Here is a 141,978-nt window from a genome sequence, read left to right as displayed (position 1 = left end):
GTGATACAGGCGATACAGACTGATGTGACTATGAAATAAATTTTTAAAAAGCTTTTATTGAAATGACAGCAGTTGCTTGGGGAAACACGCACAAATGCATGTGTTTAAGTTGGCGTACACTCACACACAATATTTAAGTGGACAATTAACCATTTCAGCTCTCAACTGGAGAATGTACGACACATTCACGGTAGATTCACAAAAGCACAGTCATAGAGCGATATTGTGACATTTAGTGGATTCAAAGACAGAACCATTTCTTGTATATTTGAAGGCTGAATATGTAAAATACAATCTGATTTATCATGAGACCTTTCAGACCACACACGGTGCATGATATCACAGGCATTCTCAAGTTTTATGAAACCTTGTGAGTGTTGGCGATTTATATATTTACGGAGACATATAGCATGGTTCTTTGGGTAAGAATAGGGCTTTTTTTCAAAATTCATTCAATAACTGGGACATTTCGATTGTCAAAAAATATAAATTCACTACTGACCACTACTGCAATATTTAGGATATGTTCAGAAATAATTTAAGTGCAAAGGAATACAGTAGCTTATAACAATATGGCCTTTAAAGTACATTCATAATGCCTAACAGGGAAAAATGATCTCCCTTAAATCCTATTCTGTCAGTTCATTTGATTGTATATTTTTTCCCAGAATGATGATAACAAATAGGAATTAATAATAAAAAAAAAACATCAAGGAACAAATACAAATCAAATTAATGACACTAAACACAACTGAATTCATATAAGGAAGTGGAAACTTGTACGAAATTAAAATTATATGAGCATGTGAGGTCAACAAAACACAAAATGGTAAAGGACTATATTGAATAAATAAGGACTTTTTCATGTTTTCTACAAAAGCCTACAAAATCATTTAAAAATATGCTTAAATAAACAAAACAATGCATTGGGTACAAAAATTATAAACATGAACACAGTCTGACCTCAACAACTGTCAGAAATAAATCAATGTCACTTAAGTTTAAAAAAAATGTGAACAGGAATGTAAATCTTTTGTAACGACAGACTCATATTGGTCATTGTCTCTCTCGCTGTACTCTTCATTGTTCCCATTATTTTAAAACCGTTGATGTAAAAGACTACACACAACGGAAAACCTCTGTCATAATAAATACCTTATGGTTGCGTAAAAGGTTTTTGTGTGCTCAGGGTGTCCCCCGCACCTGGACTTGTCTGGTATTTTTTTAGGTGCAACAGTGTACGTCACCACACCCAACTATGGGCGGGTTGTGACGGCATGTCAAGGTCAGAAAAAATTTCAACCAGCACCAAGCACACCAATTGACGCACGTCCAATCAATTAGTGTCTTTAGAAGACAACTGCCAGCTAAACTTAAAGACATGTTAAATATGTTTAGCATTTCATTTTTTGTTTTCCAAGTGTGCACAACTGAATCAAATATTTGGAGCCTTAGTAGCTCCTCCATTTCTTTTTTGTATAGTACTGTGGGATAAAAGAAGACATATTTAAAGCCCCCTGAGGCAAATTTGTGGTATTGAGCTATATTAATAAAAATAGACTTAATTTGGCTTGACACCATATTCAGAAATCAAGTAAATTTAGGTGTATACTTAGCATAAATCTGATTTATTACAACTTTTGTGTTATTTTCATTCATCTGGCCACCATTTCTTCTGGTTATGATAACAAAGGAGAGATAAAATTCCAAACTACATATCTATAAACAGATGTTTCAATCCCTGTTGTTGATCTTTGTCACCTCAAAATGTTTAAAAATAGGAAAGGGTATTTTTATTATGATAGCATTGTACTGTGAACAATGTACACACAGAACTAGACCAACTGGTAGGTCAATGTTGAAGCAGGGAGTCTGAAAACCAAGAGAGTTTTCACTCTCTGAAAACTTTTACCATTAAAGATTCCTCCAGAAATGTTGAGGGACATATAATAATAATAAGCTGCTTTCAATAATAACGTATGTCTGAAATGGTCTTTCCACACACACACAAAAATCAATTAACTAGTTAAAAACTTTTATACACATCTATTCCTTCTTCCTCATCCCTAAAGTCAGTATATGTGCACTTAAGATTTCGAATTTCCACATCACACTTGTGTAAGTTGCGTACTGGACCACGATTGGCTACAAGCTAGTTGTGATGTCACAAATCCCGATTGTACATACACCTTAAACTGAGATTTTTCAATGAGCACAGAGAAACTTTCCCCTTTCATCAGATGAATGTGAAAACAGCCTTTTCGGACTTCTTTTTTCCCCCAGATCTCAGCAGTTAACTTTATGAGTACGATGTTACTATAACCGAGAGAAATTATGGCCAAAACTGTAAAAATAGGACTTGAGTTGTAATCAACTGGAATTATCCTTTAATGTACCTTCTCTTCAAGTGTGAAGGCACCGCATATTCAAAGCCTGGATTTAATTAGTGTGTAGTATGAAACTGGGACACAGCTGATGCTTTTCAGCTTAGTGTCAAGTTATTCTAAACTGAAACATATGGTTAAGTTGACACATCTCTCTGGTTGACCTTTTTCAAACCAGTTCTATGACCCCTAGAGAGATAAAAATCAAATCTTTTAATGCAGCAGATAGGGTCACTACTATGGTGTACATGCACTTTAATCCATCAGAGGGAAAAACGCACAGATTAACCCACATCCCGTTCCTCTGAGATCATTATAAAATGCCACTTGGTGTCAGAGCGGAGTTTGAATTTAAACAGGGCAGAGATCCAGAGCTGGATCTCAAGTCTACGCCACCCGGTAGGCGGTCATACGGTAGTAGTTCTGACTGTGGCTGCGTGCCGCCCACACTAGCAGCGCGGCGGCCATCATGTGGAGCGGTGAGGAAATGAGGGCCAAATAGAGGGACCAGCCCAGGGAGCCATCCACCTTGTCGGGCAGCATCGACACCCGGTGGAGCAGGTCCATTCCTGCCAGGTAGCAGCAAACTGTGGCTAAGGAGCAGAGACCTACAGGACACAAGATGAGGGGGCGTAAACATTTTCTAGCTGAATTTTTTGTACTTTAAATTTCGTATGCATATTTTTTGACATGTCAACACATACTCACTCATCCTTGTATGATCATTCATGCAGCGCTACTACTATACATGCGTAAATATGACCACTGCCGTATTTTTAAGCTTAAAGTCTGTTTTCCTCTGCTTTCCAAACATGACTGCAATGATTATCTATTGGGCTCTAAGCGCTTCCAAAGCTCTGGTGACCTACACTCAATATTGTGCCTGAACGCCTCCTGTGTAGACACACAGATGGAGCATTGGCTGCTGCTGCTGCTTTGCTAACGTGCTGCTCTGCTAACATGCTGCTCACACTACGCCTCCTCTGCATATTTGGTGCTGGGTAGGTAAAGAAAAGAGTGTTTTTGTCTGCTGTGGCTGAAATCAAGGATGATAAGAGCAGTGAAAGTGAACCGTAACAGTAAAGTTGTGGGCTGTAAAGCCAAAACAATGAGCTGAAAGACACTAAAACTGCAGAGAGCTAAGAAGAAGTACAGGGTTGGGTAATAATTCTTTTTTGCTTTATCATTATGAATGACCCCTTTTGCAGTACACATTTAATCCATTAATAGAAAACTATTGGATTTGAAAGAGAGAAAATGTAAAGAACGACTTGGGAAGACTTTAAATTACAACACACGCCTGTCCTCTTGAGCACATCGAAAAGTATGATCTGTCATACCATGTGTCATAACATGTTGCAGCCAGCTGACTTTAACTTTTAACTTTTAACTAAAGAATCCTTTAGGAATGAGGAACTGTTCTTTTAGCTAATGTGCACCGACCCATGGATGAAGGGAAAACTAAACATGATTGATGTTGATGCTTTTTTTTGTTTTTTTGTTTGTTTGACTTCAACACCAATTGCATGGCTTAAACCACAATGGTCAAAGGTCAAAGCAAACTTTTATTTCCACAAGCTTTTAATACCCCTTTGTTAACTGCTCAACACTAATTTCTTGCATAAAGTGAAATTGGTCAGTTTTCAGCAAGCAGCCTTGTGCAGCTGAACAGGTCTTACCAGCCAGCAGGTGAAGGACACCTATGCCAAGTGTGGGTGCAAGACTTCGGCAGAGGCAGGCACAGAACCCAGTCAGGCCTGCCAACACCACCAGGCCCAGAGACACCAGTGGCAGCAGGAACTGGCACCTCCACAGGTCTATACATACATACACACATAGACACAGGAAGCGGGAACGAATCAGGAGGCATCACAGTAACTGACCTTCTTGTGCATGACAGAAGACGGCGTCCTGATTGGGTGCAATGTATTATTTAACATGACATATTGGTCATAATTAATGCACTACGCTGAGAAGGGGCTGAATTTTTTGCAGCTTTATGGGACTGGCATCATTCAAAAAGGATTGAATTGGTTGAGATTGAACTTACAGGTGCGCAGCATGTCCTCTCCACTGTTGTGGTTTCCTGGTTCTTTATACTTAGGAGTGAACTGCTGAGGTAGAGTGAAGCTTCGACACTCCAGCAACATCTTGGCATCTGAAAGAAGTTTTATTTTTTTATTTAGTCTTTATTTGATCAGGCAGTGTCACTGAGATTAAGATCTGTTTTCCAAGAGAGACCTGAGAACAAGAAACATTCTTAAGACAAGAACACAATCAGCAGACAGAAATAACACAGTTAGAAGAATAATTAAAAAATCAGATAATAAAGCTTTAAAATCTACAAGAGGAATGATAGACTCAAGTTTGAGGGCAGTTTGTGGTTCATTCCATTTAAAAGACGCCTAATACCTGAAACCAGTTCTGCCAACATTAGTGCAAACATGAGTGATATCTATGGTTAAGTAGTTACTGGATCGTGTGCTGTAGTTAGATTTAAATGAGAGAAGAGATGTGAGATAGTTTGGAAGCTTCAAATGCTCAAATTTCAAAGTTTCATGTATTTATGGATGAATAACATGACATGTTTTTTTTCTTCTTGACTGTAAGGAAGTCCATCCAGCCGTGTGATACAAAGAACAATGATGATGCTATTTGTGATAAAGCATAATGGCACTATGACACGCAGGGTTTAACTGCTGAAGTGTTGATGGGGCAGCATGACAATACAGAATATCTCCATGGTCAAGGACAGACATGAAGGTCGACTGCACAATAGATTAACAGATGAAAGATGACAGACAGCCTTTGATTCTATACAAGAGGCCTAATTTGATTTTTAATTTTTGAGTCGAATGTTGAATATGAATCTTGAATGATGGTCTGCCGTCAAGCCAAATTCTTAAGTATTTGTATGACTCAGCAAGAGTAATATGTATAATATATTTCCGTAAAGCACCAGTGTATAAGCATGTATAACTACATTACTTTGTCATTGTCATTGTCATTACTACAAGTCATATAAACATTAATAAACTTTTTTTCATAGATTTTCTCCTTTCTTAGATTCTTCTTTGTATTTTCTACCTCCAAACCTGCCTATATTCAGCAATGACATTTTTACCAGTATCCAACAAAAGATTATTTCCATGATCATTTTTGTTGATACTTAAATTGTTTTTTTTTTTCAAATTTCACTCCAATAGCCCCATACATAGGAAACATGGTCGCACCAAGTAGCAGTTTTTATAAAATTTCTGCTGCCAGCTGAAATGTTACATATCACTTGAGCCAAAACACATCATTATATTCCTTAAATGGCATTAATCACTCCATTAATGTTATAGCTGGAAGATGAATGTTTTAAAAGGATATGAATTGACTTACACTGATACTAATATGTTTATGTTCTGTGTGAAATAAGTAAACTTCTGCAGTGTTTTGTAGTCAATGTGTCTGTTAATACCATTAAAATATGAATTCAGTTTGGTACAATATAACATTATCCTCAAAAGTAATTATATTAAGTGTATTGCTAACTAAACTGATTATGAGACAGATCAGGATCTGGGTGGCTTACCACCTCCACCACCAATACCTTCATAACAGCTGTACATTTTGTTAAACAGTCTTTTCCCAAAGATAGCTGGGTATTTATTTATCAGAAAATCGAATGCTTAGCTCTGTGGCTAGAATTTAATGATAATCCATGAAAGACACAAACTAGGGATAACACCATCCATAATCCAAGGTGGCTTAACGCCTTCTTGTTGGGGAATGAGCCACACCTGCCTGATGGCATTTACCTGAAGCAAGGTGGGGCTCATAATGAGATAGCATCTCTATAGTTGGAGACTATAGAGAGACTCACCTGTCTAAAGAAGCGTCAGGTATGGTGTCATAGGGGTGAGGTCAGTTACGGAAACATACCTGGCTCTTTGTACCAGTGAGTGTTGGCAGGAACGAGTACACATCGCCACCAGAGGCCCACAGTCCCGTTGAGACGGAACAAGGTGTCACTGTAGGTTTTCTCATCAAACTCTCCGTCCATGAACTCCTCATACAGGGAGCGCAGCTCAGACACGTTGGCCTCTCCGCGCACGGTGGGGCTGCTGTACTGGTACCAGTGCTGCGTCCCGATGGCCACCGACAGATACACGGTGGCCAGTATGCTCAGCACACAGGCGATGACCAGAGCTGTGGCGTAGCGGTTGTCAACCATTGTTCACCGACCCAGAGACACGTCAAAAGGGATTAAGTTGATGCCGGTGGCCGAATCGCCGCGCATCCAATTTAGTCGATCTGCGATGCTTCCTGTCTCCCACTCCTCTCCAAGTCACTCTATCATCCTTAAATCTGCAAAAAGATACCGTGCAACAGCCAACGACAGCCTTTTGTTTTAATGATTGATACTCATCTCCAGTGCTGTCCTAACAGTCAGCAGCCCTGCAGCCCGGCTTGGATGCGCCATCTGTTCCCTTGTCCCACTTCCACAGATGGTGGGTGACCGGATACTGCGGCTGATATCACAGAGCAATAACAGTCCTCAGCAAAGAAAGAAGCCAAAAAACTGGCCTATATTGTAAGATGCGTTATGTCGTTGGCAGCACCAGCCTGCTAATACAAATTGTATGGGTCTGTTTTTGGACGGTAGGGTGATGCCGAGCGCACCCAGGATGATTTGAGTTGTAAACACACTAATCCATGCGTTTTCCTCTTCCGGTTCCGCTGATCAGCAGATATAAAAATAACCTTTTCTCAGCCAGTCTCTTTGTAGAGCAAAAGACACACAACACAGAGCATTTTTGGGAGGCAAGATGGGCAATCTAGCAGCAGATGATTAAATAAAATCCTGGCAGAGAAATTATTAAAATTAGGCAACCTGTTTTCTAAAATGAAGAACGAAACGAATAAAGCCTGCAAAAGACATCTAATCATCTAATTCCTTAAAAAATGACTAATTGATATCAAAAATGGTTGATGATTAATTTTCTGCTGACGTAATAAACTAATTGTTTCAGCTCTAGATTACTAGATGTGCTTTTTAAACCTATCTGTAACATTTAAATTAAGGGCATTTAAAACAAATAAAGACTATTATCCTATTATTCATTCCAGACCTCGATAAACATGAATCACAGGAGACAACCAGCAGGGTCACTGTTTTCATGACATTGTTTGGCCAGCAGAGTAAAGCAGTCGGTCTTGGAAAAAAATTAATTTCCCAAAAAGTTTAGAAATAAGCAATAAAACAGCCCCCTTGATCAGTTTAAGACATCAGAAGCAGCCAGGATTTTAGAAATGCTGAGGTTATAAGTCCTATAGGTCCCTCAGTACACATATTATTTGTATTTTTCATAGTTTATGTATTAAGTGATCAATTATGCTAAATACACAAAGGTCTAAATGAAGTTCTGGTGGGGAAATAGTGAATCATTAATCTACTTTTTTATTCCGTTGGCAAGAAAATATTCAAAACAACATATATTGAATCTAAAAACACTGGAATCAGCAAATTAAATACCCATTATGTGTTATTTTCTGACTGCACCCTGGTTGCTCATTCTCAAGTCCCTCATTCTCAGAAAAAATATGGACAGAATAAGTGTTCACAATGCTGGCTTCAGCGATTTTCCTGCATCATTATTTGGTCTGGTATGACCAATAGCTTAGGTGGCTAATGTTAGCTAACATTTGCAAACAAACGAGCAACAAATAAGCATCATGAGTTAGTCTTTATTTATACTATTGCTGCAAAAAATACTGCTACCTTGTGTTTTTAGTGTGTTTTTTGCAGTTTAGGATCCCTTTAACTTTTTGTGTAAAGTGTCTTTGAGTATCTTGAAAGGTGCTCTATAATGAAACGTATTAATCTTTATTATTACTATGTTTAGCATGAACCATTATCCCATAATTGATAGTCACAGTGTCCACTGTACAACGAACGTTACATAGACTCCATTTAAGTCAGTGCTGTAAAATAAATCTGTGCCACTTTTGTTGAGTCATGATGATATATCATTAGATAAAAATAGATGTAGCCTTCTTGTTGATGTTGGTTACTTGTTTTCATCACAGCTGCAGTTTTAGCTGATTGATTTTTTTTTGTGATATATTTTGGGCTAAATATTTGATGAGATATGGGCCAGTTGCAATTTAGTTTGAGGTTGCTGTTCCTTAGACAAGAGTAGCTGCTGTTAAGCCTGTAAGGACTAAAGATGCAGCCTGTCACATAATTCAGGCCCAAATTGTTCTTTCACTAAAAGGTGTAGCAGTTTTGCCTTCTATCATTGACAACCATAAAGACAAAAAATGGGTCTTGCTACACAGAACTCAGCTTTTCAGCTAGCTTACAAGCATAGGGAGGGGTGATTTTGTGAAATTCATCTGCAGCTTTATTTTCTTAATTTTTTCTTAATTTCTTAATCGATTATTGCAACATTCTTTGCTGCTTTTTCCAACAAGTGAAAAAAATGGCATCTTTATCTACTAAAAAAAGACTGACTGGAGAACTTTCTCACTCATTTAATGAGTGAACTGAAAGTTTCTAGTGAGATTTCTCGTAGTTAGATTTACTTTTTTGTGTGGGCATTAATGGAAAATACACTGACAATGTTTGAATCTTGTACTGATGCTGGTGCTTACACTACACAAGGTTATTTAAGAACAGTGTACTGTATCTCTCAGGCTGTTTTGATGGTACATGAATAAATAGGAATCTCATAGCCAACGTAAAATATGTCCTCTCTTCCTGAACAAATCTGATTCACTGACACCAACAACAAAGGCTGAGAACAGCTGATAGTAAGACACTATTGTGTAATTTAATTATAACAAATCACACATTATTTTACTTGATAAAATAGAAAATTTATTTACATGCATTTGGAGACAACAGAAAGGTTCACATTACAGAATTTTGAATAATGTTTGGTTATACAAATCACAAAATAATCTATCTTGCTGTTAAATAAGACTAACTTCACAATCCTGAGCAGCTCCACAAAAAAGCAAATATACATACGTATAATAATATAAATACATATAAATAAGTGATTGGATATTCATACAGGGTGTCATTCAGACTTTGTATATTTCATGTTAGGAGGGAGGTCATCCCAACTTTGAATTTGATATCTGGAACTTCTTCCCAAGCCATATAACAATCGGGATCCTCAGAAATCTAATGGAACATTAGATGAAATGGGAACAAGATTATAGATCACCAAGCCTATTGGGAACTCCACTCAGGGAACAGGAATGAAAGAGACAAGAGAAACAAATAAAATAACTATAAATAAATTATATAAATAAATTATATAAATAAATAAGTTTATAAGTTATTTCTGGGGTGACAGGATATTTCGGTTATACCTAGCTTTAGACAGTATAAGACGTAGCTGTGTTGAGTACATCAAACAGTTAACAATGTTCAGCAGCAGATCAGCCCATTCACAGCACATTCACATATAGAAAAATGTTGATAAACATTAGTATTCAGCTACAATATACAGTATCATTATTCCAAATCAATATATCAAAAACTCTCTGTGCAACTGGGAATCAAATCTATCTGTCCAACAGATATGATTTATTACTTCCCTTCAGCTGTAACATTTAATTTCCCATGAATTACCTACGTCAGTTAACAAAGATAACACATGCAACAGAGAGACATCCAGTACACACAAAAAGAGCCTGAAACAGAATAAAAAACAATGACTCAATGTAAATATACAAAGAAAAGAAAACCCATACCTAGAACTGCCCTCGATAGTAATTCCATGGTAAAAAAACAACCACAAACATGACAGAGAAAACACAATACATGCTAATTAAAGATAAACACATATGAACATACACATACATGTACCTGGCCCATAGTATTAATAGAAAGGGTTATGTTAGGGGAAATAAGGTCAAGGCAAACACCAGTGTTTTTTTTAAAGGGATTTCAAATGGACCTCAGTACAGACATTCTTGCTGACTTGACAGTAGCCATGACAGCAGTGCCAGGCAGGATGCAGTGATGAAATTGATCTTGTGGCTTACTCCACTTGAAACTTCTGTAAATTTTGAGAAAAGAAAAGGAGACATTGTTTAAACAAAAAGTTCTGTAATATTTTAAATTTTTCATTAGTTAGCTCCCACGATTGTTTACATGTGCCATCCACAGAAATAGATGTAATGACAATGTTGAAGGCTGTGACATTTGAAGCTGCACTTAACAAAATATTTGCAATCTGAGTGTGACTAAGAATACATGTGGATGCAAATGTAAGGTCTATGTTGTGGTAGTGGTAGACTCACCAGCTGTTGTTGATGATCCCTCAGTTGTAGTTGAACTTCCAGTTGTGGTAGACCAAACAGCTGTTGTTGTTGATCGTTTAGTTGTAGTTTGGCTTCCAGTTGTGGTAGACCTTGCAGTTGTAGTTGTTGATCCCTCAGTTGTAGTTAAACTTCCAGTTGTGGTAGACCCACCAGCTGTTGTTGTTGATCCCTCAGTTGTAGGTGGACTTCCAGCTGTGGTAGATCCACCAGCTGTTGTTGTTGATTCCTCAGTTGTAGTTGAACTTCCAGTTGTGATAGACCCTGCAGTTGTAGTTGCTGACCCCTCAGTTGTAGTTGAACTTCCAGTTGTGGTAGACCCTGAAGTTGTAGCTGTTGATCCCTCAGTTGTAGATGAACTTCCAGTTGTGGTAGACCCACCAGCTGTTGTTGTTGATCCCTCACTTGTAGTTGAACTTTCAGTTGTGGTAGACCCTGCAGTTGTTGTTGATAATCCTTCAGTTGTAGTTGAACTTCCAGTTGTGGTAGACCCAGCAGCTGTTGTTGTTGGTTCCTCAGTTGTAGTTGATCTTCCAGTTGTGGTAGACCCACCAGCTGTTGTTGTTGATCTTTCAGTTGTAGTTGAACTTTCAGTTGTGGTAGACCCTGCAGTTGTTGTTGTTAATCCTTCAGTTGTAGTTGAACTTTCAGTTGTGGTAGACCCTGCAGTTGTAGTTGATGATCCCTCAGTCGTAGTTGGAGCTTCAGTTGTGGTAGAACCACCAGCCGTTGTTGTGGATCCCTCAGTTGTAGTTGTACTTTCAGTTGTGGTAGACCCTGCAATTGTTGTTGTTGGTGCCTCAGTTGTGGTAGACCAACCAGCTGTTGTTGTTGATCCCTCAGTTGTAGATGAACGTCCAGTTGTGGTAGACCCAGCAGCTGTTGTTGTTGGTGCCTCAGTTGTAGTTGAACTTCCAGTTGTGGTAGACCCACCAGCTGTTGTTGTTGATCCTTCAGTTGTAGTTGAACTTTCAGTTGTGGTAGACCCTGCAGTTGTTGTTGTTAATCCTTCAGTTGTAGTTGAACTTTCAGTTGTGGTAGACCCTGCAGTTGTAGTTGATGATCCCTCAGTCGTAGTTGGCGCTTCAGTTGTGGTAGACCCACCAGCTGTTGTTGTTGATGCCTCAGTTGTAGTTGAACTTCCAGTTGTGGTAGACCCACCAGCTGTTGTTGTTGATCCCTCAGTTGTAGTTGAACTTTCAGTTGTGGTAGACCCTGCAGTTGTTGTTGTTAATCCTTCAGTTGTAGTTGAACTTCCAGTTGTGATAGACCCAGCAGCTGTTGTTGTTGGTGCATCAGTTGTAGTTGAACTTTCAGTTGTGGTAGACCCTGCAGTTGTAGTTGAACTTTCAGTTGTGGTAGACCCTGCAGTTGTAGTTGATGATCCCTCAGTCATAGTTGGAGCTTCAGTTGTGGTAGAACCACCAGCTGTTGTTGTCAATCCCTCAGTTGTAGTTGTACTTTCAGTTGTGGTAGACCCTGCAATTGTTGTTGTTGATGCCTCAGTTGTGGTAGACCAACCAGCTGTAGTTGTTGATCCCTCAGTTGTAGTTGAACGTCCAGTTGTGGTAGACCCAGCAGCTGTTGTTGTTGATGCCTCAGTTGTGGTAGACCCTGCAGTTGTTGTTGTTAATCCTTCACTTGTAGTTGAACTTCCTGTTGTGGTAGACCCAGCAGCTGTTGTTATTGATGCCTCAGTTGTAGTTGACCTTCCAGTTGTAGTAGACCCACCAGCTGTTGTTGTTGATCCTTCAGTTGTAGTTGAACTTTCAGTTGTGGTAAACCCTGCAGTTGTTGTTGTTAATCCTTCAGTTGTAGTTGAACTTCCAGTTGTGGTAGACCCAGCAGCTGTTGTTGTTGATGCCTCAGTTGTAGTTGACCTTCCAGTTGTAGTAGACCCACCAGCTGTTGTTGTTGATCCTTCAGTTGTAGTTGAACTTTCAGTTGTGGTAGACCCTGCAGTTGTAGTTGATGATCCCTCAGTCGTAGTTGGCGCTTCAGTTGTGGTAGAACCACCAGCTGTTGTTGTCAATCCCTCAGTTGTAGTTGTACTTTCAGTTGTGGCAGACCCTGCAGTTGTTGTTGTTGATGCCTCAGTCGTAGTTGGCGCTTCAGTTGTGGTAGACCCTGCAGTTGTTGTTGTTGATGCCTCAGTCGTAGTTGGCGCTTCAGTTGTGGTAGAACCACCAGCTGTTGTTGTCAATCCCTCAGTTGTAGTTGAACTTCCAGTTGTGGTAGACCCAGCAGCTGTTGTTGTTGATGCCTCAGTTGTAGTTGAACTTCCAGTTGTGGTGGACCCACCAGCTGTTGTTGTTGGTGCCTCAGTTGTAGTTGAACTTCCAGTTGTGGTAGACCCAGCAGCTGTTGTTGTTGATTCCTCAGTTGTAGTTGAACTTCCAGTTGTGGTAGACCCACCAGCTGTTGTTGTTGATCCCTCAGTTGTAGTTGAACTTCCAGTTGTGGTAGACCCAGCAGCTGTTGTTGTTGATGCCTCAGTTGTAGTTGACCTTCCAGTTGTGGTAGACCCAGCAGCTGTTGTTGTTGATGCCTCAGTTGTAGTTGACCTTCCAGTTGTGGTAGACCCACCAGCTGTTGTTGTTGATCCTTCAGTTGTAGTTGAACTTTCAGTTGTGGTAGACCCTGCAGTTGTTGTTGTTAATCCTTCAGTTGTAGTTGAACTTTCAGTTGTGGTAGACCCTGCAGTTGTAGTTGATGATCCCTCAGTCGTAGTTGGCGCTTCAGTTGTGGTAGAACCACCAGCTGTTGTTGTCAATCCCTCAGTTGTAGTTGAACTTCCAGGTGTGGTAGACCCAGCAGCTGTTGTTGTTGATGCCTCAGTTGTAGTTGTACTTTCAGTTGTGGTAGACCCTGCAGTTGTTGTTGTTGATGCCTCGGTTGTAGTTGAACTTGCAGTTGTGGTAGACCCACCAGCTGTAGTTGTTGATCCCTCAGTTGTAGTTGAACTTCCAGTTGTCGTGGACCCACCAGCTGTTGTTGTTGGTGCCTCAGTTGTAGTTGACCTTCCAGTTGTGGTAGACACACCAGCTGTGGTTGTTGATCCTTCAGTTGTAGTTGTTGATCCCTCAGTTGTAGTTGACCGTCCAGTTGTTGTTGTTGATGCCTCAGTTGTAGTTGAACTTCCAGTTGTGGTAGACCCACCAGCTGTTGTTGTTGATCTTTCAGTTGTAGTTGAACTTCCAGTTGTGGTAGACCCTACAGTTGTAGTTGTTGATCCCTCAGTTGTTGTTGAACTTCCAGTTGTGGTAGACCCTGCAGTTGTAGCTGTTGATCCCTCAGTTGTAGTTGAACCTCCGTTAGTGGTAGACCCTGCAGTTGTAGTTGTTGATCCCTCAGTTGTAGTTGAACTTCCAGTTGTGGTAGACCCAGCAGCTGTTGTTGTTGATTCCTCAGTTGTAGTTGAACTTCCAGTTGTGGTAGACCCACCAGCTGTTGTTGTTGATCCCTCAGTTGTAGTTGAACTTCCAGTTGTGGTAGACCCAGCAGCTGTTGTTGTTGATGCCTCAGTTGTAGTTGTACTTCCAGTTGTGGTAGACCCACCAGCTGTTGTTGTTGATCCTTCAGTTGTAGTTGAACTTTCAGTTGTGGTAGACCCTGCAGTTGTTGTTGTTAATCCTTCAGTTGTAGTTGAACTTTCAGTTGTGGTAGACCCTGCAGTTGTAGTTGATGATCCCTCAGTCGTAGTTGGCGCTTCAGTTGTGGTAGAACCACCAGCTGTTGTTGTCAATCCCTCAGTTGTAGTTGAACTTCCAGGTGTGGTAGACCCAGCAGCTGTTGTTGTTGATGCCTCAGTTGTAGTTGTACTTTCAGTTGTGGTAGACCCTGCAGTTGTTGTTGTTGATGCCTCGGTTGTAGTTGAACTTGCAGTTGTGGTAGACCCACCAGCTGTAGTTGTTGATCCCTCAGTTGTAGTTGAACTTCCAGTTGTCGTGGACCCACCAGCTGTTGTTGTTGGTGCCTCAGTTGTAGTTGACCTTCCAGTTGTGGTAGACACACCAGCTGTGGTTGTTGATCCTTCAGTTGTAGTTGTTGATCCCTCAGTTGTAGTTGACCGTCCAGTTGTTGTTGTTGATGCCTCAGTTGTAGTTGAACTTCCAGTTGTGGTAGACCCACCAGCTGTTGTTGTTGATCTTTCAGTTGTAGTTGAACTTCCAGTTGTGGTAGACCCTACAGTTGTAGTTGTTGATCCCTCAGTTGTTGTTGAACTTCCAGTTGTGGTAGACCCTGCAGTTGTAGCTGTTGATCCCTCAGTTGTAGTTGAACCTCCGTTAGTGGTAGACCCTGCAGTTGTAGTTGTTGATCCCTCAGTTGTAGTTGAACTTCCAGTTGTGGTAGACCCAGCAGCTGTTGTTGTTGATTCCTCAGTTGTAGTTGAACTTCCAGTTGTGGTAGACCCACCAGCTGTTGTTGTTGATCCCTCAGTTGTAGTTGAACTTCCAGTTGTGGTAGACCCAGCAGCTGTTGTTGTTGGTGCCTCAGTTGTAGTTGACCTTCCAGTTGTGGTAGACCCACCAGCTGTTGTTGTTGATCCCTCAGTTGTAGTTGTACTTCCAGTTGTGGTAGACCCAGCAGCTGTTGTTGTTGGTGCCTCAGTTGTAGTTGACCTTCCAGTTGTGGTAGACCCACCAGCTGTTGTTGTTGATCCTTCAGTTGTAGTTGTACTTTCAGTTGTGGTAGACCCTGCAGTTCTAGTTGATGATCCCTCAGTCGTAGTTGGCGCTTCAGTTGTGGTAGAACCACCAGCTGTTGTTGTCAATCCCTCAGTTGTAGTTGAACTTCCAGTTGTGGTAGACCCAGCAGCTGTTGTTGTTGGTGCCTCAGTTGTAGTTGACCTTCCAGTTGTGGTAGACCCAGCAGCTGTTGTTGTTGATCCCTCAGTTGTAGTTGTACTTCCAGTTGTGGTAGACCCAGCAGCTGTTGTTGTTGGTGCCTCAGTTGTAGTTGACCTTCCAGTTGTGGTAGACCCACCAGCTGTTGTTGTTGATCCTTCAGTTGTAGTTGTACTTTCAGTTGTGGTAGACCCTGCAGTTGTTGTTGTTAATCCTTCAGTTGTAGTTGAACTTTCAGTTGTGGTAGACCCTGCAGTTGTAGTTGATGATCCCTCAGTCGTAGTTGGCGCTTCATTTGTGGTAGAACCACCAGCTGTTGTTGTCAATCCCTCAGTTGTAGTTGTACTTTCAGTTGTGGTAGACCCTGCAGTTGTTGTTGTTGATGCCTCAGTTGTAGTTGAACTTGCAGTTGTGGTAGACCCACCAGCTGTAGTTGTTGATCCCTCAGTTGTAGTTGAACTTCCAGTTGTGGTTGACCCACCAGATGTTGTTGTTGATCCCTCAGTTGTAGTTGAACCTCCGGTAGTGGTTGACCCTGCAGTTGTTGTTGATCCCTCAGTTGTAGTTGAACTTTCAGTTGTGGTAGACCTTGAAGTTGTAGTCATTGATCCCTCAGTTGTAGTTGAACTTTCAGTTGTGGTAGACTCTGCAGTTGTAGTTGTTGATCCCGCAGTTGTAGTTAAACTTCCAGTTGTGGTAGATCCACTAGCCATTGTTGTTGATCCCTCAGTTGTAGTTGAACTTCCAGTTGTGGTAGACCCTGCAGGTGTAGTTGTTGATGCCTCAGTTGTAGTTGAACTTCCAGTTGTGGTAGAACCACTAGCTGTTGTGGTTGATCCCTCAGTTGTAGTTGAACCCCCAGTTGTTGTGACTCCAGTGATTGTTGTTGTTGGTGCAGCAGTTGTGGTTGAACCTCCGGTAGTGGTAGACCCTGCAGTTGTAGTTGTTGATGCCTCAGTTGTAGTTGAACTTCCAGTTGTGGTAGACCCACCAGTTGTAGTTGTTGATCCCTCAGTTGTAGTTGAACCTCCGGTAGTGGTAGACCCACCAGCTGTTGTGGTTGATCCCTCAGTTGTAGTTGAACCCCCAGTTGTTGTGACTCCAGTGATTGTTGTTGTTGGTGCAGCAGTTGTGGTTGAACCTCCGGTAGTGGTAGACCCTGCAGTTGTAGTTGTTGATCCCTCAGTTGTAGTTGAACCTCCGGTAGTGGTAGACCCACCAGCTGTTGTGGTTGATCCCTCAGTTGTAGTTGAACCCCCAGTTGTTGTGACTCCAGTGATTGTTGTTGTTGGTGCAACAGTTGTGGTTGCCTGTACCGCAGCGGGTGTAGTAGCAAGTTGATTGGCCACTATTGGTAAAGAATAGAATCTGTTCTTACACACACATTATTTTTTCAGGACTCAAAGAAAACCTTCACTTTTTATCACAGCAATCAGTAACTTACCTGTAAGCATCAGCAAAGTTGATAAGATTAGTCCAACACCCATTGTATCTGCTCTTGAACCTGCAAAATTCAACAGCAGAGTGACTCACTCTCAAAAGCAGCATATGAACACCTAACATTTTGATGTAATGAATGTTTAATCTACAGTGATCATTGAAAGTGTGTAGAAGCATTTTTTCAGTTCAGTTTCAGCTCTTCAAGCACAGAATGGAATAATAATTCTGCTTTGAAATCCCATGTTTCTTATTGACTTCCACGTGGCCTGACAAAGATTAATTAAACAAACTGGAAGTCCTTCTTTACAGCATCTCTGTCCTATATTTCACAGTAAATGTATCAAATTTACTTCAACAAATAATTTAGAAATTAAGTGTGTCAGAATAGCAAAAGTGAGGTATTTGCTGTAAACTGCTTAAACATAGTCACACATATAGTGCCATACCTAACTCCCCTGCTAGATTTTGTTTTCATCACTGAGCAGAGCTGAGAGTAGGATGTTCTTACCACTAATTCATGTTAAATTCTGGAACTCTTCTGTAGCCTTTACCATTTCAGCCTAAGTAATAATGGACCTTACACAGCCTGAATATTTTAACTTATTATATTTTTTTATTTTGCCATAGCAGTAATGCACAGAGGTAACTACCACAGTTAATGATTACTCCATTCCATTTGTGTGTGCCAGAAAGCCATAGTGAGACACCATGCACAATACCAGAGCCCTGAAACTGGAAGACCTACTTGAGATGACACTTGTATTAATGTTGGCAGTTCAAAAAGTCAGCCATAAAACAATTCTGTAGCATAGAGCTACATCTATAGATACTGTAAAATCTTTAAATTATTGTAGAGTTTGTGATATTAAACTCGTATATTTAAGACAAGACAGATATTAGTAATATAATACGGAAATTAACCATGGTATTTACTTTGGACTGAGTGCAAGCAGAAAGGACATTTGCAGAGAACAGTTATATTTTAATGGATTTTCTTAGATATTCTTTTTTTTTTTATTTTAGTACAGCCAAAAGACCTTATAAGGGATACTATGATTTGTAGCGATTATAGATTAAATTAATACAAATTCATGTAAATCTTTGCTTTTATTTTAAACCTTTATATTGTTTTGACATTAATAAATTAATGTCTTGCTTTGACAAATTACAGTTTTGTCATAACAATGAAGGAAAGAGGTCAAACATTAAGCAAGTACGTCCGCTGTAGTGTGCATAGCATTTTACAGCTTCTATTTTACTCAGCTAATAATAATAATAATGTTAGTTAATTATTGCTTCATAGTTTTATAAATGCAAATAATTTGTGGGGTATTACCCCTAATTTTCATACAGACAAACTCAAAACAAAGGGCACCCTCTGTCTGTCTGTTTTATTTATCTTATTGTTCAGTCAATCAGGTATTCAATCAAATAAAGGTGTTGTTGATATAAGGTGCTCAAAGTGGTGTACAAATCTAAACTAAAATGCTGTGAAATAAATATGTTATATGCTAAATACACATGCACATACAAAAGTCATGATTTCATTTCATTTCAAGTTGTCATGGAGTCATGTTTTTTGGACTCTGTGTTTTTGTTCTTTTGGGTTCCTGTGTTCACTCCTGTGTGTCTATTAATTCCAGTTCTTCTTTATGGTTATTGAGCTTGTTGAGTTTTCTGTCAGTATGGTTCTTGGTTGCTATTATCCTCCGTACCACCAGAGACCTCAGTCTTTCTCCCTGTTATGTTAAGACTGGACTGTGTTAAGTTAAGTTGTTTCTCTAAAAGATTATCTGGCATGATAGTAAGTTGCCTTTATTTGTTAGACTGTCTTTGTCTTTATTCTGGTCTGTACTTACACAGCTTACTCTGTCTTAGTTATGAAGAGGTTTGTGTTTTCTGGGTTTTGGTTTTCAGTTTGCTCTGTTTCCCTTCTGTGTTTCTGCACTCCTCCCCAGACTGTTTTTCCCTCCACACCCGTGTTGCATCTAGCCCTGTTACCCCTGCCCTGCTTTGTGTTTTCCCCACACCTGCCCTGTATCAGTCTCGTCAGCCCTGCCCTGCTCGTTGTGTTTCCCCCAGCCAATCGGCTCCCTGTCTGTTCTGTTTTGTCACCTCACTCCCCTCTCCTAAGTTTCTCCACTCATCTCCCCACCTGCACCTGATCTCCTCGTTAGTTCAGTTAGCTTTTAAGTCCTGGTTTTCTGTTCAGTTTTTGTTGGCTAATTTGTTTGGTTTCGTTGCCTGTCTGCACTTCTGTGTCCTGTTCCTGATTTAGTGATTAAATATATTCTTCAGTTCCTTGTGCCTGCCAAGTCTCTGCATTTGGGAAACCTGCTCTGCAAATCCTTGCCACAAGTGCCATAATGTTACATGTGAAAGATGTTCTACAGATGTGTAAAAATGACAAAATGTTAAAAATTAAATCACAAAGAAATCACATAACGTTTTAATGCAGCCAAAGTTCAAGGGATTTCTCTGAATACAGTTCTAACTAACCTAATTTAAAATGGCAATTAAATAAAAGTTAAATTAATATTAGAACTTACACACAGTTACAGAACTTTCTGTTGTTTCAGTCCCTTAAACACAATTATTCTCAATAAACCTGGTTTTCTTTTTCTAAGAGTTAATATTTGACTTCATGTTGTAGGATATAAACACTGGGGATGAATGTTATCAAAACTATATTTCCTTTTACACAATTTTGTTAACCTTTACACTGATGTGGCACACCAGGGCAGGACAAAAAAAGGAGAAAAAAACAGTATACTTTATAATAAGTATACAGAATGGTTGATGCATTTGGTGTTCATTGAAGTATAATGCAGCCTTTAAGACCTACTCTAAAGTAATCTCAGTGTGGTAAATACTTTACATTGCAATTTAAAGAAAGGTTAAAGTTTGTTTTATTCTTTGGCTGAAACATGCATCCGTTTGGTCAAGTATTTTAAAACACAAACTAACACATTTATCTCAAGGACATAGCTTTGTTACAGTTATTTACCTGTGCACTGAATGAGGAGACTTCCATTAAACACTCAATCAGTTCAACTGTTAAAATGCTACCAGCTACAGGGGTGTGACTAGCAGACCTTGACCCCTCACTGTGGAGAGGGGCAAGCAAAAAGAGGTTCCTCCAATAATCAATACAATATTGCATTGATATTCCTTCATTATAGCTCTAGGATGGATGAAATCAAAATAGGATAAGGAGCAAAAATAACACCTGAAAGTAATGTTATGAAGTAAGAAATTGCCAAAATAATACATAACATACAATCAAATATACATTATAGTGAAGCATAATTTACAATTTAACAAAAAACATAGACACAAAAATGTACTTACCCCAAGCAACAGTCAATTATGTTTTTTAGAATAATGTATAAATATGAATAAATAATGTCAGCTCCTTATTTACTGTCCTGCTGCTTGTCTGGTCTTCTGTTGCCACATTTGTTTAGGTCTTATATACATATTGCTGCAAACTAAAGGGAGGTGACGTTACAGGTGGGTCAATGTTTTTACAAATCAATGATGGAAAAAAGTGATTCACTCCCTAGACAATTGTGAGCACTGTTATTGATACATTCCACATAAGTTAACTGACTGGGTGTGTATTACCTATTGCTTACGTAGGTTGAGCTGGTGGATACTGATGACATCCACAGTGATCATGAAGGTACTAATTATTTAATTGTTCTACACAGATTTCTACATAAAAGAAAATCTACTTATTTAAAGTAGTTATGTCTATGGCATTCCACTTATTCCACCTAAGTTAAGTAACTGGGTGTGTATTATCTATTCTCTTACACAGGTTGAGCTGGTTGATACTGATGACATCCTGATTGATCCTGAAGGTACTAATTATTTAATTGTTCTACACAGATTTCTACATAAAAGAAAATCTGCTTATCTAAAGTAGTTATGTCTATGGCATTCCACTTATTTGACATAAGTTAACTAACTGGGTGTGTATTATCTATTCTCTTATGTAGGTTGAGCTGGTTGATACTGATGACATCCACAGTGATCCTGAAAGTACTGATTATTTGATTGTTCTACACTGATTTCTACATAAAAGAAAATCTGCTTATCTAAAGTAGTTATGTCTCATGCATGTTTTTCTTTGGCATTATCAAAGTGTGTCAGGATCAAATGAATTGCATTCTGCTTTCACTCCTCCCTCCCCTCTTCCAATCCTCCACAGAGAATGTGCACCTGGACAACGACCTGGACAGAGACCCTGAGGCAGCGTGTTACCCTGAGGTGGCATGTGAGTCTTGTGAGTTTGTTGTTCATCTCATCCCAGTGTTTGGTGTAGGTCATTTATTAATATAAATTAAGTTATCTATAAAATCAAATTTCTGTGTCATGAGGATAGGTTCTTTATAGACACTTCAGTGTGAACAGAGCTTCGACGTCTTAAATGCAAGGTTGGTCTCTGCCCCAGTGCTGGCCTACGCAGACTTTTCATGCCCCTTCATTTTTTTTATTTACTCTTTATTCAATCAGGCAGTCTCATTGAGATTAAGATCTGTTTTCCAAGAGAGACCTGAGAACAAGAAACATTCATAAGTCATAAGACAATAATACAATCAGAAAACAGAAACAACACAGTTAAAAGAATCATAAAAAAATCAGACAATAAAGCTTTAAAATCTCCAAGAAGAATGAAAGACTCAAGTTTGAGGGCAGTTTGCAGTTCATTCCATTTAAAAACTGCATAGTACCTGAAACCAGTTCTGCCAACATCAGTGTGAACATGAGGGATATCTAAGGCTAAGTAGTTACTGGATCGTGTGCTGTGGTTAGATTTAAATGAGAAGAGATGTGAGATAGTTTGGAAGCTTCAAATGCTCAAGCTTCATGTATTTATAGATGAATAACATGAGACGTTTTTTTTCTTCTTGACTGTAAGGAAGTCCATCCAGCCGTGTGATCAGAGAACAATGATTATTTGTACTTTGTGATAAAACATAATGTTTAAGCATAATAAAAAGGTCGACTCCACAATAGTTTAACAGTTGGAAGAAGACAGACAACCTTTAATTCTATACAAGAGGCCTAATTTGATTTTTAATTTTTGAGTCAAATGTTGAATATGAATCTTGAATGATAGTCTGCTGTCAAGCCAAATTCTTAAGTATTTGTATGACTCAGCAAGAGTAATATGTATAATATATTTCCTTAAAGCACCAGTGTAGAAGCATGTACAAGTCACATAAATATTAATAAACTTTTTTTCAATCATTTCTTAGATTCCTCTTTGTATTTTCTAACTCCAAACCTGCCTGTATTCAGGAATGACATTTTTATCAGTATCCAACAAAAGATTATTTCCATGATCATTTTTGTTGACATTAAAATTGATTTTTTTTAAATTTCACCCCAATAGCCCCATACGTAGGAAACATGGTCACACCAAGTGGCAGTTTTTGTAACATTTCTGCTGCCAGCTGAAATATTACATATCACCAGAGCCAAAACACACAATTATTTTCCTTAAATTGCATCAATCACTGCATTAATGTTATAGCTTGAAAATTTATGTTTTTGATTGGATTATATGAATTGATTTATGGAGATACTGATATTTTATGTTCTGTGTGAAATAAGAAAAGTGTTAAAGTAGTGGCATGTATCTGGTAATACCATAAAAAATGAATACAGTTTGGTTTAATATAACATTACCCTCAAATGCCATTATATTAAGTGTATCATTTAGGCCTCATCTCCTAACTAAATTGATTATGAGACAAATCAGGATCTGGGTGGCTTACCACCTCCACCACCAATACCTTCATAACAGCTGTACATTTTGTTAAACAGTCTTCTGAATGTAATAATAATCCATGAGAGACGCAAACTGGGGATAATACCATCCATGATCCAAGGTGGCTAAACTCCTACCTGTTGGGTAATGTGCCACATCTGGTGGCATTTACCTCTGACAAGGTGGGGCTCATAATTAGATAGCAGCTCTATATTTGGAGACTATAGAGACTCACCTGTCTAAAGAAGCGTCACGTACGATGTCATAGGGGTGAGGTCAGTTAAATAAACATACCTGATATATCATTAGATAAAAATAGATGTGGCTTTCTTGATGATGTTGGTTATTTGTTTTCATCCCAGCTGCAGTTTTAGCTAATTGTTTTTTTTAGAATATGTTTTGGGCTGAATATTTGATGAGGTATGTGCCAGTTGCAATTTAGTTTGAGTTTGCTGTTCCTTAGACAAGAGTAGCAGCTGTTAAGCTTGGAAGGACTAAAGATGCAGCCTGTCACATAGTTCAGGCCCAAATTGTTCTTTCACAAAAGGTGTAGCAGTTTTGCCTTCTATTATTGACAACCATAAAGACAAAAAATGTGTTTCTTGCTACGTAGGACTTAGCTTTTAAGCTAGCTTAAAATTGTGAACTGAAAGTTTCTAGTAAGATTTATGGTAAACATTATTTTGAAGTCTTTCGCAACATAACAGTCTTTTAGAACTTTTTTGTGTGGGCATTAATGTAAAATACACTGGCAATGTTTGAATCTTGTGCTGATGCTGATGCTTACACTACATTTGAGGTGATTTAAGAACAATGTATGCTATCCCTCAGACTGTTTTGATGGTATGTGGATAAATAGGAGTCTCATAGCCAAAGTAAAATATGTCTTCTCTTCCTGAACAAATTTGATTCACTGACACCAACAACAAAGGCTGAAAAAAGCTGATAGTAAGACACTATTGTGTAATTTAAACATAACAAATCACACAGCAGGGTTTGATTGTCTGTAAAAATCCCCGTTGTCCTCATAAAACTCCTGAGGGGTGTTCTGTTAAGCGAGATTAGTGGGTTAGCGAGGTATGTTGAGCCTAAAGCCAGGGTTTTCAATGTCACGAAGGTGGCTCTCTTTTAACTTGGCTACATCACCATGATAACTCATACTGCAAACTTAAGCTGGTCCGGAGCAGGGTATGTTCCAAGTTTCGGCTTAAATTGGCAATAAAAAGTGCCGCCCTTTCACTAACTACCTGATTTGCTGCCAAGTCTGTTTAAAACTGCAGCTACTGCAGCTATTAGAACACCGATTAGAAAATTGATTAGTCTTTTATGATACTTACCATTCATTTGATATGTCATATTGTAAATTTGTAATGGTGCAAGAGGTTAGGGTTACATGCGGGATGGGATCTTGTTACAATACATCAAACTGTATTTCAAATTTTAAAAAAACTTATAATTATTATATTATAAACAAAAAACTAATGAAGAAATACTTTGGTCAAAAATAAATAAATAAATAAATGAATAAAATTGATCAGTCTATTGGTATTTCTCACAGATAATTTTCAATCTATAATATTAATTTCACTTTGATTTGGCCAAAACCTAAAGTGATTTCCACGTATCCTTCATTGTGGGACAGGGTCAGACTTAAATGCACTTCTTGAGTATAATGTTTAAATCTGCAGCATCATGTTTAAAGTTTAAGAGCTCTGAATGTGTGACGCAGGGTGAGTGCATTGAGTAGTAAGAAAAATATATTAACTAATTAGGAATTAGCTTTTTAATTAACGAATTTACACTATCAGCAATTTTCTGCCAGCATTCCCCTCTCACCTTATTTGCAACAACAGCGTTGCTTTTAGCTGTGATAATGTATTTATATTCTTCATAGCTCTCCGTTATAATGATCTGTTCCTCCTGACTGAAACAGACGGCACGCGATCAGTCCATTTTGTGCAGAAAAGGAGTGAAATGATGCGCCAAATGCCCCTTTTTATGGGAACGTGCACCGAGCCTGAAGCAGAACACCTGAGTTAGCAAAGAAAGTTCATAACCACCATTGTGATACCACTTATCTCTGATCGGGAGTTTATGGTTTGTCGAGCCAGCTCACACAAAGAAAGCCTGGGTATGTTGAACTTGCTTTGTAGTACACCTCTCTGACCTCAAACACTCCCTGATCAACCTTCTCCACCAAAGACAACAAAACATTACACAAGACAAATTCAGTTCTTTAAAGATTTTGTATTCTGATCATAATAAAGATTCTTACAGAAATTATACAAACTACCAGGGAGCTCCCTGAGTACAGCTATGCATGGTTACATAAATGCACTTTGTATAAATAAGAAAATTGACATTGTTTTGACATATATATTATGTATACCACGACCTTTGATACTAGTCTATGCATTAGGTTAAATTGCAGTGTGCAGCCCTCTATGAGTAGCATGTGTTTATTTACATGCATTTGGAGACAACAGAAAGGTTCACATTACAGCATTTTGAATAATATTTGGTCATATAAATCACAAAATAATCTATCTTGCTGTTAAAGAAGACTAATTTCACAATCCTGAGCAACTCAACAAAAAGCAAATATATATTTATATTATTATACATGTGTATATGAATACGTGATTGGATAATCATACAGGACATCATTCAGACTTCATACATTTCATGTTGAGAGGGAGGTCATCCCAACTTTGAATTTAATATCTGGAACTTCTTTCCAAACCATATAACAATTGAGATCCTCGGAAATCTAATGGAACATTAGATGTAATGGGAACAAGATTGTAGATCACAAGCCTATTGGGAACTCCGCTCAGGGAACAGGAATGAAAAAGACAAGAGAAATAAATAAAATAACTATAAATACATGATATAAATAAATTATATAAATAAATAAGTTTATAAGTTATTTCTGGGGTCACAGGATATTTCGGTTATACCCAGCCTTAGACAGTATAAGAAGTAGCTGTGTTGAGTACATCAAACAGTTAACAATGTTCAGCAGCAGATCAGCTCATTCACAGCATATTCACATATGGAAAAGTGTTGATAAACATTAGTATTGAACTACAATTTACAGTATAGTTATTCAAAATCAATATATCAAAAACTCTGTGCAACTGGGAATCAAATCTATCTGTCCAACAGATATGATCTATTACTTCCCTTGAACTGTAATACCTTAACTTCCCATGAATTACCCACGTCGGTAGACAAAGATAACACAAGCAACAGAGAGATATCCAGTACACACAAAAAGAGCCTGAAATAGAATAATGACTCAATGGAAATGTACAAAGAAACAAAACACCCCATACCCTGAACTGCCCACAATAGCAAATCCATGGTAAAAAAACAACCACAAACATAACAGAGAAAACACAATATATGCTAATTGAAGATATACACATATAAACATACACATACAAGTACATAGCCCATAGTATTAATAGAAAGGGTTACGTTGGGGAAATGGGAAATGAGGTCAAGGCCAAAACCAGTGTTTTTATAATGGGATTTCACATGGACGTCAGTACAGACATTCTTGCTGACTTTACAGTAGCCATGACAGCAGTACCAGGAAAGATGCAATGATGAGACTGGTCTTGTAACTTACTCCACTTGAAACTTCTGTAAATGTTGAGAAAAGGAAAAGAAACATTGTTTAAACAAAAAGTTCTGTAACATCTTATATTTTTGATTAAGTACCTCTCACCATTGTTTACATGCGCCATGCACAGAAATAGATGTGGTGTCAATGTTGACTTAAAACATTTGCAATCTGAGTGTTACTAGGAAGGGATGTGGATGCAAATCCAAGGTCTATGTTGTGGTAGTGGTAGACTCACCAGCTGTTGTTGATGATCCCTCAGTTGTACTTGAACTTCCCGTTGTGGTAGACCCACCAGCTGTTGTTGTTGATCCTTCAGTTGTAGTTGTGCCTCCAGTTGTGTTAGACCTTGCAGTTGTAGTTGTTGACCCCTCAGTTGTAGTTGAACTTCCAGTTGTGGTAGACCCACCAGCTGTTGTTGTTGATCCCTCAGTTGTAGTTGAACTTCCAGTCATGGTAGACCCACTATCTGTAGTTGTCGATCCCCTAGTTGTAGTTGTAGTTGAACTTCCAGTTGTAGTAGATCCTGCAGCTGTAGTTGTCGATCCCTCAGTTGTTGAACTTCCAGTTGTGGTAGACCCTGCAGTTGTAGTTGTTGAGACCTCAGTTGTAGTTGCTGATCCCTCAATTGTTGTTGAACTTCCAGTTGTGGTAGACCCACCAGCTGCTGTGGTGGATCCCTCAGTTGTAGTTGAACTTGCAGTTGTGGTAGACCCTGCAGTTGTAGTTGTTGATCCCTCAGTTGTAGTTGAACTTCCAGTTGTGGTAGACCCACCAGCTGTTGTTGTTGATCCCTCAGTTGTTGTTGAACTTTCAGTTGTGGTAGACCCACCAGCTGCTGTGGTGGATCCCTCAGTTGTAGTTGAACTTCCAGTTGTGGTAGACCCTGCAGTTGTAGTTGATGATCCCTCAGTTGTAGTTGAACTTCCAGTTGTGGTAGACCCACCAGCTGTTGTTGTTGATCCCTCAGTTGTTGTTGAACTTTCAGTTGTGGTAGACCCACCAGCTGCTGTGGTGGATCCCTCAGTTGTAGTTGAACTTCCAGTTGTGGTAGACCCTGCAGTTGTAGTTGTTGATCCCTCAGTTGTAGTTGAACTTCCAGTTGTGGTAGACCCAGCAGCTGTTGTTGTGGATCCCTCAGTTGTAGTTGAACTTCCAGTTGTGGTAGACCCTGCAGTTGTAGTTGTTGATGTCTCAGTTATAGTTAAACTTCCAGTTGTGGTAGACCCTGCAGTTGTTGTTGTTGATCCCTCAGTTGTAGTTGAACTTCCAGTCATGGTAGACCCACTATCTGAAGTTGTCGACCCCCCAGTTGTAGTTGTAGTTGAACTTCCGGTTGTAGTAGATCCTGCAGTTGTAGTTGTTGATCCCTCAGTTGTTGAACTTCCAGGTGTGGTAGACCCACCAGCTGCTGTGGTGGATCCCTCAGTTGTTGTTGAACTTCCAGTTGTGGTAGACCCTGCAGTTGTAGTTGTTGATCTCTCAGTTGTAGTTGAACTTCTAGTTGTGGTAGACCCTGCAGTTGTAGTTGTTGATCCCTCAGTTGTAGTTGAACCCCCAGTCATGGTAGACCCACTATCTGTGGTTGTCGATCCCCCAGTTGTACTTGTAGTTGAACTTCCAGTTGTAGTAGATCTTGCAGTTGTAGTTGTTGATCCCTCAGTTGTCGTTGAACTTCCAGGTGTGACAGACCCTGCAGTTGTAGTTGTTGATACCTCGGTTGTAGTTGTTGATCTCTCAGTTGTAGTTGAACTTCCAGTTGTGGTAGACCCTGCAGTTGTAGCCGTTGATCCCTCAGTTGTAGTTGAACTTCCAGTTGTGGTAGACCCTGCAGTTGTAGTTGCTGATCCCTCAGTTGTTGTTGAACTTCCAGTTGTGGTAGACCCACCAGCTGCTGTGGTGGATCCCTCAGTTGTAGTTGAACTTCCAGTTGTGGTAGACCCTGCAGTTGTAGTTGTTGATCCCTCAGTTGTAGTTGAACTTCCAATTGTGGTTGACCCACCAGCTGTTGTTGTTGATCCCTTAGTTGTAGTTGAACTTCCAGTTGTGGTAGACCCACCAGCTGTTGTTGTTGATCCCTCAGTTGTAGTTGAACTTCCAGTTGTGGTAGACCCAGCAGCTGTTGTTGTGGATGCCTCAGTTGTAGTTGAACTGCCAGTCGTGGTAGACCCAGCAGCTGTTGTTGTGGATGCCTCAGTTGTAGATAAACTTCCAGTTGTGGTAGACCCACCAGCTGTTGTTGTTGATCCCTCAGTTGTAGTTGAACTTCCAGTTGTGGTAGACCCACCAACTGTTGTTGTTGATCCCTCAGTTGTAGTTGTTGTTGAACTTTCAGTCATGGTAGACCCACCAGCTGTTGTTGTCGACCCCTCAGTTGTAGTTGAACTTCCAGTTGTGGTAGACCCTGCAGTTGTAGTTGTCGATGCCTCAGGTGTAGTTGAACTTCCAGTTGTTGTAGAACCACCAGCTGTTGTGGTTGATCCCTCAGTTGTAGTTGAACCCCCAGTTGTTGTGACTCCAGTGATTGTTGTTGTTGGTGCAACAGTTGTGGTTGCCTGTACCGCAGCTGGTGTAGTAGCAAGTTGATTGGCCACTATTGGTAAAGAATAGAATCTGTTCTTACACACACATTATTTTTTCGGGACTCAAAGAAAACCTTCACTTTTTATCACAGCAATCAGTAACTTACCTGTAAGCATCAGCAAAGTTGATAAGATTAGTCCAACACCCATTGTGTCTGCTCTTGAACCTGCAAAATTCGACAGCACAGTGACTCACTCACAAAAGCAATATATAAACACCTAACATTTTGATATAATGAATGTTTAATCTACAATGATCATTAAAAGTGTGTAGAAGCGTTTTTTACTTCAAAAAATATATAAATGAAACTAGAATTAAATGAAACTAGACTAAATGCATGCAGGAAAAATATTTTTGAATGATTGATTCAATCAATATAAGAGTTCCTCTTGCATATTTAATTCAGAGTTCAGTTTCTTCTCTTCAAGCACAGAATAATAATAATTCTGCTTTAAAATCCCATGTTTCTAATTGACTTCCACGTGGCCTGACAAAGATTAATTAAACAAACTGGAAGTCCCTCTTTACAGCATCTCTGTCCTACATTTCACAGTAAATGTGTCAAATTTACTTCAACAAATAATATAGAAATTAAGTGTGTCAGAATAGCAAAAGTGAGGTATTTGCTTTAAATTGCTTAAACATAGTCACACATATAGTGCCATACCTAACTCCCCTGCTAGATTTTGTTTTCATCACTGAGCAGAGCTGAGAGTAGAATGTTCTTACCACTAATTCATGTTAAATGCTGAAACTCTTCTGTAGCCTTTACCATTTCAGCCTAGTAATAATGGACCTTACACAGCCTGAATATTTTAACTTATTATATTTTTTATTTTGCCATAGCAGTAATGCACAGAGGTAACTACCATAGTTAATGATTACTCCATTCCATTTATGTGTGCCAGTAAGTCATAGTGAGACTCCATGCACAATGCCAGAACCCTGAAACTGGAAAACCTACTTGAGATGACACTTATATTAATGTTGGCAGTTCAAAAAGTCAGCCATAAAACAGTTCTTTAGCATAGAGCTACATCTATAGATAGTGTAAAATTTTTAAATTATTGTAGAGTTTGTGATATTAAACTCGTATATCTAAGTCAAGACAGATAGTAGTGATATCACACGGAAATTAACCATGGTATTTACTTTGAACTGAGTGCAAGCAGAAAGAACATTTGCAGAGAACAGTTATACTTTAATGGATTTTCTTAGATATTCATTTTTTTTTACTTTTAGTACAGCCAAAAGGCCTTATAAGGGATATTATGATGTGGCATGATTATAGACTAAATTAATACAAATTCATTAAGAATCTTTGCTTTTGTTTTAAATCTTTATATTGTTTTGACATTAAAAAATTAATATCTTGCTTTGACAAATTTCAGTTTTGTCATAATAACCAAGGAAAGAGGTCGAACATTAAGTAATTAAGACCGCTGTAGTGTGCATAGCATAATTTTTATACAGATAAACTCAAAAAAAGGATACCTTCTGTCTGTCTGTTTTATTTATCTTATTGCTCAGTCAATCAGGTACTCAATCAAATAAAGGTGTTGTTGACATAAGGTGCTCAAAGTGGTATAGAAATCTTAATTAAAATGCTTTGATATAAATATGGCATATGCTAAATACACATACCCATACAAAAGTCATGATTTCATTTCATTTCAAGTTGTCACAGAGTCATGTTTTTTGGACTCTTTGTGTTTTTGTTCTGTTGGGTTCCTGTGTTCACTCCTGTGTGTCTATTAATTCCAGTTCTTCTTTATGGTTATTGAGCCTGTTAAGTTTTCTGTCAGTATGGTTCTTGGTTGCTATTATCCTCCATTCCACCAGAGACCTCAGTCTTTCTCCCTGTTATGTTGAGACTGGACTGCGTTGGAGAGGACTGATTTAAGTTGTTTCTCTAAAAGATGTGGCTTGATAGTAAGTTGCCTTTATTTGTTGTCTTTGTTTTTTATTACAGTCTATACTTACATAGCTTACTCTGTCTTAGTATTAAGAGGTTTGTGTTTTCTGGGTTTTGGTGATCAGTTTGCTCTGTTTCCCTTCTGTGTTTCTGCACTGCTCCCCAGACTGTTTTTCCTTCCACACCTGTGTTGCATCTAGCCTTGTTACCCCTGCCCTGCTTTGTGTTTCCCCCACACCTGCCCTGTATCAGTCTCGTCAGCCCTGCCCTGCTCGCTGTGTTTCCCCTAGCCAATCGGCTCCCTGTCTGTTCTCCTGTTTTGTCACCTCACTCCCCTCTCCTGAGTTTCTCCACTCATCTCCCCACCTGCACCTGATCTACTCGTTAATTCAGTTTTAAGCCCTGGTTTTCTGTTCAGTCTTTGTTGGATCATTTGTTCAATTTGGTCGCCTGCCTGCACTTCTATGTCCTGTTCCTGACTTAGTGACTAAATATGTTCTCCAGTTCCTTGTTCCTCCAAGGAATTTCTCTGAATAAAGTTTTAACTAACCTAATTTAAAATGGTGATTAAATAAAAGTTAAATTATTATTGTAATTTAAATGCAGTTACAGCACTTTTTGTTGTTTTAGTTCCTTAACCACAATTATACTCAATAAACCTGTTTTTGTTTTCTAAGAGTTAATATTTGATTTCAGGTTGTAGTATATAAACACTGGAGGTGAATGTCATCAAAGCTACATTTCCTTTTACACAATTTTGTTAACTGTGACACTGATGTGACACACCAGGGCAGGACAAAACAAGACAAAAATTCTGAATAAATAATATAATATATAGTAAGTATAGTAATACAGGATGGTAAAGTAATTTGGTGTTCATAGAAGTATAATGCAACCTTTAAGACCTACTTCAAGCTCTAAAGTAATCTCAGTGTGGAAAATATTTTACATTGCAATTTAAAGAAAGGTGAAAGTTTGTTTTATTCTTTGGCTAAAATATGCATCCGTCTGGTCAAGTATTTTAAAATACTAAACTAACACATTTATCTTAAGGACATAGCTTTGTTACAGTTTTTTACCTGTGCACTGAATGAGGAGACGTCCATTAAACATTCAATCAGTTCAACTGTGGAAGTGCTACTAGCTACAGAGGTGTGACTAGCAGACCTTGACCCCTCACTTTGGAGAGGGGCAAGCAACAGAGATTCCTCCAATAACCAATATGGTATTACATTGATATTCTTTTATTATAGCTCTAGGATGGATGAAATCACAATAGGATAATGAGCGAAAATAACAGCTAAAAGTAATGTTATGAAGCAAGATTTCACAAGAAATTGCCAAAATAATACATAATATGCAATCAAATATACATTATAGTGAAGCATAATTTACAATTTAATAAAAGTATAGACACAAAAATGTACTTACCCCAAGCAACAGTCAATTATGTTTTTTAGAATAATGTATAAATATGAATAAATAATGTCAGCTCCTTATTTATTATCCTGGTGCTTGTCTGGTCTTCTGTTGCCACATTTGTTGAGGTCTTTTATATATATCGCTGTAAACTAAAGGTAGGTGACGTTACAGGTGGGTCATAAATTTTATTGAAATGTTTTTACACAACAATGATGGAAAAAAGTGATTCACTCCCTAGACAATTGTGAGCACTGTTATTGATGCATTCCACATAAGTTAACTAACTGGGTGTGTATTATCTATTGCTTACGTAGGTTGAGCTGGTGGATACTGATGACATCCACAGTGATCATGAAGGTACTAATTATTTAATTGTTCTACACAGATTTCTACATAAAAGAAAATCTACTTATTTAAAGTAGTTATGTCTATGGCATTCCACTTATTCCACCTAAGTTAAGTAACTGGGTGGGTATTATCTATTCTCTAACACAGGTTGAGCTGGTTGATACTGATGACATCCACATTGATCCTGAAGGTACTAACTATTTAATTGTTCTACACAGATTTCTACATAAAAGAAAATCTGCTTATCTAAAGTAGTTATGTCTCATACATGTTTTTCTTTGGCATTATCAAAGTGTGTCAGGATCAAATGAATTGCATTCTGCTTTCACTCCTCCCTCCCCTCTTCCAATCCTCCACAGAGAATGTGCACCTGGACAACGACCTGGACAGAGACCCTGAGGCAGCGTGTGACCCTAAGGCAGTGTGTGAGTCAGACTCACAAGATAAATAATGTCCCAGTAATGCTGGTAGTTCACCCTCAAATCTGTACTACATCCTGCATTTTTACATGGCAGACAAGCATTTCCTCAGTGCATCTGTTTTATTTACTGTATGTTTCTGATTCTACACAAACTGTTCCACAACCTAATCTAATTTCTAAAGTAGATGATCCAGTTCTGCTGGATCAGCCCATTGAAAGGCTTCCAGCTCTGTCTCTGTGCCAGAATTTTCTTCAGTTAAACAAAGACAAAACTGAAGTAATTGTTTTTATAGCCAAGGAAGAACCTTTAAAAGTCAGCACTCAGATTCAATCAGTAATGTTAAAAACCACAAACCAAGCCAGAAATCTTGATGTAGTCATGGACTCAGACCTGAATTTCAACAGCCACATTAAGACAATTACAAAGTCAGCCTACTATCACCTGAAGAATATATCAAGAATTAAAGGACCTATGTCTCAGCAGGATTTGGAAAAACTTGTCCATGTGTGGCGAGGTTGGATTTACTCCTAGAAATTTTTACAGTATAATATTAAAATGTTGCAGACAATGCCAGCTAGAGGTTTAAAGGAGCCTAACCCTCCACTACATAAAATACATGCAGGTTCTTTGGTTATCAGGTTGTTATTGAGCAGAGAATAAGACACAGAGTTCAATTGCAAAGGTATAAAAGTTTATATAAAAACTGTATATTAAAAGTTGTCCCAGCCCAAACCCCAGGACCATTGGCCAGTCTCTAGTCCTTCTTTGGTCCACTTAGGCAGTTCAAAGTCCTTCCCAGAAGGGATGCGATAGGGGCCCCCCTATGAAACAGTCCTCCAGACATTCTGTTTCATGGGGGGATCCAGGGAGACATACAGAGGAAAAAACACAGCAAAGCAACACAAAAACACTTTAGCTAAAAACTGACCCCGTCACATCCTCCCATAGCTAAAGGTTGGCAGTCTCTGCAACCCTTAATGTCCAAACCGGGCTGGTGGGATACCCCAGTTGAGGTGCACTGGTTCCACCTCAATACCTATGAGGACGTTAGGAGCAGGAACTGGAGCAAGTGCATTGTTTACAGGCCCAAGAACACAATAAAACCCAGGTGCCTCATCAGATCTCTCTGTGCTAACTGGTGGGGCCACAGGCCTATATTGTAAAGGGGGGCCTGTACACAGCTTAAGAGAGTTCCTGTGCAAAACCTTCTCTCTTCCTCCCTTCTCTGGTCATACTCTATACACTAGGCCTGAGTCTCCGACTGTCTCCAAAATAAGGTGAGGGTCTGGATCCCAACGCCCATGTAACTTTCCTCGTCCCTGTCTGTTCCTATCACGAACCCATACCTGCTCTCCAGTCAATAATGGTGTCGCATTAGCCCTCTGGTCATAGTGCTGTTTCGTCATTTTTTTGTGTGCCAGACCATAAGCGTATGTCAACTTTGGTCTCGAGCTCAACCACCCAGCCCACTGTTTGATTTCTCCTGTACAACCCCTAACCCAACGTCTACTTGAAGTCTGAGGTGTCGGCCGAACATCAGGTAAGAAGGAGCAAATCCCGTGGCAGTATGGGCAGTGTTGTTATATGCTTGTAACAACTCAGGTAGGTACTCTGGCCAGCTATTCTGTTTTTCGGCCTCCAGGGTACGGAGCATGGAAAGCAGGGTTTGATTCATCCTCTCTACTCTTCCATTACCTGTATGGTGATACGGAGTAGTCCTGCTTTTAGAAACCCCATATAAATCACAGAGCTGTTTCACTAAATCCGACTCGAAATTGGGGCCCTGATCAGAATGAAATCGAGTAGGGCAGCCAAAAGTCTGAATTATCTGAGACCAGATGGCACATACTGTGGTCTTGGCTGTCTGATCGCGAGTGGGCATAACCCAGGCATAGCGAATGAACATATCTGTCATGACCAGAATATTTTGGTACGAGTCATTTGGGCCTACTGAGGGAGAGGAGGTCAAAGGCTATTACCTCTAGAGGGAGCTCTTGGTTCTATTCTATCCTTCTGCAAGCTGCAAACAACATACTCAGACTGGAAGCCCCATACCTCTTTCTCCATGTCAACCCAGAAGAAGCGGCGTCTCAGGGTAGTCAACGTCCTCCCTGCCCCGGCATGTGCTGCTGCCTCGTGGTGTTGTCTCCAGACCTCTTGACGCTTGGTACCTGGGCAGATAATCTTTAACATTTGCTCATGGGTGTCAGGGTCAACAAATCTGCGACACAGAATTCCTTCATGGATGCAGAGCCTCTTGTATTGTTTTAGCAGTTTAATGGCGCCAGCAGTGAGTGTACTCCATTCAGCTCCATAGGGACAGGAGCCTCGCTCCATATACCTCTTTGTGGCCTGAATGTCCGGGTCGGCCTGTTGCTCTACCACCCAGCCATTATCCTGCACCAGGGAGTCCTCTTCTGGTTCCACTGCTGCTGTAATCACGCCTGCAGTGCTGGTTGATGACTGCTCTGGTGTGGGACAAGCTGCAGGAAACCGGCAGAGGGCATCTGCATTGGTGTTCTCCCTTCCAGCACGATACTTCACCTTAAAGTTAAAGGATGCCAGCTGGGCCACCCAGCGTTGTTCCACTGCCCCCAATCTCGCAGACTGTAAATGAGCAACAGGATTATTGTCTGTATACACAATGAACTCAGCTCCAGTCAGGTAATCTTTGAATTTCTCGGTAATTGCCCATTTTAAAGCTAACAGTTCTAACTTAAACAAGCTGCAGTTAGTATCATTGCGCTCTGTGGGATGTAGGCTTCGACCGGCATAAGCAATTACTCCTTCCTGGACTTGAGCCAATAGGCTGTTTTTTCACGGTCCTTTGGGTCCACCTCTACTTGACAGTGGCCGCTGGCAAGGTCCAAGATAGAGAACCACTCGGCCTGGGTCATCAAGGTCAGGGTCTCTTCAATCCTAGGAAGTGGAAAAGCATCCTTATGCGTGACAGAATTCAACTTCCTATAGTCAACACAAAATCTCCAGCTGCCATCTTTTTTCCTCACCATAACAATGGGGGCTGCCCAGGGGCTGGAACTTTCAGTGATAATGCCGTTTTGCAACATACCTGCTAGAAGGGCTCGCATGTCTTTATACAGCAGAGGGGGGAAAGGTCGGAAGCGTACTCTAAAAGAGTTTGCACTGCAATTGACACTAAAAAGGGGAGTCATAGGTGGCCTGTGGATTATTCACCCCAGCTATAACTGGACTTTGAAAACTAGCCCAATCATATATATATGGCAGCTAATGAATATCAAAATGTTGCTATGGACTAAGACAACAGTTCAATAAAATACTAGAGACTATAGTCAGTAAAAATGGCAGCAGAAAGGACTATTGTGTGCTCGCAGGTAAACACAGGAGGGCCAGTGGGGGAGCAGTACTTATCACAGAGAGGGGGTGATCGCAACCACACCCCTCTGCCATTCGCTGTTGCCTTCCCCCTTCCTGGTCACAGCAGTAGTGTCTTGGCCAGGGATCATCACTCGTCCACGTTGCAGGTCCCCTCGGGATGAGCCAAGGCTAAGGTTGTCATGCTAAAAGTGGTTCCTCCACTGTGTTGGTTGCTACTGCCCACTGCTTCAGCCCTCTTTGTGCTGCTCTTCGGCCCTCCACGGCTGCCTGCTCCCCGTGAGCAGTCCTCCAGCACTCACTTATCCCTTCACAGGTGTCCCTTCGTCCCACCCACCTCTGGGTTTCAAAGTGACAGTCTGTTTCATTGGGGGACCCAGGGAGACATACAGGGGAAAAAAAACACAGCAAAGCAACACAAAAACACTTTAGCTAAAAACTAACCCCGTCAAACATGCATTTATCTTCAGTAGACTTGACTACTGTAATGCTGTCTTCACAGGTCTCCCTAAAAAATCGATCAGACAGCTGCAGCTGATTCAGAACGCTGCTGCTCGAGTCCTCACTAAGACCAAGAAAGTGAATCATATCACTCCAGTTCTCAGATCTTTACACTGGCTTCCTGTCTGTCAAAGAATTGACTTTAAGATATTACTGTTGGTTTATAAAGCACTAAATGTTTTAGGGCCAAAATACATCTCTGATCTGCTGCTACATTATGAACCATCTAGACCTCTCAGGTCGTCTGGGACTGGTCTGCTCTCTGTCCCCAGAGTAAAAACTAAACATGGTGAAGCAGCGTTCAGTTTTTATGCTCCACTTATCTGGAACAAACTCCCAGAAAACTGTTGATCTGCTGCAACTCTCAGCTCTTTTAAATCTCAGCTGAAGACTTTTCTGTTTGCCACTGCCTTTCATTAAACCACATTAAGGGTTAATATTTTACACTGCACTGTTACTTTTATTCTTATTAGCTTCTTTTTTATTTCCAAATTTAACACTTTTTGATTGTTTTATGTCTTTTTACTTGTGTTTCTTTTAAATTCTGTTTTAATGCCTTTTATGTTCTATGTAAAGCACTTTGAATTGCCTTGTTGTTGAAATGTGCTATACAAATAAACTTGCCTTGCCTTGCCTTGGGTGGCTTACCATCTCCACCACCAATACCTTCATAACACATTTTGTTAAACAATCTTCTGTATGTAATGATAATCCATGAGAGACACAAACTGGGAATAATACCATCCATAATCATGTTCTTCATCCAAGGTGGCTAAAATCCTACTTGTTGGGTAATGAGCCACACCTGGTGGCATTTACCTGAAGCAAGGTGGAGCTCATAATGAAATAGCATCTCTATAGTTGGAGACTATAGAGAGACTCACCTTTTCAGAGAAGTGTCACATATGATGTCATATGGGTGAGGTCAGTTACATAAACATACCTGGCCCTTTGTGCCAGTGGGTGTTGGCAGGAACAAGTACACCAGAGGCCCACAGTCCTGTTGAGACAGAACAAGGTGTCACTGTAGGTTTTCTCATCAAACTCTCCGTCCATGAACTCCTCATACAGGGAGTGCAGCTCGGACACGTTGGCCACTCCGTGCACGGTAGGGTTGCTGTACTGGTACCAGTGCACTGGTCTGTTTTTGGATGGCAGGGTGATGCTGAGCGCACCCAGGATGATTTGAGTTGTAAACACACTAATCCATGCATTTTCCTCTTCCGATTCCACTGATCAGCAATTAAAATAACCTTTCCTCAGACAATCTCTTTATAGAGCACAAGACACACAACAAAGCATTTTTGGAAGCAAGATGAGCAATCCAGTAGCAGATGATTAAATAAAATCCTGGCAGAGAAATTATTAAAATAAGACAACCTGTTTTCTAAAAAGATTGCATGAGTAAAGTCTGCAAAGGATACTAATCCAGCAGTCATTCCTTAAAAAAATAACTGATTGATATCAAAAATGGTTGATGATTAATTTTCTGTTGACTTAATCAACAACTTTCATCTCATGGTCTTCTCATGAACGCAAATAATTGCTTTTAATTTGACAAGCTTACATTATTAATTTCTAGTTGACATTGTGGGCATATGTGATGCGCTATTGTGTGCAGCTTTGTATTTTGTATATTGTGTCTTGTGTGTTTTTTGCTTTGTATTGTTTGTCATTGTGCTGTTATATGTTTTAATTGTGAGAGACCACAGATGAAAATTAGCTTTAAGCTAACTCTGGTGCAGTACATCAAATGTTAACATTTATGTTTAACACTGTACATGGTCCCAATAAATACAACACAATAACTAATTGTTTCAGCTCTAGATTACAAGATGTGCTTTTTTAACCTATGTGCAACATTTAAATTACGGGCATTTAAAATGAATAAAGACTATTGTCCTATTATTCATTTCAGACCTCAATAAAAATGAATCGCAGGAGACAAGCAGCAGGGTCGGTCACTGTTTTCGTGACATTGCTTGGCCGGCAGATTAAAGCAGTGGGTCTTGAAAAAAATACATTTCCCGAAAAGTTTAGAAATAAGCAATAAAACAGCCCCCATCAGTTTAAGACACCGTTTTCATCCCAGCCACAGTTTAAGTGATTGATTTTTTTTAGAATATGTTTTGGACTGAATATTTGATGAGGTATGGGCCACTTGCAATTTAGTTTGAGGTTGCTGTTCCTTAGACAAGAGTAGCTGCTGTTAAGCTTTTAAGGACTAAAGATGCGGTCTGTCACATAATTCAGGCCCAAATTGCTCTTTCACTAAAAGGTGTAGCAGTTTTGCCTTCTATTATTGACAACCATAAAGACAAAAAATGTGTTTCTTGCTACGTAGGACTTAGCTTTTAAGCTAGCTTAAAATTGTGAACTGAAAGTTTCTAGTAAGATTTATGGTAAACATTATTTTGAAGTCTTTTGCAACATAACAGCCTTTTAGAACTTTTTTGTGTGGGCATTAATGTAAAATACACTGGCAATGTTTGAATCTTGTGCTGATACTGATGCTTACACTACATTTGAGGTGATTTAAGAACAATGTATGCTATCCCTCAGACTGTTTTGATGGTATGTGGATAAATATGTCTTCTCTTCCTGAACAAATTTGATTCACTGACACCAACAACAAAGGCTGAAAAAAGCTGATAGTAAGACACTATTATGTAATTTAAACATAACAAATCACACAGCAGGGTTTGATTGTCTGTAAAAATCCCCATTGTCCTCATAAAACTCCTGAGGGGTGTTCTGTTAAGCGAGATTAGTGGGTTAGCGAGGTATGTTGAGCCTAAAGCCAGGGTTTTCAATGTCACGAAGGTGGCTCTCTTTTAACTTGGCCACATCACCATGGTAACTCATACTGCAAACCTAACCTGGTCCGGAGCAGGGTATGTTCCAAGTTTCGGCTTAAATTGGCAATAAAAAGTGCCGCCCTTTCACTAACTACCTGATTTGCTGCCAAGTCTGTTTAAAACTGCAGCTACTGCAGCTATTAGAACACCGATTAGAAAATTGATTAGTCTTTTATGATACTTACCATTCATTTGATATGTCATATTGTAAATTTGTAATGGTGCAAGAGGTTAGGGTTACATGCGGGATGGGATCTTGTTACAATACATCAAACTGTATTTCAAATTTTAAAAAAACTTATAATTGTTATATTATAAACAAAAAACTAATGAAGAAATACTTTGGTCAAAAATAAATAAATAAATAAATGAATAAAATTGATCAGTCTATTGGTATTTCTCACAGATAATTTTCAATCTATAATATTAATTTCACTTTGATTTGGCCAAAACCTAAAGTGATTTCCACGTATCCTTCATTGTGGGACAGGGTCAGACTTAAATGCACTTCTTGAGTATAATGTTTAAATCTGCAGCATCATGTTTAAAGTTTAAGAGCTCTGAATGTGTGACGCAGGGTGAGTGCATTGAGTAGTAAGAAAAATATATTAACTAATTACGAATTAGCTTTTTAATTAACGAATTTACACTATCAGCAATTTTCTGCCAGCATTCCCCGCTCACCTTATTTGCAACAACAACGTTGCTTTTAGCTGTGATAATGTATTTATATTCTTCATAGCTCTCCGTTATAATGATCTGTTCCTCCTGACTGAAACAGATGGCACGCGATCAGTCCATTTTGTGCAGAAAAGGAGTGAAATGATGCGCCAAATGCCCCTTTTTATGGGAACATGCACCGAGCCTGAAGCAGAACACCTGAGTTAGCAAAGAAAGTTCATAACCACCATTGTGATACCACTTATCTCTGATCGGGAGTTTAGGGTTTGTCGAGCCAGCTCACACAAAGAAAGCCTGGGTATGTTGAACTTGCTTTGTAGTACACCTCTCTGACCTCAAACACTCCCTGATCAACCTTCTCCACCAAAGACGATAAAACACCACGAGACAGATTCAGTTCTTTAAAGATTTTGTATTCTGATCATTGTAAAGTTTCTTACAGAAATTATACAAATTACCAGGGAGCTCCCAGAGTACAGCTGTGCATGGTTACATAAATACACTTTGTATAAATAAGAAAATTGACTGTACATTGTTTTGACATATATATTATGTATACCACGACCTTTGAAACTAGTCTATGCATAGGTTAAAATTGCAATATGCAGCCTGCTCTAAGTAGCATGTGTTCCTTCATTTAATTTAAGACACTTGTACACTTTAAAACACGTCTGTGCAGTCTATGCTTTATTATGCTTTTTAAATTTGCTATTGTATCAGATAAAACTTAAACGTTGGTTTTACTTGATACAATAGCAAATTTATTTACATGCATTTGGAGACAACAGAAAGGTTCACATTACAGCATTTTGAATAATATTTGGTTATACAAATCACAAAATAATCTATCTTGCTGTTAACCTCTTAACATCATCTGGGTCGCCAGCGACCCGCTTAAGCCAGTTGCAAGTGTCTTAGCATCACACAGTAATGAGTAAAGGCAACTAGCACAATTTGGCCACCTGAAGATGTGTTGGAGAAGTTCGGGGACACCAGTGACGCCTCAAACTAAAAACTCCCTAGCTCCCTTAAGGTTAGGCCTAGAGGTCTGGAATTGTATACAGGAGTGGTTGACAAGATGTAGAAGGTATATGGAGAGTTGCATAATTCTGGCATGAAGCATGTCCTAGTTATTGGTATTCAAATATCATTCATTATAGACAAGGACGAAAAACACTTTTTTGAGCCATATTTGAACTGATGTAATTTTGGTTGTGTTTTAGCCACATGCTAAACAAGCACATTTCCAGAAATTAGAAGATGTTACTTTTCAAATGAAGCCTAATACATGCATTTTGGCCTTACAGTTTTGTCTTCTGTTATGGGCTTTTCCATTTTGGTATGTCAAATGGCCGAAAATTCCAGAAAAAGGGTGGGTTAAGAGGCTACAGAAGATTACCTTCACAATCCAGAGCATCACCACAAAAAGCAAATATACACATGTATAATAATATAAATACATATAAATAAGTGACTGGATAATCATACAGGATATCCTTCAGATTTCATACATTTCATGTTGCGGGGGGGGGGGGGGGGGGTGGGGGGGGGGTGGGGGGTCATCCCAACTTTAATATCTGGAAGTTCTTTCCAAGCCATATAACAAATGAGATCCTCAGAAATCTAATGGAAAATTAGATGTAATGGGAACAACGTCCTTTTTCATACCAGTGGTTTTCTAAATGGCATTTCACATGGATGTGGACGTCAGCAGAGACATTATTGCTGGCTTGACAGTAGCCATGACAGCAGTACCAGGCAGGAAGCAGTGATGAGACTGGTCTTGTGGCTTACTCCACTTGAAACTTCTGTAAATGTTGAGATAGGAAAGGAGACATTGTTTTAACAAGAAGTTCTGTATTATTTTATATTTTTGATTAATTAGCTCTCAGTAGTGCTTACCTGCACCATCCACAGAAATAAATGTGGTGTCAATGTTGAAGGCTGTGACATTTGAAGCTGCATTGACCAAAACATTTGCAATCTGAGTATTACTAGGAACAGATGTAGATGCAAATCCAAGGTCTATGTTGTTGATGATTGATCCATTACTGCAAAAGGAATTACAGAAATATATTGTTTTAGTCATATGAATTAATGGCCAATATTTTTTAAGATTCTATCAACAGAATAATATCAAATTACCTGAATGAAATCACTGTGAAGGAGCGGAATGAAGAGAATGTATTTTGGTAGACAGGTTTGAGCTGCAGAAATACAAGCAAACAAACTATAAGTACATACATATTTGCAACATTTTAATGGTTTGTGTTTCTTCACGTTTTCTACACTTTTTTCACTACCTTTTATTATCATGTCATTTGTAATATGTAATAACACTATTGTATTTCCTGTTCATCCAAATTCCAGTTTCTTTAATGACTATCACATGTGTAATCTATGTCATTTTTACTGTATATGGTGGACTGATTTACATTATATTTTATCTTTGAAAACTCACCACCGGGAATGAAATGTCATCCCATAAGAAACAGAGTTTCCTCCCATTGTGAGACAAAAAACAATCTAGCATCCCATTAAGAGGTATCTGAAACACTTACACTTAAATTTTAGTAAGAAATGTGTTTGTATTAGACTGACCTATTTTGAAACATGTATATAATTAAAATTAAGTTGGGAGAGTTTTTCTGTAGTTTATGGTATAGCCAAATTCCACAACACAACAATTTTCTTAAAAAATAAGGGTATTAAGGGTATTTTACATTTTTTAGGTGAAAATCATAAATTAATGTGTTTGCAAATGAAAATAAAAGATTACGTATTGCGAAACACTGATAGATATCTTGTAAAATGTAGAGAGAGAGGGACTTACATCTGATTTTATCAGTGAGGCTCGACTTTGAAATGCTGCAGATGATGGACTCAACAAGTCACTTGTAAATGTCTCTCCAGCAGATCTGAAAGTCAGCCGCCTTATGGTGATTGCCTCAACAGTTGTAGTAGTTGATGTGGTGGTTGTAGGAGTCGTTGCAGTCTTGGTAGTTGTTTTTGCAGCAGCTGTAGTAATAGTGGTATTTAAAGAGGGGGCTGCAGTTGAATTTGATGTAGTGTTTCTTTCTGTAAAGAATAAATATGAAATAAGATGAGGAAATATGGAAAAAAAAACAAATTATGGTAACCAGAGAACTTTTTTTTGAACAAACATCACAATATCTGTTGACTTGTGCATCTTTGTCACGGTTAACTTCATGGCAATTATAAATAAAACACAGAGTGTCTGTGTTATTTGTCAACACCGCCATTTAAAAAAATGGTTCAGGAAAGTAATCAATAATAACCTTCATAGAAACATTAGAAAGGATATTAGAAGTGAACACATTCCTGTAAATCCTTGTCCTTAACTGTTTTAGGACATCAAACTTTGAACAGTTATTTTCAGATTAAATTTAGCAGTATACCAGAAATCATCTTTGGAGAATTCACAGAGTAATCGCTTTGTCATGTTAATTTAAACAATTAGTTGTAGTTCATTTAAACACTCATGACACACACAGTGTGACAGATATGTTGATAAATGATATCAACAGGTATATTTCCCTGCCCTAATGCCTAGTGGAGTGAAATGTAGGGTTAACAATTTACTTACGAACTATTTGGATGGAGTTGGCTTCAACAGTGAGGTTGAAGGTATTGTTGGGGTTAGACACGGAGTCTACTAAGGTTTTGACAACATCAGCAGCCTCTGGTATTTCTGCAGATGAAGCAGTTTGATTGAACTCAATCCCCAGTTCTGCTTCAGTGTTTTCCACTCGTGTTGTGGCTGCAACTGGTCTGTATCAAGAAAGCATACCTCTTAATCAAATGATATTAACATGCAAAACGTATGCATATGTGTAATTATTCCATTATTTTCTGTCATTATTATCATTATATCTTACCTAAACTCTATGACAAAACAGCGGATGAAAAGCAAACCATATTTTGCCCTGTAGACGAAATCACACTGTGGGAAGGAATCAGATGGAAAAATATAAACAAATTAAAATTACACTGTTCTCTATATTTAATTTAAAAATACTGAAAACTCATGTCTAACACTGAAAAACTATACTCACCAATGCCACAACTCTTTTGGCAAGAGTTTGATATTGTACACTGCTGGGATTATTGAGTTCTGGTACAAATGATTCGACCAAGGTTGCCTCTACATTGTATAGAGCTGATTTGGGAGCTGCAGTAGTAGTAGTAATAGTTGTAGTTGACACAGCAACTGTTGCTGTTGATCCTTCAGTTGTAGTTGAACTTCCAGTTGTTGCAGACCCTGCAATTATATTTGTTGATCCCCCAGTTGTAGTTGAACTTCCAGTTGTGGCAGACCTTGCAGTTAGAGTTGTTGATCCCTCAGGTGTAGTTGTTGTTGTTGATCCCTCAGTTGTAGTTGAACGTTCAGTTGCGGTAGACCCTGCAGTTGTAGTTGTTGCTCCCTCACTTCTAGTTGTAGTTGAACTTCCAGTTGTGGTAAACACACCAGCTGTAGTTGTTGGTCCCTCAGTTGTAGTTGAGCTTTCAATTGTGGTAGACCCTGCAGTTGTTGTTGATCCCTCAGTTGTAGTTGGACGTTCAGTAATGGTAGACCCACCAGCTGATGTTGTTGATCCCTCACTTGTAGTTGAACTTCCGGTTGTGGTAGACTCACCAGCTGTAGTTGTCGATCCCTCAGTTGTAGTTGAAATTCCTGTTGTGGGAGACCCTGCAGTTGTTGTTGTCAATCCCTCAGTCGTAGTTGAACTTTCAGTTGTGGTAGACCCTGCAGTTGTAGTTGTTGATCCCTCAGTTGTAGTTGAACTTCCGGTTGTGGTAGACTCACCCGCTGTAGTTGTCGATCCCTCAGTTGTAGTTGAACTTCCAGTTGTGGTAGACCCTGCAGTTGTTGTTGTCAATCCCTCAGTCGTAGTTGAACTTTCAGTTGTGGTAGACCCTGCAGTTGTAGTTGTTGATCCCTCAGTTGTAATTGAACTTTCAGTTGTGGTAGACCCTGCAGTTGTTGTTGTTGATCCCTCAGTTGTAGGTGACATTTCAGTTGTGGTAGAAGCACCAGCTGTTGTTGTCAATCCCTCAGTTGTACTTGAACTTCCAGTTGTGGTAGACCCTGCAGTTGTTGTTGTTGATCCCTCAGTCGTAGTTGGACTTTCAGTTGTGATAGATTCACCAGCTGTAGTTGTTGATCCCTCAGTTGTAGTTGAATGTTCAGTTGTGGTAGACCCTGCATTTGTTGTTGTTGATCCCTCAGTTGTAGTTGAGCTTTCAGTTCTGGTAGACCCTACAGTTGTTGTTGTTGATCCCTCAGTTGTAGTTGAATGGTCAGTTATGATAGACCCTGCAATTGTTGTTGTTGATCCCTCAGTTGTAGTTGAACTTTCAGTTGTGGTAGACTCACCAACTGTAGTTGTCGATACCACAGTTGTAGTTGAACTTCCAGTTGTGGAAGACCCTGCAGTTGTTGTTGTTAATCCATCTGCTGTAGTTGAACTTTCAGTTGTGGTAGACTCAACAGCTGTTGTAGTTGATCCCTCAGTTGTACTTGAACTTTCAGTTGTTGTAGACCCTTCAGTTGTTGTTGATTCCTCAGTTGTAGTTGAACTTTCAATTGTGGTAGACCCTGCAGTTGTAGTTGATGATCCCTCAGTCGTAGTTGGCACATCAGTTATGGTTGAACCACCAGCTGTTGTTGTCAATCCCTCAGTTGTACTTGTACTTTCAGTTGTGGTAGACACACCAGTTGTAGTTGTTGATCCCAAAGTTGTCGTTGAACTTTCTGTTGTGGTGGACTCACCAGCTGTTGTTGTCAATCCCTCAGATGTAGTTGTACTTTCTGTTGTGGTAGACGCACCAGTTGTAGTTGTTGATCCCAAAGTTGTCGTTGGACTTTCTGTTGTGGTGGACTCACCAGCTGTTGTTGTTGATCCCAAAGTTGTAGCTGAACTTTCTGTTGTGGTGGACTCACCAGCTGTTGTTGTCAATCCCTCAGATGTAGTTGTACTTTCTGTTGTGGTAGACGCACCAGTTGTAGTTGTTGATCCCAAAGTTGTCGTTGGACTTTCTGTTGTGGTGGACTCACCAGCTGTTGTTGTTGATCCCAAAGTTGTAGCTGAACTTTCTGTTGTGGTGGACTCACCAGCTGTTGTGGTGGACTCACCAGTTGTTAATCCCTCAGCTGTAGTTGAACTTTCAGTTGTGGTAGACTCACCAGCTGTTGTTGATCTCTCAGTTGTAGTTGACCTTTTAGTTGTGGAAGAAACACCAGTTGTTGTTGTCAATCCCTCTGTTGTAGTTGAACTTTCAGTTGTGGTAGACCTTGCAGTTGTAGTTGTTGATCCCTCATTTGTAGTTGAACTCTCAGTTGTGGTAGGCTCACCAGCTGTTGTTGATGATCCCTCAGTTGTAGATGAACTTTCAGTTGTGGTGGACTCACCAGCTGTTGTGGTGGAGTCACCAGTTGTTAATCCCTCAGCTGTAGTTGAACTTTCAGTTGTGGTAGACTCACCAACTGTTGTTGTTGATCTCTCAATTGTAGTTGACCTTTTAGTTGTGGAAGAAACACCAGTTGTTGTTGTCAATCCCTCTGTTGTAGTTGAACTTTTAGTTGTGGTAGACCTTGCAGTTGTAGTTGTTGATCCCTCAGTTGTAGATGACCTTTCAGTTGTGGTCGAACCACCAGCTGTTGTTGTCAATCCCTCAGTTGTAGTTGAACTTCCAGTTGTGGTAGACCCTGCAGTTGTTGTTGTTGATCCCAAAGGTGTAGATGAACTTTCTGTTGTGGTAGACTCACCCGCTGTAGTTGTTGATCCCTCAGTTGTAGTTGAACTTTCAGTTGTGGTAAACCCACCAGCTGTTGATCCCTCAGTTGTAGTTGAGCTTCCAGTTGTGGTAGACCCTGCGGTTGTTGTTGTTGATCCCTCAGTCGTAGTTGCACTCCCAGTTGTGATAGACTCACCACCTGTAGTTGTTGATCCCTCAGTTGTAGTTGAATGTTCAGTTGTGGTAGACTCACCAGCTGTAGTTGTTGATCCCTCAGTTGTAGTTGAGCTTTCAGTTGTGGTAGACCCTGCAGTTGTTGTTGATCCCTCAGTTGTAGGTGAACTTCCAGTTGTGGTAGATCCTGCAGCTGTAGTTGTTGATCCCACAGTTGTAGTTGGACTTTCAGTAGTGGTAGAGCCACCAGCTGTTGTTGTCAATCCCTCAGTTGTAGTTGAACTTCCAGTTGTGGTAGACTCACCAGCTGTTGTTGTTGATCCCTCGGTTGTAGTTGCACTTTCAGTTGTGGTGGACCCTTCAATTGTAGTTGTTGATCCCTCAGTTGTAGTTGAACGTTTAGTTGTGATAGACCCTGCAGTTGTAGTTGATATTTCATTTGTGGTAGACCCACCAGCTGTTGATCCCTCAGTTGTAGTTGAGCTTTCGGTTGTGGTAGATCCTGCAGTTGTTGTTGTTGATCCCACAGTCGTAGTTGGACTTTCAGTTGTGATAGACTCACCAGCTGTAGTTGTTGATCCCTCAGTTGTAGTTGAATGTTCAGTTGTGCTAGACCCTGCAGTTGTTGTTGATCCCTCAGTTGTAGTTGAGCTTTCAGTTCTGGTAGACCCTACAGTTGTAGTTGTTGATCCCTCAGTCGTAGTTGAATGATCAGTTGTGATAGACCCTGCAATTGTCGTTGTTGATCCCTCAGTTGTAGTTGAACTTTCAGTTGTGGTAAACCCACCAGCTGTTGATCCCTCAGTTGTAGTTGAGCTTCCGGTTGTGGTAGACCCTGCGGTTGTTGTTGTTGATCCCTCAGTCGTAGTTGCACTTCCAGTTGTGATAGACTCACCACCTGTAGTTGTTGATCCCTCAGTTGTAGTTGAATGTTCAGTTGTGGTAGACTCACCAGCTGTAGTTGTTGATCCCTCAGTTGTAGTTGAGCGTTCAGTTGTGGTAGACCCTGCAGTTGTTGTTGATCCCTCAGTTGTAGTTGAGCTTCCGGTTGTGGTAGACCCTGCAGTTGTTGTTGTTGATCCCTCAGTCATAGTTGAACTTCCAGTTGTGGTAGACTCACCAGCTGTAGTTGTCGATCCCTCAGTTGTAGTTGAACTTTCAGTTGTGGTAGACCCTGCAGTTGTTGTTGTTGATCCCTCAGTTGTAGTTGAACTTTCAGTTAAGGTAGACCCACCAGCTGCTGTTCCCTTAGTTGCAGTTGAGCTTCCAGTTGTGGTAGACTCACCAGCTGTAGTTGTTGATCCCTCAGTTGTAGTTGAGCTTTCAGTTGTGGTAGACCCTGCAGTTGTTGTTGTTGATCCCTCCATCGTAGTTGAACTTTCAGTTGTGGTAGACTCACTACCTGTAGTTGTTGATCCCTCAGTTGTAGTTGAGCTTTCAGTTGTAGTAGACCCCGCAGTTGTTGTGGTTGATCCCTCAGTTGTAGTTGAACTTTCAGTTGTGGTAGGCCCACCAGCTGTTGTTCCCTTAGTTGTAGTTGAGCTTCCAGTTGTGGTAGACTCACCAGCTGTAGTTGTTGATCCCTCAGTTGCAGTTGAACTTTCAGTTGTGGTAGACGCACCAGCTGTTGTTGTCGATCCCTCAGTTGTAGTTGAACTTCCAGTTGTGCTAGACCCTGCAGTTGTTGTTGTTGATCCCTCAGTCGTAGTTGAGCTTTCAGTTCTGGTAGACCCTACAGTTGTAGTTGTTGATCCCTCAGTCGTAGTTGAATGATCAGTTGTGATAGACCCTGCAATTGTCGTTGTTGATCCCTCAGTTGTAGTTGAACTTTCAGTTGTGGTAGACCCGCCAGCTGTTGATCCCTCAGTTGTAGTTGAGCTTCCGGTTGTGGTAGACCCTGCGGTTGTTGTTGTTGATCCCTCAGTCGTAGTTGGACTTCCAGTTGTGATAGACTCACCACCTGTAATTGTTGATCCCTCATTTGTAGTTGAATGTTCAGTTGTGGTAGACCCTGCAGTTGTTGTTGTTGATCCCTCAGTTGTAGTTGGACTTTCAGTTGTGATAGACTCACCAGCTGTAGTTGTTGATCCCTCAGTTGTCGTTGAGCTTTCAATTGTGGTAGACCCTGCAGTTGTTGTTGATCCCTCAGTTGTAGTTGAACTTTCAGTTGTGGTAGACCCTGCAGTTGTTGTTGTTGATCCCTCAGTTGTAGTTGAATGTTCAGATGTGGTAGACTCACCAGCTGTAGTTGTTGATCCATCAGTTGTAGCTGAGCTTTCAGTTGTGGTAGACCCTGCAGTTGTTTTTGATCCCTCAGTTGTAGTTGAGCTTCCGGTTGTGGTAGGCCCTGCAGTTGTTGTTGTTGATCCCTCAGTCGTAGTTGAACTTTCAGTTGTGGTAGACTCACCAGCTGTAGTTGTCGATCCCTCAGTTGTAGTTGAACTTTCAGTTGTGGTAGACCCTGCAGTTGTTGTTGTTGATCCCTCAGTTGTAGTTGAACTTTCAGTTACGGTAGACCCACCAGCTGTTGTTCCCTTAGTTGTAGTTGAGCTTCCAGTTGTGGTAGACTCACCAGCTGTAGTTGTTGATCCCTCAGTTGTAGTTGAGCTTTCAGTTGTGGTAGACCCTGCAGTTGTTGTTGTTGATCCCTCCGTCGTAGTTGAACTTTCGGTTGTGGTAGACTCACTAGCTGTAGTTGTTGATCCCTCAGTTGTAGTTGAACTTTCAGTTGTGCTAGACCCACCAGCTGATGTCGTTAGTTCCTCAGTTGTAGTTGAACTTCCAGTTGTGGTAGATCCTGCAGTAGTTGTTGTTAATCCCTCAGTTGTAGTTGAACTTCCAGTTGTGGTAGATCCTGCAGTTGTAGTTGTTGATCCCTCAGTTGTAGTTGAGCTTTCAGTTGTGGTAGACCCTGCAGTTGTTGTTGATCCCTCAGTTGTAGTTGAACTTTTAGTTGTGGTAGACCCTGCAGTCGTTGTTGTTGATCCCTCAGTCGTAGTTGAACTTTCAGTTGTGGTAGACCCACCAGGTGTTGTTGTTGATCCCTCAGTTGTAGTTGAACTTCCGGTTGTGGTAAAGTCACCAGCTGTAGTTGTTAATCTCTCAGTTGTAGTTGAGCTGTCAGTTGTCGTTGGCCCTGCAGTTGTTGATCCCTCAGTTGTAGTTGAACTTTCAGTTGTGGTAGACCCACCAGCTGTTGTTGTTAGTTCCTCAGTTGTAGTTGAACTTCCAGTTGTGGTAGATCCTGTAGTTGTAGTTGTTGATCCCTCAGTTGTAGTTGAACTTCCAGTTGTGGTAGATTCACCACCTGTTGTTGTTGATCCCTCAGTTGTAGTTGAACTTCCGGTTGTGGTAAAGTCACCAGCTGTAGTTGTTAATCTCTCAGTTGTAGTTGAGCTGTCAGTTGTCGTAGGCCCTGCGGTTGTTGTTGATCCCTCAGTTGTAGTTGAACTTTCAGTTGTGGTAGACGCACCAGCTGTTGTTGTTAATACCTCAGTTGTAGTTGAACTTCCAGTTGTGGTAGACCCTGCAGTCGTTGTTGTTGATCCCTCAGTTGTAGTTGAACTTTCAGCTGTGGTAGTCCCACCAGGTGTTGTTGATCCCTCAGTTGTAGTTGAACTTCCGGTTGTGGTAAAGTCACCAGTTGTAGTTGTTAATCTCTCAGTTGTAGTTGAGCTTTCAGTCGTCGTAGGCCCCGCGGTTGTTGTTGATCCCTCAGTTGTAGTTGAACTTTCAGTTGTGGTAGATCCTGCAGTTGTAGTTGTCGATCCCTCAGTTGTAGTTGAACTTCCAGTTGTGGTAGACTCACCACCTGTTGTTGTTGATCCCTCAGTTGTAGTTGAACTTCCAGTTGTGGTAGATCCTTCAGTTGTGGTTGTTGATCCCTCAGTTGTAGTTGAGCTTTCAGTTGTGGTAGACTCTGCAGTTGTTGTTGATCCCTCAGTTGTAGTTGAACGTTTAGTTGTGGTAGACCCTGTAGTCGTTGTTGTTGATCCCTCAGTTGTAGTTGAACTTCCGGTTGTGGTAAAGTCACCAGCTGTAGTTGTTAATCTCTCAGTTGTAGTTGAGCTTTCAGTTGTCGTAGGCCCTGTGGTTGTTGTTGATCCCTCAGTTGTAGTTGAACTTCCGGTTGTGGTAAAGTCACCAGCTGTTGTTGTTAATCTCTCAGTTGTAGTTGAACTTTCAGTTGTGGTAGACCCACCAGCTGTTGTTGTTAGTTCCTCAGTTGTAGTTGAAATTTCAGTTGTGGTAGATCCTGCAGTTGTGGTTGTTGATCCCTCAGTTGCAGTTGAACTTCCAGTTGTGGTAAAGTCACTAGCTGTAGTTGTTAATCTCTCAGTTGTAGTTGAGCTTTCAGTTGTCGTAGGCCCTGCGGTTCTTGTAGATCCCTCAGTTGTAGTTGAACTTTCAGTTGTGGTAGACCCACCAGCTGTTGTTGTTAGTTCCTCAGTTGTAGTTGAACTTCCAGTTGTGGTAGATCTTCCAGTAGTTGTTGTCAATCCCTCAGTTGTAGTTGAACTTCCAGTTGTGGTAGACCCTGCAGTCGTTGTTGTTGATCCCTCAGTTGTAGTTGAACTTTCAGTTGTGGTAGACCCACCAGATGTCGTTGTTGATCCCTCAGTTGTAGTTGAACTTCCGGTTGTGATAAAGTCACCAGTTGTAGTTGTTAATCTTTCAGTTGTAGTTGAGCTTTCAGTCGTCGTAGGCCCTGCGGTTGTTGTTGATCCCTCAGTTGTAGTTGAACTTTCAGTTGTGGTAGACCCACCAGCTGTTGTTGTTAGTTCCTCAGTTGTAGTTGAACTTCCAGTTGTGGTAGACCCACCAGCTGTTGTTGTTAGTTCCTCAGTTGTAGTTGAAATTCCAGTTGTGGTAGATCCTGCAGTTGTGGTTGTTAATCCTTCAGTTGTAGTTGTGCTTCCAGTTGTGGTAAAGTCACCAGTTGTAGTTGTTAATCTCTCAGTTGTAGTTGAGCTTTCAGTCGTCGTAGGCCCTGCGGTTGTTGTTGATCCCTCAGTTGTAGTTGAACTTTCAGTTGTGGTAGATCCTGCAGTTGTAGTTGTTGATCCCTCAGTTGTAGTTGAACTTCCAGTTGTGGTAGACTCACCACCTGTTGTTGTTGATCCCTCAGTTGTAGTTGAACTTTCAGTTGTGGTAGATCCTGCAGTTGTAGTTGTTGATCCCTCAGTTGTAGTTGAACTTCCAGTTGTGGTAGACTCACCACCTGTTGTTGTTGATCCCTCAGTTGTAGTTGAACTTTCAGTTGTGGTAGATCCTGCAGTAGTTGTTGTTAATCCCTCAGTTGTAGTTGAACTTCCAGTTGTGGTAGATCCTTCAGTTGTGGTTGTTGATCCCTCAGTTGTAGTTGAACTTCCGGTTGTGGTAAAGTCACCAGTTGTAGTTGTTAATCTCTCAGTTGTAGTTGAGCTTTCAGTCGTCGTAGGCCCTGCGGTTGTTGTTGATCCCTCAGTTGTAGTTGAACTTTCAGTTGTGGTAGACCCACCAGCTGTTGTTGTTAGTTCCTCAGTTGTAGTTGAACTTCCAGTTGTGGTAGACTCACCACCTGTTGTTGTTGATCCCTCAGTTGCAGTTGAACTTTCAGTTGTGGTAGACGCACCAGCTGTTGTTGTTAATCCCTCAGTTGTAGTTGAACTTTCAGTTGTGGTAGATCCTGCAGTAGTTGTTGTTAATCCCTCAGTTGTAGTTGAACTTCCAGTTGTGGTAGATCCTGCAGTTGTAGTTGTTGATACGTCAGTTGTAGTTGAACTTTCAGTTGTGGTAGACCCTGCAGTTGTTATTGTTGATCCCTCAGTTGTAGTTGAACTTTCAGTTGTGGTAGAGCCACCAGCTGTTGTTGTTGATCCCTCAGTTGTAGTTGAACTTTCAGTTGTGGTAATGTCACCAGCTGTAGTTGTTAATCTGTCAGTTGTAGTTGAGCTTTCAGTTGTCGTAGGCCCTGCGGTTGTTGTTGATCCCTTGGTTGTAGTTGAACTTTCAGTTGTGGTAGACCCACCAGCTGTTGTTGTTAGTTCCTCAGTTGCAGTTGAACTTCCGGTTGTGGTAGATCCTGCAGTTGTAGTTGTTGATCCCTCAGTTGTAGTTGAACTTCCAGTTGTGGTAGTCTCACCACCTGTTGTTGTTGATCCCTCAGTTGTAGTTGAACTTTCAGTTGTGGTAGTCGCACCAGCTGTTGTTGTTAATCCCTCAGTTGTAGTTAAACTTCCAGTTGTGGTAGATCCTGCAGTTGTAGTTGTTGATCCCTCAGTTGTAGGTGAGCTTTCTGTTGTGGTAGACCCAGCAGTTGTTGTTGATCCCTCAGTTGTAGTTGAACTTCCAGTTGTGGTAGACCCACCAGCTGTTGTTGATCCCTCAGTTGTAGTTGAACTTTCAGTTGTGGTAGACCCACCAGCTGTTGTTGTTGATCCCTCAGTTGTAGTTGAACTTCCAGTTGTGGTAGATCTTGCAGTAGTTGTTGTTAATCCCTCAATTGTGGTTGAACTTCCAGTTGTGGTAGATCTTCCAGTAGTTGTTGTTAATCCCTCAGTTGTAGTTGAACTTCCAGTTGTGGTAGACCCTGCAGTCGTTGTTGTTGATCCCTCAGTTGTGGTTGAACTTTCAGTTGTGGTAGACCCACCAGCTGTCGTTGTTGATCCCTCAGTTGTAGTTGAACTTCCGGTTGTGGTAAAGTCACCAGTTGAAGTTGTTAATCTCTCAGTTGTAGTTGAGCTTTCAGTCGTCGTAGGCCCTGCGGTTGTTGTTGATCCCTCAGTTGTAGTTGAACTTTCAGTTGTGGTAGACCCACCAGCTGTTGTTGTTAGTTCCTCAGTTGTAGTTGAACTTCCAGTTGTGGTAGTCTCACCACCTGTTGTTGTTGATCCCTCAGTTGCAGTTGAACTTTCAGTTGTGGTAGACGCACCAGCTGTTGTTGTTAATCCCTCAGTTGTAGTTGAACTTCCAGTCGTGGTAGATCCTGCAGTAGTTGTTGTTAATCCCTCAGTTGTAGTTGAACTTCTAGTTGTGGTAGATCCTGCAGTTGTAGTTGTTGATACGTCAGTTGTAGTTGAACTTTCAGTTGTGGTAGACCCTGCAGTCGTTATTGTTGATCCCTCAGTTGTAGTTGAACTTTCAGTTGTGGTAACGTCACCAGCTGTAGTTGTTAATCTGTCAGTTGTAGTTGAGCTTTCAGTTGTCGTAGGCCCTGTGGTGGTTGTTGATCCCTTGGTTGTAGTTGAACTTTCAGTTGTGGTAGACCCACCAGCTGTTGTTGTTAGTTCCTCAGTTGCAGTTGAACTTCCGGTTGTGGTAGATCCTGCAGTTGTAGTTGTTGATCCCTCAGTTGTAGTTGAACTTCCAGTTGTGGTAGTCTCACCACCTGTTGTTGTTGATCCCTCAGTTGTAGTTGAACTTTCAGTTGTGGTAGTCGCACCAGCTGTTGTTGTTAATCCCTCAGTTGTAGTTAAACTTCCAGTTGTGGTAGATCCTGCAGTTGTAGTTGTTGATCCCTCAGTTGTAGGTGAGCTTTCTGTTGTGGTAGACCCTGCAGTTGTTGTTGATCCCTCAGTTGTAGTTGAACTTCCAGTTGTGGTAGACCCACCAGCTGTTGTTGATCCCTCAGTTGTAGTTGAACTTTCAGTTGTGGTAGATCTTGCAGTAGTTGTTGTTAATCCGTCAGTTGTAGTTGAACTTACAGTTGTGGTAGATCCTGTAGTAGTTGTTGTTGGTCCCTCAGTTGTAGTTGAGCTTTCAGTTGTGGTAGAGCCTGCAGTTGTTGTTGATCCCTCAGTTGTAGTTGAACTTTCAGTTGTGGTAGACCCACCAGCTGTTGTTGTTAATTCCTCAGTTGTAGTTGAACTTCCAGTTGTGGTAGACCCTGCAGTTGTTGTTGATCCCTCAGTTGTAGTTGAACTTCCAGTTGTGGTAGATCCTGCAGTTGTTGTTGTTGTTAATCCTTCAGGTGTAGTTGTGCTTCCAGTTGTGGTAGACCCTGCAGTTGTAGTTGTTGATCTCTCAGTTGTAGTTGAACTTCCAGTTGTGATAGATCCTGCAGTTGTTGTTGTTAATCCTTCAGTTGTAGTTGTGCTTCCAGTTGTGGTAGATACTGCAGTTGTAGTTGTTGATCTCTCAGTTGTAGTTGAACTTCCAGTTGTGGTAGACTCACCACCTGTTGTTTTTGATCCCTCAGTTGTAGTTGAACTTTCGGTTGTGGTAGACCCACCAGTTGTTGTTGATCCCTCAGTTGTAATTGAACCTCCAGTTGTGGTAGACCCCGAAGTTGTAATTGTTGATCCTCCAGTTGTAGTGGAACTTTCGGTTGTTGTAGATCCACCAGCTGTTGTCGATCCGTCTGTTGTAGTTGAACTTCCAGTTGTGGTAGAACCACCAGCTGGTGTGGTTGATCCCTCAGTTGTAGTTGAACCCCCAGTTGTTGTGAGTCCAGTGATTGTTGTTGTTGGTTCAACAGTTGAGGACGTTTGTGCCGCAGCTGGTGTCATAGAAAGCTGATTGGCCACTATTGGCAAAGAATAGAATCTGTTGTTACACACAATTTATTTTTTCAGGACACAAAGGAAATCTTCATTTTTTATTACAGGAATCATTATCTTACGTGTAAGCACCAGTAAAGTTGATAAGATTGGTCCAACACCCATTGTGTCTGCCCTGCAACCTGAAAAATTTGACAACACAGTGACTCACTCACAAAAGCAGCACATAAACACCTAACATTTGGATAAAAATTAATGTTTAATCTGCAGTGATAATTAAAAGTGTCTGGAGAATTTTTTTCTTTCAAAGAATCTGTAAATGAAACTCGTATATTTTGTAAATGCATGCAGGAAAAGTGTTGTAAATGGATGATTCAATCAAAATAAGAGTTCCTCTTGCCTATTTCATTCAGAGTTCAGTTTCTGTGGTCAGTTTCTGCTCTTCAGGCTCAGAGTGTAATAATAATTATGTTTTAATATCTCATGTTTCTCATCGACTTCCACATGATTTGACAAAGATTAATCAAAGTGAGACACCATGCACAATACCAGAGCCCTGAAACTGGAAGACCTACTTGAGATGACACTTGTATTAATGTTGGCAGTTCAAAAAGTCAGCCATAAAACAGTTCTGTAGAATATAGCTACACCTATAGATACTGTAAAATCTTTAAATTTTTGTAGAGTTTGTGACATTTAACTCATATATCTAAGACGAGACAGATATTAGTGATATATGGAAATTAACCATGGTATTTACTTTGGGCTGAGTCTAGGCAGAAAGAGCATTTGCAGAGAACGGTTATATTTTAATGGATTTTCTTAGATATTCATCTTTTTTTCTTTTAGTACTGCCAAAAGGCCTTTTGAAGGATACTATGATGTAGAGTGATTAGCAATTACGTTAATACAAATTCATGCAAATCTTTGGTTTTATTTTAAATCTTTATATTGTTTTGACATTAGAAATCAATTTCTTTTTTTGACAAATTACAGTTTTGTCATAATAACCAAGGGAAGAGGTCAAACATTAAGCAATTACAACCACTGTAGTGTGCATAACATTTTACAGCTTCTATTTCACACAGCTAATAATTATAATATTAGTCAATATTGGTTCATTGTTATATAAATGCACATAATTTGTGGGGTATTACCCCTAATTTTCCTACAGACAAACTCAAAAAAAGGACACCCTCTGCCCATTTGTTTTATTTATCTTACTGCTCAGTCAATCAGGTATTAAATCAAATGAAGATGTTGTTGACATAAAGTGGTATACAAATCTCAACTAAAATGCTTTGATATAAAAATTCTTTATGCTAAATACACATACGGATGCAAAAGTAATGATTTCATGTCATTTCAAGTGCCACAATGTTACATCTGAAAGATGTTCTACAGATGTGTAGAAATGACAAAATGTTAAAAATTAACATTTTAATGCAGCCAAAGTTCGAGGGATTTCTCTGAATACAGTTTTAACTAACTTAATTTAAAATGGAGATTAAATAAAAATTAAATCAATATCAGCACTTACACACAGTTACAGCACTTGTTGTAGTTTTAGGTTCTTAACCACAATTATTCTCAATAAACCTGGTTTTGTTTTTTTAAGAGTTAATTGAGAATTTGATTTCATGTTGTTGGATATAAACACTAGAGTTGAATGTCATCAAAACTACATTTCCTTTTACATAATTTTGTTAACCTTGACACTGATGTGACACACTAGGGCAGGATAAAACAAGGAAAAAAGAATAGTATAGTACATACTAAGTATAGTAATACAGAATAGTAGAGCCATTTGGTGTACAATGCAGCCTTTAACACCTGCTTCAAGCTTGTATGTAATCTCAGTGTGGAAAATATTTTACACTGCAATTTAATGAAAGGTTAAAGTTTGTTTTATTCTTTGGCTGAAATATGCATCAGTGTGGTCAAGTATTTTAAAATGCAAAACTAACACATTTAGGACATAGTTTTATTACAGTTATTTACCTGTGCGCTGAATGAGGAGACTTCCATTAAACACTCAATCAGTTCAACTGTTAAAGTGCTACCAGTTACAGGTGTGCAACTAGCAGACTTTGACCCCTCACTTTGGAGAGGGGCAAGCAAAAGAGATTCATCCAATAACCAATACAGTATTGCATTAATATTCTTTCATTAAAGCTCAAGGATGGATGAAATCAAAATAGGATAAGGAGCAAAAATAACAGCTGAAAGTAAGCTTATGAAGCATGATTTCACGAGAAATTGCCAAAACAATACATAATATGCAATCAAATATACATTATAGTGAAGTATAATTTACAATTTAATAAAAATATAGACACAAAAATGTACTTACCCCGAGTAATAGTCAATAATGTTTTTTAGAATAATGTATAAATATGAATAAATAATGTTAGCTCCTTATTTACTACCCTGCTGCTTCTCTGGTCTTCTGTTGCCACATTTGTTGAGGTCTTTTATTTATATCGCTGTAAACTAAAGGGAGGTGACGTTCCAGGTGGGTCATGAATTTTGTTGAAATGTTTTTACATATCAATGAATAAAAAAAAGTCGTTCACTCCCTAGACAATTGTGAGCACTATTGTTAATGCATTCCACTTGGGTGAACAAACTGGGTGTGTATTATTTATTCTCTTACACAGGTTGAGCTGGTTGATATTGACAAAATATTTATGATTAATTACCACTGTATAATATGTATAATGTGATTATACTGCAGGGATGACTACCATCAAAAAGTATGAATTTCCACACATTATTACTAGAAGTTGGGGTTTCTTGGCACTTTTACTAACATTGTGGCTTACACAACTAACCACACAATTTTAACTCTGTGATGTAGAAATGCATGGCTATTGCAGCACTTGCATAAAGAATTTTACATACCCACACAGCTAATGTAAAACTCAAAACTCAACTTAAACTGACAAAAAAGTAAGCAAATGGACATTTATTTTTACACAAAAAAAAGGTTTGACTTTATTATTAGAATATTTTATTAGCTTATTTCACAGTTGACAAATACATAGTTGGCCTGGGATCATTGTTGCAGTCAAACAATAAACCATTCTTTTCAAAAGCATGATAGTACAGGGATACAAAGGGAAGGAAATGTCATGGTGTTTCAAGAGAACTCAATCCAAATTTACCATTGTTACATTCACAGATAGTGAAATTCCTTTCTGGCAGGTCGGTATACACCAAGACACACATACGTCAACAAAACATAGTGAAAGATCAATCAAAGTCCACACCTAAACACGTCTAGAACAATAAGATCGTACTGAAAAGCACACCACGTCATGTATTCATGAGTCAGTTGTAAGGCATTAATTACCAGTCTACCAGAAAGGTAACCACAGCACAATTGTGAGGACTACAGGCATTAAAAAAATGTAATATATTATTTGTAATATAATATAAGATTTATGATTTTAATATGTTATTGTATATTGTAGTCCTATTGTATATTGTTGATGAAAGCTGTATATTGTTGATGAAAGCTGAAATACATTGAAAGCTTAAAGCTGAAAGAAATTGCTGAAGCAATGCTGAAAATGGCTGAAAAATCAGCTGATATAAACTGAAATGAATTGTTTTGAAAACTTGGAGGCTCAAATGTAAAACTGGAGCTAGGAGTTGAAGTGCATCAGCTGAAGAAGCTGAAACAGAGAGCTGAAACATGTTGCTGAAACAGTGGAAAGGCAAATGATATAAGCTGCCAAAGCTGGAAGAAGAAATAAAATGCCTTAAAACTGTGAGAGAAGAAATTCTTTGTATTAATATCAGACAGATGAACTGCATCCTGAAACAACTTAAAGTCTGTGTAAAGCAACAATAAATATGTTTTCTGAGTTTGACACACCACAGAGAAGTGTGTTATTAACAACCCTGCCAAATTTGAATGATTAAAAAAATCGTCAAGTATATAAAATTAGGCTTCAAAATCGTGAAAAATCAAGCCGTTGTCTCTGCTCTCAAACGCTGGGCAGCACTTGAATGCGCTGAAACCACGCCCCAGTCAACTGTCAACTGTCAATCAAATACCACCACTATGACCTGACAAATGGATGCTACTTCTTCTAGCAACTTTCTTCTGCCTACACATCCCTACATGTTTGAGCCATCAGAGCCAGAATCCAATTCTGAGCCAGAAGACACTGACCTACCTGACAATCAACCTCGTTCCTCTCAATCTGCAACAGAATGGTAATTTGTTCCTCCCATTTATAAGTTAGCAATATGTATTACTGTCTAGCATAACCTAACGTTAGCCAAATAAAGCTGGGCTATCAATAAACATAGCAAACATATTTTGTCACTTTATCAGATAGTTTTGTCTATATAGTCACAGATCAAACTAGCAGTCATCATGTGTTTTGTTTCTTGCATATTACCAAATATATATGTGCAAGAACCCCCACCATAATCAATATTAGACTAAAGTAAAATTTAACACGTATTGTCAGTTTCATTCAAATACACGTCTGCAGGTCTTCTCAATGTTTTATGTGTGGTTTTCTGAATGTCATCATTGCAACACACAAGCTGAGCAACAAAATATTCTGTAATCTGTTCAGATAACTGTACGATTGTTCATAATATAGAATTTAAAATTCATGTAGTTGACAATCTTTAGTCACACTGCGCATTGAACTGGATTTACTGTACAAGAACTTTAAGGTTTGAATTTCTTAACAGTTAAAACAGAAAGAAACAGATCTCAATTGTGTGTGTGTGCGTGTTATTTTGAAGGTGGAGACGGTTTGTGTGTTTGTATGTGTGTGTGTGTGTTTCAGTAAAAATCCCCACAAAGATAGAAAAACGAGTTTGTGTGTGTGTTTGTCTTTATCACATAGTGGGGTCCGTAAGCTGGCACAGTCATAGCGTGGGGACCAAAAATTTTGTGTGGACCAAAAATCCGGTTCCCACACACACAAAAAACCCCCAACAACCTTCAATTCAATGAAAAGAAGGTCGGGGGATGCCCTGTCAGCAAAAGTGTTGTGTGCTTAGGTGTGCTTAGGAGGGGGGACTCAGTACCAGGAGCACTGAGTAGGAGTTGGTACAGCACAAACACACACTTTTCAGTAGCAGAAGACACACTTGGCTCATCTGCACATGTGCAAGCAGTCAGCTAACTGCAAAGACAGACTGTATCTGCACTGAATATATAAACATAGTTCCAATATTTATTACTGGTTATTTATTAATCATTAATCATTTAATCTATTATCAATTGTCAAATTGACAACTTTTAGGGTTTTTACATTACTGTATTTTATTTTACATTTTAATTATCTTAATTCATTTATCAAATTACTTTCCCTAATCAGAATGTTTTAATGGCTTTAACTAGCTAATTGTGGTATTGCCTTTCCTCTGTTAATATATCTCTTTGTTGTTGTTTTTCCTTTTTTTGCTTTTGTAATTGACTCAAATTGACTATAAATAAATGTTGAATGAATGAATGAATATCCAATAGTATTCACACATTTTTCTGTATGTAACGCCTATAGAATAGAATGTGTAGGTCGGCACTTTTAGCACAAAGCTTAAGTTTAAGTTTATGATAAGACTGGACTGTGCTGGAGAGGGCTTAATTGAGTTGTTTCTCTAAAAGACTATCTGGCATGATATTAAGTTGCCTTTATTGGTTAGTTTGTCTTTGTTTTTATTTCAGTCTGCACTCACACAGCTTACTCAGTCTTAGGTATTAAGAGGTTTGTGTTTTCTGGGTTTTGGATTTTCTGCTGTGTTCCTGTACTCCTCCCCAGCCTGTTTTTTTAACCTCCACACCTTGCCTACTGTCTCTGCATTTGGCTGTGACATGAGGGTCTGTGTGTCAACCAAACCCTGTAATGGGCAAAATAATTAACATCTTTTAGGACTGGTGAATTATTTCAATATCAAAATTAACCAAACAGGACTAATACAGTACTTACCATGATATAATAAAGAGCGCTATCAATCAATCAAGACCAATTTTCCTGTCTTTATATTTCTCTCTTGTTCAAGTTCTCTTGAAAATAACACATTTTCAGCATTAGTCCCTAACACAAGTTGCGATCTTGCTAATTGTGTTCCTCTCAGACACACCTTGTATGAGGATGGTTTTCAGGGAATCTTCCTCTGTGAATTTTACAACCAGATGTAGATGGCACCAGGTCCAAGAGAGGGTCAGGACAGGTTCTGTATGGACAGCTTAGTGTAAACAGAGCTTCGAGGCCTTAAAGGCAAGGTTGCTCTCTGCCCTGGTGCTGGCCTACACAGACTTTTCACGCCCTTTCATTTTGGAGATTGACGCTAACCATAGTTGCCTCGGGGCTGTCCCTTCCCAGGAAACAGAGGTGGCGTTAGGCCTGTAGCTTACGCATGCTGAGGCATCCAGTCCACTGAGAGAAACATGACCAACTATAGTTCCATGAAGTTGGAATTCCTGGTGCTCAAGTGGACAATGACAGAGAAGTTCAAGGAGTATCTGTTGGAGCACAAGTGTTTGGTCTTCACTGACAACAATCCATTAAGCTATCTCCACTCAGCGAAACTTGGTAACCTATTTCAGATGTAGGTCAGAGCAAACTTTTATTTCCGCAAGCTTTTAATAACCCTTTGTTAATTGCTTAACACCGATTTCTTTCAAAAGGTGAAATTGGTCAGTTTTTGGCAAGCAGCCTGGTGCAGCTGAACAGGTCTTCCCATAGGAAAGCAAAATCCAAGAAGAGATCTCATAGTTGTTTCTTTCATTTCTCCTAGATACAAATTAGCTATTTTTAAGACTAAGGTGAGACCAAAGGCTTTTTCTCCTACTTCTCAAATTCAACTCAGGAGAAACAAACACTTATAATCTCATTTATGTCTTACTCTGATCAAAACAAAAGATCTCTAAATTATCTTAAATAAGTCTAATTTAAGTCTCCTGAACATGGGACCATGAGATCAGAGAAAGAGCTTAAAGAAAACTAGGCTATGACTCCTATGACCCCATGATTCTTCTCAAATATATCTCAGCTTTGTCTCAGGGACCCCAGTGTTACTCCTCATTCAGCCTGGAGTAAGTTAGCAGGTGCAGAGAGCGAGCTCAGAGAAAGGCTGGCTCAGACAAAAAAGCGCGCAGTGCCAATTAATGTCATATTGGTCATGTACACTGTCACTTCACTTCAGCTTCACTGATTGGTGGTCAACTGCACGAGTGACCGAATAACATACAAACGTCAGCAGGTGGTGGCACATGACCCCTATTTGGACCCTTAACTTTAGAGTGGACTACATTAGCTGAAGTTGATGAGTGATGAAGTTGCAGGTAAGTTTTCAACTTCTTACACATAGTTGTGTAACCGTCAAGAGTATGACATTATGCATTATGCAAGTATGCATTAACGCATGTCATGTATTGATTCAAGGCTCCCTTGTCATGTTTGTTTATTTGGTAATGTTCTTGTTACATCTTAAAAGTTATTATGGGTTCATAAAGACCGTTTTGTGTACACATCTAGTAAGTGTTTTAAGTTATATAGTGTAACGCTATCTCTGCTAGCTTTGCCATATTTCTATGGGATTTCCCATTGTATTTATATGTTGCTAACATTATGCTAAGCAAGGATTACTGTCCTGTCAGCTAGTTTAGTTTGTGACGTTAAGTGTCATGTTGTGAAACAAATTTATGAAAGAAAAGTCCTGCATCCGAAACATATGTAACAGTAATCATTTTTATTGGTTAAATGTAGTTTAAAATCATCAGATAAAGTCTTCAACTGTTTCCTTCTGTTGGAGGAAAACCTCCATAAACATATTGTTAAATTTAATGGAGCCGAGCTTACCGGTAAACATCTACCTACTCCTTCTAAAAGATCATTTATGATTTCTCATAAACAGACACTAACTGATTCTGTGAACATTAAACATAATTTGATATTAATTTTAGCTCCATGTAAAGTGAATAAACATGTTTCCCAGAGGTGGGTGGTGAGTTAATTTTTATTTTTATTGCTATTATTTTTTACTTTTAACTTCATGCTGAATAATTAAAGGATAGTGACTGTCCAATTACAGTTTTTTAATTGTTGTGTTGCTTTCGTTAGGGTCCCATAGAGCAGTATGGAAAAATTTATTCATTCTTATCCTTTACTCAAGTAATAGTACTTGTGTAAAAATGAGCTCAGATAAAAGTAAAAAGTAAGTCGGTTGAAATGTACTCTGAGTAAATGTTACTACATTACATTTTTTAACTGGACCACCTTTAGGCTACCAAATACATTGCATTAAATCATGTCCAAATCAACAATAAATGTCATTTCTATAGACAGCACTTTGCAGACACTTTGCAGCCTGTGTATACAACTGATTATCAATTAAAAATATACCACAGTCACTTAGCGTACTCACCGGGTGGTGCAATAAATCATTGATTAATTAAGGTAAATACGACCTTTTTTTAAACTATGCCAAAGTATGATAATGCTAACCATACCCCATGATTACGTCATTCTTTATTTTATTGCATTATTGTGTGTCATTGTACTGTTCACAATCTGCTAGGCCCGGCCCAGGTGTGACCCCCTGACACTCGGCCGGTGAACGTACCCAGTCAACATGTATGTTTTCCAGAGTGTCACCAGAGTGCAGTGTCACCTCTCTGCCCTCCTGAGGCTGCTGATACACCAGCGACTCTCTTTTATTCCATTCTCACACGGCTTATCAGGACTTTTTCATGTGACTTTGTGTTTACTCTGTAACAGATGCAACTTCAAATGTACAATACTTGAGATAAAAAGCACTTAAGTAAAAGTAAAATCACTGATTTTTAAATATACTCAAAAAAGTACAAGTACCCAAAAAAAAACTTTCTTACAGTAACAACAGTAAATGTAATTCATTATTTCCACCTCTGGATCCCAGCAAAGATAGTCTTAACATTGACTGAAGTCTAATTTCTCTTGCCCGCCCTTTTATAGATGGGATTCTAATGATTGGAACATTGGAATTATATTGGTAAAATGAAATTCATTACAGTGACGTTAAACATGGTTTAAAGAGTTTAATTCTAAATGCACTGAAAAAGCAAACATAATGCCAATGAAAACATGACATTTTCAAGAGTGGGTTTTATATCGGCATCATAGGAGATATCTTGTTTTCTTGCAAAATGTATTGTTTAGAAGAATGACATGCTAACTTACATTGTTTTTTGTTTATTTTAGGGCATTTTGCATTTGTCACCTTTGAGTATGGCTATACAAAGAAGTCGTTGAAAGTGTGACAGGATCCTGGCAGCCATGTGAGAAGTGTAGTTCAGAGTTCATAAAACTTGTGGAGAAGAAGAAGACAGGGGACATTCTTTCCAACATAAGTAAATTTATATTGTTAGCTTTTGCCATGAGGTTTATACCATCTAGTGTCAACTTTTAAACCGTTAAATACATTATAATGACATCATGAATTACTTACCAACTGTAGGTCACATAGCAACTTCATTTGGCAGGCGGGCTTCTATGTTAAAGTTTGACCACAAGTCTACACAAGTCTTTTATCTTCTATTTGTTGTTCAGAGCCAGAAGACATCAGTCGCTCAAGGATTCCTTGAAAACGTTGTTCGGTACCAGGAGAGCCCTGCAGCCTTGATCCATCCTTCAAAAAAGACTCTTCAGGAGCTCTTCTCCAGTGTTGGCCCGTTTCTGTCGTCCTTGCCTCCATATTGCACCAATGTGAGCATGACAGCCTATGACTTTTCCATCTCCTTTTTGAGCGGGGCTGTGGGTAGATTTTTGGTATGTTGTGAAAAGATCTAGAAATACATAGGTGTTTATAACCTTTGGTATGGATGCTTTTGTTTTGTGAAATTCTTAACATTTGAAACCTCAAGCCCTTCTACAACAATCAATCCTTTTTTTGGGGGTCGAACCACAATGTTTAAGAGCAACTGTTTATAATCTTTGGTGTAGATCAGGGGTGGGCAAACTTTTTGGCTCAAGGGCCACATTGACTTTTAAAATTTGACAGACGGGCCAGGCCAGCACCAGATGCATACATATCAAACATAAACATAAAAAAGGCATTACAGTGTTAATACTTACATTCACTTTTAGTGGTAACAGTGTTGCTGATCACCTTTTTTTGCCAGTGCATCACAGTCTGGTGTTAGTTTTGTTGTGGCAATTCTCAGAACAGATCTGAGGTGTCCATCAGTCAGCTGAGATCTGTGGGGTGCTTTGTTGGTGTCCATCACACTAAAAGTCTGTTCACACATATATGTACAGCCAAACATTACCAGCATCCTCTGTGCCACTTTCTGGATGTTCGGAAATTTGGCTGAGCTCAATGAAGCATAAAACTCATCCAGTTTAACAGAGCTGCACTTCTCCTTTAAGACAGTGTCACATTGAAGATCAATCAGTTCCAACTGCAACTCCTGTGGCACCGTTTCAGGATCTTGTGTGAAGGGACATGACACCAGCTGAAGTGACTTTTGAAATTTTTCCAAAATCAGAGAACCGACGGCAGAATTCTCCATGCAGATCGTCCAGTGATTTCCTGTATTTTTTCACATGTTGAGGGGCCTCTTTCAGTGAGTGGGGAAATGAGCAAATGACTTGTTTGAAATTTGCTTTGAGAATAAAGCTAGCTTGGTTTTGAAGGCTCTGACGTTTATGTACATTTCATGCACAAACTGGTCTTTCCCTTGTAGCTTCACGTTCAGCTCATTCATGCGTGTCAGTATGTCCACAGCAAAAGCTAAATCACAAAGCCAATCTGTGTCACTCAGCTCAGGAAAATCGCTAGCTTTCTCAAGTAGCTCCAAAAATGAGACAATGTCTTGTTTTAGCTCCCACACTCGTTGACATACTTTCCCTAAACTTAACCAGAGGACATTGGAGTGGTAAAGCAAGTCCTGGTGATCAGCGTCAGTTTCTTCAAGAAACGTAATAAACTGACGATGTTGAAGTCCCCTCGCTCGAATAAAGTTCACGAGTTTTACAACTGGCTTCACAACGTGGTCAAGCTGCAAAACGGATTTACATAGTGTTTCCTGGTGGATTATGCAGTGTAAGAAAATTACCTCCTGCTCAGGGTTGTCTTCTTTCACCCTGTCCTGGATTCTTTTGAGCAACCCGACGTTTTTTCCAGTCAGATTTGGCGATCCATCTATGGTAACGTTGGTGAGCATATTCCATGGTAGCTTGTGCCTTTCGATGACCCCCAACACGCTGTTGTACAAGTCCTCTCCCCGAGTTGTCCCCTTCAGGGATTCCATCGCCAAAAACTCCTCCGTTATCTCAAAATTGTCAGTAATCCCTCTGATAAAAATTAAAAGCTAAGCGGTGTCCTTTGTGTCATTACTTTCGTCCAGTGCCAAAGAATATAATGTAAATGACTCCACTTTTTTGTTTAGCTTGCTGGCTAAGTCTTCCTCAATTAGCTCAACATGGCGAGTCACTGTCCGACGTGATAGGCTTAATTTTTCAAATTTGTTCTTGCTCTCAGGACACAAGACACCTGCTGTCTCTACCATGCACTTTTTGAGAAACTCTCCTTCGGAGAAAGGCTTACTGGTCCTTGCTAATTTGAATGCCAGCAAATAACTTGCCTTCGTGCTTGATACTTGGATGGCAGTTTGTCGGATAAAGGTGTTTTGCTGAGCCTGCAAACTAGTTGCCAATCTCTGAGCCGTAGCCGTCAGTTCTTGCGTTGACTGGTTATTAGCATAATTAGCATGCTTGGTGGAAAAGTGACGGCTGATGTTGTATTCTTTGAAAACCACGGTGGTTTCTTGGCAAATGAGATATACAGCCTTGGACCGGACTTCAGTGAAAAATTATTTAGTTGTCCATTCATTATTAAACACTCGACACTCACTGTCGACTTTTCTTTTCTTTGGCCCACTCATTGCTGCAGATGGGTTCAGAGCAGTGGCTGAGTATTAACAGAGAGACGGGCTCGCAAAGTCAATGTATCACCGTGCCTAATGCGCCACCTGGTGGCACGCCAGGCATGACAGGACATAGTCAAATGAATGCAGTCATAATTATATGATTTGATTTTGGCAATTCTGTACCAACCTTCGACGGGCCAGACTAAAAAGACAAACGGGCCGGATGTGGCCTGCAGGCCGTAGTTTGCCCACCCCTGGTGTAGATGTTTGTTGAAATAATGAATATTTGAAATCTCAAGCTGTTGTCTAATGATTAATCAAGTTAAATAGCCTGAAAAGGGAAAATAAGTCATTTTTGGTGTCAAAGTTAATTCAGTTTATGCAACCATGTTGGGAGAATCGTGAATAAATTTTTTTTAGCTGTCATGAACCACAAAGGTTGTGAACAACTGCTCTAACAGTGAACTGACATTTGCACCGTGGCTTTGTTTTGATTTTGAATAATTGAGTTAACACTGATGCTGCAAATAAAAGTTGCATGTTTAATGTAAATGCAAAATAAATGTTTGACTGAGTTGGCTTCAAATTGGTTGGTCGGTTCTTGTTTCTCCCTACTGCTCCAACCCTTCATTCTCACCCTTGTCTCCCTTTTTCCCCTAAGAGGGTTTTAGGAGCAACAATTCAGATTGAGGAGATCTCAAAAAGATACACAATGGAGATCTTACTACTTTCTCAAGAGTTAAAGAAAAGACAATCCTGAGCAAAATATTTTTCCTCTGGGTTACCAGCCAGCAGGTGAAGGACTCCTATGCCAAGTGGAGGTGCGAGACTTCGGCAGAGGCAGGCACAGAACCCAGTCAGGCCTGCCAACACCAGGCCCAAAGACACCAGTGGCAGCAGGAACTGGCACCTCCACAGGTCTATACATACATGCACACAGACACAGGAAGCAGGAACGAATCAGGAGGCATCATAGTTACAGACCTTCGTCTGAATGACAGAAGACAGCGTCCTGATTGGGGGCAATGTATTATTTAAAATGACATATTGGTCATAATAAATGCACTACCTTGAGAAGAGGCTGAATGTTTTGTAGCTTTACGGGACTGGTATCTTTCAAAAAGGATTAAATTGGTTGTGATTTAACTTACAGGTGCGCAGCATGTCCTCTCCACTGTTGTGGTTTCCTGGTTCTTTATACTTAGGAGTGAACTGCTGAGGTAGAGTGAAGCTTCGACACTCCAGCTCCATCTTGCCATTTTTATTTAGTCTTTATTTAATCAGGCCATCTCATGGAGATTAAGATCTGTTTTCAAAGAGAGACCTGAGAACAAGAAACATTAATAAGACAAGAACACAATCAGCAGACAGAAATAAACGAGGAATTAACAAAAAACAGTCACAAGAATCATAAAAAACATCAGATAATGACGCTTAAAAATTTCCAAAAGTTATGTTTGAGGGCAGTTTGCAGTTCATTCCATTTAAAAGGTGCATAGTACCTGAAACCAGTTCTGCCAACAGTAGTGCAAACATGAGGGATATCTATGGTTAAGTAGTTACTGAATCGTGTGCTGTCGTTACTATATTTAAATGAGACAAAGGATGTGAGATAGTTTGGCAGCTTCAAATGTTCAATTTTCAAAGTTTCATGTATTAATGGATGAATAACATGACATGTTTTTTTTCTTCTTGACTGTAAGGAAGTCCATCCAGCCGTGTGATACAAAGAACAATGATGATTTGTCCTTTGTGATAAAGCATAATGCACTATGATACACAGGATTTAACTGCTGAAGTGTTGATGGGGCAGCATGACAATACAGAATATCTCCATAGTCAAGGACAGACATGAAGGTCGACTGCACAATAGTTTAACAGATGAAAGAGGACAGACAGCCTTTGATTCTATACAAGAGGCCTAATTTGATTTTTAATTTTTGAGTCAAATGTTGAATATGAATCTTGAATGATAGTCTGCCGTCAAGCCAAATTCCTGCATATTTGTATGACTCAGCAAGAGTAATATGTATAATATATTTCCTTAACGCACCAGTGTAGAAGCATGTATTACTACAAGTCACATTACCATTAATAAACATTTTTTCAAACATTTCTTAGATTCTTCTTTGTATTTTCTAACTTTTGTGGAGAAACTGGTTGCTTAATATTAATAAAAAAGTACATTATTTAAAAATATTTTGTGTGGCTAAGAAGCTACTTCCAAAACAACTCAAAACCCACCTGTATTCAGGAATGACATTTTTATCAGTATCCAACAAAAGATTATTCCCATGATCATTTTTGTTAATATTAAAATTGATTTTTTTACTTTCACTATATAATAATAGTCCCATACGTAGGAAACATAGTCACACCAAGTGGCAGTTTTTGTGACATTTTTGCTGACAGCTGAGATGCTACATATCACTAGAGCCAAAACACATCACTATATTCCTTAAATAGTATTAATCACTCCATTAATGTTATATCTTGGAAACGTATGTTTTTAAATTGATTATATGAATTGATTTATGGAGATACTGATATTTTTATGTTCTGGGTGACTTGTCACCTCCACCAAACTATTTCCAGTGAGAAACATGTGAAAACACAATTCAGTTTACCCAATACCTTCATAACAGCTGTACATTTTGTCAAACAATCTTCAGGCTTTTTCAAAGATAACTGATAGACTTGTAGAATCGGTGCCAAGGCTGAGGAACACCATTCTTCAAAAAGATATTCCCTCATTTGGTGTTTTGATGATGGTGGTGGAGAGCACTGTCTAACATGTCAGTCCAAAATCTACCATAGGTGTTCGATTGGGTTTAGATCTGGTGACTGCGACAGCCATGGCATATGATTCACATCATTTTCATATTCATCAAAACATTCAGTGACCCCAATAAACTTTCTCCACCGAGACAACAAAACATCACACAAGACAAATTCAATTCTTTAAAGGTTTTGTATTCTGATCATTGTAAAGTTTCTCACACAAATACAACCTAAAAGGGAGCTCCCAGTGTACAGCTATGCATGGTTGCATAAATACACTTTGTATAAATAAGAAAATTGACAGCAAATTGTTTTGACATATACATTACGTATACCATGAACTTTGATACTAGTCTATGCATTAGGTTAAGATTGCAGTATGCAGCCTGCTATGAGTAGCATGTGTTCCTTCATTTAATTTAAGACACGTTACTTTAAAACATGCTGTCTGTGCAGTATATGCTTTATTATGCTATTAAAACGTAGGTTTTACTTGATAAAATAGCAAATTAATATACAATATATAATAATAAAATAATATTTGGTTATACAAATGACAAAATAATCTATCTTGCTGTTAAAGAAGACTAACTTCACAATCCTGAGTCCACAAAAAGCAAATATACACATGTATAATAATATAAATAAATATAAATAAGTGACTGGATAATCATACAGAACATCATTCAGACTATATACATTTCATGTTGGAGGGGAGGTCATCCCAACTTTGTCTGGGATAATGTCTGGAACTTCTTTCCAAGCCATATGACAATTGCAATCCTCAGAAGTCTAATGGAACATTAGATGTAATGGGAACAATGTCCTTTTTCATACCAGTGGTTTTCTAATGAGATTTCACATGGCATGTCAGCAGAGACATTATTGCTGACTTGACAGTAGCCATGACAGCAGTACCAGGCAAGATGCAGTGATGAGACTGGTCTTGTGGCTTACTCCACTTGAAACTTCTGTAAATGTTGAGATAGGAGAGGAGACATTGTTTTAACAAAAAGTTCTGTAATATTTTATATTTCTGATAAAGTAGCTCTCAGTAGAGCTTACCTGCGCCATCCACAGAAATAGATGTGGTGTCAATGTTGAAGGCTGTGACGTTTGAAGCTGCATTGACCAAAACATTTGCAATCTGAGTGTTATTAGGAACAGATGTCGATGCAAACCCAAGGTCTATGTTGTTGATGATTGATCCATTACTGCAAAAGGAATTACAGAAATATATTGTTTTAGTCATATGAATTAATGGCCAATACTCTTTAAGATTCTATCAACAGAATAATATCAAATTACCTGAATGAAATCACTGTCAAGGAGCGGAATGAAGAGAATGTATTTTGGTAGAAAGGTTCAAGCTGCAGAAACACAAAAAACAAACTATAAGTACATATTTGCCACATTTTAATGGTTTGTGTTTCTTCACTTTTTCCACACTTTTTTCACTACCTTTTTTCACTACATTAGTAATCTATGTCCTTTTTACTGTATAGGGCTGATTCATATATTTTATCTTTGAAAACTCACCACCACAAATGAAATGCCATCTCATGAAAAAACAGGGTTTCCTCCCATTGTGAGACAAAAAACAATCTAGCGTCCCATTAAGAGGTATCTGCACTTACACTTAAATTTTAAATTAGAAATGTGTTTGTATTAGACTGAGCTATTTTGAAACATGTATATAATGAAAATTAAGTTGCAAGAGTTTTTCTGTAGTTTACCGTATATCCAAATTCCACAACACAATTATAATTTTTTAAATTTTAGATTTTAGGTGAAAATCATAAATAATGGTGTTTGGAAATGAAAGGTAAAGATTGCATACTGCAAAACACAGTTAGATATCTTGTAAAATGTAGAGAGAGAGATACTTACTTCTGATTTTATCATTGAGGCTCGACTTTGAAATGCTGCAGATGATGGATTCGACAAGTCACTTGTAAATGTCTCTCCAGCAGATCTGAAAGTCATCCTCCTTGTTGTGATTGCCTCAGCAGTTGTAGTAGTTGATGTGGTGGTTGTAGGAGTCGTTACGGTTGTAGTTGTAATTGAGGTCATTTTAGTTGTAGCCTTGGTAGTTGTTGCAGCAGCAGCAGTAGTAATAGTGGTATTTAAAGTAGGGGGTGCAGTTGTTGAATTTCTTTCTGAAAAAAATAAATATGAAACAATATGAAGAAATATGGTAAAAACAAATTATGGTAACCAGAGGACCTTGTTTTGACCAAACGTCACAATATCTGTTATCTTGTGGACATGTGTCATAGATAACTTCATGGTAATTATGAGTATGTATGTTCTTTTTCGACTGCCATTTTTAAAAAAAATTGGTTCAGGAAAGGAATCAATATTAACTTTGATAGCAACATCAGAAATTATATTAGAAGTGAAAATGGTCCTGTAAATCCCCATCCATAACTGTTTTAGGACATCAAATTTGAGACTGTTATTTTCAGATTAAATTCGGGAATATACCGGAAATCATCTTTGGAGAATTCACAGAATAATCACTTTGTAACGTTAATTTAAACACACACACAGTGTGACAGATATGTTGATAAATGACAAATATCAACAGGTATATTTCCTTGCCCAAATGCCTAGTGGAGTGAAATATACTGTTAACTGTTTACTTACGAATTATTTGGATGGAGTTGGCTTCAACAGTGAGGTTGAAGGTATTGTTGGGGTTAGACACTGATTCTACTAAGGTTTGTGCAACATCAGTAGCCTCTGGTATTTCTGCAGCTGAAGCAGTTTGATTGAACTCAATTCCCACTTCTGCTTCAGTGTTTTCCATTCGTGTTCTGGCTACAGCTGGTCTGCATCAAAAAAGCATATCTTTTAATCAAATAACATTAACATATATAACTTAGGCATATGTGTAATTATTCCATTATTTTCTGTCATAATTATAATTATATCTTACCTAAACTCTATGACAAAACTGCGGATGAAAATCACACCATATTTTTTACTGTAGATGACATCATACTGTGGGAAGGAAGCAGATAGAAAAACGTAAACACATTAAAAGTACAGTGTTCTCCAAATTATATTAAAAAACCCTGAAATTCATATAATATACTGAAGACTAATGAGTAATGTGACCATTTAAAAACTGTACTCACTACTGCTACAACTTTTGCGGCAAGAGTTTGAAATTGTGCACTGCTGGAATTAGTGAGTTCCTCTACAAATGGTTCTACCAAGGTTGCCGCGAGAACTACAACTGGTGAGGGAGCTGCAGTAGTAGTAGTGGAAGTAGTAGTAGTGGTCGTTGTAGTTGATCTTTCAGTTGTAATTGATCCTCCAGTCGTGGTTGGACTTCCAGTTGTTGTAGACCCACCAGCTGTTGTTGTTGATCCCTCAGTTGTAGTTGAACTTCCAGTTGTGGTAGATCCACCAGCTGTTGTTGTTGATCCCCCAGTTGTAGTTGAACTTCCAGTTGTGGTAGATTCACCAGCTGTTGTTGTTGATCGCTCAGTTGTAGTTGAACTTCCAGTTGTTGTAGACCCTGTAGTTGTAGTTGTTGATCCCTCAGTTGTAGTTGAACTTCCAGTTGTGGTAGACCCACCAGCTGTTGTTGTGGATCTCTCAGTTGTAGTTGAACTTCCAGTTGTGGTAGACCCACCAGCTGTTGTTGATCCCTCAGTTGTAGTTGAACTTCCAGTTGTGGTAGACCCTGCAGTTGTAGTTGTCGATCCCTCAGTTGTAGTTAAACTTCCAGTTGTGGTAGACCCACCAGCTGTTGTTGTTGATCTCTCAGTTGTAGTTGAACTTCCAGTTGTGGTAGACCCACCAGCTGTTGTTGTGGATCTCTCAGTTGTAGTTGAACTTCCAGTTGTGGTAGACCCTGCAGTTGTAGTTGTTGATCCCTCAGTTGTAGTTGAACTTCCAGTTGTGGTAGACTCACCAGCTGTTGTTCTTGATCCCTCAGTTGTTGTTGAACTTCCAGTTGTGGTAGACCCATCAGCTGTTGTTGTCGATCCCTCAGTTGTGGTTGAACTTCCAGTTGTGGTAGATCCTGCAGTTGTAGTTGTTGATCCCTCGGTTGTAGTTGAACTTCCAGTTGTGGTAGATTCACCAGCTGTTGTTGTTGATCCCTCAGTTGTAGGTGAACTTCCAGTTGTGGTAGACCCACCAGCTGGTGTTGTTGATCCCTCGGTTGTAGTTGAACTTCCAGTTGTGGTAAACCCTGCAGCTGTAGTTGTTGATCCCTCGGTTGTACTTGAACTTCCAGTTGTGGTAGACCCTGCAGTTGTAGTTGTTGATGTCTCAGTTGTAGTTGAACTTTCAGTTGTGGTAGACTCACCAGCTGTTGTTGTTGATTCCTCAGTTGTAGTTGATCTTTCAGTTGTGGTAGACCCACCAGCTGTTGTTGTTGATCCCCCAGCTGTAGTTGATGCATCAGTCGTAGATGATCCTCCAGTTGTAGTTGAACTTTCAGTTGTGGTAGACCCACCACTTGTTGTTGTCGATCTCTCAGTTGTAGTTGAACTTGCAGTTGTGGTAAACCCTGCAGTTGTAGTTGTTGATCCCTCAGTTGTAGTTGAACTTCCAGTTGTGGTAGACTCACCAGCTGTTGTTGTTGAACCCCCAGCTGTAGTTGATGCATCAGTTGTAGATGATCCCCCAGTTGTAGTTGAACTTTCAGTTGTGGTCGACCCAGCATTTCTTGTTGTCAATCCCTCTATTGTAGTTGAACTTCCCGTTGTGGTAGACTCACCAGCTGTTGTTGATCCCTCAGTTGTAGTTGAACTTCCAGTTGTGGTAAACCCTGCGCCTGTAGTTGTCGATCCCTCGGTTGTAGTTGAAGTTTCTGTTGTGGTAGACCCACCAGCCGTTGTTGTCGATCCCTCAGTTGTAGTTGAACTTCCAGTTGTGGTAGACTCACCAGCTGTTGTTGTTGATCCCCCAGCTGTGGTTGATGCATCAGTCGTAGATGATCCTCCAGTTGTAGTTGAACTTTCAGTTGTGGTAGACCCACCAGCTGTTGTTGTCAATCCCTCTATTGTAGTTGAACTTCCCGTTGTGGTAGACTCATCAGCTGTTGTTGATCCCTCAGTTGTAGTTGAACTTCCAGTTGTGATAGACCCACTAGCTGTTGTTGTCGATCTCTCAGTTGTAGTTGAACTTCCAGTTGTGGTAGACTCACCAGCTGTTGTTGTTGATTCCTCAGTTGTAGTTGAACTTCCAGTTGTGGTAGACTCACCAGCTGTTGTTGTTGATCCCTCAGTTGTAGTTGAACTTCCAGTTGTGGTAGACCATGCAGTTGTAGTTGAACCCCCAGCTGTAGTTGATGCATCAGTCGTAGATGATCCTCCAGTTGTAGTTGAACTTCCAGTTGTGGTAGACTCACCAGCTGTTGTTGTTGATTCCTCAGTTGTAGTTGAACTTCCAGTTGTGGTAGACTCACCAGCTGTTGTTGTTGATTCCTCAGTTGTAGTTGAACTTCCAGTTGTGGTAGACTCACCAGCTGTTGTTGTTGATCCCTCAGTTGTAGTTGAACTTCCAGTTGTGGTAGACCATGCAGTTGTAGTTGAACCCCCAGCTGTAGTTGATGCATCAGTCGTAGATGATCCTCCAGTTGTAGTTGAACTTTCAGTTGTGGTAGACCCACCAGCTGTTGTTGTCAATCCCTCTATTGTAGTTGAACTTCCCGTTGTGGTAGACTCATCAGCTGTTGTCGATCTCTCAGTTGTAGTTGAACTTCCAGTTGTGGTAAACCCTGCAGTTGTAGTTGTTGATCCCTCAGTTGTAGTTGAACTTCCAGTTGTGGTAGACTCACCAGCTGTTGTTGTTGATTCCTCAGTTGTAGTTGAACTTCCAGTTGTGGTAGACTCACCAGCTGTTGTTGTTAATTCCTCAGTTGTAGTTGAACTTCCAGTTGTGGTAGACTCACCAGCTGTTGTTGTTGATCCCCCAGCTGTAGTTGATGCATCAGTCGTAGATGATCCTCCAGTTGTAGTTGAACTTTCAGTTGTGGTAGACCCACCACTTGTTGTTGTCGATCTCTCAGTTGTAGTTGAACTTGCAGTTGTGGTAAACCCTGCAGTTGTAGTTGTTGATCCCTCAGTTGTAGTTGAACTTCCAGTTGTGGTAGACTCACCAGCTGTTGTTGTTGATTCCTCAGTTGTAGTTGAACTTCCAGTTGTGGTAGACTCACCAGCTGTTGTTGTTAATTCCTCAGTTGTAGTTGAACTTCCAGTTGTGGTAGACTCACCAGCTGTTGTTGTTGATCCCCCAGCTGTAGTTGATGCATCAGTCGTAGATGATCCTCCAGTTGTAGTTGAACTTTCAGTTGTGGTAGACCCACCACTTGTTGTTGTCGATCTCTCAGTTGTAGTTGAACTTGCAGTTGTGGTAAACCCTGCAGTTGTAGTTGTTGATCCCTCAGTTGTAGTTGAACTTCCAGTTGTGGTAGACTCACCAGCTGTTGTTGTTGATTCCTCAGTTGTAGTTGAACTTCCAGTTGTGGTAGACTCACCAGCTGTTGTTGTTGATCCCTCAGTTGTAGTTGAACTTCCAGTTGTGGTAGACCATGCAGTTGTAGTTGAACCCCCAGCTGTAGTTGATGCATCAGTTGTAGATGATCCCCCAGTTGTAGTTGAACTTTCAGTTGTGGTCGACCCAGCATTTGTTGTTGTCAATCCCTCTATTGTAGTTGAACTTCCCGTTGTGGTAGACCCACCAGCTGTTGTTGATCCCTCAGTTGTAGTTGAACTTCCAGTTGTGGTAGACTCACCAGCTGTTGTTGTTGATCCCCCAGCTGTGGTTGATGCATCAGTCGTAGATGATCCTCCAGTTGTAGTTGAACTTTCAGTTGTGGTAGACCCACCAGCTGTTGTCAATCCCTCTATTGTAGTTGAACTTCCCGTTGTGGTAGACTCATCAGCTGTTGTTGATCCCTCAGTTGTAGTTGAACTTCCAGTTGTGATAGACCCCCTAGCTGTTGTTGTCGATCTCTCAGTTGTAGTTGAACTTGCAGTTGTGGTAAACCCTGCAGTTGTAGTTGTTGATCCCTCAGTTGTAGTTGAACTTCCAGTTGTGGTAGACTCACCAGCTGTTGTTGTTGATTCCTCAGTTGTAGTTGAACTTCCAGTTGTGGTAGACTCACCAGCTGTTGTTGTTGATCCCTCAGTTGTAGTTGAACTTCCGGTTGTGGTAGACCATGCAGTTGTAGTTGAACCCCCAGCTGTAGTTGATGCATCAGTTGTAGATGATCCCCCAGTTGTAGTTGAACTTTCAGTTGTGGTCGACCCAGCATTTGTTGTTGTCAATCCCTCTATTGTAGTTGAACTTCCCGTTGTGGTAGACTCACCAGCTGTTGTTGATCCCTCAGTTGTAGTTGAACTTCCAGTTGTGGTAAACCCTGCGGCTGTAGTTGTTGATCCCTCGGTTTTAGTTGAAGTTTCTGTTGTGGTAGACCCACCAGCCGTCGTTGTCGATCCCTCAGTTGTAGTTGAACTTCCAGTTGTGGTAGACCCACCAGCTGTTGTTGTTGATCCCCCAGTTGTAGAAGAACTTCTAGTTGTGGTAGACCATGCAGTTGTAGTTGAACCCCCAGCTCTAGTTGATGCATCAGTCGTAGATGATCCTCCAGTTGTAGATGAACTTCCAGTTGTTGTGACTCCAGTGATTGTTGTTGTTGGTTCAACAGTTGTGGTCGTTTGTGCTGCAGCTGGTGTCATAGAAAGCTGATTGGCCACTAATGGCAAAGAATAGAATCTGTTGTTACACACAATTTATTTTTTTCAGAGCACAAAGGAAATCTTCATTTTTTATTACAGTAATCACTAACTTACGTGTAAGCATCAGCAAAGTTGATAAGATTGGTCCAACGCCCATTGTGTCTGCTCTGCAACCTGCAAAATTTGACAGCACAGTGACTCACTCACAAAAGCAGTACATAAACACCTAACATTTTGATAAAATGAATGTTTAATCTATAATGATAATTAAAAGTGTCTGGAAGAATTTTTTCTTTCAAAGAATCTTTAAATGAAACTCGAATATTTTGTAAATGCATGCAGCAAAAGTGTTTTTAATGGATGATTCAATCAGTATAGTTCCTCTTGCATATTTCATTCAGAGTTCAGTTTCTGAGGTCAGTTTCTGCTCTTCAAGCACAGAATGTAACAATGATTCTGTTTTAATACCCCATGTTTCTCATTGATTTCCATGTGATCTCACAAAGATTAATCAAATAAACTGGAAGTCCCTCTTTACAGCGTATCTGTCCTGCACTTCAAAATAAATGTATTAAGTTTATTTTAACAGTTAATTCATTAAGAAATTTATTGTGTCAGAACAGCAAAAGTGAGGTGTTTGCTTTAAATTGCTTAAATACGGTCACATAGATAGTGCCATACCTAACTCCCCTGCTAGATTTTGTTTTTTTCACTGAGGAGAGCCGAGAGTAGAATGTTCTTACTACTAATTAATGTTAATTGCTGGAACTCTTCTGTAGCCTTTACCATTTTAGCCTAATTAATAATAAACCTTACACAGTCTGAATATTTTAACTTATTATATTTTTTATTTTGCCATAGCAGTAATGCACAGAGGTAACCACCATAGTTAATGATTACTCCATTCCATTTATGTGTGCCAGTAAGCCATAGTGAGACACCATGCACAATACCAGAGCCCTGAAAGTGGAAAAACTAGAACTGAGATGACAGTTGTTTTAATGTTGGCAATTCAAAAAGTCAGCCATAAAACAGTTCTGTAGCATACAGCTACATCTACAGTTACTGTAAAATCTTTGAATGATTGTAGAGTTTGTGATATTAAACTCGTATATCTAAGACAAGACAGATATTAGTGATATCATACGGAAATTAACCATGGTATTTACTTTGGGCTGAGTCTAGGCAGAAAGAACATTTGCAGAGAACAGTTATATTTTAAGGGATTTTCTTAGATATTCATCTTTTTTCTTTTAGTACAGCCAAAAGGCCTTATGAGGGACACTATGATGTAGCGTGGTTAACGATTAAATTAATACAAATTCATGTAAATCTTTGCTTTTGTTTTAAATCTTTATATTGTTTTGACATTAGAAATTCATTTCTTTCTTTGACAAATTACAGTTTTGTCATAATAATGAAGGATAAGAGGTAAAACATTAAGCAATTACGACCACTGTAGTGTGCATAACATTTTACAGCTTCTATTTCACACAGCTAATAATAATAATGTTAGTTAATTATTGGTTCATAGTTTTATAAATGCAATGCAAATGCAATTTGTGGGTTATTACCCCTAATTTTCATACAGACAAACTCAAAACAAGGACACCCTCTGTCTGTCTGTTTTATTTATCTAACTGCTCAGTCAATCAGGTATTCAATCAAATAAAGGTATTGACATAAGGTGCTCATAGTGGTACACAAATCTCAACTAAAATGCTTTGATATAAATATTCTATTTGCTAAATACACATACGCATGCAAAAGTAATGATTTCATGTCATTTCAAGTGCCACGTTACATTTGAAAGATTTTCTACAGATGTGGAGAAATGACAAAATGTTAAAAATTAAATCACGATTAAGGAAATCACGTAAAATTTTAATGCAGCCAAAGTTCGAGGGATTTCTCTGAATACAGTTTTCACTAAACTTATTTAAAATGGCGATTAAATAAAAGTTAAATTAATATCAGCACTTACACACAGTTACAGCACTTTTTGTAGTTTTAGTTCCTTAACCACACTTATTCTCAATAAACCTGGTTTTGTTTTTCTAAGAGTTAATATTTGATTTCATATTTTTGGATATAAACACTGGAGATGAATGTCATCAAAACTAAATTTCCTCTTACACAATTTTGTTAACCTTGACACTGATGTGACACACTAGGGCAGGATAAAACAAGTAAAAAAGAATAGTATAGTATATACTAAGTATAGTAATACAGAATAGTAGAGCCATTTGGTGTTCATTGAACTATGATGCAGCCTTTAACACCTGCTTCAAGCTTATAAGTAATCTCAGTGTGGAAAATATTTTACATTGCAATTTAGTGAAAGGTTAAAGTTTGTTTTATTTGGCTGAAATATGCATCCGTTTGGTCAAGTATTTTAAAATACAAAGCTAACACATTTATCTTAATGACATAGCTTTATTACAGTTATTTACCTATGCACCTAATGAGGAGACTTCCATTAAACACTCAATCAGTTCAACTGTTAAATGCTACCAACGACAGGAGTGCAACTAGTGGACCTTAACCCCTCACTTTGAAGAGGGGCAAGCAAGAAGAGGTTTCTCCAATAATCAATATGGTATTGCATTGATATTCTTTTATTATAGCTCTAGGATGGATGAAAGCAAAATAAGATAAGGAGCAAAATTAACAGCTGAACGTAATCTTATGAAGCAAGATTTCACAAGAAATTGCCAAAATAATACATAACGTGCAATCAAATATACATTATAGTGAGGCATGATTTACAATTTAATAAAAATATAAACACAAAAATGTACTTACCCCAAGCAACAGTCAAAAAAATGTATAAATATGAATAAATAATATTAGGTCCTTATTTACTACCCTGGTGCTTCTCTGGTCTTCTGTTGCCGCATTTGTTGATGTCTTGTATATATATCGCTGTAAACTAAAGGGAGGTGACGTTACAGGTGGGACATGAATTTTGTTGAAATGTTTTTACACATCAATGAAAAAAAAGAAAAAAAAAAAGTGATTCACTCCCTAGACAATTGTGAGCACTATTGTTGATGCATTCCACTATTGTGAACAAACTGGGTGTGTATTATGTATTCTCTTACATAGATTGAGCCGGTTGATATTGCCAAAATAATATATTTTTGATTAATTACCACTGTATAATATATGTAATGTGATTATACTGGGGAGATGACTACCATCAAAAAGTATGAATTTTGGGAATTTCCACAAATTATTAGTAGAAGTTGTAGTTTCTTGTCACTCTTGCTAACATTGTGGCTTACACAACTAAACTAAAAAGAGTGGCTATTGCATCACTTGCATAAAGGGCGTGATAGTACAGTAATACAAAGGCAAGGAAACGTCATGGTTTTTTGTTTGTTTGTTTGTTGTTCAAACAATTCAAATTTAGCATTGATCCAACCTCTGTTCAGATTAACATTCACAGATAGTGAAATTCCTTTCTGGTAGGTGGGAATACATCAAGACACACACACATCAACAAAACATTGTGAAAGATGTAACTAAGCCAATACCTTAACACGTCTAGAACAACAAGATCGTACTGAAAAGCACACCACGTCATATATTCATGAGTCAGTTGTAAGGCATTCATTACCAGACAGCCAGAAAGGTGACCACAGCACAACTCTGAGTACTACAGGCATTAAAAAATTGTAATACATTATTTATAATATATTATTGTCATTATAGTTTTAATATATCATTGTATATTGTATTGTTATTGTATATTGTTGATGAAAGCTGAAATACATGGAAAGCTTAAAGCTGAAAGAAATTGTTGAAGCAAATTATATACTGCCAAAGCTGGAAGTAGAAATAAAATGCCCTAACCTCTTATCATCCACTCATTTTTTGGTAATCTTCACCTATTTGGCATACCCAAATGGAAAAAGCTTATGACAGATAACTGTAAGGCCAAAATGCATGTATTAGGCTTCATTTGATAAGTAACAACTTCTAGTTTCTGGAAATGTGCTTGTTTATCATGTGGCTATAACACAAATTACATCAGTTCAAATATGGCTCAAAAAAGTTTTTTGTCCTTGTCTATAATGAGTCATATTTGAATAACAATACACTCTTTATACCAGAACTATGCAAATCACCACATACCTTGTCCATCTTGTCAACCACACCTGTATAAAATTCCAGACCTCTAGGCCTAACCTTAGGGGCACAAGTTTTTAGTTTGTGGTGTCACTGGTGTCCCTGAACCTCTCCAAAATTTCTCCAAGTGGCCAAATTGTGCCTATTGCTTTACTACTGTGTGATGCTAAGCTGCTTACAACTGGTTTAAGCAGGTTGCCAGCAACCCAGTGGATGTTAAGAGGTTGAAACTTTGAGAAAAGAAATTCTTTGTATTAATATCAGACAGATGAGTTGCATCTTGTAATAGCTCAAGGTTTGAATTTCTTAACAGTTAAAACAGAAAGATATAGGTGTATGAAATAAATGACTTTTAAAACCTTGAAGTTTTGAATAACAGACCAGCAATACATCATCCAATGCACATTTTTCTGTATATAACACCTGTGGAACAGAATGTGTAGGTCAGAGTTTCTAGCACAAAGCTAAAGCTTAGCCATGCTAGGTTTGCCTGCTTATGAACTGTGCTAATTAAGCCAGGCTAACATTGACTAAGCTAGGCTAAGACAAGACAAGCTAGTGATTAGTTATCCTAAATTCACAGAAAAAAATCAGGGATATAATATCTTATATCCTATATTAATAAAGAACATATATTGAAGAAAAAGCTGAGAATACTCTTGTTTGTATGTTTGTATGAAATGGACAGACTGGGTGACCTCGATAGGTGTATAGTGACATGCCTGGTGGGTGGACTTGTGGAGTCTTATGTATGATGGTGTGACCACACTTACAGGACATGCTCCGAGGCTGGTTGACTTGTCACATGGAGGAGAGAACAATGTCAGACACTACCCGATCATCTGGCCACACCACCTCCACCTCCCGTGTCATCAAATATCTTTGGGTTCTGGACTGTTGGTCAGGACAAAACAACATTTAAGGACGTCATCTCAGGCTTTGGGAAATTTTCCCCTTTTACTGACATTTTAAAAACCGAGTGACTAATCAAGAAAAAAACGACAGCTCTATCGATAATGAAAATAAATATTAGTTGCAGCCCTAGTTTTGTTCCTGCTACAATTTGTTTGAGCAGTGACTGTTTGTAACACTTGGCAACTAGAATATGAAGTGGATAGCATGGCACAAAGGTTATATTCATTTATTGTTCAGATCTGTTTTTTTGTCACATTACTTTTTAAATGTGGCCGATATCAGATTCCAGTGTAAACTGGTCATGATCCTGAACTGACCTGCACGCGCAAAAGCAGCAAGCTGTCATGCGGAAGTAAACACGGAGGCCACTGAAGTCAACGTTTACAATTTCATTTATAGGTTGATGTTGAGTGGAAGCCAGCAAATTTGTGATAATGAGGGTAAGGATTAGGAGAAAGAGAGACAAATTTTTCCTCATGGCTTTTTGTGCTGCAATGGCTGCTACCTCTGTACAGAGTAGGGATGTCAGTGATTAACCTTTAATCGTTTAACTGCAGGGAATATTTTGAGCTGTTACGCATGTCAGTCTATAGTATTGGAATTGGCCAAGAAAATTGCAATTGGTACAAAATAACATTTCGCTGCATATGAAAGTGAAACTACAGTGTATGAATGTGAAAAATTCTTTGGGCACACCGGTGACTGACTGAGTTCTGACACTCAGCCAAAGATTGTTTGTGAAGTAGCTCCACTCTGAAACACCACTGTACAATCAGAGTGGACTGAGTGTTCCTGCAGTTCCAAAAAGGTGTTCAGTATTTGGAAGTAGCTTGTGAAAAATAAGGTATGTCAGATTTAGTATCTACAGATGTTATTTCAATGTTTCAGATACATATTTATTCAATATTTAGGTAAATATAAGTATCAGACTGGACTCAATATCAGCAAATGTGACCACCTCCGAATGTGGTCTGAGGGATCGGATCTCAGTGCGTCCTCAATGCGTCTTGAGTGCGTTCAGACTTATACTTAAAGCTGTCCAATTGTGATCGGATCACCTGAGACGCATGTTAATGCCAGGTGTAAACAGGGCTTCAGACCTGAGCTGTCTCAGGTGGGAGTGCAGAAGCTGGGTGCCCTGATGTAAATTTTTCTCTGGAACCTGAAGACTGATCAATGCTAGCCATAGTGGCCTCAGGGCTGTCCTTTCCCAGGAAACAGAGGATGCTTAACGATGATCTCTTACAAAAGGAGAAATTGGTCAGTTTTTGGCAAACAGCCTGGTGCAGCTAAACAGGTCTTACCAGCCAGCAGGTGAAGGACTCCTATGCCAAGTGTAGGTGCGAGACTTCAGCAGAGGCAGGCACAGAACCCAGTCAGGCCTGCCACAGGTCTATACATACATACACACATAGACACAGGGAGCAGGAACAAGTCAGGGGGCATCACAGTAACTGACCTTCTTGTGCATGACAAAAGACGGCACCCTGATTGGGGGCAATGTATTATTTAAAATGACATATTGGTCATAATTAATGCACTATGTTTAGAAGAGGCTGAATTTTTTGCAGCTTTATGGGACTGGCATCATTCAAAAAGGATTAAATTGGTTGTGATTGAACTTACAGGTGCACAGCATGTCTTCTCCACTGTTGTGGTTTCCTGGTTCTTTATACTTAGGAATGAACTACTGAGGTAGAGTGAAGCTTCGACACTCCAGCAACATCTTAGCATCTGTTTGTTTTTTTTAGTATTTATTTAATCAGGCACTCTAATTGAGATTAAGATCTCTTTTACAAGAGAGACCTGAGAACAAGAAACATGCAGAAGACAAGAACACAATCAGCAGACAGAAATAACACGACTACAAAATAAACAAGGAATTAATAAAAAACAGTCACAAGAATCATAAAAAACATCAGATAATGATGCTTTAAAATTTCCAAGAGGTATGAAAGACTCAAGTTTGAGGGCAGTTTGCAGTTCATGCCATTTAAAAGGTGCATAGAACCTGAAACCAGTTCTGCCAACATTAGTGCAAACATGAGGGATATCTATGGTTCAGTAGTTACTGGATCGTGTGTTGTAGTTACTAGATTTAAATGAGTGAAGAGATGTGAGATAGTTTGGAAGTTTCAAATGCTCAAACTTCAAAGCTTCATGTATTTATAGATGAATAAAAATAGATGCTTTTTTTCTTTCTGACTGTAAGGAAGTCCATCCAGCCATGTGATCAGAGAACAATGATTATTTGTCCTTTGTGATAAGCGTGATGCACTATGACACACAGGGTTTAACTGCTGAAGTGTTGATGGGGCAGCATGACAACACAAAATATCTCCATAGTCAAGGACAGACATGAAGGTCGACTGCACAATAGTTAACAGTTGGAGGAAGACAGACAACCTTTAACTCTATACAAGAGGCCTAGTTTGATTTTTAATTTTTGAGACAAATGTTGAATATGAATCTTGCTGTCAAATGCCTAAGTATTTGTATGACTCAGCAAGAGTAATATGTATAATATATTTCACATGTTTTACTACAAGTCACACAAACATTAGTACAATTTTAATACTTATATTTTTTATCTCGGTTGTGAAATAAGAAAACTTAATACCATTAAAAAACTGAATACAGTTTGGTATAATATAACATTACCCTCAAATGTCATTATATTAAGTGTATCGTTTAAGCCTCATCTGCTAACCAAATTGATGAACTGATGATGAATTGAATTTTGAGACAGATCAGGATCTGGGTGGCTTGTCACCTCCACCAAACTATTTCCAGTGAGAAATATGTGAAAACACAATTTACCCAATACCTTCATAACAGCTGTACATGATAGATTTTAGATAGCTGGGTATTTATTTATCAGAAAATTGATCAATTTCATAGAAGAATGGTGTTCATCCCTCCAGAAGAGTTCCAGAAACTTGTAGAATCAATGCCAAGGCTGAGGAACACCATTCCTCCAGAATCATTTAGTGTTTTAATGATGGTGGTGGAGAGCACTGTCTAACACATCAGTTCAAAATCTCCCATAGGTGTTTAATTGGGTTGAGATCTGGTCACTGCAAAGGCCATAGCATGTGATTCACATCATTTTCATACTCATCAAACCATTCAGTGACCTCTCATGCCCTGTGAATTGGGGCAGTGTCATCCTGGAAGAGACCACTCCCATCAGGACAGAAATGTTTCATCGTAAGTAAAGGTGATCACTCAGAACAACTTTGTGTTGATTTGCAGTGACCATTCCGTCTAATGGGACAAGTAGACCCAAACCATGCCAGTATAATGCCCCCCACAGCATAACAGAGCCACCAGATCCCCTCACTTTAGGGGTCAAGCATTCAGATCTGTACCAGTTTTTCCATTAATTTGTCACCCGTCTGTAGGACTTAGCTTTTAAACTAGTTTACAAGCATAGGGGTGATTTTGTGAAAGTCATCTGCAGCTTTATTTTCTTCTTAAATCACACAGCAGGGTATGACTGTCTGTAAACATCCCTGGTGTCATCATAAAATTCCTGACTTCAAACACTCCCCAATCAACCTTCTCAATCAACAAAACATCACACGAGACAGATTAAATTATTTAAAGGTTTTGTATTCTGATCATTGTAAAGATTCTTACAGAAATCATACAAACTAACAGGGAGCTCCCAGAGTACAGCTGTGCATGGTTACATAAATACATTTTGTATGAATAAGAAAATTGATAGTACATTCTCTTGACATATATATTATGTATGAACTTTGATACTAGTCTATGCATTAGGTTAAAACTGCAGTGTGCAGCCCGCTATGAGTAGCATGTGTTCCTTCATTTAATTTAAGACACTTGTTCACTTTAAAACATGTTGTCTGTGCAGTGTATGCTTTATTATGCTTTTTCATTAAGTAAAACCAATGTTTAGGTTTTACTTGATGACATAGCAAATTTATTTACATGTATTTGGAGACAACAGAAAGGTTCACATTACAGCATTTTGAATAATGTTTGGTTATACAAATCACAAAATAATCTATCTTGCTGTTAAAGAAGACTAACTTCACAATCCTGAGTAGCTCCACAAAAAGCAAATATACACATGTATAATAATATAAATACATATAAATAAGTGACTGGATAATCATACAGGACATCATTCAGACTTCATACATTTCATGTTGGGGGAGAGGTCATCCCAACTTTTAATTTAATATCTGCAACTTCTTTACAAGCCATATAACAATTGAGATCATCAGAAAACTAATGGAACATCAGATGTAATGGGAACAATGTTCTTTCTCATACCAGTGGTTTTCTAAATGATATTTCACATGGACATGGACGTCAGCAGAGACATTATTGCTGACTTGACAGTAGCCATGACAGCAGCACCAGGCAAGATGCAGTGATGAGACTGGTTGTGTGACTTACTCCACTTGAAACTTCTGTAAATGTTGAGATAGGAAAGGAGACATTGTTTTAACAAAAAGTTCTGTATTATTTTATATTTTTGATTAAGTAGCTCTCAGTAGTGCTTACGTGTGCCATCCACAGAAATAGATGTGGTGTCAATGTTGAAGGCTGAGATGTTTGAGGCTGCACTGACCAAAACATCTGCAATCTGAGTGTTATTAGGAACAGATGTGGATGCAAACCCAAGGTCTAAGGTGTTGATGATCGATCCAGCACTGCAAAAGGAATTACAGAAATATATTGTTTTAGTCATATGAATTAATGGCCAATACTCTTTAAGATTCTATCAACAGAATAATATCAAATTACCTGAATGAAATCACTGTCAAGGAGCGGAATGAAGAGAATGTATTTTGGTAGAAAGGTTCAAGCTGCAGAAATACAAGCAAACAAACTGTAAGTACATATATATTTGCCAAATTTCAATGTTTTGTGTTTCTTCACTTGTACCTTTTATTATGGTATGTCATTTGCATTATGTATATGGAGGGCTGATTCACATTATATTTTATCTTTGAAAACTCACCACTAGGAATGAAATGTCATCTCATAAAAAACAGGGTGTCCTCCCATTGTGAGACATTTAAATTTTAAATTAGAAATATGTTTATACTAGACTGAGCTATTTTGAAACATGTATATGATTAAAATATGTTGAGAGAGTTTTTGTGTGTTTACTGTATAGCCAAATTCCACAACGCAAGAATTTTCTTTGGACAGATTAAGGGTATTTTACATTTTTTAAATATTAGATTTTAGGTGAAAATCATAAATTAATGTGTTTGCAAATGAAAAGAAAAGATTGCATATTGCAAAACACTGTTCAATATCTTGTAAAATGTAGAGAGACTTACTTCTGATTTTATCAGTGAGGATCGATTTTGAAATGCTGCCGATGATGGATTCAACAAGTCACTTGTAAATGTCTCGTCAGAGCTGAAAGTCATCCGCCTTTCTGTGATTGCTTCAGCAGTTGTAGTGGTTGTAGGTACAGATGTGGTGGTTGTAGGAGTCGTTGCAGTTGTAGTTGTAATTGAGGTTGTTGTAGTTGCAGTCTTGGTAGTTGTTGCTGTGGTAGTAGTAGTAGTAGCTGCAGTAGCGGTGGTTGTTGCAGCAGCAGTAGTAGTAGTACCAGCTGCAGTAGCAGTAGTATTAGCTGCAGTAGCAGCAGTTGTTGCGGCAGCAGTAGTAGCAGTATTAGCTGCAGCAGCAGTAGTTGTTATTGCAGCAGCAGTAGCAGTAGTATTAGCTGCAGTAGCAGTAGTTGTGGTATTTAAAGTGGGGGCTGCAGTTGTTGAAGTATTTCTTTCTGTAAAAAATAAATATGAAACAATATGAAAAAATATGAAAAAAAAAGAAATTATGGTAACCAGAGGACCTTGTTTTGAACAAACATATCACAATATCTTTTGTCTTGTGGATGTTTGTTATAGTTAACTTCATGGTAATTATGAATGTGTTGATTCTGCCATTTAAAAAAAAATGGATCAGGAAAAGAATCAGTAATAACTATTATACCAACATTGGAAATGATATTTGAAGTGAAGACACTCCTGTAAATTCCCATCCCTAACTGTTTTAGGACATCAAACTTGGGACCGTTAACTTCACACTGAATTTTAAAGTATACCGAAATCATCCCTGGAGAATTCACAGAGTAATCGCTTTATATTGTTAATTTAAACATTTAATTGTACTTAATTCAAACCCATTAAACACATTTAAACACTCATGACACACACAGTGTGACAGATATGTTGATAAATGATATCAACAGGTATATTTCTTTGCCCTAATGCCTAGTGGAGTAAAATGAGGGGTTAACTGTTTACTTACGAACTATTTGGATGGAGTTGGCTTCAACAGTGAGGTTGAAGGTATTGTTGGGGTTAGACACTGATTCTACTAAGGTTTGTGCAACATCAGTAGCATCTGGTATTTCTGCAGCTGAAGCATTTTGATTGAACTCAATCCCCACTTCTGCTTCAGTGTTTTCCATTCGTGTTCTGGCTACAGCTGGTCTGCATCAAAAAAGCATATCTTTTAATCAAATAACATTAACATACATAACTTAGGCATATGTGTAATTATTCCATTATTTTCTGTCATTATTATCATTATATCTTACGTAAACGCTATGACGAAACTGCGGAGGAAAATCGCACCATATTCTGCACTGTAGATTAAATCATACTGTGGGAAGGAAGCAGATAGAAAAATGTAAACACATTAAAAGTACAGTGTTCTCCAAATGATATTAAAAAATCCTGAAACTCATATAATACACTGAAAACTAATGAGTAATGTGACCATTTAAAAACTGTACTCACCACTGCTACAACTTTTGCGGCAAGAGTTTGAAATTCTGGACTGCTGTTATTAGCAAGTTCCTCTACAAATGGTTCTACCACGGTTGCCGTGAGAACTACAACTGGTGGGGGAGCTGCAGTAGTAGTAGTAGAAGTAGTAGTAGTAGTCATTGTATTTGATCCTTCAGTTGTAGTTGATCCTCCAGTCGTAGTTGAACTTCCAGTTGATGTAGAACCACCAGCTGTTGTTGTTGATCCCTTAGTTGTAGTTGATCTTCCAGTTGTGGTAGACCCACCAGCTGTTGTTGTTGATCCCCCGGTTGTAGTAGACCCACCAGCTGTTGTTGTTGGTCCCTCAGTTGTAGTTGAACTTCCAGTTGTGGTAGACCTACCAGCTGTTGTTGTTGGTCCCTCAGTTGTAATTGAACTGCCAGTTGTGGTAGACCCACCAGCTGTTGTAGTTGATCCCCTGGTTGTAGTTGAACTTCCAGTTGTGGTCGACCCACCAGCTGTTGTTGTTGATCCCCCAGTTGTAGTTGAACTTCCAGTTGTGGTAGACCCTGCAGTTGTAGTTGTTGATGACTCAGTTATAGTTGAACTTCCAGTTGTGGTAGACCCACTAGCTGTTGTTGTTGATCCCTCAGTTGTAGTTGAACTTCCAGTTATGGTAGACCCACCAGCTGTTGTTGTTGATCCCTCAGTTGTAGTTGAACTTCCAGTTGTGGTAGACCCACCAGCTGTTGTTGTCGATCCCTCAGTTGTAGTTGAACTTCCAGTTGTGGTAGACCCTACAGTTGTAGTAGTTGATCCCTCAGTTGTAGTTGAACTTCCAGTTGTGGTAGACCCTGCAGTTGTAGTTGTTGATGACTCAGTTGTAGTTGAACTTCCAGTTGTGGTAGACCCACCAGCTGTTGTTGTTGATCCCTCAGTTGTAGTTGAACTTCCAGTTGTGGTAGACCCTGCAGTTGTAGTTGTTGATGACTCAGTTGTAGTTGAACTTCCAGTTGTGGTAGACCCACCAGCTGTTGTTGTTGATCCCTCAGTTGTAGTTGAACTTCCAGTTGTGGTAGACCCACTAGCTGTTGTTGTTGATCCCTCAGTTGTTGTTGAACTTCCAGTTGTGGTAGACCCTGCAGTTGTAGTAGTTGATCCCTCAGTTGTAGTTGAACTTCCAGTTGTGGTAGACCCTGCAGTTGTAGTAGTTGATCCCTCAGTTGTAGTTGAACTTCCAGTTGTGGTAGACCCCCCAGTTGTAGTTAAACCCCCAGTTGTAGTTGATGCACCAGTTGTAGATGATCCTCCAGTTGTAGTTGAACCTCCAGTCATGGTAGACCCACCAGCTGTTGTTGATGATCCCTCAGTTGTAGTTGAACTTCCAGTTGTGGTAGACCCCCCAGTTGTAGTTAAACCCCCAGTTGTAGTTGATGCACCAGTTGTAGATGATCCTCCAGTTGTAGTTGAACCTCCAGTCATGGTAGACCCACCAGCTGTTGTTGATGATCCCTCAGTTGTAGTTGAACCTCCAGTCGCAGTAGACCCACCAGCTGTTGTTGTTGATCCCTCAGTTGTAGTTAAACCCCCAGTTGTAGTTGATGCACCAGTTGTAGATGATCCTCCAGTTGTAGTTGAACCCCCAGTTGTTGTGACTCCAGTGTTTGTTGTTGTTGGTTCAACAGTTGTGGTCATTTGTGCCGCAGCTGGTGTAGTAGCAAGCTGATAGGCCACTATTGGTAAAGAACAGTATATGTTCTTACACATACATTATTTTTTCAGGACACAAAGAAAACCTTGAGTTTTAGTATAGTAATCAGTAAGTTACCTGTAAGCATCAGCAACGTCGATAAGATTGGTCCAACAGCCATTGTGTCTGCTCTTGAACCTGCAAAATTTGATAGCACAGTGACTTACTCACAATAGCAGTATAACAAATAACATTTTGATATAGTGAATGTTTAATCTGCCATGATAATTAAAGGTGTCTAGTAGCATTTTTTCTTTCAAAAATCCATAATTGAAACTAGAATATTTTGTAAAAAGTAAAAGTGTTTTTAATGGGTGATTCAATTAATATAAGAGTTCCTCTTGCCTATTTCATTCAGAGCTCAGTTTCTGCTCTTCAAGCACAGAACGTAATAATAATTCTGCTTTCATATCCCATGTTTCTCATTGACTTACACGTGGACTGACAAAGATTAATCAAACAAATGAAACAAACAAAAGAAGTCCCTCTTCATAGCGTCTCTGTCCTAAAAGTATACATTTATAAAGTAAATATATTAAATTTACTGTAAAAATTAATTAATTGAGAAATTAATAGTGTCAGAACAGCAAAAGTGAGGTATTTGCTTTAAATTGCTTAAAAATTGTCACATATATAGTGCCATACCTAACTCCCCTGCAAGATTTTGTTTTTTTCACTAAGCAGAGGTGAGAGTAGAATGTTCTTACCACTAACTCATGTTAATTGCTTGCAGGTGTGGAACTCTTCAGTAACCTTTACCATGTCAACCTAATTAATAATAGACCTTACACAGCCTGAATATTTTAACTTTTGACTTTTTGCCGTAGAAGATGCACAAAGGTAACTACCACAGTTAATGATTACTCCATTCCATTTATGTGTGCCAGTAAGACATAGTGAGACACCATGCATAATACCAGAGCCCTGAAACTGGAAAAACTACTTGAGATGACTTGACTGATTTGTATTAATGTTGGCAATTCAAAAAGTCAGCCATAAAACAGCTCTGTAGTACAGATACTGTAAAATCTTTACTTTTAGGGGATTTATGAAGAGTTTGTGATATTTAACTTGTATATCTAAGACAAGATAGATATTAGTGATATCATACAGAAATTAACCATGGTATTTACTTTGGACTGAGTCCAAGCAGAAAAGATATTTTAATGGATTTTCTTAGATATTCATACTATGAAGTGGAGTGATTAAATATTATATTAATACAAATTCATGTAAATCTTTGTTTTTTTTAAATCTTTATATTGTTTTGACATTGACAAATTGATGTCTTGCTTTAACAATTAATAGTTTTGTCATAATAACCAAGGAAAGAGGTCAAACATTAAGCAATAACGATCACCGTAGTGTATTATTTTACAGCTTCTGTTTCACTCAGCTGATAATAATAATATTAGTTAAGCATTGGTTCATAATTGCAAATTATTTGTGTGGTATTACCCTCTGTCTGTCTGTCTGTCTGTTTTATTTATCTTACTGCTCAGTCAGTTATTCAATCAAATAAAAGTATTGTTGACATAAGGAGCTCAAAGTGGTATACAAATCTCAACTAAAATGCTTTGATATAAATATTCTATATGCTAAATACACATGTGCATACAAACGTAATGATTTCATTTCAAGTGCCACAATATTAAATCTCAAAGATGTTTATAGATGTGTAGAAATGACAAAATGTTAAAAAAAATAAATCACAATTAAAGAAATCAAGTAATATTTTAATGCGGCCAAAGTTCAAGGGATTTCTCTAAATAGTTTTAACTAACCTAATTTAAAATGGAGATTAAATAAATTAATATTAATATTAATTTAATATATTAATATTAATATTAACCTTGACAGGTTTGTCAAGGTTAACAAAATTTGTTTCCTTGTTTTGTTTCCAAAGTAAGGAAACAAAACAAACAAAAAAAAACCCAAAAAACTAAGAACCATTATCAGTTTCATGATTCAATCTCAAGACAGATCTAAGACTTGCTGTTGTCTCTTGTTTTTAATTAAATTGAGTAAAATATTTTATTGAATAAAACAGTAGTATATTAATACAGAATGGTAGAGCCATTTGGTGTTCATTGAAGTATAATGCAGCTTTGAATACCTACTTTAAGCTTAAAGTAATCTCAGTGTGGAAAATATTTTACATTGCAATTTAAAGAAAAGTTCAAGTTTGTTTTATTCTTTGGCTGAAACATACATCTGTTTGGTCAAGTATTTTAAAATACAAAACTAACACATTTATCTTAAGGACATAGCTTTATTACAGTTATTTACCTGTGCACTGAATGAGGAGACTTCCATTAAACACTCAATCAGTTCAACTGTTAACATGCTATCAGCTACAGGGGTGCAACTAGCAGACCTTGACCCCTCACTTTGGAGAGGGGCAAGCAAAAATAACAGCTGAAAGCAATCTCATGAAGCAAGATTTCGTAGAGATATTGCCAAAATAATGCATAACATACAATTAAATATACATTATAGTGAAGCATAATTTACAATTTAATAAAAAAAAATATCAACACAAAAATGTACTTACCCCAAACCACAGTCAATTTATAAATAATGCTTTTTAGATTTGTATTATTTCAAAACTTGTTCAGAAGCTCCTTATTTACTACCCTGGTGCCTGGTCTTCTGTTGCCACATTTGTTGAAGTCTCGTATATATATCGCTGCAAAGTGAAGGAATGTGCCGTAACATGTGGGTCATGAATTCTGTTGAGATGTTTCGACACATCAATGAGGAAAAAAACTGGTTCAGTTCCTAGACAACTGTGAGTTCTGTTGTTGATGCATTCCACTTAAGTTAAGTAACTGGTTGTGCATTATCTATTCTCTTACACAGGTTGAGCTGGTTGATACTGTATACTACTGTATAATATATATAATGTGATTATACTGGGGGGATGGCTGCCATCAAAAAGTATGAATTCTGTGAAATTCCATACATTATTACTGGAAAATGGAGTTTCTTGGCACTCTTTAACACTGTGGCTTACACAACTAACCACACAATTCTTACTCTGTGGTGCAGCTGTGAATTTCTATATAATTTCCCTCATTTAAAATTTATTGAAAGTCATGTGTTGTAGTCAAACAATAAACCATTCTTCTCAAAAGTGTGATAGTAAAGGAAATGCAAGGAAATGTCATGGCTTTTTTTGTGTGTGTTTTTTCTTTTTCCAGTAGACAACGTAGTTTCTGGACAACTCAATCCAAATTTAGCACTGAACCAACTTGTGTTCAGATTTACCTTCACAGATAGTGAGATTCCTTTCTGGCAGGTGATGAATGAAATTCCTTTCTGACATGTGGTGAGTGAAATTCCTTCCTGATAGGTGAGGATTACCAAGACACACACACGTCAACAAAACGTAGTAAAAGATCTAACAAATCCAACATCTGAGCACAATAAAATCACTGAAACATGTTACAATAAAGAAAGTAATAGCATACATCTCCTGAAGATGTACTTTCTGACGTTTAAAAGAAGTTTGTACAACATACAGTACAGAAGTAGATGCCAAAAAATAGCGAAATAAATAATAAATATAGCCGCAAGTGGCAATAAATGGGGTCCAAGCAGATTGCAAAAAATCACAAAAGCAGAAGAGCAGGAGGCCAGATGCAGATGACTTGAGAGATTAAAATGAAAAGAGTTTTGACTCTAGGCCAAGCTGTTTTTGAGATAATTGCGAAAACGTGAACTTGATTATTACAGTTTCACCTGAGGCCAATGAGTGTCATTATATGTGCCTGAGTAGCAGTTGGAATTTGCAACCCACCTGCCAACTTTTGATGTTTCTAGATCTTATGGTTTTTGCTGCACAACATTTTTAGCAGAGAAAAATAATAATAAAAAGAAACGTTCACAGGGTCACAATAGGCAATCTTTGACTTAATATGACCTCAATAAGCACTTGAAAACATACCACACGCATGACTTGCTACCTTGTTGCCAAGGAGGACTTGCCCACCCGGGGATTTAACCCCTGGACCTTTGTATCACAGTCAGCAGCTTAACATCTGGACTGTTGATTCTGCAGGTGAACATGCTGTCTTTTGTTTTCACGACCTCAAAGCTGAATATAACAGAGGTCTAAGGGACTTAATGAAGCTGAAGTTCAAATATTAACCAAAATTACAGATAAATAGCTGAAAGACTAACATGACTGAAGATCATGAAGATAACGTGATTGTTATCAACAAAGAAATGTATTTGTGATAGGCTAAATTTGAATCAATGACCTTGCAGTTACAAAGCATGTGTTTAAACCACTAGACCATCAGGAGAGCACAACTGTCACTAATCACTGTTGATGGTAAACATTAACTTTGTTCTGCATACAGTAAAGTACTGCATACCTAATGCAATACCTAACCGATCTGGCTGGTGGATGCCTGGGAGGACGTTAACAAGGAGGCCACAACTACCCAGGTGCAGGTAGTTTCCTGACAGAAGGCAGTGAGAGGGACATCATAAAACTTCACAACAATTTAACTGTTGGGATTACAGTTCTGAAAAAAATCATACATCTACCTGCTCTTCTCAAGTGTATTTTCATATATTTTGGTGAAATGTGTTCAAAAAGTGGATGAAATAGAAAATGTTTTGTTTACATACAAATTACATTAAGACACTTTATTACTGCAGACTCACTGTTTGACCTATCTTGACACCATTTGAAACATGACATCTAGTATCCGAAGAATGTCCAAGAGAATTTAGGTAGCAATTGCATGAAGACTTGTGGAAATATAGATGTTAATTGATTTTTCATATTTTGAATTTTGAGTGACCATAACTTGCAGTGAGGCAAACTTTTGTCACAATTCAGTGGATGTGCTGAAAAAATTTCAGCTCTGTAGGATATATGGGTGATTTATTTTGATTTTTTGAAGTTTGGAATGTGAACACAAATTTAGATTTGTTGTTAGATTTGTTGTAATAAGCCATGCCCACTTTAATCAATCATTACCAAATTTTATGCACTGACCAAGTCATGACCCTCGATCATACAAACCAAATTTCCAACAAATCCGTGCAGCGATTACAAGATATAAACTTTTCACATTTGTGACGCCCCCTAGTGGCAGAATGTCCCAGGACACCCCATCCAAACACGTGTGCCAAGTTTGGTTACAATTGCTTATGCCAATTTTGATTTATGAGTGTTTATGTAAAACTGAACTTAAAGACACAGGTCAATTACAATTAATTGACATATTGAAATTTCCTTGATAACTTTTGATCAGGAATGTCATTAGATTATACTGACAAAGTTTCAAGATAGACCCATTGGTTTCTGATAAGTTCTTGAAAATACATTTTTGAGAAAATTAAGAAAAAGTTGCAAAATTTGACATTTTTAGAGCAGAAGGCCATTGGAGCAAAGATGCAGATGAAATGAGAGATTAAGATGATGAAAGAATTTTGACTCCAAGCCATTTTCCAGATAAATGCAAAAATGTAAATTGATTGTTACAGCGCTGCCTTGAGGTCAGTGAGTGTCATTTTATGTACCTAACTAGTGGATGGAATTAGCAAACCACCTGCCAATTTTGGTGACTTTTGAACTATTTGCTGCACGAGCACTATTAGTAGAGAAAAATAAGAAAAAAGAAAGAAAGAAAGTAAGAAAGAAAGAAAAAGAATAAAGAGAACAAAAACAATATGGCTCTTTGCTGCTTGGACCCCTAATAAAAAGTGAAGATAACGAGAGTGTGAGAGCTGTCTTCCATAATGTTAGTTTAGTGCCCCCTTGGGGTAGAATTGTATTAAATGTTACACACTTGTGCAATGTGACTGTATGTAGAACAGTGGCGGCTGGTGACTCAAAAAATTGGGGAGGACAGGAGGAAAACCAACATGGAATCTTACAACAAACCGCATCAAACTATATCCTTGTCCCCCACCTGATGAAATTGGAGGGGTGGGGGACAATTTTACATGCTAATAAAACAATTTGCTTTCAAAAACAAAAACCCTTGAGTGGTGAAAAGGCTGCTTCTTTATAGATATTTATCGTATACATAATGTCTCTAAACAAAGAAGAGCTCATTTTAGCCATGGAGTGGTTCAAATGTGTCATTTTACCAACAAAGTGAAATTCAAATTTATAGTACTGTTCTATTGTGACAACAAATTTATGTTCTCATCAAAAACAGACAACATATCACATGATTTACACGTGTTTCCTATGTATTTTCTTAGTATACAGAAATATATAAAGTAGCACAAAGCTTATAATGTGATACAGGTTCAGATCAGTGCTGAATACAAGAAAGATTGAACACTAAAAACATTCACAGATCTAAAAGTGTAGGTTCACATCAGAAAGTATTAATGCATGTATCAAATACATGACTTACACACTCTGATCTATGTACACGACATACAAAATATAGTCTACAAAGCTGATATGTTAACACTAGGGGTGTTAACATGAACACAAAACTCACGGTTCAGATCGTATCACGGATTTGAGTCACAGATCAGATCATTATTAGCATCAGCGAAAAAAAAAAGGGGGGGGGGGGCAATTAAAACTTTGTTTTCCATTTATTCTATGACACACTTTCAGCCAGAAACAGTAAGGAACTTTTGCCCATGGTCTTAAATGAAAACAACATTTAAGATGTCCAATGTTTAAATAAAATAAAATATATAAAATATTTAATGCTCAGTTATTGCAATATGAGGCATGAAACCTTCCTCTTTTAAACAGTGAAATGAAACAGCCTCTGTCCACATCATCAAAACTTGATGATAACAAACATTCACCGCTAACGTCAGTTAGCAGCTAGATGCTAATTAGCTGCTCAGCTGCAGCACATTAAACAGCAGGTAAACATAACTCAAATGTCACATCGGACCGTTAGATGCTGGTTTGATCATTGCTCTTCAAAATCCCTGTTAGCGACACGCTGTCTGCCCGTGACTTGTACTTACAGCAGTTTGTTTACTTTGTCATAAATGAGACATTAAATTTTGCAATTAATCTGCAGTTCATATGCCTGCTGAACCGTGGGGGGCCGATCAGTACGGAACACGGATCAACTACAATACGTTACTTCACTAGTTAATACTTGTTATTCTAGTTACTTTAAGCTTATTACTCAATATACGGCTCAGCTTAAAAACGAACTAAAGAAACTGTCAGAAGCAAGCAGCCAGACCTCCTGCACACTAATCACACAACATCAACAGGTGACTGAACTACCATTCAATTAAAAACAATGAATGAGTGAGTGCAGACAGCTCACTGTAACTTCAACAAGCAAACTAACGTTACCCACAACACATTATATGATCTCTGCTGCATTCTTGTTAAGGAGATAAAAAAAAAACACAGAGATGAAATTAGCACCAAAGAGACAGAGAGAGAGAAGCTGTATCTGACTCACGTTATCTGACGTCTTCTTCTTTCTTTCATGGAGATGAAGTATCCATGTCATAACGTCCATTTGTGGCTGTTGGTCATCTTGTTTGTTAGTTAACAGAACTTTATGGCCGCTGCTTAACCAGTCTGATATCATTAGCAACAATGACAAACAAGCTAACTCTCCTGGTTGTTTCTCCGGTTGCTTCTCTCTCCAGCCTCCCCGGCGGCGTCCTGCTGCTGTGCTGCACAGTCCAGATCATTTCTCCCATTAGCTTAACAACGGTCCTTCACAGTCCTTCCATGGATGTATAAAGAGTCCTTCAGGCTGTTACAACAAGCCAGCTGTTGCATTGGCTAACGCAAGGAACTATCTACTGCTGCTACTCTGCCTTACAGTGGAGAGAGTTGAAGATGAACTCTGGAAACTATCATTGGACCAACTCAATGTCAATATTGCATTATGGTTGTTGATTGGTAAGGGAGGACAGCCTCCCTTGGAGCGTCATTTTACGTGTCATGGCCAATCACAGATTAGCATGAAAAAAAAAAGAAAGAAATACATTGAGTCCAATTTTGAGTTATCAACTTTAAAACATTCCTCCCATAAACTTTCCATTATAAATTTTAATATGAAAAACAACACACACACAAAAAAACATAAATTTGGCTGATAGATAACATCACAAAAGATCACAAAAAACATCAGAAGTCAATAATCAAAACATAGTTAAAGTAATTTCTCCAATAATGTTAGGTATGAACTATGGACATCATATCAGATATCAGAGCAGATAAGAAAAAGTATTCTCTAATTTTATTTAATGTATTCTAGATTTTAAAAAAAATTGTGACACCTCAATGTCTAAATAAAAGTAAGAATGACAATCTGAACTGAACTGGGAATCAAATAGCAATTGAACTCAGAGACAAAGACTTGGCATAGCAAAAACAAGTGCATATGCGCAAAGAAATTAAAACTTAAACAATAAATTCATAAAATAAAATCTTTCAAATACGTGTGAGATTTGGTAGGAGCACATATTTTTAGAATATTGTTTTTAAAGATATGATTAGTATTTGAATGTCATTTTTGAAAAGGGCAATATGCTGAGACAAAGTGATACACAGACAGAGTGATAAATGGTTGCATAACTGGTATTCCCACTACAAACATGTGAGAAGAAAGTCCTTGGACATCATTCTGTGCCTGGCTCACTTTCACAATCCTTGTTATAACGATCCATGGCATTGGTAGCTGGGTTATATATCTATTTATAGCTGTACAGTGTGTACATGACAGCTACAGTGACAGTAACTGTTACTTTACAGTCTGTTGCACTTAATCAATGGACAGCTGAGCTAAGCAAACAAACATTCAGTCCGAGAAACCTCAAGTGTATCTCTGTTACATCATATTTGGTACATCAGCCTATTTTGGGATGGTGATTCGCTGAGGGTGGAACATGTTATTTGTCACAGACATTTGATTTGTTTTTTGGGGGGTGGTGGGTTGCTCATTTGAAAGCATTTCAGGGCAGTCCATCATTGTCGCCACACTGCTCTTCAACATACAATGAATTGAGGTGTGTTGTGGTTTACTGAAGGAAGGCTCAGACAATCATCAGTCAGACAGACACCCTTTCAAGGCTCCATTGTCTAATTCACAATCATGGTGGTAATGTTGGGATCTGTGAAATTGTAAGAAATAGATAATTTATGACAAAGAAAATCTTGACACAATTAAAAACATCAGCCTATCCAATGGTAACAAAATCTGCTTGCCAACACCATTAAAGCTTACTTAGTACACTTGTGTTTCTGTACAGATGAAGCAAATTAGGTATAACGTGTTAATTAGCGAGCTTTGAGGCACTGAGGTGCAAATTTTGTTACCTTTGGACAGACTAGGTGTTCTCTGACATTTCCATTTGTTATACTAAGTTAAGCTAACTGACTGCTAGCTGTAGCTTTATATGTACCATACAGACATGAGAGTGTTATCAGTTTTTTCATCTCACTCTTGGCAAAAAACCAAGTTTATTTCCAAAAACATTCCTTTAAAACATTTGTAATTACCTCACTTGTGCTGTTCTGCTTGTTCTGTTCATCCTGTTGCTCCTCAGAGACTGTGAATGTGGTCCGGATCACAATTGGGTAATCAAACACAAGGGGCCTCACAGTAGCAATTTTGGGACTATATTTGAAAAACACTATATTTCCCCTAGGTAAGAGAACAGAAGTAGGATCGACTTTCTGCTCTGTTGTGTCTATCATGGCTGTCACAGGCTGAAAGACAGATTTTTGGGAGTCAGATAATGTGGTCTGAGACACAAGTCCATGTGATGGCAAAGAGCTGGATAGTACTGTTGCTACTGTAGTATTTGATGAAACAGGGGCAGCGGTTGACAATGTTGGAGTCACTGTCATGTTTGTTGGTCTATCTGTGAAAGAGCTGTTCACTTTTCCTTTGACAGTAATTCCTGTACTTTGGGTAGGTGTCCCATCTGTCGATACAGACATTGAGGTCATCTCCACACTTGTTTGCCTCTTGGCCTGAGGTGTTGTAAGGGTTGAATGCAATGTTGTAAGGGATGTTGTGTTTGAAGCAGTGCTACCTGATGCATTGCGGGGGATAGATGAAACACTTTGCAGTAGTGAAGCAGAGGGGATGCCTGTTGATTGTGTAGTTTGTACTGCTGATCCATCAGTTGGCAGTGTATTGGGAAGCACTGATGAGTGTCCAGTTTGTGTATTAACTGAAGCACTGCTTAAGTATGGACTGAGTGTGATGGGTGGAGCTGGATTCTGTGGAGTGGTGCTGATTACAGCTGGAGATGTTGTTCTTGGTTGCTTGGTAGACTCTCTGGAATGTGTCATTGATGTTGGTGACACATATGTTGACAAAGAGGTTGCTGCATAATTAATACCTTGAGTTTGTGATGTGACTGGATGTGTTGTTGTGGATGCTGTGGTTTGTTTAAGTGCTATGGATTCTGTTGCTATCAGTGTGGTAGTTTGTACTGCTGTTGTGACAGAGTCTGTAGTTTGTGTTGATATAGATTTCCCTTCACTCACAAAAAGTGTACTTTGTGTCAGAGTTGTGTGAATTGGTCTTGACACATTAGTTGATGCTTCTGTAGGTGATACTGTTGAAGCTGCACTGAGTGTTGGTACCCTGACTGATTCTGTCGTTACAGATACTGTAGCTTGTACTGGTATTGTTGATTGTGCGGTCACAACTGTAGTTTGTAGTGGTGTTAAGAATGGTGTAGTTTGCATTGGTATAGACTTCCCTTTGCTTACAAAAGGTGTACTTTGTGTCAGAGTTGTGTGAATTGTTCTTAACACATTAGTTGATGCTTCTGTAGGTGATACTGTTGAAGCCGCACTGAGTGTTGGTACCCTGACTGATTCTGTTGTTACAGATGCTGTAGCTTGTACTGGAGTTCTTGATTGTGTGGTCACAGCTGTAGTTTGTAGTGGTGTTAAGAATGGTGTTGTTTGTAATGATAAACCCTTGCTTACAAAAGGTGTACTTTGTGTCGGAGTTGTGTGAATTGTTCTTGACACATTAGTCAATGCTTCTGTAGGTGATACTGTTGAAGCCGCACTGAGTGTTTGTAACCTGACTGATTCCGTCGTTACAGATGCTATAGCTTGTACTGGAGTTTTCGATTGTGTGGTCACAACTGTAGTTTGTACTGGTGTTAAGAATGGGGTCGTTTGCATTGGTATAGATTTTCCTTCACTTACAAAAGGTGTATTTTGTGTCTGAGTTGTGTGAATTGTTCTTGACACATTAGTTGATACTTCTGTAGGTGATACTGTTGAAGCCGCACTGAGTGTTGGTACCCTGACTGATTCTGTCATTACAGATGTTGTAGCTTGTACTGGAGTTGTCGATTGTGTGGTCACAACTGTAGTTTGTGTAGTTTGTAGTGGTGTTAAGAATGGTGTAGTTTGTGTTGCTATACCTTCGCTTACATAAGGTGTACTTTCTGTCAGTGTTGTGTGAATTGTTCTTGACACATTAGTTGATGTTTCTGTAGGTGATAATGTTGAAGCTGTACTGAATGTTGGAACCCTGACTGATTCTGTCGTTCCAGATGCTGTAGCTTGTACTGGAGTTGTTGATTGTGTGGTCACAACTGTAGTTTGTAGTGGTGTTAGGAATGGTGTACTTTGTGTTGATATACCTTTGCTTACAAAAGGTGTACTTTGTGTCAGAGTTGTGTGAATTGGTCTCGATACATTAGTTGATGCTTCTGTGGGTGATATCGCTGAAGCCGTACTGACTGTTGGTACCCTGACTGATTCTGTCGTTACAGATGCTATAGCTTGTACTGGAGTTGTTGATTGTGTGGTCACAACTGTACTTTGTAGTGGTGTTAAGAATGGTGTAGTGTGTATTGGTATAGATTTCCCTTCACTTACAAAAGGTGTACTTTGTGTCAGAGTTGTGTGAATTGGTCCTGACATATTAGTTGATGCTTCTGTAGGTGATATCGTTGAAGCCGAACTGAGTGTTGGTACCCTGACTGATTCTGTCATTACAGATGCTATAGCTTCTACTGGAGTTGCTGATTGTGTGGTCACAACTGTAGTTTGTGGTGGTGTTAATAATGGTATCGTTTTGGTTGACATAGATTTCCCTTCGCTTACAAAAGGCGTACTTTGTGTTGGAGTTGTGTGTATTGTTCTTGACACATTAGTCAATGCTTCTGTAGGTGATACTGTTGAAGCCGCACCAAGTGTTGGTACCTTGACTGATTCTGTTGTTACAGATGCTGTAGCTTGTACTGGAGTTCTTGATTGTGTGGTCACAACTGTACTTTGTAGTGGTGTTAAGAATGGTGTTGTTTGTAATGATATACCTTTGCTTACAAAAGGTGTACTTAGTGTCGGAGTTGTGTGAATTGTTCTTGACGCACTAGTTGATACTTCTGTAAGTGATACTGTTGAAGCTGCACTGAGTGTTGGTACCCTGACTGATTCTGTCATTACAGATGCTGTAGTTTGTACTGGAGTTGTTGATTGTGTGGTCACAACTGTAGTTTGTAGTGGTATTAAGAATGGTGTAGTTTGTGTTGACATAGATTTCCCTTCGCTTACAATACGCGTACTTTTTGTTGGAGTTGTGTGAATTGTTCTTGACACATTAGTTGATGCTTCTGTAGGTGATACTGTTGAAGCCGCACTGAGTGTTGGTACCCTGACTGATTCTGTCTTTACAGGTGCTATAGCTTGTACTGAAGTTGTTGATTGTGTGGTCACAATTGTAGTTTTTAGTGGTGTTAAGAATGGTGTAGTTTGTAATGATATACCTTTGCTTACAAAAGGTGTACTTTGTGTCGGAGTTGTGTGAATTGTCCTTGACACATTAGTTGATACTTCTGTAAGTGATACTGTTGAAACCGTACTGAGTGTTGGTACCCTGACTGATTCTGGTGTTACAGATGCTGTACCTTGTGCTGGAGTTGATTGTGTGGTCACAACTGTAGTTTGTGTAGTTTGTAGTGGTGTTAAGAATGGTGTAGTTTGTGTTGTTGTTGATTCTATTGTAGATGAAATGATCAGTGTTGGTGTCGATCTACTGTGTTTCGGTGTTGGGCTTTGCTTTGCAGCTGCAGGTGGTACTGTTGTTAATGATGCTGATGTAGATGCTGGTGAAGTTGTCACATATGCTGTACTTTGTCCTGGAGTTGCAGATTGTGTGGTTGCAATTGCAATTTGTGTTGATCTTCTCACTGTTATTTTATCATATGTAGGTTGTGGCTGTATTGTTACAGATGATGTAGTTTGTGTTGAAGTGATTTTTTGAGGTGTTGGAGTTGATTCTGCTGCTACAGACATTGTTCTGCCTGATATCTGTTTATTTGTTGTTGAAACCATAGTGTCTGTTGGTGTTGGGAATCCTGTTTTTACAGACTGTGTTGGTCGTTTTTTTATAGTTTCTCTTGTAGGTGCTATGGATTGAGTTGGCAATGCTGTGAATGCTGTTTTTATGGACGTTGCAGTTTGCATGGATGTTGTATGAGTTGGTGTAGATACATGAGCATTAGTTGAGATTTCTTTTGGTGATTCACCTGTTACAGAGGCTGTAGTCAATGCTGGAGTTGTTGATTGTGGTGAATCTGTTGTGGGTGTGTTATATTTGGTTAAATCTATGGTTGATGCTGTTGTAGATGCTGTGGCCTGTGTTTGAACATTTGTTGACCTGGTGTGTGATGGTGATGTGCTGTGAAATGTTGCTTCATTGTTTTGTTTTAGTTCTGTTGATTTCAGTGTATGAATTGTTGCTTGTGATTCTGTTGATCTTTTACTAACTGTAGTTTGTCGTGGTGTTACCACAGATGGTGCTGTTTCTGTTGCTGTTGTTTGTGTTGGCATAGTCACTGATCCACTGTGTGCTGGTGTTGTGCTGTGAATTGTTATTGATCCAGCATTTAGTTCTGCAACTGTGGATGATACCGATGTTTGTGACATGACTGAACTGGTTGTTGCAGATGGTGCAGCTTCTGCTGGAGTTATTGGTTGTGTGGTTACAATTGTAGTTTGCATTGATCTTTGGGGTAGTGAAACCACAGATGTTTTAGTTTCTGTTGATGTTGTTGATCCTATTGTAGGTGAAATAGATTGTGTTGGTGTACTTGTGGACATTTTTTCCACAGATCTTCGAGTTTGTGTTGTTGGTGCCATTGTAGTTTGTGTTGGTGTAGTCACTGATCCACTGTATTTTGGTGTTGTGCTGTGAGTTGTTGTTGTTCCAGTACTTTGTTTTACAGCTGTGGATGATGCCGATGTTTGTGATGCGATTGACTTGGTTGTTGCAGATAGTGCAGCTTCTGTTGCAGCTGTTGGTTGTGTGGTTAAAATTGTAGTATGTATTGATCTTTGGGGTGGCGAAACCACAGATGTTTTAGTTCCTGTTGATGTTGTTGATCCTATTGTGTGTGAAATAGATTGTGTTGGTGTACTTGTGGACATTGTTTCCACAGATCTTCTAGTTTGTGCTGTTGGCGCCATTGTAGTCTGTGTTGGTGTAGTCACTGATCCACTGTTTGTTGGTGTTGTGCTGTGAATTGTTGTTGTTCCAGTACTTTGTTTTAAAGCTGTGGATGATGCCGATGTTTGTGACGTGACTGAATTGGTTGTTGCAGATGGTGCAGCTTCTGCTGGAGCTGTTGTTTGTGTGTTTACAATTGTAGTTTGCATTGATCTTTGGGGTGGTGAAACCACAGATGTTTTAGTTCCTGTTGATGTTGTTGATCCTATTGTGGGTGAAATAGATTGTGTTGGTGTACTTGTGGACATTGTTTCCACAGATCTTCTAGTTTGTGTTGTTGGCACCACTGTAGTTTGTGTTGGTGTAGTCACTGATCCACTGTATGTTGGTGTTGTGCGGTGAATTGTTGTTGTTCCAGTACTTTGTTTTACAGCTGTGGATGATGCCGATGTTTGTGACATGACTGAATTGGTTGTTGCAGATGGTGCAGCATCTGCCGGAGTTGTTGGTTGTGTGATTACAAATGTGGTTTGTGTTGATCTTTGGGGTGGTGAAACCACAGATGTGTTAGTTTCTGTTGGTGTTGTTGATCCTATTGTGGGTGAAATAGATTGTGTTGGTGTACCTGTGGACATTGTTTCCACAGATCTTCTAGTTTGTGTTGTTGATGCCATTGTAGTTTGTGTTGGTGTAGTCACTGATCCACTGTATGTTGGTGTTGTGCTGTGAATTGTTGTTGTTCCAGTACTTTGTTTTATAGCTGTGGATGATGCCGATGTTTGTGATGCAACTGAATTGGTTGTTGTAGATGGTGCAGCATCTGCTGGAGCTGTTGGTTGTGTGGTTAAAATTGTAGTTTGCATTGATCTTTGGGGTGGTGAAACCACAGATGTTTTAGTTCCTGTTGATGTTATTGATCCTATTTTGGGTGAAATAAATTGTGTTGGTGTACTTGTGGACATCATTTCCACAGATCTTCTAATTTGTGTTGTTAGCACCATTGTAGTTTGTGTTGGTGAACTTACTGATCCACGATGTGTTGGTGTTGTGCTGTGAATTGTTGTTGTTCCAGTACTTTGTTTTACAGCTGTGGATGGTACCATTGTTAATGATGTAGATGTTACTGGCTCTGTTGTTACAGATATTGTACTTTGTGCTGGAGTTGCTGATCCTGTGGTTACAACTATAGTTTGCTGCGATGTTACCACAGATGGTGTAGTTTGTGTTGATGTTTGTGGTGGTGATATTGCAGATGGTGTAGTTTGTATTGATGTTAACAATTCTGTTGTGGGTGAAATTGGTTGCATTGGTGTTGCTGTGGATATTGTTTCTACAGACCCTCTTGTTTGTGTTGGGAATGCATTTCCCATGGATTGTGCTGTTTGTGTTGATGTAGTCACTGATCCACGGTGTGTTGGTGTTGTGCTGTGAATTGTTGTTGTTCCAGTACTTTGTTTTACAGCTGTGGATGGTACCATTGTTAATGATGTAGATGTTACTGGCTCCGTTGTTACAGATACTGTACTTTGTGCTGGAGTTGCTGATCCTGTGGTTACAACTATAGTTTGCTGCGATGTTACCACAGATGGTGTAGTTTGTGTTGATGTTTGTGGTGGTGATATTGCAGATGGTGTAGTTTGTATTGATGTTGTTAACAATTCTGTTGTGGGTGAAATTGGTTGCATTGGTGTTGCTGTGGATATTGTTTCTACAGACCCTCTTGTTTGTGTTGGGAATGCATTTCCCATGGATTGTGCTGTTTGTGTTGATGTAGTCACTGATCCACGGTGTGTTGGTGTTGTGCTGTGAATTGTTGTTGTTCCAGTACTTTGATTTACAACTGTGGATGGTACCATTGTTAATGATGTAGATATTACTGGTTCTGTTGTTTCAGATATTGTACTTTGTGCTGGAGTTGCTGATCCTTTGGTCACAACTGTAGTTTGCTGCAGTGTTACCACAGATGGTGTAATTTGTGTTGATGTTTGTGGTGGTGATATTGCAGATGGTGTAGCTTGTGTTGATGTTGTTAACAATTCTGTTGTGGGTGAAATTGGTTGTATTGGTGTTGCTGTGGATATTGTTTCTACAGACCCTCTTGTTTGTGTTGGGAATGCATTTCCCATGGATTGTGCTGTTTGTGGTGGTTTAGTCACTGATCCATGGTGTGTTAGTATTGTGCTGTGAATTGTTGTTGTTCCAGTACTTGGTTTTTCAGCTGTGGATGGTACCATTGTTGATGATGTAGATGTTACTGGTTCTGTTGTTACAGATATTGTACTTTGTGCTGGAGTTGCTGATCCTTTGGTTACAACTGTAGTTTGCTGCAGTGTTACCACAGGTGGTGTAATTTGTGTTGATGTTTGTGGTTGTGATACTGCAGATGATGTAGCTTGTGTTGATGTTGTTAACAATTCTGTTGTGGGTGAAATTGGTTGTATTGGTGTTGCTGTGGATATTGTTTCTACAGATCCTCTTGTTTGTGTTGGGAATGCATTTCCCATGGATTGTGCTGTTTGTGGTGGTTTAGTCACTGATCCATGGTGTGTTAGTATTGTGCTGTGAATTGTTGTTGTTCCAGTACTTGTTTTTTCAGCTGTGGATGGTACCATTGTTAATGATGTAGATGTTACTGGTTCTGTTGTTACAGATATTGTACTTTGTGCTGGAGTCACTGATCCTTTGGTTACAACTGTAGTTTGCTGCGGTGCTACCACAGATGGTGCAATTTGTGTTGATGTTTGTGGTGGTGATACTGCAGATGGTGTAGCTTGTGTTGATGTTGTTGACAATTCTGTTGTGGGTGAAATTGGTTGTATTGTTGTTGCTGTGGATATTGTTTCTACAGATCCCCTTGTTTGTGTTGGAAATGCATTTCCCATGGATTGTGCTGTTTGTGTTGGTGTAGTCACTGATCCACGGTGTGTTGGTGTTGTGCTGTGAATTGTTGTTGATCCAGTACTTTGTTTTACAGCTGTGCTGGGTGGTACTATTGTTAATGATGCTGATGTTTGTGGTGTGGCTGGTTCTGTTGTCACAGATGCTGTACTTAGTGGTGATTGCGCAGTTCCAATTGTAATTTTTGTTGTTCCTCTCTCTATTTCATCAGCTGTGGCTTGTGGCTCTGCTGTTACAGATAATGTAGTTTGTGTTGAAGTGATTTGTGATGTTGTGACAGATGTTGCTTTTTCCCTTTTATTTGTTGTTGATACCATAGTGTCTGCTGGTGTTGTGAATACTGTTTCTGTTGTAGATGCCATGGATTGAGTTGGCATTGCTGTGGATGCTGTTGTTGTTGACACTGGACTTTGTATAGATATTGTATGATTTGGTGTTGATACATGAGTGTTAGTTGAGATTTCTTTTGGTGATCTGCCTGTTACAGAAGCTGTTTGTACTGGAGTTGATTGTGAAGAATTTGTTGTAGATGTGTTATATTTGGTTGATTTTGTGGATGATACTGTTATGGATGCTGTTTTTGGCTCTCTTGTAAATGGCATGCTGTGTTTTGGTGTTGTCGTGTCAGTTGTTACCACATCCGTTTGTTTTTTTTCTGTTGATTGTGGTGTATGAAGTACGGTTTGTGTTTCTGTTTTTTTGCTAACTGTAGTTTGTTGTGGTGTTACCACAGTTGGTGTAGTTTCTGTGATGTTTGATTCTATCACAGGTTGTATGGATTTTGTTGGCATTGCTGTGGACAATGTTGGCACAGATCCTCTCGTTTGTGTTGATTTTGTAATGTGATTTGTGGTAACATCAGCAATTTGTGTTGATGTTATAGTCAGTTGTGTTACTGTAGTTTCCGTTGGCTCTGTGGTGGATGCTGTAGTTTGTGATGGGGTTGAAATGAATTGAGTCATCTGAGACTCTGTGGCCTCTGCTGATGGTGCAGTGAGTGTTATTATTTCAAGTCCTGTGGTTTGTGTCATTGTTAAGGTAGATACTGGTGCCACCAACTCACTGTTTGGTGAAGAAGTTTTAGTGGATGTTGATGATGTAGGACTTTCTGATGATACAGCAGTTACATTGGTCAGTGGTATTGCGGCTTCAACAGCTGGTGTTGTGTTGGGATTTGTTGTAGATTCTGTTGGTGTTCTGGTAAATCTTGCGATAGAGGTAGTAGGTTGTGTTGGTTGTTCAGTTGTGGGCAGTGCTATTGTTGATGATGATGATGTTTGGGAGTTGACCAATTCTGTTATTACAGATGTTGGACTTTGTGTTGGAGTTGATGATTGTGTTGTTACAACTCTGATTTCTGTTGCTGTTGTTCCTTCTCTTTTACTTTCTGTTGGTGTGGTGGTGAATTCTGTTTCCACAGATGATGTACTTGATGTGCTATGTGGTAAGATAGCCGATGTTGTCATGGGTGTAACCCCATCTGGTTCTGTGGTATGACTTGTGGTTGGTATAATTTCTGTTGGTGTTGTTTTGGATACTGTTGCCACAGATACTGTAGTTAGTGTTGTAGCAAAATTAGTTGTCAGTATTTTAATTGGGGTTGGTGTTTCTATGTAAACTCTTGTGGGTGGAGTAGTTTGTCTTGTTGTTGTGGGTGATGGAATATGTGTTGGTGACGTGATTGATGCCGACGTGGTAGATGTTGGAATTTGTACTGGAGTTAATTGTGTTCTTACAGATGTAAATACCATGGATTGCATAGGTGTGGTTGTAGTTGCTGATGCCAATGATGCTTTGGTTTGTTTTGGCGTTGTAGTGTACTTTGTAGATAGAATAGGGTGACGTGTTGTTACTGATGTTGTGGCTACAGATGGTGAACTCTGTGTTATGACTGGGTCCGTTGTCACAAATTTGGTACTTGCTTGAGCTGGTGGTGTAGCTGCGGTTTCTGTCAGCACATTATTTGACTGGTCTGTCAAAGGTGCTCTGTGAGTTATTGTTGTAGAGTGCATTGTGGTTGATACGACTGTTTGCAGAGGTGTTGTGCTAGACACTGCTGGCTCAGATTCAGTGATTTGTTGTTGTGATGATGAAGTGATAGTTGTGTGTATTGGTTTTGCCTCAAATGGTGTTGTTTGTGCTGAAGTTAGATCAGAAATTGTTGTCACTGATAGAGTATTTTGTGTTGGTGATGTGTTGGGTTTTGTGGCTACAGTTGCACGAGTCACTGAATTTGATTGTTTTCCAGTGGATTCAGAAGTTATTTCTGTTGCAGATGAACTTAGAGTTGAATTTATGGTTTTGAAGTTCATCAAGGCTGATGAATTCAATGATGTTACGGTCTTAGATACGTTGCTTAATTTGGTGAAGGTTAAATTTGGCCCCTCTGTTTGTGTTTTGTCTGGGAATGTGAGTGCTGATGTACTTGGATCAGTTTGTGATAAATGCGGAATGCTGGTTGGTGTGCTGTGATCTGTGACGTCTGAAGCCTTGGGTGTGGTTGGCGCAGCAGTACTAAGAATGTTTATGGGTGGATTAACAATGTCTGTATTTTCTGCAGACCTCAGGGTTGTAAACATGGTAGTTTCATTCTCTGATGCTGAAGGGGTGTCACTGGGTACCGCTGTATTTACCACAGTTGAGTTGGATGAAGGGGAAGTGACCTCAACCATTGTCAGAGCTTGGCTAGACTGAGCTTTGGTTGGGCCTGAAAAAGTTTGTGTGGAGTCATTATAGATCTTAGTTGCAGTTACTGACACATTCTGCACCACTGTGGAAGTACCAGATCCAACAAAAATGTCATCTCCATCCATATGAGAAGTGCTAGGGTTTACCACTAATGATTCTGAAGCTGGTTTGCTTGTGGTCATATCATGTGACAGACTGGTTTGAGCAGGTTCATGGTGAGCAGTAACGTTAGAAACAGTGCTTCTCACATTGGCAATGGTTATATTTTGACTGAGAATTTCCACTGTTGATGTTACATTTATTTCCTGCACTGGTTCTGATGTTCCTCCTTTGGCACCTGTTATATTTGCCATTACGGAAGCTCCTACTTTGCTGGATGTTGTTTCCCCAGCTGGAGTAAATGTATTTGCTTCCGTGGGTGGAGTCACTGGAGTTGTCCATGCTTTTGGTGCAGGTGAATATTTCCTGGTGAATGACTGAGGTGTAGAAAGTTCACTGACCTTTGGTATTATACTGGTCAAAGCATCTGTTGAGTTCATTTCTGGAACCTCAATAGAGGCTGTGACCCTGAGGTGAGGTGGGCAGAAGACTGTGTGAGGAGAAAAAATAGTTTTCATATCCATTAATCTTACACCAAAGGCTTGACTTTATTATAAGCAAAAGCAGCAATTAACATTAAAGTCACACTGAAATATAAACATATCTTTTGCTGAGAAACCTATATATATACTTGATGTTTGTTTTGGCTTGTGCATTTATTTCCTAAATAGGTAATTATCCAAAAAAAAAGTTCAGTTCATTTAACCAGTTGGGGGTCCAATGTTATTAGTGGTTGTGTAGCCCCATCTCTGATTTGAGCACTCTTTATATTACTCTGTATTTAACGATGCAGTAACTAGTCCCACCTCCTTGTAATGTGGGATGAACACAATACAGGAGCTACTGATCATTCAACAGGTGTTATAATAACGTGTTTTAAGAAATAATGTGTAGCAGGAATCAATGCTAATTTAGCAAGCTAGGCTAACTAGCTCCCACTTTCCAAGTGGTAGCTCATTAGCCTAGCTTGCTAGCTTCCACTCTCTGAGTGGAGTATGTCATAAAGGGGCAGACATCTTAATGGTTGATAGCTAATGTGGGCTTGTTGAAAATGGAGGAAAATATTTTGTATCAACGTTTGTAGGCTATACAGAGCTATGATGTTCTGTAGTTGGTGGCACACTACAAAAATTGATAGTGTGTCTCCTTACAGCGACAGCTCTCAAATGTCAATTAAATGCTGGCACGGGAAACTGGAAATTATGGATGAAAGATGCAACGTCATCATAGTTTATATTTCCTTACACAAAAGGTGAGGAGAATTTAAATTTCAGTTACTAACCAACTTTTAACTTAACTAACTAAGTATTTATCATGGGAGTTGAGGATGGAGTGATTTGGAATTTCAATAATCTGCTAAATATGTTTGACTTCACGTGGGATTTCCATATTAGTTATGAGTTAGTCATGTCATGGAACAACTGATGGGCTAAAACCTGACTCACCTGCCATCAGGCTTAGAAAAAATCCACAATTCATGGTGACAAGTGACTGTTATCCATGAGCAGCAAGCATATCTGATAACCAAAGACAAAAAGCAACATATTCAAGGCATTTGTCTCCTATTATCTATGTAAGGGATAATGCCCGTAGAGGGTCATGATCCTGCTTATAACGTGGTCACTTGACAAAGAAAAAAACCCCATTAATTTATATTTTTGCAATCAAAATCTAAAGTTTTTCACAAGCCATAACTCAGTTTCTCTGGTAACATCTGAGAGGTTTGACTAATACCTGGAACAATCAGTTCTTATGCAATGGAAACATTGTTCACTACTCCAGTAAACAGGAAGAAACTTAGATATGACTTGGCAATGGGAGATATTTATAGTCCACTCAGCTCATAGAAACCCTTTGGCTCTGCTATGAATCAGAAAGCTAACAATGTTAGCTAGACGTTAGCTTGTTAATGTGTTGCAATAAATTGTAAAGGGAGGCTTTGACTGTGTCCCTGTCATTATGGTTGCTCATTTTAGCTAGTGCATTAATTTAGAACGGTGAACGGACAGTTTCACTGGAACTACTTGGTAGGTGTCCATTATTAGGAATTAATGGACACTCTGCAGCCAATGAGAATAGAACAGCATATTTTACATGGCTTGCATACTTAGTTTCTGCGTCTTTTTGTCTATGCCATACTTACTTAAGATAATATGTTGCGGATTGCATGGCAAACTGGCACAATATTATTCATGATTCTGTCTCTAGATAATCAGCATATGTGGAGGACCCAGGACTTATTTCTCACTTTTCTCAACTTTATTGACATTCATTTTTGTATGATATGCATGAAAACTACCTGCAGTGTCCTAAAGTCATTCTGCTTACTGACACCCACAGGGAAAAATGAAGTCTGTAAATAATCTCTCAAAAGCATCACCTTTATTATCTATTTTGTATATTTGTCAGGTGATGAAATGGTTAATTTAATGCAAGAGTCAGTAGCACAGGTTTTGTATTTAAAAACTTAATAATATGACATGAAAAACTACCGTGGAAATGTACAAAATAATAATTACAAGCAAGAGGCAAAATAACAAAAACACCTTATTATGGTATTCAATCTAATGCAACAGCTCAGTACATCTAGACATTACAGTACATTTTGACATGTCATGGCAAGAGAAGCACAGGTGTAATTACCAAAACTCAACAGCTGCATTCAATTTAAATGATCCAGTTTCAGGGCTCTGTTAATTTGCATGCTGACTCAATGGTATGTTGGTATGAGCCGGTATGGTCACTGGCAGACTTCAATGTCACACAGCTATTGTTTATGTCATACGCATTTCTCGCAAAGACAAGACTGGAAAATAACTACTAGAAAGTCCCTGTAGCTGTGTAGATTTTTGTGAAGACAATTTATTTGTCAAGTTTGGCAGTTGTGGCATTTTTCACGACAGTAACCGTGATCTGTTTTGTAAGTCCCATTTGAGGAAGTGTTATATTTAATACTGCTTTTAATGCCTTCACTGAAGCAACACATGATGAAACAGACAAATGGGATGCAAATAACATATCAGGGAGAGTTTGTCATATTTCCATTATGTGAAATCTCTCCTTAAATGATTGTGTGAAATTACATGTATGTCAGAATCAATCTATTAAACTACTAAACTATTAAAATACATAATTTATTTCTGAAATGATATGATAAACAAAACTACTGCGAACAGGCTGAACTAAAATGTGTAGACTTTTCAGGAGGCAAAAGAAAATAGTAACATTCAGGCAATCAAAACATGTTTAGCAACGGCAGCATCGATGCTGCAGACTATCAAATAACTTCAATTCAATTTAATTTCTATTCAAACACAGTCAGACAGGACTACACTTATGTACTTATCAACAAGCACTCTCTTGCGCTAGAATCTGGTCTGGGACCTTTGTGACAGCCCCCTGACAGATGAAGGAGTTCAAACGGGTCCAAAGAATCTAAAGATTGTGAGTTACAAAATCTGAAAATCAAACTCACCTATCAACACCAATGATCTGTCATCTTGCATGAATCTTCAGCGCAATGATAAGGGTAAACAAAAGTAACAAAGGAGGACTATCATCAAACATAGGTTGTCTCCTGAAACCAGTTCTACCTGCTATAACTGCCAGTCCACTTCAGGGAAGTGACGAACAACATGACAAGCAAAGGCTGCTGTATGTAGATTAGGCATGACTAAGTAGAAAGGAAGCTTTCCAGCGTGTTCATATTTATTATTTCTTATAAAAGTGACTGCATCATATGACTTGTATTCATGCACATGTTTAAGATGGTGTTTGGCTTTGTCACTTGAGTCTGATGAAGAGCAGTAGTGCTCAAAATGTCACCTTGGTGTAATAAATTATAAGTGGACATTGGAGCCCTGCAGTTTGCAGCTGTTTATCTGTTTTTTTTTCAACATTTGCTTACTTTCAGCCCAGCACTTGCCCTTTTTGGCTTGGATGTGCGTGCATACTCCTAGCTTATTTCTCATAATAGTTTGCTATTAATTTGATAACTGTTGTATGACTTGTTTCTCTTTGGTAAAAATTACAAAACAAGTAGGCATCTTTTGAGGAAGCTGTTGCCATTCCTCACTATTTAAAATGTTCAGTTTGCTATAAACATGTTCTGATGGTAGCTGATAGTAGCAAGAAGGATGAGGTGCATCCTTCTCAGGAACAATCGTATCTGTACTACTTTGTTTCATTTTGACACAAGGCAGCCATGGGCCCACTCAAAAAAAATCCCTATGAATTAACCCTGATATGACGCACTCATTGGAATTCACTGTCCTGATTCTGTGGCTGATAGCTGTTGACATTTCAAGCGGCATTTGTTCAGCATTGAGACTCAAGTTTAGAAACAACAAAAATACATTTTACAATACAATACAATATAATACATTTTTTTTTGTTAAGGTGGTTTTTGTTTCTTTGCTGCTTTTCCAAGAATACCCACTCACACAGACGCACAAATTCACACCTGGAGGCTGCCCAGTGCAACCACATTTTGATCTGTTGGCCACTGAGCAGCACCACTGGAGCAGTCAGAGTTTTAGGCAAGGCAAGTTTATTTGTATAGCACATTTCAACAACAAGGCAATTCAAAGTGCTTTACATAGAGCATAAAAGGCATCAAGACAGGATATAAAAGCAACACAAGTAAAAAGACATTTAAATACAATTAAAAAGTATTAAATTTGGAAATAAAAATAAGCTAAACAAAAGAATAAGACAGATAAAACAGGAGAATAAAAGTTACAGTTCAGTGTTAAATGCTAACATTGAAATAGGTTTTTCTTGCCAAAATCATTCCTCCTGTTCATACAGGCCACTAATAACAATGAAAGTGATGTGGGCTAAATTCCGCAAGGCATGGCGAGTTTATTTGTATAACACATTTAAAAAATGACGCAATTCAAAGTGCTTTACATAGAGCATAAAAGGCATCAAGACAGGATATAAAAGCAACACAAGTAAAAAGACATTTAAATACAATTAAAAAGTGTTGAATTTGGAAATAAAAAGAAGCTAAAAAGGAATGACAGATTAAAAAAGGAGAATAATAGATGCAGTGCAGTGTAAAATATTAACCCTCAAATTTGGTTTAATAAAAGGCAGCAGCAAAGTAGGATTCAAACCAGTTCAGTACTGTGCCAGAAAGTCCCATCCAGTTTTCTAGTCTGTCTAGTAATATGTTGTGGTCAACCGTGTCAAATGCGGCACTGAGATCCAGTAATACTAAGACTGTAATTTTGCCATTGTCAGTGTTTAGGTGTATGTCATTGAAGACCTTAACATAAGCAGTCTCAGTGCTGTGATGTGGTCGAAATCCTGACTGGAAGACATCAAAACAGTTGTTTAGTGCCACAAAGTTGTTCAGCTGTTGAAAAACAGCTTTTTCACTGATTTTACTTAAAAATGGAAGGTTTGATATGGGCCTATAGTTGCTCATTAGTGAAGTGTCTAGAGTGTTCTTTTTGAGTGTTTTCAGGGCCTGTGGGAGGACACCTGAGAGAAGAGATGTGTTGACAATCTGTAGAAGAAAAGAAACAATTTTGAAAAAGTCTGTAGGCAGAATATCAAGGCAGCAAGAGGAGGATTTCAGATGTTGTATAATGTCCTCTAGGTTTTTGTGGTTGATCAGCTGGAATTGTGTCATACTACTCAAATTGATTTGAAGTGGACACAGGGACAACACACATCCTGCACCTGATATGAAGGCACTGACTGCTTGTCTAATTTTCTGAATTTTGTCAGTGAAGATCTGAATTTTGGCAGACAAGGCAAGGCAAAGTTTATTTGTATAGGACCTTTTGACAACAAGTGGAGCAAATAAGTGATTTACAGAAGACATGAAAATAGGATAAATAGGATTTTAAAATAAATGAAAATGAAAGTGAGCTAAAATGGAATACAACAATAAACAGATAGGCGGAAGATGACAACGCAGATGTATTGCATTACAAGATGTTTAGACTTAACACAGATATGTACGTAAAAAAAAGAACAATGCTTCTGTTTTGTTTTGACCCTTGGAACTGTGGGCTAATCTGAACATGGGTGGTTCACAACATAGCAGCAGATCAGAAATGTATTTTGTCCCTAAACCATTCAGTTCTTTATAAACCAACAAATCAATGACCTTTTTGATCTCAGAGAGGACCCTAGCATCACCGTTCATGACACATGTTTCTAAGTCTTGCTGAGACATAAATACTTTCATTTTGTTGTATTTAAAGGCGATGGTAGGTAGATTTTGTGATTGTCTTAATGTAGATGTTAGAATTTAGGTCTAAGTCCACCAATATTTCTGGCTTGGTTGGGTCTTTAACATGAGGGATTCACATTGAGAACTGACTTTTAATCATTCTTCTTTGGCACCAAAAATAATTAAGGCTGTTGTATCTTTAAGGCTGGAGGGAATTTGGCAAATCTGGTCTTTGCTCATGCTTCTCAATAAGGCACCTTGGCATTAGTAATTCCTTGAACTGCTGCAGTTCATTAAGCAACTCATGATTACTTTAGTCATAAGTTTCATTAGATGACAGTTGAGTTTATAAAAAGGTGTGTTCAAACCTGAAAAGCCAGAGTGATCACATGTGTGCCTATTGAAGAATACAAAAGTTAATTATAGAATTTTAATAACATAATACTGGCGCTGAAGAGAAAGAGTAAGTCTGCATTTTCCTAAGCGTCAAATCTTAGGATCTCAGTCTTTGCCACACCTAAACCTGCCACATTGTTGTCATTCATGTGTGGAGAGTGTCTGTATTTATCATTTCATCCACCATGCAGTCCCCTTACTCTTGACCTTTTGTGACACAGCCACACCTCGGGTAAAACTTTATTTATCAGCTGACGCTATCTTGTCCCGCTTTGCAGATTAACTGAGAACATCATTGACTGCAAACTCACCCCCCAACCCCATTGAACAGCTGCATTCCTCCAGGGTCAGGTGGCACACAAGCAAATTATCTAACAAGTTATCAAACTGGAGTTTACATTTCATATCCTTTGTTTTATTTCTGCACCTGTCACTTTCATATATTTCATCAAACTGGACTTAACATTTTACATTGCATTCAACTTCCACTGTTGCATAATTTAATTATTTATTGCACGTGTCCCATTTCATTTTTGCACTTGTAACTATTTCTTGGTCCATAGTGCAGTCCATATTTCCTTTGTGAATATTTTATTTCAAATTTTATATCCCGGTTTAAAACTATTATTACTACATTCTGTAAATAGATTTTAATTTTTTTTCTGAAATTTTGTTTTGTTTTCGTCTTTGTCTTTGTCTCAGCTTTAAATTGCTGTTTGTTTCATTTTGGATTCTTTTTTTCTTTTCTTGTTTTCTCCTTCCTCTTTTAAGGATGAAATAGGGAAATTTTGATAGAAGAAAAAATTATGGATTTATGGTATACTGCAGATGTATGAAATGCTATGAGGACAATAAAATAAAATAAAAAGTATTAAAGAAAGATTTTAAAAATGTCATTTAATTTTAGTACTACTTTGTGTATTATTATTATGACCACGCTCTTGTTATATTTTTCTTCTTCTGTGTTGAATTTGTGGGAGCAAACGCCAAGACACATTCTTTGTATGCTTGCATACTTGGCTGATTAACAGATTTCAATTCTTATTAAGATTCTGATCCCTCCTTTGCATTATTTTTTAAAAAGGATATTATTTTAGAATATAATTTATGTGTGCCATATAATAAAAGAGGCTATAGCCAAATCCTATTAGATTTTTTAACTTAATAATTAATGGTAGCATTTAATTATTTCATATATAAAGCTATAAGATATAAGAATAAAAAAATACTTAATATTCATTCGTTGTATTTAATTATTTTAGATATAATTAAGGTGTGCCATATATTTTAATTAATAGTAGTATTACTTATTCATAGAACGAAAATAACAGACAGATTAATGTCATAACAGGTTTAGTAAACTGCCTAAATGTGAAAAGTGTTTACGGAGTTATGCATGTGATAACTACATTTCCCACAACCACCCTTGTAACTAGTATGGAAGCCCGTGAGTTCAAACATAACATTTTCGCATAACCGCGCTATTGCTGCTAGTCTTAAAGGAGACGCTTCCCAAACAGTCCTTACATCGGCCAAAGAAATTTGAGGTTTGCTATAGCTTTAAGAAGTATATTGCGCTGAATGTTTGTAAAATGTTATTGTTCATACAACGCAACTTTTATCTTAATAAGTTAGTTAATGAAATGCTTTCGTAGTGACTGAAAATTCACTCTTGACCGAGCTAACAAAACTGGTCTGACTGGGGCCTTCAACGGTCTTCATACATTTTCAAATGTGCATTACTAATTAATACCCAAAGTTAGTACGGGTCAGAACAATTTGTTAAGAGCGGCATGGACTCGGGTGAAGACGAGGTTTCAGGCACTCGTCCTGGGACAGAGGAAACCGGAGACACCGGTGTTCGTCCTACAGAGGCCGCAAACCCGTCCCCGGACTCGACTGAACCGTCCAGCGGGAGAAGGGGAAGCAAGAGACGGGTAAAAACCGCGGTGTCCTCCCTGGACTACGGTGACTCCCGGTCAGATACCGGGGGATCTGTGCGTGTTTTGCGAGCCAGGGGGGCTGTAGCTGGCAGGACTGATGAGTCCAAGAGTGCCACTCACCAGAAAAAACCTACAAGTGTGCAACGTGGACGAGGAAGACCTGCAGGATCTCGCTCCAAAAACGCACCTGTCATGCAGTAAGTGCGTGCACAAAGGCACCTGAACTAATGCACTTTCTGTTCACTTCCTTTGCAGCGAGATAGCTTATCAACATCACTTGCAAGACACTTGTCTGAGGCAATAGTCATTACTGGGTGCTATTGAGGTTGCACTGCAAGGCTTGGGGCTGTGATTGTCGGAAGTGTTTTATATCACTGGGGTTTCTTAAAGCTATAGGTAAACCAGATCTTGAAACCAAAACAAATAAGTTGTATGCATTGTTTTCCCGTCTGTGCCCTTGTTATACCACTCTTATCATTGTCAAAGGTCATATTGTGTATTCAAGTTAAACTAGATTTATTTTGATTTGTATGAAGCTATCTCTTACTATAGTGTTTCTCTCACACAGTGCCACCGTGAAGAAATCCACATCCAAAAAAGGTACAAAAAGACACCAATTTTCAGTCTGTCCCACCTATGAGTTATATATTGGCAATTTTAATTCACCTGTCACTAATACATGCTGACTGTCTCAGCTTCCAAACGCACTCTAGGACCAAAGCTGTCCAAGTCTAGAAGGGGCAATCAGAGACCTCCAAACAGAGCCCCACGTGCCGCAGCAGCAACAGCATGCAAACCTGAAGCAGAGGTAGAGACTTCATCATGTGGTAAGAAAAAGACCACTTTGGCTCTTTTCATTATGTTTTATATGCAAACCATTGTAAATGTCATGAAATGAGGCTGCCAAATATTTAACAACAGCAATAATCTCAAACTGAAATTACAAAATCTTTACGTCTGTTTTTCAGGGGAGGAGTCAGGTGCTTTGAACGGAAGCGACAAGTGAGTGGTATACAGTTTATTAAATGAGCAAAAGAGGGAATGTTGGACTTCTGTTTGGTTTGGTTATGTGGATTTCATCGTGGTCACTATGGTATTGATGTCCGTATTAGCATTGCAGATCCAGATGTGGCTCTCAGTGAGGACTCACCGTTCAGAGATGACCCAAATGATGTCATCTGTCAACCTGAGACAAAGACGTACGTTGAGCTCACTGCCTCTCCATAATGAGTATTAGTCATGAGTGTTACTTTGAAGTTCATCATATTAAGAAAACTATCAGGAAGAATGTTAAAGTAAATTATGCTTTTTTTTTTTCCTTTACTCCTTAGGGAAAAATCAAGGCGACGAGCACTCTTACAACAGGAGGTTAAGAAAGAGGAATCAGATAAGGATGAAGAAGGAAGTGACATTAAGATGGAGGAATCTTCTGAGGTCATTCTGCGAAGTGAAGATGAAGTGGAAGATAACACAGAACCACCAAGGAAGTAAGTAAGAGAAAATAATAGATTTTTAGGAACACCTTGACTTTTTGAACAATCTAGCATCAGTGCACGTAACTCTTAAGTCTAAGAGGAACACGTTACAAAGTCACATGATGACACAACGTCGGTCAACACAGCGCGTTCTTTTCCTTGATCTTGTTTTTTAATTGCGTTTCAATACCAAATCGTTCCAAGTGTTCAAAGTTCACCGTGAAGGAAGTTAACAATACAGAGGAATGACGTGTAACAGCGTCAGCTCTCTGTCCCGAATGCCGACCGTCTCTTTTACACAGAAGTCAATCCGGCTCTGTGACTAACTCCCTAGCCATCTTATTGCTGCAGCCAGACTCCACGTCCATACCTTGTATACAGATCAGTGAGGCAGAATAAAGACACAGCATTCCCAGCTTGAACAGTCTATGTAAAGGTGGCTACTGATAAGCTGATGTTTGATACGTTTCACTTTCCTCTTTTTTCTGACTGTGACTGAAGTCTACTTTCAGCATTTTTCTAAATCCAAATGATCATATTTGAGATTTTATGAAGTTAAAGGATAGGTTCACAATTTTTCAAGTCTGTCTTAAAACAACAGTCAGGTGTCCTTATGAACACTGAAAGAGGTTTTCTTTGCTCATACTGGCTATTAAAAGATTTGAATGTGATGGAGGACAAAATCCACAGAGTGTCAACAAAAAAGCATCTAAAAGTTTACCTGAAGCTTATATGAGGCTTCAGCAGACTGAGTTAGTCATATCAAGTGGATATCTGACACGTTTACAGTCTTTTTAGCATCTAATTCCCTCTTTGTGTTTCCCTGTTGAGCTGCGGTGGAAGTTTAGTAAAAAAAAAAAAGAGGGGCTTTGACACTAAAAAGACTGTAATGTTGAAAGATATCTACTTGATTTGACTAATTTGGATGGTTGAAGCTTCATATTAGCTTCAGATAAACTTTTAAATACATTTTTGCACAGAAGGAGGCCTGTTCAATTAAACAAAGACAAAACTGAAGTGCATTTATCTTCAGTAGACTCGACTACTGTAACAGTATATTTACAGGTCTCCCTAAAAAATCGATCAGACAGCTGCAGCTGATTCAGAACGCTGCTGCTCGAGTCCTCACTAAGAACAAGAAAGTGGATCATATAACTCCAGTTCTCAGATCTTTACACTGGCTTCCTGTCTGTCAAAGAACTGATTTTAAAATGCTGCTGTTGGTTTATAAAGCACTGAGTGGTTTAGGGCCAAAATACATCTCTGATCTGCTGCTACATTATGAACCATCTAGACCTCTTAGGGGGTCTAGGATAGAAAACTGAAAGCCCTGCTGCAACTCTCAGCTCTTTTAAGTCACAGCTGAAGACTTTTCTTTTTGCTGCTGCCTTTTATTAAACCAAATTTGAGGGTTAATATTTTACACTGCACTGCATCTATTATTCTCCTTTTTTAATCTGTCATTCCTTTTTAGCTTCTTTTTATTTCCAAATTCAACACTTTTTAAATTGTATTTAAATGTCTTTTTACTTGTGTTGCTTTTATATCCTGTCTTGATGCCTTTTATGCTCTATGTAAAGCACTTTGAATTGCCTCATTTTTGAAATGTGTTATACAAATAAACTCGCCATGCCTTGCGGAATTTAGCCCACATCACTTTCATTGTTATTAGTGGCCCGTATGAACAGGAGGAATGATTTTGGCAAGAAAAACCTATTTCAATGTTCAGTTGGGCACCTGACTGTCGTTTTCAGACAGACAACATTGTGAATGGAAAATTGTGATGTATACAAGCTTTGTCATGCTAAAAAAAATAAAACATTTAAACATTACAGTTAACACACAAAATCACAATACACGTTGCCACCTAGAAACAGAGAAAAGGCCACCTGTTGGATTTGATGCCAAACAATGAACTCTTGAGCAAATGTGACTGAATTTAATTGTGTGGTGCCGAGAGATGAAGGTTTCTGGCTCTAATTGAATTTGTTTTCATTTTAGGCGAGGTAGACAACAAAAAGATGACAAAGCACCTCGGCCACCTAAACGAAGGTAAGAGGGTCAGTTACGAGATTAACTATAGGTAACCAGTATTACTTAATTATTAAAGATATTTCCTCTTTTTTGTGCTCACAGGAAGAAGCCCCCAGTGCAGTATGTTCGCTGTGAAATGGAGGGCTGTGGTACTGTCTTAGCTCACCCACGCTACCTACAGGTTTGCCATTATGTCAAGTGTAGCCATGACAACCCTGTATATATTTAAAGGCGCTGTCTGGCATTTGGCTCTGTAACAAGGAAATAAAATGTGTATATATATAGTACTGCTTTCTATTTTAGATCTTGAACTTACCTCAAGGTGCAAAGCATCAGAGGCAGAGTTCGTTTACCATAATGTAAAGAAACCAGTAAACGTTTTAAATCATTTAATAGTTTCACCTGTAAAGAACTATGAGTGTCATTGTACCTGCTTCTGATTTTCTCTCATCTTTTAATTTCAGCACCATATAAAATACCAGCATTTGCTGAAAAAGAAGTACGTCTGTGATCACCCCTCATGTGGGCGATTGTTTCGTCTGCAGAAACAGCTGTTGCGCCACGCCAAGCACCACACAGGTGATGTTTAGGGCACAGGTGTTCATTTACATGTTGTTTAAACTGGGACTGCACGTTATGTTTATTTGCATTTGTTTATGAAAATGATTAGACCAGCTGCTTTAAATGTGTAGTAGGACATATCTAGCCAAGAGATGGTAATTAAAAACCTTTCAGTCTCTTTTCTATTATTTAGTTTGCTTATTTCTGTTTGTGATCTGTCTTTCAGATCAGAGGGACTACATCTGTGAGTTTTGTGCTCGTGCCTTCAAGAGCTCCCATAACCTGGCGGTGCACAGGATGATCCACACAGGAGAGAAACCAATACAGTAAGTAGAAAGTAGGCTTAACTGTTTTTGCAATGTCATGCCATGATACGTGCTGGGAACAAGGAAGATCTTTAACCGTAAACAAAGACTTGATAATCTGGCTTGTGTCCCTGATGAAAAGGAGGAAGCACATAATTTCAGTTCAGCCTACTTTCCTTTTTCTTTGTAAGATTTATTAAAATAACCCAACAATACAAATTCTCCTTAATTCTTCCTTTAATGTTAACTACAAACATTCTAAGTGTTACTTAGTTTTTATGTTTTGAGGATTTTTTTTTTTTTTTTTATAAGACTACATAAAAATACTGATTTTTCAGAACAATAGAAAAGATAATCAACACATTTTTTAATATACTTTATTGTAGGAGTGCAAGAGTTATACATATATTTTTCATACCTACATAATTTCTATAACATTTATATGTTTGTAGTGTGAAATATTAATAATAAAGAAAAAAGGGGGGGGGCTAATAAAACAAATAACTTAATGTAATAATACATACACAAAGAAAAGGAAAAAAAAAAGGAAGGACATTGACTCTTCTAACTCTTCAGCTCTTCATAGCTGCAATTCTAAGTATCCTATATAGATATCTGTCTATTTCTAATGTAAGTTTAGGTGGTGATATACTTAAAATAATATATTTTGGCTCAGGTACCTCAACACATTGAACTCATTGTTTCTTATTGAAGCCCTTCCGGTCACCACACTATTTATTTGTAAAACAGCCTCACCAAGCAGGAACTCAGTTGCATAAGTCCATTTCAGTTCCTTGTATTGTTCAATAATATTTTGTTGTTGTTGTTTTTGTTAATCCGTGATAAGTTTCAGTGTAGGTGGAGGCCAAGTGTCACATGAGACTTGAGACTTGACTTGAAGTCAGTTTGGACTATAACCTGTTCTTTGTCTCCACCCTGTGGCAGGTGTGAGATCTGTGGCTTCACCTGCCGCCAGAAGGCCTCCTTGAACTGGCACATGAAGAAGCATGACGCAGAAGCCTCCTACCAGTTCTCTTGCTCCATTTGCAACAGAAAGTTTGAGAAAAAGGACTCTGTTGTTGCCCACAAGGCTAAGAGCCACCCCGAGGTGCTCATAGCTGAAGCCCTGGCAGCTAATGGGGGCTCAGTAATAAATTGTCCCACCTCAATCCCAGAGACTGTCCCAGAGACTGTTTCAGAGACTGTCCCAGAGACTCTCCCGGAGACCGTCTCAGATACTGTCTCAGAGACTGTCCCAGTGCTCACCTCGGCTGACCAGCCCTCTGTCAGCCAGGAGAGTCAGAAAACAATGAGCGGCACGTTCACTCCTCTGCAGCAGGTGGTGCTCCCGCTCGCTCCACAGACTCAGATTAACGTATCTCAGGGCCAGTTCCTCCAACTGCCCACGCATCACGTGGTGCGGGTGGCGCATGAGCAGCAAGCCCCCACCTTGCTCCATCTCACCACCGCTCCTCCAGCTCACCTCTCCAGCACCAGCCACCCGCAGCTCATCCAGCTGTCCACCTTTCCTGCCAACACTGTCACACCCATGGCCCCTGCGTACCCCCAGAGCACCCTCCTCACCCTGAGCTCTGTCACCACTCTGGCCTCCACAGCCACCCTAGCTCCCCAGCAGGCCGTGCAGTGGGGCAGGGACGCTGACGAAGACGTACAGTTGCCCGGAGAGGGTGAGCTGTGGGACAGGGTGGTGGTTGGCGATAATCATCAGGATGTAGGGGAAATTATGTGGGAGGGTAACGGGGAGAGGAGGAAGGAAGATGAGGGGATTGTTTGGGAGAGAGAGAGCGAGAGACAGATTCTGTTACAGTGCGCCGAGGTTCAAGGTGATAGTTTAATGTAGATGCACGGCCACAAAAGTTGTACAGCAAACTGAAGGAGACGCAAATAACAAGACTGTTTTGATTTAAGGAAGGGACAAAAGACTGAGGGACCTGTCAAAAGTTGATAAGCTGACAAATATTTGATATATTAGAATTTGTTTTAATGTAGTAGTCACTTATATAGCTACAGTACACAGAGCTACTTTTTATCAGGGAGTATGATTTATAATATTGTAGATAACATACACTTCTATTACCACTTGATGAATATTTTATAACTCTTTGGCTTTGTCACCCTGTGTTTGTATATGTGTTTCCATTACAGATAAGACATTTTTAGAGATTAAGAAGACTGAAAGATAAAAAGAAAGTCTAGAATGAAAGTTACTGTATGTGCCCATAGTATCCCTGTTGTGTTTATATGCTTCTCTTTGCAAAGTGAACAGATGAGTATCATTGACATCATTTAGATTGTTTGTTATTTATGTTAAATGTATTAGACGCATCAACTACAAACAAATGAGGGAGTCTGTAAAAGAGACTTTGTAGCAAGGCAACCCAAATGACACGTTTTATTGAATTTATACTATATTTTTACACAAATTTCTTTTTTTTTTCTCTCTGCAAAGATTTCGACAAGGATTACAGCCACAATCTGAAATTTTCTACATTTTCTAAACTTGATTTAAACATTTTCTAAATCAAGTTAAACCACCTTATAATAAGCAATTTGCAGGAGGCTCCGATAAACACATGGAGTCTATTGGATTCATTTACCATACCCAATAAATCAAAGCAATGAAGGTTACTGTATTTTTGTAAAGCAAAGATCTAAATCGCCTTCCTTGTTTGGTTGTGTTTGTTCACCTTCCTCAACCTCAGTCGTGTCACTTCCACTTTGTACTTCTGGACATACAGATCCTTGATTGAATTTTTTTTTTCATAGTCAAGATTATGCAGGTAGAAGTATTATGATCAGAAATCATAGTGTAATTGTCTAAATCAACAAGAAAATGCCAGTTTTCATTTGAAGCAATGTTTGAGAATAAAATATACCTCTGTACACTGCCACTACTACTGAGCACTCATAAGCTTACAATCCTAATTTATCAGGAAATGTGTTCAGAATAACTATAATAAACAAATTATGTTCTAAAGTCTTTGTTGATTATTTTGACAAATCATTTTATCAAGATGATACAGTTTTACTTTATTTATGTGTCAGGGACATTACTCACTAATTAACATCAATATGATGTAAATATACCAGATTTAGCCAATCTGCAGTTTGTGAGCAGGCTGATGTTCTGCTTTGAAAGAAACAAGACTAAAATACATAAGAGGATATGGCATAAGTGAAAAAAACATAACAGAACAGACATAAAACCACAAATGACCATTTTAACTTCTATAAAATGCTACAAAACTATCATCTTAAAAGGAAATAATGCAGCATGTGACAAACTTAAAAAAGGCACTCAAGGCAACCAATATAAGATAAATATGGCATGCAGACTAAAAACACACTAATTGTAACATTTTGTAAGCAATAATCCTCTGGAGTTAAATATATAATTATAGATTATAATAAATAAGCTATAATACTTCTACAGCTCATCTGAAGTTGGTACGATATTAATTCTTGAGTTAGAAAAAAGCTGACAAGATATGAACCAGTAGTTACTCTTCTTTTTTTTTGTAAGGATCCCCTAAATTTTATTTTAAAGACCTATTACTAACATATATAGTGAGAAGGATATTGTTGCTGAAAAATAAACTAGTCAGTGTTCTCTGATGGACAAATAATTTTCTGGAGACCCTATTCATAGATTATTAATATTGATTTATATCTTGACTTGGCCGATTTTTCAGTCTCCATCTAGAGACATGATATACCATCAATATAATAAAACAATTATTGAATATGCATAATCAACTAAATACAAATAATAAACTAAATATTATAATCATATTTGATTTTGTGAGGAGCTTCGGAAGGTTGTGGTATGTTGATATGCCAGGCATGATGAAAGAGCTCTGCTATGGACGTCATCCCTGATTGGAGAGGAGCTCTGTGGCAGGGATGCTCCCGGCCGCCCCATGAAGAGAGGAGTAGGTGGAATAGGACCATGATCAGAAACAGGTGTGGCTCTGGTAGGTAAAATGATAATATTAATAATAATGCATTTAATTTGTTCTGGAGTTTGCATTCACAGTAAATCTCAAAGTGCTACAGCTTTAAAAACACATAAAGAAAGTGACAAGAGTGAAGATGAAAAAACCTTCCTGAATAAAAAGTGAATCATGAAGGAGGTAGGTCAGTATTCTTGGTACTGGAAGGATTTTCTGTTCCTCTTCTACACCCATAACAGGAAGTTGGATATTCAAGAGCAACTTATCGTCTTTCCACTTCTACTGAAGGAAGTGTTCAAGATGATCACGTACATCGGGAGTGTAGTTAGGAGGCTTGGTCATTGAAAATGTACAGGTGGTGTTGGATTCAGGCAGAGCTGTAGCTTTTTGCTTCGATCTTGTTATGGACTTGTTGCTCCGTAATGGGAAATGACTTGGACAAGGTTTCTCCATGTCCTGATGGAGATCAGACTGGATGGAGCAGGGTCTGGATTTCTGCTTCAGGAAGGTCTTGGGGGTCAGCAGGGAGGAGTGTAGGACATTGGAGAGCCCAGCCTAAGCAGAGCCATCACCTGGACCAAGACAAACCCTCTCAATGGTACAGAGAAGGTGAGGGTGACCTCAGTCTATAAGCCGGACAGGCTTGACTCTGTTGGCTGAATAGGAATACCCTGACTGAAGCAATGGAAAACCTGTGCAGGATCATTTTGTTCAGTCAGGCCAAACTGATGTAAAGGCATCGTTTATCGGGAATTTTGTCTGGGGAGTAGAGGCAGAGGAGACATGAAAGAACACCTTAGTTCCTTCAAAAGTCTCGGTTCCCTGGCAAACCTTCCTCAGGTTGAGGTCTTCTGGCACCCAATGAAACCCATGGATGTTTCCAGGTGTCGTCCTCTGTAGCTCAACATCACCTTCACTACTTTCAGCAGAATTTTTGAGTTGCAGTTTCTGCAGATTAGATATGAAAGGCCCAAGAGTACCTTTCTGGTGGAAGTCAGGACAGACACTTACATTTCCCTTTACGGTGGCTACTGGAGAATCTGGAGTTTTCTGTGAATTTGCTCCATGTAGAATAGTAGCAGTGAGATAGCTCTGTTTAACAGGTGTCCTCTTCCTTGGGTGTCGATTTCACTACATCCGCCTGCTGCTATTTACATGTGTACCTACCATCTGACACCCAGCTTCTGCTTCTAACCAAGAAGCAAAGTTCAGAAGGTTGTAAAGAGAACCAGGATGGGCGGAGCATGCGTACCTAGCATAACTGGCAACTTGATCAGGTGGTAACTTGGCGAAAAGGTTGTGAACATGAGAAGTGCAGGGTAAGTCTGCTTGTCCTGCTGCACTGCCGAAGGACTACAACATACACACCAGTGCTCTGGTACTGATGGTGAACTCACTGAGGGGAGTCTCCAGCATCAAGAGAAGGAAGGGCTGAGATCTCACAAAGCACCAATTGATGTGGTTGGCCATAGCACTGTTGGGGGGCAGCAAGTGCATAGATGTAAGGATACAGGCTAAGTGCACAGAAAAGGGCAAAGTGACAAGTGGTTTCCAACTTTAGGTGGTCAAGTCAGACCCTGAGGTAGGAGATTAAGATTGAGGTGATTAAATATACAAAGCTATAACTAACTAAGGAAGACATAATAGGAAGTAACATTATTTATAAGCAGCCTTATTGTCAAATAATTAGATTCAACAACTTCCAACATTATTACAAGGCTTCAAGCTACTTTAACCATATAAAAGTAACACATATCTACGCAGTCAAGCAACTGTCTTCAAGCAAAGGAGCTCCGTATTCTGCTGAGGGTCAGGAAAACAGATTCACACCCAAACTCCATCCTGTTTTATAGGTGGCTCATCCTCCCTTCTCCACATGTAGGTTAACCCTTTCAGTACCATTCTTTTACAACAGTATCCCTCTTAATTCAAAAAGTGAGCGAAAATCACAAATTTAAACACCTTCTGTATTTTGGGGGGTTTCTTTTGGTATTATTAGTAGGCTTTTAGTAGTAGTTTTTAAAAATTTTACCCAGGGAAACAAGTCATTAACACATAACAAAGACCAGGAGGATGTCTTTACATTAAAGGATAGGTTCACAGTTTTTTAAAAAAAATAAAAAATAAACAAGATCCAGGATGTCTTAGTTAATATTTGTTCTTAAGTGGTACAGACAACCATGAAAAAAATGAAGGCACTCCATCTTCAGGTGAAATTATATTGTGAATTTATTCTTCAAGCATAAAGGCAACCAAACAGACCAACGCATATCAATTTAAAGTCTTCGTCAGGGTCTGACAAACACATAATCTGAATTTTATACCAGCCTTGGGTGGCTTTCCACCCAACACATACGGCCTTGTACATATCCAGTAGAGGGCACTAAAACAATAGGATGGGCCCCATACATGCATACATGCCAAAGAAATGTGAATCTACAATAAGGCATAATAACAATAAGTGATTTACTTTAAATGGAAATATATTAAATTCTGAAAATACCCAACTAATACTAATGAGGAATAGTATTAAAAAAAAAAAAGAAAACAAGCAAAAACATTATATAAATATATATGTCCAAAAAGACTTGAAATGAAGCAAAATGTTACAGTAAGTGCTTTTTCACCAAAAAAGGAAATTACATTAAGCTTAAGTGCAGATAAACAAATCTCAGTTTCACAATTAGTTACTTGATCCCCCTGCAGAATGGCCAAATAATTAAAGCAAGTGTCAGAGTCTATTGCAAATCAAAATCAAAAGCACTATAAATATGTATAGTCACTGGACATTAGATGTACATAATATTTAAATGCATAACTATTAAAAATTTCACAATAGCTTCTAACTACTGGTGATAGTATGAGCACATAGAAACCTAAAATGTTTCTTGTTGGAGGAGTTTTCTTAGTCTATCGCCACCTCTTATATGGTTAGATATGACTTCAAGGGCTTTCATGTCCATGTGATTGTAATGAGCAGCCAAAGGATAGTTTGAATTTTTTGTGTGAATTGCAGTTTTATGCTCCTCAAGTCTGCCTTCAAATCTCCTTTCTGTTCTCCCCACATAGGAAAGTCCACAAGGGCATTCAAGGCGATATACCAGAAAGGAAGCGTTGCAGTTGGCGAAGTGATTTATTTTATATGTCTTAACGGTAAACACATCCATAAATCTGTCAGTTTTAGAAATATCGCCGCAATGCCAACAATTACCACAGGGGAAGTTGCCCACAGGTTTGTGAAGCCATGAAGTCTTTGGCGATAGATAGCTGTTGACCAGCTTGTCTTGTAGGGTGGGGTTCCCTTCTGGAGACAAAAGTATGAGGTTCAGGGAACAATTTCTGCAAGGACGGATCACTGTGTAATATATTCCAGTTCTGTTTGATGATATTGCGGATCTGAGCAGACTGTTTACTGTAAAGTGACACAAAATAGGTATTTGAATTATGTGAGTTTTTGATTTTTGCACAAGAGATTCTTCCTATCCATAGATTTAACTTTAAGGTATGACATTTCCAAATCCTCATGTTTATACTCATGCTCTGCAAACCATAGCCTCATTTCTGCAGCTTTTAGATCAAAGTCCTCTTCTTGATTACAAATGAAGATGCTGAAATTGTCCAAACAGGATGTTATTGATAAGATGAGAGGGATAGAAACTGTCAGCATGCAGTTCCTCCAAGGATGGTTTTGTGATCTTGAGATCCAGAAAGTTTATTTTCCTCTGGCTGTGCTCTAAAGAGAGTTCCACACTGTCGCTAGTAGAGTTGAGGTGGCTGTGAAATTCCTTAAAGTCTTGTAAGTCACCACTGTAGAAGAATATTAAGTCGTTGATATACCTTTCACACCAGATAATTTTGTCTCGATGAGGGTTAGAAGGGCCCAGGATAAACTTTTCCTCCCAGAGCCTGAGGAAGAGGCAGGCATAGTTAAGAGTAAAACTGGCGCCTTTGGCTGTTTCACGTGTTTGTCTAAACAGTTTGTCCTGGAACACAAATACATTGTTGTGAAGAGTCCGCTCTATTAACATCACAATAAATTCATTAGGTGGATTGTCATCTGTTCTGGACTGTAAAAAGTGGCTCACTGCTTCAAGACCTTCCTTGTGTTTGATGTGACTATATAAGGATGTAAGATCCATGGTGACCATGAATGCATCACCGGTGTTTTTATCACATCAATCCTGGTAAGGACATTTATAGTGTCTTGTATATAGATTGGAAGAGCAGTGCCTTAGTTTGTTTTTTCCATGGTTGTCTGCACCACTTAAGGACAAATATGTGGTGGACGTAGAGTAACAAAAAATTGGCATTGGCACTAAAGAGACTGTGATGTTTGATTTGACTCATTTGGACAACTGAAGCTTCATATTAGCTTCATATAAACCTTGAAATACATTTTTGCACGGAAAGAGGCTTGTGGATTTTGGCCCCCATCACTTACATTGTAAGTACATTATGAAGGGATTTTCTATTATATCTAATGGCCAGTATGTTTTAATCAAAATTATAGAAACCAAATAGTACAATTCCTAAACCTAGACTACATTATCAGTTATTATGAATGTTGTAGTATCTTTCCATTAAAATGCTGCATAATAACAGTGTAAAACAACAGAATTTCTCTTCTGCTAAAACCTCTAAAAACTGCATCCTACGAGAGGAAAGCGGTTTGCAAAAAAAAAGTATTGAAAAGTACTGAAAGAAGTATTCCTCTACACAGCGTTTTTATTGTATTATTAACGGATAATATGCAAACATTCAGGTAAACAGTAGCAGCAGACACAAATCAGATTTTAATAACATAAATACATATGAAGAACATAAAATGAAAATATTAAGACAATTACAGAAAATAAAAAAAAACAGGAACACACATATATACACAAAATACAAACATATTCAATCAGAGGTTTCAGGGGGGGAAAGTTCCTCGTTTTTATTGTTTGTGGAGGGATGGGTGGGCCCCATAGTGACGTTTTTTGGGAGCAAAAGCAAAAAAAAAGGTCCCCCTGTACGTCCCCGTAAAAACGCCCCTGTGGCTTACTGCGGAACCAATTAAATCCCCTGCCGTCGCGTACATGCCAACATGAATACCGACGTAAACACGTGTTTAAACTGCTAAAGTATCCAAAAAAAACAAAAAGATTCGTGTTGTAAATACGTTGTTTCGGTGCCAACATTGACGACGTTAGGGGGGGTGGGGAGGTGGGTGGTGAATTTATTTTTCTCCTCGGTCCACGTCCAGCTTACTGCTAACCCACCGCTACAAATAGGACCGGAGTGCAAATGGCAGAGCAGGAGGAGCAGCAGCAGATAACCGTGCTGGACTCGCCGGTGCCTGGCCGGTCGCGGACGGGGCGAGCGGTGGAACTTGCCCGGCTACTGCACCGGGAATGCGCTGATCTGCTCCAGCTTTATGTGAGTTATCAGTTCACACACTATTTATGTTGACCTCGTACTCGTCAGGCGGGGAAACACACTCCCCTTCCCGTTACTTGTGGCTTTATTGCGAACATGTTTATATACCGGGGCAGCTAGCTACCTGTCGAATTTCAATTATAAATTTGACTTTGACTGTACATGTACATTTAAAAACCCACCAGTATGCAGTTTTGTGTTGTTAAACGGCATGATGTGGTGCAGAGTGTAATCATGTTGAAAGACCCACCCCCACACCCCTCCATTTTCCCAGGGGTGCCTAATGGATAGAGTGTATTGGATTTTTTTCCTGCTGTCATGCTTCTGTGCCTCCTTCCTCTTAGAACACCTTTTAAATTGATCAGTATAATCAATACGGCTGTCACTTAGTGTTAGATTTATTATTGATCTAAACTAAAATTAAAGGCACAAGTGCAAAGCCAGTGGTACCTTGTATCTGCTGTGCACTCAGCGTCGGCCCCCCCTTCTTTCACCCTTTCAGAAAGCGAAGGAGACCTTCTTGTTGGACCACACCCCAGACAGCGGACGCATCGTGTCCCCGACCCCAGACTCGGAGGAGCCCAGCACTGAGGAGCAGGTGCAGCTGCTGCACGCTGCTCTGCGGCAGTGCCTGGGCCTGCTCCACTGTGTCATCCTGAAGGAAGAGGAGGAATGGGGTGAGTTGGAGGGCGACTACGAGACCATGAGGAAGAACGTCCGGGTCCGGCTGGAGCACTTGCTCTACAGTACCAAAGCTCTGGCTGAGACTGAGGACAAAACCCTGGAAGTCACCCCAGACCACCAGTGTAACGAGGTACAGTGTTTGTTGTAGTTAGTTGCCACGTGTGATCACAAGACTGCTTTTATCAAACATAAAAAAAACTTGCATCTTCCGGTAACACATACAAAACCAAAAGAAGAAAAACACCAATTACGGCATGTACTTCTATATACTTTCAAATCAAATATTTCTGTGATATTCTAAAGGACAATATGCCCTTGTGTCATACAGGTGGCCAAGGAGCACCCCTTCTCCACAAAATTCAGTTTTTTCACCTACATGTTAAAGTTATATGTGTTTATTATGACATCATAACAAGAATTAAAATATCTACAACAAATCTGATGCAGACATACAGCACAAAAGGACCCCACAAAGTAGGGGACTTGCAAGCTGCCAGCCCTCAATTACATCTTGATGACATAATAGTAAAATGGAAAACTTCAGTCTTCGGCAAGGATGTGACTAAACCCCGTATTACACAAATAACACCTTTATGTGATTATAACTAATGTTTGGGAACAAAGATTCAATTCATTAACTTCAAGGACCAGTGTGTAGGATTTAGTGGCATCTAGGGCTGAGGTTGCAGATTGCAACCAACTGACAACTCCTCCCCCTCCCCTTTCAAGCACGTAGGAGAACCTACAGTGGCTGCGAAACTCACGAAAAACGCAAAAGGCCCTCACTCGAGCCAGAGTTTGGTTTTTCCGTTCTGGGCTACCGTAGAAACATGGCGGTGCAACATGGCGACCTTCCTATGTAGACCTTTTCCCTATATAGATATAAAGGGCACAACAATTCTTAGTTTCTCCCTAAATCTTACATACTGGTCCTTTAATCTTTAGATATCCCAGAAAATCTTTCAACTGAATTGTGACTTAGGAAGGACAAATGCTGCATATTCATATAAAAATGGCCATATTGTCTCTTAACCTGCATATTTTTGTTCTTCCACCTCTCCTTGTTGCATTGTACATCAAGGGTTTTAGCTGATTGCATTGTTTTTTGTGAAAGAGTGACTTTTGATGTAATACAAAGAAACTGGTCGACATCTTTTTTTTCTCTTACTCTTTTTTTACTGTATCTGGGTACAGTGTGAAGCGCTGGGTGTTAACTTGCTCTCTCCTGTGTAGGAAGTCGATGGCGCCGGGGGAGTTTTCGCCCTCAAAATGTGGACCTACCGAGTGCTTCTGGAGCTCATCCACTGGGCTGACCACGCCGCTCAGACCCTCCACGTTTTACACAAAGAGAGGGAAGGAACAGAAGAGATCTAATCTTTTCGTCCAACCCGGCATCATCAATGAATGAACTCACTCGACACTAACAGCCAGCTTTCCCTTCGACTTATTCCAAATTAAATACTCTGTGAACACTAGAGGTTAAAACACGCACTGCTTAACTAAAATCACAACTAAGCTCCTTTAACAAAGCCCGGTAGACAGCTTTTCCCAGACGTTGGTATTTCCACAGCAAGTGCTAAAATGACCTCTAGTTTGCCACAGTTGCTATTTCCTTTGACAAAAAAGCGAGTGTGAACTTTTAACAGCATAAAGGTTGGTTTGCTTTGTGCAGTGGCAGAGTTAGACTGTTTGAAAATGACTTTTTTTTTTGTATACAGTGTTTAATTTATTTTATTTAAGTGGATTGATGACTAATTATCTGCTGTTTATAACACTCCAACTAACCGCTAGAATGTAGCCAAAAATACATGACTGATAAACTGTGACTGTTGTGCAGCTGAATCTGTAGACATTTGCTATTTTAATAGGTCACATAGCTTTCAATGTATCACCTTTATTAACACGTCTAATCTAAATGATTCCAAACAGATTATACATTTCTTGTTCTCGTGTATAGACTGAATGCTTGTGTTGTTTTTGGTTTGGCACAATCTGTGATGATCAAGTGTCATGTTTGCTGCTCTGGTCACCAAGTTCTCCTGATGTTATACTTGAATGTGCTGCTACACTGTTCATGATTTTGAACTAATAGAGCAGCGGTTCTCAAACTTTTTCTGTCACGCCCCTCTCTTGGAAGCTAAAATGTTATCAAATATTAACAACACTGGGGGAAACTCGTGACAAAATGAGCAAAAGGGGGGGGCCTTAACCAAATTTGAGAACCGCTGTACTAAACACTAGACTGATATTTTATAGTAGGGTTGTGCTGTCTGTAGCCGAAAGTATCAAACACTCACACTCCGCACCACAGCAACTTCACCGTAGTGTTAAATGCTTGACACAGCATGGACTCACTGAGTGAATGAGCTGTGACTTCCAGACTTGCTGGTATTGTGAATTTCTGAATGCCATGCTTTTCTTTTATCACTGTGATGAATAACTGGATGCGCATTGCAGATTAAAACCCAATATTAACCGTTGTGATTTGTGGACAGTAGCTTTATTTATTGTGTGCACTGTACTGTATGTGGTAAAAAAATATAATAATTGCAAAATCAACCAATCTTTTTTCTTCAAATATTACTTCTTCTCCTCTGACCTGATAAAAACTCAATATGTAGAAAAGTATTGAACCCTTCTTGCTACAAACTCAGCTTGTACATTTGACAAAGGTGACAAAATAAGACATTACTGTAAAGCATTGTTATTACACCAAATAAGGAAATATGACTTTTATGTTATATGTGCAATGTATTAATTAATTCTTTTTGTTTGCCAAAATGTCATTATCAGACAAAGAAATGTACAGTCAGACAGACTCATTTAACCTGTTAGACCTGTCTCATCATCATCAATCAGATATAGAGCCTTGTTGGAAAGTACTAAATACATTCACTCATGTAATGTACTTAATTTTGAGGTAACTGAATTCTACTGCATGTCATAGGGAGGTATTGTACTTTTTACTCCATTACATTTATTTGACAGCCGTAGCAACTAGTTTATTTCCAGATATTGTATCCTGTCTTGCTTGTGAACCCTCACCAAAAAAACCCCAGTCTTATCACGTTTTAGAGGAGACATTTCCCCCTCAAAAACTTCTCAGATGGTTCGATTTAAATAGCTGTTGAAGTTAGACAAGTTTACCCCATTAACCATCACAATCCCCAAGATTTATTTAGTGTCTCTTTGGATGGAGCCGACCCTGAGAATGAGAATAAAATACTTAACTGTATATGAAGCAGTTAAAATTAGCAGCTAAACCAGTAAAATCCTATTTGCATGATAAAGCATTAATATTATCAGTTAGAGATGACCTTTTTCCACAGAATGTGTACTTTTATGTTTGATACTTTACATTTTGCTGATAACACTCTTTTACTTTAATATATCATATATAATATATATGAATATGATTTTGAATGCAGGACTTTTACTTGGAATATTTTTACATAAATTTACTGGAACTGTTACTTAAAGGATCTGAATACTTCTTCTACCACTGGTTTTACGGCTTAGGTCTAACTAAGTGTAATTTTCTGTGGCTGACTTCTGAAACATGTTATCAGTTCAAAAATCGTGCTTACAAGGAATTTTCAGAATCAGAAACAGATTTATTCACCAAGTAGCAAGTACAAGGAATTCAATATGATCCAGATATCAACAGAAAAAGCAATAAACATGAACATTAAACAATAAACATAAACACACACATACTTGCATATTGACATGTTAAAAACTGTGTGTGCAAAAAAGCAGAATACAAATAGAAGTATGAATACCAATGTAGATATAAACATAAATTTGAGTGTAAATAAACTATGTGTGTGTATTAACAGGATATATATGTACAATTAACAATCAAAAAATAAAATCTATATACATCTACACAGTGAAAGGCAGACAAAGACACAGTAAACATACACTATGAATTAGAAGATATGGAGGTGAAGTGAAGTTGGTATGTTTATAGACTTTTTTTTCCTCATTAAAGATGTTCATTGGCTGGGGAAATGTAAACATAAACTTCTATGTAAATTGTTCATTTTTCTTGAAACTTTGATTATGCAATCATTGCTTTCTTTCTTTCTTTCTTTCTTTCTTTTCTTTTTTAATAGGGGAGGTATCTCCTGCACAATGTTCAAACTTTTAAAATTTTTACTGTCTTTTTTAAATATGTGCAAATAAACTAAACCAAAAAGCTGTGGAGGTGGTGGGTGGTCCTGGTTCTGGAAGAGGAGCTGGCAGGGGTGAGAGTGGTCAGACCTGATCTTACCCACTCTCTCTCTGACACGAGAGTTGTAAATGTAAAAAATTGTGAAGTATGTTGCTGTTGTTGAGGTGTGACAGAGGGCCCCAACAGAACATCAGGGTAATAATCAATTAATCAATCAATAAAACTTTATTTGTATAGTACCTTTCATACAGGTTAGTGCAGTTCAAAGTGCTTCACAGATGACTGACAAGCTGATAATAAGACTGAACAAGCATAGACCGTAAAACGGGGAAATAAAAATAATGGAAATGTAATAAAATAAAATATATTTAAAAGCTACAATAATAGTAGTAGTAAAAGTAAAATAGAGTGAAATAAAAACTAGATTGAAAAACTAGATAAAATAGATTAAAAAGACCAAATAAAAACGACAAAAATGAAATCAAATAAAATAGATTTAAAAGCTATAATAATGATAATAATGATAATAAAATAGAGTGAAGTAAAAGCTAGACTAAAAAACTAGATAAAATAGATTAAAAAGACAAAACAAAACAAAGAACATGAATACAATAAAGTAAATGAATTAAATAAATAAATAAGTAATCCATTAATCGAAAGCCAGACTGAAGAGATTTTGAAGTTTATGTTCAAAGATTTCAACACTTCCTGCTGCTCTCAGATCCTCAGGCAGACTTTCCCAGCAGCTCGGAGCATAAAAGCCAAAAGCCGCCTCACCATAAGTTGTTTAGTCCTGCACTTTGGAACAACTAAAGACTTGTTCCAGAGGACCTGAGGTGCCGCGCTGGTTCATAGGGTGAATTAATGTAATGTGAGACACCTAAACTCAAATGTAACTATCCCCTTTTTCTACCAAATTCTAATGAATAGGACTACTGTTAAATTAAACCTGGGTGTCATGTAATTGAAATCACATGACTCCACTCATGTGATGCCATAGATTGGGGCGGGGCAATCTTCCAACAGGAAGTACTTGTGGTGAAGTCCAGTCAAAGGTCAGTGACGAAGCAATATAAATTTGTCATAAATGAAGCAATGTTGCCAGTTGTTATCAGATTGTGTTTATGATATATTCACGCCTCAAAATATGCTATAATATGATGAAGCCATGTTTCATATTTTTTATTTCAGTCATTTTTTCATTGTCCCACTTTAGTGGTTTAGTGGTTTTACTAATGTGGGACAGTTATATATGGTGTTAAATTGGTGAAATATGCATTTAAGTGCATAAAATGTGCAATACCAATAGTTATTCAGGGGTCTTGTAATGCTTAATTTTAACTTTTTTTAGGCAGGTTGCAAATTATATTATTACTTATATTAACACATAATATAATAGATTACTATACTATCTGTAACAGCAAAAACATTGTAATTACTGAAATGATGAAATTTCTGCATGCTCTTTAGCCTTGAGTTTTACTGACCAGAGAAGTTTTTATTGTATGAATTAATGTGATTTATACCTTTCAGCCTCCCAGTGAGTGTCCCAGATTTCAGCCTGGACCCTCCAGCATTAGGAAATGCACATAACCTGGGACAATTTAGCATATTTTCATATTCACCATTTCTTCTCCAAGTATGATTATTGTATTCTTTTATCTGAGTAGAAAACACCATGGGGATTTCAGAATGGTATTAGGTGCTAATATAACGTATTGGCTTCATATCAAAATATATTGCTTGAGGTGCCAGTTGCAGAAATTGTCCCACATTACTCTAATTCACTCTATATTGTAAGCATGTGAGACATGTAGGCTGGTGCAAGACAATGAAATGCTTTAAAAACAAGTAAGGGAAAATAAGTGTGCCTACATGAACTGCCCAGTGAGCAGCAACCAGGATTTCAACATTGATTTCTAGTTGAAAACTGGGTGGTTTGAACATCTAAGACCTCTTTTCACCCTCTCTTCAACCAGCTAAAATGTTTTTATAACATCAACGTGTCGCAAAACACAAATTTGTTTAATCATTTTGATAATGTGTTCGGTTGTAGCTTGGAAGAGAGACAATATGATTAGTGTGAAGGTATTTTCTCCAAAGTCATAATGCACTGGAGGGCAAAATGTGGTCTACATGAAGATGTAATTTTAACACATTTAGTGTTTCATATAAAATGTCAAATATGGAACTAGTAGGGGTGGAGCCGAATCCGAATATGGTATTCGGAAAAGCACAAATTTTCTTGTTTTTGGGAAGAAAAAAAAACATGTAAAAGAAGCGTACAGGTCAGGATTCATAGCACAGCGAGGTTACATCTCTGTCTCTGTCCCCCTCCTCTGTTCTGCTCTTCTGTATGTCTCTGTGTCACAGCTGTATAAAGAGCTGCAGGTCTCTGTGTCTGCTGGAGCTGAGCTTTGGCTGAGTGGTCAGTGTAGTTGTCTGTGGGCTGAGAGACTGAGGTTTGAGACCTGTGTGGGAACCATCCTTTGCCAGACCATATTTCACTAGGACGTGCAATAGTGAAATTTCATCCACTACAATGTGCAAATAATAGCCTATCGTCATTTTGGCGCCTAAGTGGGTCAACCACATCTAAATTTGTCAGGTGAAAGCCAGTATTGCAAATCCTGGTGAAATATGGTCTAAATGTGAACGTTTAATCAACGTCTGTAAATAGACTTTTGTTTGACTGCTCTTCCAGGTGAATACCTCATTCCTATAAAATGGCTTTTAATAAGAGTTTTCTTTTTGTTTTCTGCTTTTTTCATTTACATATTCTTAAGATTTTTATTCATTGTCTTTAACCTATGTTTCTGTCTTTTCTATGTTTCTATATTTCTTGATTGCATTGAATTTATTCTAATTTGTAA

General features: G+C 38.8%; 12 protein-coding genes across 15 annotated transcripts in view; 2 read left to right on the top strand and 10 right to left on the bottom strand.

Moving 5' to 3' along the window:
- LOC137174397 (N-acyl-aromatic-L-amino acid amidohydrolase (carboxylate-forming) B-like) overlaps positions 1-66 on the top strand; it is a 4,863-nt gene extending 4,797 nt beyond the window's left edge. For both annotated transcript variants that reach the window (XM_067579640.1, XM_067579639.1), the window contains one exon: positions 1-66. This exon is cut by the window's left edge and continues 293 nt beyond it. The gene's annotated coding sequence lies outside the window, so the exon portion shown is untranslated.
- LOC137174398 (claudin domain-containing protein 1-like) lies at positions 37-7,130 on the bottom strand. Its single transcript, XM_067579642.1, has 4 exons — positions 6,315-7,130; positions 4,435-4,542; positions 4,064-4,201; positions 37-2,992 (listed from the first exon to the last, which is right to left on the bottom strand). The coding sequence occupies exons 1-4, from the start codon at positions 6,604-6,606 to the stop codon at positions 2,772-2,774; spliced, it is 759 nt and encodes a 252-aa protein (XP_067435743.1). The 5' UTR covers positions 6,607-7,130; the 3' UTR covers positions 37-2,771.
- Positions 7,131-13,155: 6,025 nt separating this feature from the next.
- On the bottom strand, positions 13,156-17,046 carry LOC137175170 (mucin-21-like; the record flags this gene model as incomplete). Its single annotated transcript, XM_067580877.1, has 3 exons — positions 17,004-17,046; positions 13,506-14,039; positions 13,156-13,448 (listed from the first exon to the last, which is right to left on the bottom strand). Coding segments are annotated over exons 1-3 (870 nt in total), but the record flags the coding sequence as incomplete, so codon positions are not given.
- A 9,578-nt stretch (positions 17,047-26,624) lies between these two features.
- Positions 26,625-28,936, bottom strand: LOC137175169 (mucin-22-like). Its single transcript, XM_067580876.1, has one exon. It carries the CDS (start codon positions 28,749-28,751, stop codon positions 26,625-26,627), a length of 2,127 nt encoding a protein of 708 aa, XP_067436977.1. The 5' UTR covers positions 28,752-28,936.
- Positions 28,937-42,050: 13,114 nt separating this feature from the next.
- Positions 42,051-46,951, bottom strand: LOC137174800 (mucin-22-like). The gene is made up of 7 exons (XM_067580278.1): positions 44,573-46,951; positions 44,396-44,460; positions 44,104-44,288; positions 43,330-43,574; positions 42,642-42,703; positions 42,399-42,547; positions 42,051-42,304 (listed from the first exon to the last, which is right to left on the bottom strand). The coding sequence occupies exons 1-7, from the start codon at positions 45,530-45,532 to the stop codon at positions 42,216-42,218; spliced, it is 1,755 nt and encodes a 584-aa protein (XP_067436379.1). The 5' UTR covers positions 45,533-46,951; the 3' UTR covers positions 42,051-42,215.
- LOC137175168 (mucin-21-like) lies at positions 46,482-64,402 on the bottom strand. The gene is made up of 4 exons (XM_067580875.1): positions 64,398-64,402; positions 52,538-53,000; positions 51,966-52,045; positions 46,482-46,557 (listed from the first exon to the last, which is right to left on the bottom strand). The coding sequence occupies exons 1-4, from the start codon at positions 64,400-64,402 to the stop codon at positions 46,482-46,484; spliced, it is 624 nt and encodes a 207-aa protein (XP_067436976.1).
- A 730-nt stretch (positions 64,403-65,132) lies between these two features.
- Positions 65,133-68,368, bottom strand: LOC137174399 (general transcription factor II-I repeat domain-containing protein 2A-like). Its single transcript, XM_067579643.1, has one exon. It carries the CDS (start codon positions 67,176-67,178, stop codon positions 66,489-66,491), a length of 690 nt encoding a protein of 229 aa, XP_067435744.1. The 5' UTR covers positions 67,179-68,368; the 3' UTR covers positions 65,133-66,488.
- A 2,433-nt stretch (positions 68,369-70,801) lies between these two features.
- On the bottom strand, positions 70,802-100,932 carry LOC137174395 (mucin-22-like). 3 transcript variants are annotated; one of them, XM_067579638.1, is made up of 9 exons: positions 99,280-100,932; positions 91,934-91,993; positions 90,136-91,838; positions 73,519-73,583; positions 73,227-73,411; positions 72,468-72,736; positions 71,886-71,947; positions 71,643-71,791; positions 70,802-71,548 (listed from the first exon to the last, which is right to left on the bottom strand). In XM_067579638.1, the coding sequence occupies exons 2-9, from the start codon at positions 91,974-91,976 to the stop codon at positions 71,460-71,462; spliced, it is 2,565 nt and encodes an 854-aa protein (XP_067435739.1). In that variant the 5' UTR covers positions 91,977-91,993; positions 99,280-100,932; the 3' UTR covers positions 70,802-71,459. The 3 variants fall into 3 exon arrangements, with proteins under 3 accessions (XP_067435739.1, XP_067435737.1, XP_067435738.1); XM_067579636.1 differs by lacking the exons at positions 70,802-71,548; positions 71,643-71,791; positions 71,886-71,947; ... (1 more) ...; positions 73,227-73,411; positions 73,519-73,583 and adding exons at positions 86,927-87,777; positions 87,872-88,020; positions 88,115-88,176; ... (1 more) ...; positions 89,642-89,826; positions 89,934-89,998 and having other exon boundaries at positions 99,280-99,801; XM_067579637.1 differs by lacking the exons at positions 70,802-71,548; positions 71,643-71,791; positions 71,886-71,947; ... (2 more) ...; positions 73,519-73,583; positions 99,280-100,932 and adding exons at positions 86,927-87,777; positions 87,872-88,020; positions 88,115-88,176; ... (2 more) ...; positions 89,934-89,998; positions 94,410-96,112.
- On the bottom strand, positions 74,697-83,304 carry LOC137175109 (sericin 1-like). Its single transcript, XM_067580805.1, has 3 exons — positions 78,398-83,304; positions 77,338-78,300; positions 74,697-74,866 (listed from the first exon to the last, which is right to left on the bottom strand). The coding sequence occupies exons 1-3, from the start codon at positions 78,438-78,440 to the stop codon at positions 74,697-74,699; spliced, it is 1,176 nt and encodes a 391-aa protein (XP_067436906.1). The 5' UTR covers positions 78,441-83,304.
- Positions 100,914-105,229, bottom strand: LOC137175167 (mucin-2-like). The gene is made up of 2 exons (XM_067580874.1): positions 101,339-105,229; positions 100,914-100,945 (listed from the first exon to the last, which is right to left on the bottom strand). Exons 1-2 carry the CDS (start codon positions 105,147-105,149, stop codon positions 100,914-100,916), a joined length of 3,843 nt encoding a protein of 1,280 aa, XP_067436975.1. The 5' UTR covers positions 105,150-105,229.
- Positions 105,230-107,241: 2,012 nt separating this feature from the next.
- On the bottom strand, positions 107,242-112,290 carry LOC137175166 (mucin-2-like). Its single transcript, XM_067580873.1, has 3 exons — positions 112,218-112,290; positions 110,131-111,868; positions 107,242-108,103 (listed from the first exon to the last, which is right to left on the bottom strand). Exons 1-3 carry the CDS (start codon positions 112,288-112,290, stop codon positions 107,242-107,244), a joined length of 2,673 nt encoding a protein of 890 aa, XP_067436974.1.
- Positions 112,291-120,001: 7,711 nt separating this feature from the next.
- LOC137174338 (E3 ubiquitin-protein ligase ZFP91-like) lies at positions 120,002-127,850 on the top strand. The gene is made up of 11 exons (XM_067579564.1): positions 120,002-120,674; positions 121,046-121,077; positions 121,173-121,304; positions 121,446-121,479; positions 121,590-121,676; positions 121,809-121,964; positions 123,954-124,004; positions 124,089-124,167; positions 124,451-124,565; positions 124,774-124,873; positions 125,798-127,850. Exons 1-11 carry the CDS (start codon positions 120,328-120,330, stop codon positions 126,711-126,713), a joined length of 2,049 nt encoding a protein of 682 aa, XP_067435665.1. The 5' UTR covers positions 120,002-120,327; the 3' UTR covers positions 126,714-127,850.
- Positions 127,851-141,978: the final 14,128 nt, after the last annotated feature.

The sequence above is a fragment of the Thunnus thynnus genome, chromosome 22 (genome assembly GCF_963924715.1).
Source record: "Thunnus thynnus chromosome 22, fThuThy2.1, whole genome shotgun sequence".
Lineage (NCBI taxonomy): Eukaryota > Metazoa > Chordata > Actinopteri > Scombriformes > Scombridae > Thunnus > Thunnus thynnus.
The sequence above is the reverse complement of the archived record's forward strand: the minus strand, read 5'-3'. Positions and strand labels throughout refer to the sequence as shown.

Excerpts from the sequence above, each read along its gene's own strand:
- LOC137174338 (XM_067579564.1), top strand. The coding sequence starts at position 120,328 with ATGGACTCGGGTGAAGACGAGGTTTCAGGCACTCGTCCTGGGACAGAG. Across the intron at positions 120,675-121,045 it reads AAAAACGCACCTGTCATGCA|TGCCACCGTGAAGAAATCCA; the intron begins GTAAGTGCGTGC and ends TCTCTCACACAG. Across the intron at positions 121,965-123,953 it reads AACACAGAACCACCAAGGAA|GCGAGGTAGACAACAAAAAG; the intron begins GTAAGTAAGAGA and ends TTTTCATTTTAG.
- LOC137174800 (XM_067580278.1), bottom strand. The coding sequence starts at position 45,532 with ATGTCACCTACAACTGAGGGATCAACAACAACAACTGCAGGGTCTACC. Across the intron at positions 44,461-44,572 it reads CCAAAAGAGTTGTGGCATTG|TGTGATTTCGTCTACAGGGC; the intron begins GTGAGTATAGTT and ends TCCTTCCCACAG. Across the intron at positions 42,704-43,329 it reads CCTCACTGATAAAATCAGAT|CTCAAACCTGTCTACCAAAA; the intron begins GTAAGTCCCTCT and ends GTATTTCTGCAG.
- LOC137175109 (XM_067580805.1), bottom strand. The coding sequence starts at position 78,440 with ATGGGCGTTGGACCAATCTTATCAACTTTGCTGATGCTTACAC. Across the intron at positions 78,301-78,397 it reads AACTTTGCTGATGCTTACAC|TGGCCAATCAGCTTTCTATG; the intron begins GTAAGTTAGTGA and ends CTTTGCCATTAG. Across the intron at positions 74,867-77,337 it reads GGGATCAACAACAACAGCTG|ACATCAACAACTACAACTGC; the intron begins GTGAGTCTACCA and ends ACTACAACTGAG.
- LOC137174398 (XM_067579642.1), bottom strand. The coding sequence starts at position 6,606 with ATGGTTGACAACCGCTACGCCACAGCTCTGGTCATCGCCTGTGTGCTG. Across the intron at positions 4,202-4,434 it reads AGAGGACATGCTGCGCACCT|ACCTGTGGAGGTGCCAGTTC; the intron begins GTAAGTTCAATC and ends ATGTATGTATAG. Across the intron at positions 2,993-4,063 it reads TGTCCTTCACCTGCTGGCTG|GTCTCTGCTCCTTAGCCACA; the intron begins GTAAGACCTGTT and ends TGTGTCCTGTAG.
- LOC137175166 (XM_067580873.1), bottom strand. The coding sequence starts at position 112,290 with ATGGACAACTCCAGTGACTCCACCCACGGAAGCAAATACATTTACTCC. Across the intron at positions 111,869-112,217 it reads GGGAAACAACATCCAGCAAA|GCCCAACCAAAGCTCAGTCT; the intron begins GTAGGAGCTTCC and ends AAACTTTTTCAG. Across the intron at positions 108,104-110,130 it reads CCATCAGCAGAGGCCACAGA|TTGTAAATCAAAGTACTGGA; the intron begins GTCTCAGATGAC and ends TACCATCCACAG.
- LOC137174399 (XM_067579643.1), bottom strand. The coding sequence starts at position 67,178 with ATGGAATCCCTGAAGGGGACAACTCGGGGAGAGGACTTGTACAACAGC.
- LOC137175168 (XM_067580875.1), bottom strand. Across the intron at positions 52,046-52,537 it reads CTGAGGGATCAACAACAACA|GGATCAACAACGACATCTGG; the intron begins GGTGGTGAGTCT and ends ACTACAACTGAG. Across the intron at positions 46,558-51,965 it reads TCAACAACAACGACTGCAGG|AAAGTCCAACGACAACTTTG; the intron begins GTCTACCACAAC and ends CCACCACAACAG.
- LOC137175167 (XM_067580874.1), bottom strand. The coding sequence starts at position 105,149 with ATGGTTTCAACAACAAATAAACAGATATCAGGCAGAACAATGTCTGTA. Across the intron at positions 100,946-101,338 it reads GAACAAGCAGAACAGCACAA|ATCCCAACATTACCACCATG; the intron begins GTGAGGTAATTA and ends ACAATTTCACAG.
- LOC137174395 (XM_067579636.1), bottom strand. The coding sequence starts at position 91,976 with ATGGCTGTTGGACCAATCTTATCGACGTTGCTGATGCTTACAG. Across the intron at positions 88,177-88,659 it reads CCTCACTGATAAAATCAGAA|CTTGAACCTTTCTACCAAAA; the intron begins GTAAGTCTCTCT and ends GTATTTCTGCAG. Across the intron at positions 88,021-88,114 it reads TTGACAGTGATTTCATTCAG|TGCTGGATCGATCATCAACA; the intron begins GTAATTTGATAT and ends TTCCTTTTGCAG.
- LOC137175169 (XM_067580876.1), bottom strand. The coding sequence starts at position 28,751 with ATGACTGAAAGTTCAACAACAACTACAACTGAGGGATCAACAACAACA.